Source organism: Mobula birostris, chromosome 14, assembly GCF_030028105.1.
Source record: "Mobula birostris isolate sMobBir1 chromosome 14, sMobBir1.hap1, whole genome shotgun sequence".
Lineage (NCBI taxonomy): Eukaryota > Metazoa > Chordata > Chondrichthyes > Myliobatiformes > Myliobatidae > Mobula > Mobula birostris.
The window spans coordinates 15575516-15719694 of NC_092383.1; the positions used below are offsets into that span (position 1 = coordinate 15575516).

Consider the following 144179-nt stretch of genomic DNA (forward strand, 5'->3'; position numbering starts at 1 on the left):
CTCCAAGAATCTAAGAAGTAGAATCAAGAATGGGTTGGAAGCATCCTCTCCGGTTTCCTCATGGTTCGGTATGGCAACCTCTCTGTGCATGAATAGAAGAAAATCCAGAGAGTTGTGCACACAGCTCAATGCATCATGGAGACCAGCCTCCCCTCTGTGGACTTTGTCTATACCTGTCACTGCCTCAGTAAAGCAACCAAAGGCTCCACATTCTCTCTTCTCACCTCTCTCATCTTGCCGAAGATACAAAAGTGTGTCGGTACAATCCCCCTGAATGGACCTCTTGCACAATAAGGTAGACCTGTGCGCTTAATTATTTACCTGATTTGATTTGATCTGCATGAATATTATACAAGACAAGCCTTTCACTGTGTTGTGGTGTGTCTGACAATAATAAACCAAAACCAATCTAAATACCCTCAGACTTGTTCCATCATCTTAATACAACAGCACTTCTGACCCTTCACCTCAAATCCATTTCCCCAAGCAATTCGCATATCCACCGATTTTCTTTGTATCCATTAATCTATTGTTCACAGGCTTCTCGGGGTAGAATTCTAAAAATTAACAGCCCTCTTGTGTTAGGAAATGTCTCCTCATTCTATTCTTCACAGGCAATTTCCTATCGTGTGATTGTGTCTGATCTGAAATCTCCAAGTGCATGTCCTGGATCCAAGTGAAGCCTGCAAAGTCATCAACCTTTCCCAGGGCCCTGATTGACAGCACAATATCGTCAGGCGCTTAAACAAATGCTGCAGATCAGATGAAATTAATCACTCTCCCAGATAAAACGTTGCCCTCGGGTTATCTTTGTTGATTTACAGCTGATAATATTTCTTCAGTCCTCAAAGAGGCAGGTTATTAAAGGCCCCTGTGAATAACAAGTTTTCTGTCAATATACACCTCCCGATCCGAAAGTGACCCAAGCACTCCAGGGGGCACCCAAATTCTATTTCCAGTCTCTGATGAATTAAGTGAATGCAAATCGCTTTGAGCTGGAGTATATATTTGAATATTTGTGGACCACTGGCTGGAAGGTAGGGGTGAGGGCGTTGGAAGGCAAAAGCTGTACTCGCTGAGTCTGAATAGTGGCTGATGAAAGGCTACAAAATTAAGCTTCATAAAGTGCTCCCCTCATACCCCTTCTCTTTGCCTCACCTGCCTATCACCTCCCTTTGGTGCTCCTCCTCCCTCCCTTTCTCCATGGTCCACTCCACTCTCCTGTCAAATTCCTTCTTCTTCAGCCCTTTGCTTCTTTCATCTATCACCTCCCAGCTTCTCTCCTCTTCCCCCTCCCTCCACTACCTACCTACTTCCCCCCTCACTTGGCTTCACCTATCACCTTCCAGCTTGTACTCTTTCCTTTCCCCACTTTCTTATTCCAGCTTCTTCCCTTTTCTTTTCAGTCCTGATGAAAGACTGAAATATCAATTCTTTATTCCTCTCCACAGATGCTGCCTGATTTACAGAGTTCCTCCAGCATCTTGTGTGTGTTACTCAACATTAAGCTTCAGGCTTGCAATAAGAATGTTACAGAGAGTAAAAGGAGGGATTGAAAGGCAATTATCCTGATGAAATATTCTTCAGTACTGGGCTGATGCCATCTTCAGGTTAGAGAGGAAGAAAGGGGGAATTAATTGTTTAGAGAGAGACAGGGTAACCTCTAACCAGTTATAGAATTATTGGAACTGGAACTGGAATTGGAACATTATTGTCACATGTACTGAGATACAGTGAAAAGCTTGTCTTCCATATTGTTACTACAGATCAAATTATTACACAGTGCATTGAGGTAGTACAAGGTAAAACAACAACAGAATGGGGAGTAAAGGAGGGGGGGAAGCTTTGCAGAGGGGAGAAGAGTGCTAAATTCAAGCTGGTTGATGTCTTGTCGGCAATAAGAGATGAAAAGATGCAGAGCAAGCAGAGAACCAGTGTGGGGTGACCATGAAGGTGAGGACAGTTGGAGATGGGAGAAGGGATCATCGGTGGGAGGGGGGGAAATCCTTACTGAAAAAGTGTGCTTGGAGACAGATGGGACTGAGGAAGAACTCAGCGTCATGCCAGGTGCAGAACTCAATGAGGTGAGGGCAAAGGGAGATAAAGGTAAGGTCCTTGCTGAGGACAGAATGTTCAGCCTTAGAGAGGGGAAGGTTGAAGGGAATGGTGAAGAAATGAGGAGATTAGAGGTGGGATCAGAGTGGGGGAGGAAGAGCCTGCAAGTAAATGCAGGATTCTAACTTAATTCAATTATTTCCACTTCCAAATGGTTCTGGGAAATGTGCAAGCCCCTCATCCTTGATGGTGGGTAATCCATACAGGAATATGGGTGTATGTAATCCAGTTCCTACAGGAATATGTCATCCTGCAGAATGCTGGAAGGGAACTGCTTAATGCTAATATATTCATGGCTGTACAGCTACCCTTCCAGGGCCATACGTTCAATATTTTGAAGTCAACTTTAAGTTTGAGATCATGAACCTTTTCATCGACAAACAGTAATATTCATGAAGTAATAGAGTGATATATCATGGTAATAGGTTCTTTGTTAACCATCAATAAGCAACCTACACTAATCCTAACCTAGTCCAATTTTGTTCTGCTCATGTTCAATGCTTGGAATGAATTCTTCAATAGGAGAGTGGAACAAAATAGCTGGAGTCATTGAGGAACACACACAAAATGCTATGGAAAAAAAGTACAGTTGAGGATATTGACTGCTACTGTAATGGGAGAAAATATCTTTTTCAATGAGTGCATTAGGATGTTGAATTGTCTTTCTTGTCAAACAGGGGATCATGTAAATCAACCTGTTTTTCTGCTCCAGATTGCTAACCAGTGACGCCTACTGGTGTCACTAACAGACAAAACACTCAATGGCCACTTTATTAGGTATACTTGTATACCACTCTTTAATGAAAATATCTAATCAGTCAATCATGTGCTGGCAGCTCAACACATAAGAGCATACAAACATGGTCAAGAGGTTCAGCTGTTGTTCAGATTAAACATCAGAATGGGGAAGAAATGTGATCTAAGTGACTTTGACCATGGAATAATTGTTGAAGCCAGATAGGGTGGTTTGAGTATCTCAGAAACTGCTGACCTCCTGGGAGTTTTATGCACAGTTCTCTAAAGTTTACAGGGAATGGTGTGAAAAACAAAATCAAATAAGCATCCAGTCAGCAGTTCTGAGGGTGAAAACATCTTGTTAATGAGAAAGGTCAGGGGAGAACGGTCAGATTAGAACAGTGGTACGCAGAAGAGAATCTCTGAACGCACAACACATTAAACCTTGAAGCTGATGGGCTATAGTAGAAGACCACGAAAATCACTCAGTGGCCACTTTATTAGGTACAGGGGAACTGAATAAGCTGCCACTGAGTGTACAACGTTAAGGCTGATTATTCCCTCTGTAATCTGTGGGCTCTGAGACTAATTGCAGTATTTTATATGCTGCAGATTGATCTTTCTATAGCCCTAATCAGCACTGTGGCTGCCAAATGAATCCTTGGAGGCACTGGGTAGCTGTGCCATTAAGTAAACAACGACACAGTAGGGAGAAAGAGCATTACAGATTTGCCTTCCTTGGCTGTAAAGCAACAAGTGGATTACATACAATAAAACACAATTCCTCACCTTGATGAAGGAAGTTTCATCACTGGTGCGGGTCAATTCACACTGATCAATGCTCCACGGGAAACTAACTCAGTAATGAAAATCGAGCAGACTTTAACCAATTTCTACCTAATGAATGAAGTCCTCCAAAACAGATACTCAAAATAGTGGTAAGCTTCTCTTAAATGTCACATTGAAGTCACTGCTCACTCAAATTGGATATCTGTACATCATAATCAGAAGAAATCTTGCATGGGAAAAAATTACATGAATTCATCCCAAAACACCATAAGAGACATACAGTCTCCAAAAGATTTTGCAGATCATTTCTAAACATAAGAGATATACAAGGCGCAGTTCTACGAGTGGTAAACTTTGGTACTAACTTTCTTCCTGAGATGGGAATGAACTCTGACCCCACTGTTCCTTGTCAAGTGGTTCTTATGCAACTGTGGCTTGAAGGAACACAGGTCATGAACATAGAGCATAGAACCTGACTATTCAGCCCACTGCATCTTTACTGACCACGTGTTGGTTGTCCATTGATTCCAACGATGATGAAACCCGTGCGGGAGGAGTTTTATAGTGAAAAAGCCGTTGCACTGGAGCAGTTCCACTCTCTTGGCTTCAAAAATCTTGGTCCAATGGTATGAAAAAAATCATCATGACTGGAGACTTCATCAGCTGTAGTAGATAGCCATGACGCTGCCAGTGCCTTGTCGTGTCCTTCGCGCTCCATGAAGCGTTGCAGCACCACCTTCTTGGCCGTTGCACCTTGTAGTTGATCTCACCTGCCCAATCTGCTGGAACTGGCTTCACATTCTGAGGTAGGCATATCCTTATCTCACAGGGGTTGGAGGTTTCCAGCTACCCTCACCTGGTTTAGCTTACTTGTAGAGGGGGGAGGGGTACCAGCGTGTGGCCACTGTTGCATGAAACAGTTAATTGGAGCCACAGGTGAGGTGAGTGGCAGGTGGGGACCATAGGTGGAGGAGCTGACCCTGGGCAGAGCACAACAAGCTGGCTACTAGAAGTGCTACCCCTTCCAACACCCCATCATACTGCCTATCTCTCCTAATCTCACTTGCCTGCATTAATTGCATGTTTATTCCATATTCCATGCTCGTTATGCCTTGTTCATTCAACTACCTGTCAAGAAGCTCTTAAATGTTGTTACTGACCTTGCCTCCATAACTTCCTCTGGCAGCTCATTCCAGGTACCAACAAAGTGAATCTGATTACTCATTGCCTAGCTCTGCACACAGACCTGCCTACTGCAAATGCGTCCATTTAAAATAAATGATAAACCTGGCAGCAATTTTAATGAATGTGGTGTAAAAAGTGTTAGAAATGGGATGGACTGCGTTGCAGTGGGGGAAACCACTATGTACAACTTAGGAATGAATGTCCCCATTTACTGCCAGCGTAGGCTGGGCTGAGAGTTGGGAAACACTAATATAATCACCTTCTCCCAATTCTCTAATGCTCATTCCTACCTCACAATTCACACCAAATTATCAGCTATAATTATACGGTCAGAGGCTCATGTTGGCCTCTGATTCAGCATCACCTTTTAAAATGCTCATCCTTGTTTTAGTTCCCTTGATTGTGTTGCCGCTTCCTGATTGTTACTCCCGCCATTTCTACAATGCTCATAGAGATTGGAACATTCCATTTCTAACCTCTTGTGCATCTGTGATTTCCATCGTTCCACCAGTGTTTGTCATCCTCAATGTTCTTCTGAAATTCTACCTCTTCTTTCCTTCAAGACCTTTGCTGTCAGGGTCACTAGGGAACACAAGTGCAGGAATCCTAGAGCCTTTGGCAATTCTAAGAAAACAAAAGATTTAGTCCAGAAATTACCAGCAAAAACTAACAAGAACTCAGGTAAACAACACCAAATCTTGAAGAAGTGAAATCACTCACGATACACAGAAGAACTCGTTTAGAGTTTCACCAGATAAGGATCCACAATGAGCAAAGAGGGGTTGGCATGCCTCCCTGAAATACACTCTAGAGCACCTAGTAATTCAGGATCAATCAGACAACCCAAGTGTCCAGGTGAAGCAATAATTCCCAAAAACAACAGCTACAATGCAAGGCATTGACAATACCATGCTAATTAAATTATCCCAAATTGAATAAAAGTAATAAATACAAAGCGAGTTTAACAATCCCCATGATACTAAATGAGACACCTGCAAAACAAAGTGAAAACCTACAGCTAGTCCAAAGACAAACAATTAGGTATAAAAGGTAAACAATCCAAGGAACACAGCAAACCCACCAGGTGACACTGAGAAAATACAATCCACATACTAAATGTAGGAAATCTTTTCTTTTCCTTTTAAAAACAGCCTCTGCTTGTGACATTTGCAGAGTTTGTCTCCTTTTGCACATTCTTGTTTCTCGGTCTCTATGTAGAGTTTTTCATAAATTCTATTGTATTTCTTTATTTTCCCATAAATGAATGCAAAAAATGAATCTCAAGGTAGTATATGGTGACATACTGTACACATATATTGATAATAAATTCACTTTGACTTTGGCCTTGACATTAGTTAGAGCTTACGCCTTTAGTTAAATATTAACATTTCTCTCCTGAGTGTAGAGACAATTTTTTCTGTTTTCGCGCTATTTTTAATTTAACTATTTAATATACATATATACTTACTGTAATTGGTTGATCGATTTTTTCTATATTTATCAAGTATTTCATTGTACAGCTGCTGCTAAGTTAACAAATTTCACAACACCAAACTGATTGCTATGTCAAATGAAAAGCCTCATTTGCATCGGAAGAGCCGTTCATCTTTCTTCATCTTTGTGCACCTTCTACTCCAAGTGGGGTGAGCAAGAACCTAACACTGTGAACATAAAAAGCACAGTGAGATTGTGCTGGTAATACAGGGAATATCTGCCCACATTTGTCAAGGGAAGATGGCAGGCTCATAGTTGAGGTTTGGAAGTTTAAATCTAACCTGATGCAAGGAAGAAAATTTCTGTTGTTACTTAAGATTTTAAGTCTGTCTACAGTATGTCAATAGGACGGTTAAAAATGTAACCAAGGCAAGTACATGTCTGGTAGAGCTATTTAGGAAAGCATATAATTCAGACAACGGTAGCAGAATCATTTCAAGTGTGTATAAGGGTTTGTCAAATCTTAAAACACATTCGACTTCATACATTAAAACAAAATGGGAGAAGGAAGGGAGGATAATAATATCTGAGGAAGACTGGACAATAATATGGAGGTATCAATGGAAGTGTACCAGTCCACAGAAACGGAGAGAGTTCAGGTGGAAAAACTTGATAAGATATTTTATTACACCCTCTCAGAAATCCATTATGATAGTAACACCCCATCCCCGTTTGCTGGAGAAATTGTGGAAATCAAAATGCAAACCATTATCATATTTTCTGGGAATGCCCCATCATCAAACACTATTGGAGTGGGATACATAATGCCCTACAAGACACCTTTAAATGTGAGATACCCTTAGAGAGTAAGACCATATATTTTGGGTATATACCTCAAGAATGGTGGAAAAGAGATAAATATTTAATGAATATACTGATGGTGGCTGGTAAAAAGACCCTTACCAGGAAATGGTTATCACAGGAGAGCCCAACTCTCAATGTATGGATGGAAATTACAATGAACATTTACAAAATGGAGAAGATAACAGCATCTGTTAATCATAAGTTGGAACAATTTTATTCATACTGGAAAAATATGGTTTAACTACATAACACATCATAGGCCTGATTTTATTCTCACAAATCAATGAATATGTTGAAAAAAAAATCACTCCCTACTCTGTAGATACTTTTCTTCTTTTGATTGTTCTTTCTTTCCTCTTCTTTTCTATAAGTGTATACCTCAGATAAATATTACATGGAGATTTATGACAAAAATGACTATATGATATATATGTACAGTATCTGAAATACATCTTATGGAAACGTTTGTTTGATGATGAAATTCAATAAAAAATAAATTACAAAAAAAAAGATTTTAAGTCTCTGTGTTTCAATGGGAGCAGATGGAACTCTGGAACAGATTATTATAATATATGCATCAAACTGGAGAGAAGGGAGTCAAAAGGGAATGAAAGAAATGAAGAAAGAAAGTTGAAAAATGAATTGGAATAGAAATTAAGCAGAGGAAAATGAAGGACAAAGAAAAATAAGTGAAGGAATGAGCCAACATTTGGGAGACATCATACTCATTTGTGAGAGGATCATAAATATTGTCTCCCAGTCTGGAAAGCAATCATTTCAATCTGCAATTGCCCTGAGAACAGACACAGGCATGCTCTGAGGTAAATGTGGTTCAGATTGCTTTGCTATTGTAACTCAATACAATCTGAAACAGTGTGTATAGAAATTGAGAAAGAAAAGCATGAATCGGTGAACGTATTCTGCAATGGATGTCAAACTGGGTGACTGACAGAAGAGTCAGGACACATCACTAGGTCTCAGGATATGTCCGAGAGCAGTGCAGTGGGACATTTGGCACCCAAAAGGCAAGATGGGGAAGTGAAATGCAGATGGTTAATGCATCTGCTTGGTCACCTCCCTCAGCACCTGCTGCTAGAAAAATTCCCTAGGTACTGGAAACCAGAAATACTTGGTACTTGAGGGCGATGACTTTTGAATGGAAGATTTTGAAGAAAGGCCATTAACTTAATTGTCAGTGCTTGTTTATCTCTCTCTACAGAGGCTGCCTGACCTTGTGAATATTTCTAGCATCCTCTGTTTTTATTTCTTGAGGGGGTTTGCGATTTATTGATTTATCGGAACATGATGACTGAAAGAGTGGTCTATAGCAACAAAGCAATTTATTTTGTAGACAACTGGAAAAGATGGATAGGAGGCCTCAACCTGTGTCATCGGAGACATTTTTAGATTTCATTTATTATGAAGTAAAAACAAACAATATAGAATATGACTTCAGTTTAAACTGGGGTACAGCATGAAGAACACAAGGTCAAATCAATGAATGAAAATGTTAAATTAATAAAAAGATATATAAAATAAAGTGAGAGTAATCCATGGAATTTATCATAAAACTGAATAGTAGGGAAAAGGCTAATTTGTTATGATAAAGCAGATTCTTCCTGTCCACCATGAGATTTCTGTGGACAATGAATCATGTAAACAGCTCACTGTTCTTTTTGCACTACTTTTTTAAATTTAATGTTTTATATACATATTTCTTATTGTAGTTTAGATTTTTTATTATCTATTGCACTGTATGCTGCTGCAAAAAATTTCACAACACACACCAGTGATATTAATTCTGATTCTGAGACCTGTCCACAGTAGCATTGAGATAAGTCAAATCATCTCGCCGGTTAGCAGTGATCTTGTGGAAGATGTTAACCATATGGAAGCGTGGAGGTAAAGGAGAGCCGGGAGGATTTGTTTTTACATCAGTGCAGATACAAAAGCTGAAAACAGCTGTCAAAATGTTTGATTTAAAAGGAGCCAGCATATCCTGGCTCTCCCTGGGTGCTCTTCTGCATTCAAGAGAGAGGCAATCAGACTAGCAGAAAATTTCATTTTGTTCTAATCTTTTTTAAGGTCAAGCCTACGTAAATTGGAGCGACTGTCAATCGCTCATGAATTAGGTTAATACCGATCTTTAGAGGCAGCCCACTGGGTTGTTTATTGAGTGAATGATCGTCGAGGGGAGAGAAAACCCAGTGTGATAGTTGCAAGCTATAATCAGATTAACCAGGCAGCAAAATCAATGTAAAGGTCAACATTACCATCTTACACAGCGCAAGGTTCAAAGGTCCAGGAAAAAGATGTTCTACTGTTTCAGCATTGCACAAATAAAGGCTGAGCGGGCCACTGTTTGTTTTATCAGATCATGTGTAATTCATTCTGCAGAGTAACAGTGAACATATGTTTGATTTAGCATGACCAGAACAATTCTGCTTCGCACTCTGTCTGAGCCATGTTTCAATTATACAGAACTTGACACAGATATTGCCAGGATTACAGACCCTGAGTTATAGAGAGAGGCCGGTCTTTATTCCTTGGAATACAGAAGAAAAAGAAATCGCCTTATAGAAGTGTTTAAGATTAAAGTGAGACTGGTGAGAGGAGAAAGTTTTAAAAAGGACCAGAGGTGCAGCTTTTGCAATGCAGAGGGTGCTGACTATATGGAAGGATCTGCCAGAGGAAGAGGTTGAGGGAGATACAGTTGTATCATTTTACAAGCTCTTGGATAGATACATGGAGAGGTGGGGCTGAGAGGGTTATGGAGCCAAATGCAGGAAACTGGGACTTACTAAGTGGGGACCATGGCTGGCATGGATTTATTGGGCTGAAGGGCCTGTGGTCTGTATTGCTGCTGTACTACTACATGACATGACTTTATTACTAGTTCCTCCACTTCAAACTCCCCCCCCCATCCCACATACACATGTCCCTGGATCAACATCAAACTCACCCCTCTCCATCTCTAGTCATCCACAAACATGCACCCTATCTAAGTGATGCAGTTATGTTGCTAAGACACGTAAAAAGTTGAAGTGGAAATACTTAATCTCAATGACATTCTCAATTTATATGTGTATAATTGGATGGAGCAACTTTTATGTGTGTTGCTTGAAATTCCAGCATCTGCAGATTTCCTCGTGTTTGGGTGGAGTCTATGGGTCTGGATGGGAGGGGTGAGGTGAAGGCGAAAGGTTCATTTGGCCTGATTACCCTTCTCCGTCTGACCATTGGGAGCAACTTTCTTCCTGCTGCCATAAGTGATTCAGAGCTGAATGGAGGGTTTATATCATGTAAATTCCCAATTCGCGTTCGCTTAATCAGTCCTTTCTCCCTGAAACAGCCGCTGCTGAACATGAGTGTGCCACACAGGGGCGAAGTCGTCTTGGACCGGTTTAGCAAGAAATTCGAGCGGGGAAGGCATCACACGGGAACCAAACGTCTTTTGTCGTTCGCTACTTCAGAAAATGGACAGAAAGGGACTCTTCGGCTCATGAAGTGGACTGATCCTGTTCACCAGCATTGGATCACGCCGTATAAAACCAAGTGATGGTCTAGATCCTTCCTAAATATTCTGAGAGTACCTGCCTACATCACCAACTCGGGTAATGCTTTACAAATTACAACCACCCAATGCATTCTTCCTTAGACCCCGGCTAAACCTCTTTGCCTTGAGACCCATGCCCTCTTAAATTGGACAACTACGCCAATGAGGAAACCTCCGGCAAGCGAACCTTCCCATTGATCTCAGCAGCCATGTTAGGCCGGGGTAGCCCGACACTGATGCCAATTCCCGCCATCACGACGTGAGGTTTGGTATTTGTCCCGGACCATTTGTACTCACTGGGCCACGATGCCAAAGGGCATGCCGAGTAGTGATCGCCCCAGTCAAATTATCCCGCGAGGGATCTCCCGGGCGGGGAACATGCAACCTGCGGAGCCCAGCCCCAACCGCAAAGGCCAGCGTCTGTCGCACGGAGGGACGATGCTAGGAAATGTGAAATGGCCTGCGTGGTTTCTGTGGCGAAGGACGAGGCGAGGACGCCGCCTGTCTCGTGAAGCGATTATGACTGGCACCTAAATATATACTTAAATTGTGTGTGAATAAAGCCCAGAAAACACTTGGTGCATTTGACTGTGATTCTAAGAGTCACAATTTAACCGTGTGGTGGTGGGGGGAGGGAGCGGTTAGAAGTTTACCGGATCCTACAAATTATTACCTAAATAGGCATATTAATGTGAACGCTTTCTCCTCAGGAATTGGTGCTTGATCATTGAAATAATTTTTAATAAATAAATAAATAAATAAATAAATATGGCGTATGTATTACACGCCTGGTAAGAATCGAACCGCCCACCCTCACACACCACACAGTTAAATTGTCACTCATAGAAACACAGTCAAATGTACCCAGTGTGTCTTTGGGCTTTATTCAAACACAATTAAAGTAGAAATTATTTGCCATCAGTTATAGCTTGCGGGTATTTTAATCTGTCTGCTATTGCGTTTTCACAAACCTAGAATAATGAGGGCGAGTCTTAATGGAAGACTAACTTTACCAGTGTTCATCAGGGAGCCTTCACTTCTTGGTGTGAACGGGGAAATATGCAATCATCTTGCCCGACATTTACGTGTACCGGGCACGACTCGACAACGAACATATCCTTATAAAACCAGCTCTTATAACTAAACAAACAAAGGGTTATTCGGTTATTGGAAGCGTTTATGACACGTTCTTGCTCTTACGGATAAAAAGTCAAACTGGTTCACACACCATAATTACTTTGATGGGTTTCAACCCGTTATTCAAGGAGAAAATTCAATTTACATACTCTTTGCTGCTCGTAGACTTTCCCAAGCATTGTCACCAATGAAACAGTGTCGAATTTAATCTATTGTTGCTAACGAGGCAGCAAAATTGCAAGCGAGCGCGCACAGACACCAATGTGATAACGCGCAAACAAATCTGTTTAGGTGAAGCAGGTTGAAGATTAAATATTGAGCCCAGGATACAGGGGAGAAGTCCTTTGCTTTTCATTTTATTGTGCCGTGAGACATGTACACTCAGTGGCCACTTTATTAGGTATCTCCCTGTACTTAAAGTGGCCACAGACTGTACGTTCGTGGTCTTCTGCTGCTGTAGCCCATCCACTTTAAGGTCCTACGTGTTGTGTGTTTAGAGATGTTCTTCTGCACAGCACTGTTGTAATGCGTGCTTATTTGAGTTCCTGTCAGTTTTAATCAGCCTGGCTATTTTCCTTTGACCTCTCATTAAAAGACGCTTTTGCCCACAGAAATGCAGCTCACTGGATTTGTGTTTTATTTGCGTTTTGCACCATTCTCTGTAAACTCTAGACTGAAATTCCCAGCAGAAAAGTAGTTCCTAAGATACTCAAACCTCCCCACACAGCACTGAGAATGATTTCATGGTCAAAGTCACTAAGATCACATTTCTTCTTCATTCTAATGTTTGGTCTAAACAACTGAATCTCTTGACCATGTCTGCATGCTTTTATGCATTGAGTTGCTGCCACATGATTGACTGATTAGATATTTGCATTACTGAGCAGGTGTACAGCTGTATCTAATAAAGTACCCACTGAGTGTATACCCTTTAGGTGTAGGTGTGATAAGAATTAAATACTTTTTGGCCCCAGTTTAGCTGGAAGTGTTGCCTTTTTTCACATTTTCATTTTAAGTTCTTCCTAGTCTCCTCTAAGACATGAAAAGCATTACAGTCCCTCTGTGGCTCTAAGCCATGGCTGCTTCAGATGAAAGTGGAAGAAGTTCTTACCAAAGATCTTACTGGTCTGGTTGGTGTGCTGTGTGCTGTCACTGGGGCAAATAATCTAACCCCGGGACATCAATCGTTTGTGGCAGTTCATTCATTGCTCTTGCTGATTCTGATGAAGCCTCAAAAAGTAAATAACTTTTGGAGACCTGGAGTGAAAACAGGAAATGTTGGGAACACAGAGACACAAGAAACTGCAGATGCTGGAATCCGCAGCAACACAAAAGTTTCTGGAGGAACTCAGTGGGTCAGGCAGCGTCTATGGAGGCAAATGGAAACAGCAGATCAGGCAACAGAGTTAGTGTGCCAGATCGTAGGACCATAAGACACAGGAGCAGAATGAGGCCATTCAGGCCATTGAGACTATTCTGCTATTCTATCATGGCTGATTTATTACCCCTCTCGATCTATTCTCTGGCTTTCTCCCTGTAACCTTTGATACCCTTAATAATCAAGAAAATATCAGCCTCCACTTTAAGTATACCTAATCACAGCCATCTATGGCGATGAACTCCACAGATTCACCACTTCTGGAAAAAGAAATTCCTCCTCATCTCCGTTCTAAATCAACATCCCTCTATTCCGAGGCTGTGCCCTCTGGTCCTAGACCTCCCCACTATAGGAAACATCCTCTCCACATCCACTCTATCTAGGTCTTTCAATATTTGATAGGTTTCAATGAGAACACCCCCTCATTCCTCGAAACTCCACCAAGTACAGTCTATGAGCCATCAAGCAATCCTCCTACATTAACCCTTTCATTTGTGGAGTCATTCCCATGAGCCTTATCTGGACCCTCTCCAATCTAATGCCAGCACAACTTTTCTTAGATAAGTGGCCCAAAACTGCTCACAATACAGTGCGGTCTGACCAACACCTTATAAAGCCGCAGCATTACGTCCTTGCTTTTATATTCTATTCCTCTGAAAATAAATGCTAACATTGCATTTGCCTTCCTTACTACCAACTCAATCTGCAAGTTAACCTTTAGGGAATCCTGCACGAGGCCTTCCAAGTCTTTTTGCACCTATGATTTCTGAATTAGCTCCCCGTATAGAAAGTAGTCTAGACCTGTATTCCTTCTACCAAAGTGCATGACCATACACATCCCTAGACTATATTCCATCTGCCACTGCTTTGCCCTTTCTGACAATCTGTCTAAGAACATGTTCAGACTCCCTGCTTCCTTAAGACCACCTGCCCCTCCACTTATCTTTGTGTCATTTGCAAACTCGGCCACAAAGCCATCAATTCTGTCATTGATGTATGAATGAAAAGAATCAGTTCCAACACGGACCCCTGTGGAATACCACTAGTTACCATCAGCTAACCAGAAAAGGCCCCCTCTATTCCCACTCTTTGCCTCCTGTTGGTCATGGTAGATTAATAATCTTTCATCAATAAACTCGGCTTTTCTCTCCACAACTGCTGCCTGTCCTGCTGAGTATTTCCAGCTTTCTTTGTTTTTATTTCTGTTTTCAGCTGTGGACTCGGTGTAAACTCACTTTGAAGCCAGTCACTTGGTGTGGGGCATTCTGATTCTGAACCAATGCAACTACACAGGAAGACAACACATGAATGCGCATGATAATCGGTTCTCATCATAACTCCCATGATGAGATTGGGGGAGTGAATTAGGTAACCTACTGCTGTATTAACACATAATTAAAAACATATGCCTGACATTTAACACCCAGTTCAGGACATGACTTTTGTCATTTAATAGTCTGCTGTTTGCACATTCAGGGAGCTCTCCCTCAACTCTGTAACCGAAGATGACTATTTTGGGTGTCTGGTGTTTGTGCTCAGAACACCTTGGATGTAGCAATGGTATATGACTATTCAAAGACTTCCTGCCATTTGGGATGTGCTCCCATTGTGGATATCAAATTCTGCAAAGTTACCCGTCTGCACTCCAAATGGTCATTTTAGTTATTGAAGCTGTAGTTAATTGTTATCATTGTCTTTGTGTTTAAAAAGTATAGAACTGTACTGCAGAGTGACAGGAGAAAAGAAATAGATTCTTCAGTAGGTCTGCTTAGTGATTAATATAGACCTTTTCCTGGTCCATCACAGGCAAAGCCCTTCCCACCACTGAGTACATTTAAATGGAGCGCTGCCACAAGAAAGTAGCATCCATCCTCCCATCCAGGCCATGCCCTCTTCTCACGATTGCCATTGGGCAGGAGGTTCAGAAAATTGGGTCCCGCATCACCAGCTTCAAGAACAGTTATCAGGCTCCTGAACCAGTGTGGATAACTTCAACCACTGCTACTCTGAACTGATTCTACGACCCACAGGCAAGGACACCTTACAACTCCTGTTCTCAGTATTATTTTTATTTCCACGGGGTTGTCTTCTTTAGCACACTGGTTGTTTGTCAGTCTTTGTTTCTGCATAGATTTTTTTCATAAATTCTATTGCATTTCTTTTTCCTCCCTGTAAATAACTGCAAGAAAATGAATCTCAATGTAATATATTGTAACACATATGTACTTTGATAATAAATTTACCTTGGACTTTGAAACTTCAGTCTCAAGTGACAGTCACAGTCACAACAAAAAGTTAGTTTTCAGTAGCAGAGAAGGGGTGGAAGGATTGGATAGAACAAAGGGAATATCTCTGATAGGGTGAGACCAAATGACTTAATGTGACCCATTATGCTCCTTTGTCAATGTTATTATTAATAATAACAGGACTGGGGGACATACAGCCAGACTAATAGAAATAGGAAACCTGAAGATAATGGCTTTCCTTATAGAGGTAGAAGGAAAGAGTGCATTACCTAATTTTGGAGAATTTGATAATGAGCCAGAAAGGCTGCAAAGTGCCCAGATTGAAGGAGATACTGCTTGTCAAAGTTTGCATTGGGCCTCGCTGTGAAAATGCAGGCGATGATAAGACAGATAGGTCAGGGTGGGAATGGGATGAGGAAGTAAGGTGGCAGGGAAACGGAAACTCAGTCACTCCTGCATGCTGAACATAGCTGCTTCACAATGTGATAACTGAGTCTGCAGTTGGTTACTCCATTGTAGCGGAGACCACACCGTGGGCACTGAATACAGGACACTGGAATGAAATTGCTGCTTCACTTGGAAATAATGAACCCTCCCTCCCTGGTGTCAGTCTGGACATTAACTTGGAATACCAAAATGTTTGCATGGCACAAACTCCATAAACAATGCTCTGTGCACCAATAGCACCTGACCTCTGGAAACAACATCATTTTTTAATCTTAATTAATTTTTTTATGTTAACAATACTGCACTGAGTAGGCCCTCCTGGCCCTTTGAGCCACGCCGCTCCAGCAAACCGAATTAACCTTAATCCAAATCACAGGTCAATTTACAATAAACTATTAACTTACTTGGTACGTCTTTGGACTGTGGGAGGAAAGTGGAGCACCCAGGCAAAAACCCATGCATTCCACGGGGAGGACATACAGAGACTCCTTACAGAATTGTGCTGAATTGAAGTCTGAACTCTGGAACATTCCAAGCTACAATAGAGTTGTGCTAACCACTACACTACTGTGGTGCTCATATTGTGCATGATGGCTTGACAGGTTGTGATTCCCAGATATGCAACATACATTTATTTACTGGGCTACGTGTGGGAGAAAATGATCTTCACTACACCCACGGGATAAGGATGCTGAGGATGTTTGAAACCCACAATGTAATAAGGTAGTGTGAATCTCGGAAACAGGGTCGGGGGTAATGAATTGATTGTTCTTTTTTAAAGCAAGATTTTGATTTGAAAGGAGTCAGGTGAATAGATCCAGGTGGGGAGTAGATCCTGTGTGAAACACAAAGCTAAATACTACGTATGTTGGAAATCTGCACTAAGAAAAAAGAGAATGTTGGAAATATTTATCAGGTTAGGCAGCACCTATGGAGAGAAAAACTGGCAATGTTTCAAGTCAGTGAAATTTGCCATCAATGGGAAAGGTTGATTATCTGAAATCATTGAATTTGCTGTTAATTCCCGAGGGGAAGGCTGTCAGGACAACATTGGATTCACCAAATTCAGAGAAGTAAGCTTCTAATTTGCGACAGAGCTCTCCAGTTCTGATGAGAGTTGATTGACCTGGGGTGCTTGCTCTGTTTTTGTCTCTCCTCAGAAGCTGCTTGATGTATATAGTATTTCCAACCTTCTCTGCTTTTATTGGAGAGCCTGTATCATCGGTTGCTGTTAATTATGTTTACTACAGTGAGAGGCCACCAGGTCAATGATGTTGACGTCATTGTCTGCTCGATAAGTTTTCGTCTGACAAAATCTAAACCAGCAATTTCAAAGACAGCATACCACACTTCATTTTATCTCCAGAGACAGAGTGGTTTATTATTTAATGTTTGAACTCTGTTTAGAGCGAATGCTTTCCTAGTGAAACGTCAGCTCTGAATATTTTTTTTTGTTCCCATTAACTTGCCAATTTCCCACTGACTCTTTGGAAAAGAGGCAAACTGCACAGCATGAGGACGCACTTAAAGCATGTTGGATGTTGTTCTTTGGGCTTAAGGGTTTGAGAGATATTGGGAGAAAGCTGGAATAACGTAACACATTTAGATAATCAGTGGTAATTATATTATATGGGCTAGGCATTTCAAAGGACCTAACAGCCTTCTCATAGCCTTATTTTCTATGTTAGAATGTTCTATCCAAGGCTTAATTTTGTTGGTTCACATGTAACATTCACAGAACGCCACTCCAGATATGTGATGTTTTAGCTCCAATCTTGTTTTTCCTCTTCTTTATTAAAATATCCTCTCAAAATCTTTTCTTCACCAACCACACCCACACTTCACATACTGGACTGAATGTGCTTGTTTATTGCCTACAGCACTTACTTTTTTTCTGAGTGTACTTCACATATTTTTAAATTCATGTACAGGGAGTAATAACTGGAAATATTAAATCATCTGCAGGACTTGGTTGCTTGCTTTTTATATGTACGTGATCACATGAGCATTACTTGGAAGTGTTATGTTTCATGTCACAGAATGCAAGTGCCGCAGGTACTGTTGGCTATGTTCAGTACTGTGCAAAAATCTTCGTCACCCTAGCTAAATATACAGTATATGTGCCTAAGACATTTGCACAGTACTGTATTAATTTTATGAATTGTACTGTACTGCTGCTGCTGAAAAAATATTATGACATATGTGAGTGATGATAAACTTGATTCTGATATGGGTCTCTATTGTGGACTGAGAGTGGGAAGGGGGCAGGGAGAGGGGAATCATGTTTGAGAAAAGGGGAAGGGAGAGGGGAGGGAGTGGGAAGCACCAGAGAGACATTCTATAATGATCAATAAACCAACTATTTGAAATCAAATTACCTTGCTTGGTGTCTCAAGACTGGATGTGTCTGTACCAGCGTCACCACACCGCCCCCCACCCCAGTACTCCTTCTCTGCCACCTGACCCACACCCCTCCAGTGGCCCTCCACCCTTGCTATTCCCAAAATCATTTGCCCCCGCCAGATTTACAAACGCGCTCTCTGCTCCATGCTGACAAATACAGGACTGTGTCATGACTGTTATCATGGAACATTGGATGCTTTACATAGGGAAAACAAGAAAACAATCTGTGCGGTGCAGATTTCAAATGGTCAAAGTAATTCTCCAGCTCTGAATTAAATGTATTCCACGGAACGTAAAGGGAGACAGTGTCCTCAAAATAAGGTGGATGGGGGAAGATTCAAGAGATTCAGATACAACAGAGAATCCAGAAAACTGAGATAATTTGCTTTTGGTCTCTGCCTGCACGGAAGAGCTGGGCAAGACATGCTTCATTCTGGAGAGAACAAAGAGCCAGAAGGATTGGTCAGCTACATAGGCGCAATGGTAAAAGATGTTGAAAGATATTGCCATTCTAACAACAAACCACAGACTGAATGCAATTGGTACACTGAAAGTGGTGGGGTGGGTGGCATATTCAGACTGGTATTCTCTTCCTCTGTTCGAATTGTGGAGTTCAGGTGAGGATATATTGTTGAACGCCACAGCCACCATCTGTTGTCATGCCTGTAGGTTGAGAAATAGGGGATGGTGGGGTGGGGAGGGAGGGCAGTCTGGATATGTAGTCACTGAATAGTGCCACAAATCAGTATGCTAATAAAATTGTATTTATGTATACTCTCTAATGTAATCTGTTTCACATCAGTGTCAGACACTGTGATTCCAACTTGGTTAAAAGCCTGGCCTGTTTGCTGGGGTTTACAGCACACAGCTGATTCTAATAGTTTATTAAAATGTAGAAATTTGCATCAATCAGTTAAATGTAATTTAATCGTGGAATGTATGCAGAACTTAAAGCTTCTCACACAGCGCCATCGCAACCTTGTTTTTGACTTTCCTATGCCACAAGCTTCCTTTGAAAAGATGAACATAATTGGGTTTGATTATTGCAGATCTGTGCAGTGTGTGTCAGCCAGGATCACATAAAGAAAATAATTTCCCCCAGTTAGTGAGGGGAAATGCGTGCAGATTGGATTCTGAAAGTGTATCTTGCTCTGCATGAAGATTATTGAGTAACACCTCTCGTCTTTGCACTTACTCTCCTCTTCTCTCGCTCCACACTCTTCTGAAATAAACACCATGCTGTGGGCTACAGCTCTAATAGCTCTGATCTGAGTGCTTGCTTTCACCAGCACACTCATCAAAATCCTATTAGCCATTACATCAGGAGCAAGTGTGCGGCACTGAGCTGAAGTGGTAGCACACGTCAGTCAGTGACTCGCAGCCTCACTTCCATTCTCTCTGCCTCAATTTCTTTCATGCAGCAAAGAAAATGGGGCTTAAGTGGGGTGAGATGGTCAGCCATTGTCTGAAGAAGATGCTTTTAACTTAGTGGAGAATGTGACGAGCAGACTTAATGGTAGCGCCTGCTCGCTGCATTAGAGATACAGGATGCTGCGTTCAGGAGCTGAAGTCCCTCATTAGAGAGCTGCCAGCTTCAGACAAGATGGTGGCTTGGTGAAAAATGCATATCCCCTCATTCCTTCCCTCCCACCTCCTGCTCGAAGTCTCTATCCCACTAGTTCAACTTCAAATAATTTCAAAGTTTGAAAGTAAAATTTATTATCAGAGTACATAACATGTCACCACATACAACCATGAAATTCATTTTCCTGTGGGCATACTCAGCAATCTATAGAATAGTAACTATAAACAGGATCAATGAAAGAGCAAGTAGAACATAGAAGACAACAAACTGTGCAAACGCAAATATAAATAAATAGCAATAAATACCAAGAGCATGAAATATCAAGATAAAGAGTCCTTAAAATAAAACCATTGGTTGACAGAACATCTCAATAGATGAGTGTAGTAATCCTCTTTTGTTCAAGAGCCTGATGGTTGAGGGACAGTAAGTATTCTTAAACCTGGGGGTGTGAGTCCTGAGGCTCTTGTACCTTCTACCTAACAGCAGCAGTGAGAAAAGAGCATGACCTGGGTGGTGAGGATCTTTGATGATGGATGATGAATGGCAAGTTTATTGTCATTCAACCGTACACACGTATACAGCTAAACAAAACAACGTTCCTTGGGGACCAGGGCATACATATGTCACATATAGCATAAAAATATTAACAGATAATAACAAATATTCTGTCTTAATGCCCGGCAGGGTCTTGCGATCATAAGAAGGATATATAAGACAAACAATTCCATTATTTGTTGGACCCAGAGAAGCTGCTGCAACTGGGCACGCCGCTATCTTGGCTCACTCATTCCAGTTTTTGGGGGACAGACATAAGACCCACAGTTGTACATACATATAAAGGCCGGTGGCAGTATCAGGGGAGCTGGGTGCCTTTCAGAATGCTACCTTTTCCTGTCAGGTATAGACTGGAGAATGAGAGACATTGATCGTTTAGAGACAGAAGAGGATGTGGTGGACTGGGCGGTGACCCTTTCAGCTGTCTCTTCTGGTACTGCCTCCTTTAAAGTGGCAACTCATCATGGGAAAAGCAACCTCAAGGGGTTATTCACATGGAATCTTATCTTGTAATTACATCAATACCTAGATGGATTGCCTCAATGCATTGATAGCTCCCGATTACAACAGTAATAGGCTTCTGCTGAGTGTTGGTGCTCCATTATCAAGGCAATTACTTCAGTATCTGGTACCAGGTTATCAAACCCTTTATCAGGAGTCATTGATCACAGAAATATTATAATCAGTTATCATACAGTGTCCACATATAAGCACTTTGGATTAGGAGCCAACGATTAATCATTGAGTATGCTGGCAGTTTTCCCTCTCTCTAATTAAGGCCAATTATTACTATTGGCATTAGTTTCAGATTACATGTTGGGTGTAAAATAAAGAGGGATTTTAAAGAAATGCTCTCTTGGGGATGGACAGTAAATTCATATTTATTACTAATCTGAGGAAGCTTCTCCCGGTCTGAGCCGCGACCATGCTCTGATCAGTTTAATAGAGTGAGGAGGGTTTGCTTGGTTCAAAATGTAGTTTTATTTGTCAGGTGGACATTGCAACATTCTGTGAAATGTACTGTTTACGTCAACAATCAACACAGTCCGAAAACGCGCAGGAGGCAGCCCGCAAGTGTTGTCACACTGCTGGCGGCAACATTGCATGCCCACAACTTTCTAAGCCCAATGTCTTTGGAATGTGGGAGGAAACCAGAGCATCTGGAGGATACCCATGCGGTCACAAAGAGAACGTACAAACTCCTTACAGACAGCATCGGGAATTGAACCCTGAACACTGTCACGGTAAAGCATTATGCTATCCGCAATGCTACCAGGCCACCCTGTACTGTTTTCTTGATGTGTAGCAGGTTATGCTGTTGACATCAGTTTGGTTATTAACCATTGTGTAGTCTTCAGCGTTTGGGATGCCACCAGAAACCCCAATGTTAGTTGCCTCTCTCTACCTGACAGTCAAGGCTATTTCAGAGGGCAATTAAGAAACCCACTAATTGGACAAGAGTCACTTATAGTTAGTTAGGTAAGAATGGAAATTTTTTTTACCTCATAGGACATTAGTGAATCCCAGACACACGGAATGCTGGAGGAATTCAGCAGATCAGGCAACATCTATGGAGAGAAATAAACAGTCGGAGGTTTAAGCTGAAACCCTTCAACAGGATTTGCATGAATCACAAAAGGTTGGTTTGCAGGTGCAGCAAGCAAGAAGGCAAATGGAATGTTGGCCTTCTTTGCTAGAGCGATTGAATTTAAGAGCAGGGAGGTTATGCTGCAACTGTACAGGGCACTGGTGAGGCCGCACATAGAGTAGTGTGTGCAGATCTGGTCTCCTTCCTTAAGGAAGGATTTACTGGCTTTGGATTCGGAGTAGAAGAGGTTCACCAGGTTGATTCCAGAGATGAGGGGGTTAGTCTATGAGAAGAGATTGAGTCACCTGGGTTGTACTCACTGGAATTCAGAACAATGAAAGGAGATCTTATAGAAACATATAAAATTATGAAAGGGATAGATAAGATAGAGGCAGGAAAGTTGTTTCCACGGGTAGGTGAGAATAGAACTAGGGAACATAGCCTCAGAATTCGGGGGAGTAGATTTAGGATGGAGATAAGGAGGAAGTGCTTTTCTTAGGGAGTTGTGAATCTGTGGAATTCTCTGCTCAAAGAAGCAGTGAAGGCTACCTCAGTAAATATATTGAACGCAAGGTTGGATAGGTTTTTGCATTGTAGGGGAATCAAGGATTATGGGGAAAAGGCAAGTTGATGGAGATGAGTCCATGGCCAGATCAACCATGATCTTATTGAATGGCGAAGCAGGCTCGACAGGCCAGATGGCCTACTCCTGCTCCTATTTCTTATGTTCTTATGTTAGGACTCTTGTGTTTATCACTAGTGAACCAGATAGCTGGTAGTGTTATAGCTTACTGGTTCTTTCACGTAATTTCATGAATCTAAGTGCCATTGTCAGGTTCAAAGTTATGCCCTATATCAATATTTCAATCATTTGGAGATTGATCCAGTAACTTAACCATTAGAATGCACAGTCACAGTTTGCCCATGTAACACTCCATTTGTCTAGTGGCATGACCTCGGGGTGATAACCCCCTGCCCGGCCAAATCTTAGAACTCTCGTTTGGGTGAATGCTGTGCGATGTGTCCTGTTTCAAATCAGTACCCTGTAATGACAAGCTGTACAAAGGATGTGGTTAAATAACTAAGATTTTATAACTCTTACTTGAACTATGGGATTAGCAGAGAACCAAAATATAAAATAAAAAGGCGCCAATAATAATAATTAGACAGTTCATGCAATAATAACTCGTTGGAGCTCATGCAATATCCTCGGTCCACCGTTCGATTTCCTCTGAACTCTGCCGGGTCCCAAGCCCCCGCTCAGGGTCCGCTCCGCTAGTCAGCTCACAGCATCTCTTCGTGTGCGTCTTCTCTCTTCATCCCCATGGCACGTTCTGACCAAATCCCGCGCAAACAACAGCTTTCATATACACAAGAAAGAACAACATCTGTCCCAATTGGTTAGCAAATGAATACAAGTCCCGTTATCACTAATTATAACACAAACATGCTGATACAGAGAACCCCTTACATCAGCAGTTAACATTACAGAGAAGCCATTTTATTAGCCTTAGCAAGTAACATGAAAGAAGAACCCCTTACACCTGTATTGGATACTGAGTTCACAGACAAGTTGGCTTTATTCTGAATGGTATTAAACCTTTGGCTAATGTGGTATCACTTCCTACTGAGTGGTAATTATTTATTCACACTTCAGACATGTACCAGATAGAGGGTGAAGAAGAGCTTGAGGATCAGGGGTTCCCAACCTCTTTTTTTTATGCCATGGAGCAATAGCATTAAGCAAGGACCCCAGGTTGGGAACCCCTGAGCTAAATCATGCATTATAGAATGTGTATTTCAGAATACCCCACTTTTCTCCTGTTTTTCCAGGTAACAAGTTTCAATTTTTAGGGCAAAAATGGCTAACACGGGAGGGCATAATTTTACAGTGACTGGAGGAAAGTATGGGGAGGGATGTCAGAGGTAGGCTTCTCATATAGAGAGAAGTGGGTGGTGGTAGAGGCAGATACATTAGGAATATTTAAGAAACACTTAGATAAGCATATGGATGATAGTAAAATACAGGTCTATGAGGGAGGGAAGGATTAGATTGATCTTAGAGTAGGTTAAATGATCGACATAACATTATGGGCCAAAGGGCCTGTACTGTGCTGTAATGTTCTACGTTCTTTGAATATGCTACATATAGGACTGGCTATGTAACTCATTCGATTGTATCCAAGCTGGAATGTACTGTATATTGGATAGATATGAAGTCATAAAGGCATGCAGCAGAGAAACAGGCCCTTCTTGTCCATCGTGACCATCAAGTAACCATTAGTATTAATCCCACTGACCAGAAGATCTATAACTTTCTATGCTTTTGATGATCATGTGTTCTAAGCTTTGCATTGCATGTTCTTGTGCATATGTGCATTGTGCATTCTTCGATTTTGATTAGATATTTCTTAAACCTACGAGAGTCCCTGCCTCTAAAACCAAGGAGGTAGAGTGCTGCAGATTCCTAGCACACTCTGGGTGATAAGGAATCTTCCTCAGACCCTTTGTAAATACCCTATCCCTTACCTTAAACCTGCATCTTCTAGACAGCTCACCTGTGAGGAAGGTTTCCTACTATCTCCTCTTGTGACACCCTCATCATTTGTATACCTCTATGGCAGGGGCTCCAAACCTTGATAACACCACAGACCAATGCCATGAAGCAAGGGGTCCAAGGACCCCAGGTTGGAAATATCTGCTTTGTGGGGTCACACCCAGCCCCTTCCATTCCTAGAGAAACAAATCTGTCATATCTAATCTCTCCAAAAACCTGAAACATTCCTTTTCAATGACGTCCCAGTGAATTTATTCCGCTCCTCTCCATCTCCAGTTAAATGATGTCCAAAGAGATGAAATAACATAAATGCCTGAACATACTCTCAGTGGCCACTTTATTAGGTGCAGGAAGTACTCAGTAAAGTGGCCACTGAGAATATGTTTGTGCTCCTTTAGTCCATCCTCTTCAAGGTTCGCCATTCAGAGATGCTCTTCTGCACACCACTGTTGTAACATGAGGATATCTGAGTTACTGTCACCTGTCAGCTTGAACCAGTCAGACCATTCTCCTTTTGCCTCTCTCATTTACAACACATTTTTGTCCACAGAACTGCTGCTCATTGGATTCTTTTTGGTGTCTCGCGCCATTCTCTGTAAATACTAGAGACTGCTTGGCATGAAAATCCCAGAAGATCAGCAGTTTATGAGATACTCAATCAACCCCATCTAGCACTAACAATCACTCCACAACCAGTCACTTAGATCATATTTCTTCCCCATTCTGATGTTTGGTCTCAACAACAAATGAACCCCTTGGCCATATCTGAATGTTTTAGTGCATTGAGTTGCTGCCACATAACTGGCTGACTAGATATTTGGTCTGAACGACAAATGAACCTCTTGACACTGCATGTTTTTATGCATTGAATTGCTGCCACCGGGATTGGCTGACTAGCTACTTGCCTTCACAAGCAGGTGTGCAGGTGGATTTAATAAAGTGATCAATGAGTAGAAAGGAGCTCGTAGCACCCAGGAAAACACACAAATTTGTATCAGAGCCTGGATAAATTAGAATGTACAATACGACTTACTTCCTTACTGCCCGTTACGCCACTGGTGTTTAGGGCAGCAACCAAGGTCCTCCATCTCTGGTGAAGTTCAGGATTTCCTTCATCGTGTCAGTAGCTTCCTCTCGGCTTTCACTACTGTCATTCATGCAAGACCTGGGTGGAGACTCAGGAATACCATCGTACTCAGATGTAGAAGGATTCTTCATTGCTATTTCCGTAAAAACTTTGTTTTACAAGTCATAGTTGATAGCCCTGAGCTCGAACCCCTGAACCTGGCGGACTGGTGGACCACTCTTAGTCTGCCCTCTACCCTTGGAACTGCATGGGTGACCCTACCAAGAACCAAAGCAGTACAAAGCAAAATTGGGGGATATTATACAATGCACCGAACACTATAATGTAATACACACAGATTCATATGTAAAATGGAAAATATTACAAAGGATCATGCCTTGTGAACGCGAGCTAACTTAAAGACCAGGATGACTAACATAAAGGATGAAGTGCTAAACACAGGTTAATGGAATAAGACAGAGGCACTAAACATGTAGACTCAGACCTGAAACCACAGTATAATTATAAACAAAAGAGATTCTGCAGATGCTGGAAATCCATTAGACACCTAGGTTGGACTATTATCTATTGACTACAGCTCTGCCTTCAATACTATCAATCCAACCAAATTCATCACCAAACTCCTAAACCTGGAACTTAACACCTCCCTTTGCAACTGGATCCTTCTCTTCTTGGTAAGGATAAACAACAGTACTTCCGCCACAATTATTCAAAGTTCATAGTTCAAGATAAATTCATCACCAAACTCCTAAACCTGGAACTTAACACCTCCCTTTGCAACTGGATCCTTCTCTTCTTGGTAAGGATAAACAACAGTACTTCCGCCACAATTATTCAAAGTTCATAGTTCAAGATAAATTTATTATTAAAGTATATATATGTCAAGAACCACGATAGAATCAATGAAAAGCCACACCTAAAAGGACAGACAACACCCAATGTGCAAAAATAAAAGAAGCAAAAAACTGCAAATACGAAGAGAAAAAATAAATAAGAAGAAGAAATAAGAAATGAATATCAAGAACATGAGATGAAGAGTCCTTGAAGGTGAGTTCATAGGTTGTGGGAACATCGGTTGAGTGAAGTTCTGCCCTCTGGTTCAAGAGTTTGATGGTTGAGGGGTAGTAACTGTTCCTGAATGTGGTGGTGTGGCCCCTGAGGCTCCTGCACCTCCTCCCTGATGGCAGCAGTAAGAAGAGAACATGGTCTGGTTGGTGGGGGTCTTTGATGATGGATGCTGCTTTCCTGCGACAGTGCTCTCTGTAGATGTGCTCAGTGGGGGTGAAAGACTGGGCTGTATTTACGACTTTTTGTAGGCCTTTCTGTACAAGGTCATTGGCGTTTCTATACTAGGCCGTGACGCAACCAGTAAATATACTCTTCACTACACACCCATAGAAGTTTGTCGAAGTTATAGATGACAATTATTGCCAACGCTGGTGCCCCCTAGCTTGTGTGTTCAGCCCCCGGGTCTACACTCTCAACTGTGTGGCCAGATCGTGCTATAAATCCACTTACTTTGCAGATTATAATATCGTATTTGGTCATATCTCAAATAACAATGAGCCAGAGTACAGGAAAGTGATACAGTGCCTATGACATGGCGCCGTCAATGTCAACCGAGAAAGAGAATGGGTCATTGACTACAGGAAAGGGAGGGCAGCGCTGCAGAGCACACGCTCCTGTTTATATCAATGGTGCTGAGGCCAAGAGGTTTGAGAGCTTCAAGTTCCTGGGAGCGAACATAAACAACAGCCTGTCCTGGTCCAACTGCTTCGACACCACGGCCAAGATAGCTCACCGATGCCTCGACTGACATGTCCCCTTTCACCCTCACCAATTTTTATCGATGCACCACAGAAAACATCCTACTATGGATGATCATGGCAACTGCTCTGCCCGTGACTGAAAGAAACCTCAAATCGCGTGGACACAGAATCAGACTCAGGTTTAATATCACCCACATACGTCGTGAAATTTGTTAACAGCGCAACAGTACATGAAAAATATAGAGGGAACATAAATAACTGAATTACAATAAGTATATTTGTCTATTAAATAGTTAAATTACAAATAGTAGAACAAAAACAGAAATAATAAAAGATCAAGAGAGGTAGTGTTTAAAAACGCAAACACGAGGAAATCTGAAGATGCTGGAATTTCAAGCAACACACATAAAAATTGCTGGTGAACACAGCAGGCCAGGCAGCATCTCTAGGAAGAGGTACAGTCGACGTTTCAGGCTGAGACCCTTCGTCAGGACTAAGTGAAGGAAGAGCTAGCAAGAGATTTGAAAGTGGGAGGGGAAGGGGGAGATCCAAAATGATAGGAGAAGACAGAAGGGGGAGGGATGGAGCCAAGAGCTGGACAGGTGATTGGCAAAAGGGATATGACAGGGTCATGGGATGGGAGGTCTAGGGAGAAAGAAAAGGGGGAGGGGGGAACCCAGAGGATGGGCAAGGAGCATAGTGAGAGGGGCAGAGGGATAAAAAGGAGAGAGAGAGAGAAAAAATTAATAATAATAAAAAATAAATAAAGGTAGTGTTCATGTGTTCAATGTCTATTTAGAAATCGGATGGCATATCAGAGCTTAGCACACCACAAAAATCAACCTCCCCTCCATGGACTCTGTCTACCCTTCTCACTGCATTGGTAAAGCAACCAGCACCGTCAAAGACTGCACTCAGCCTGGACATTTTCTCTTTTCCCCCCTCCCACCAGGCAGAAGACACAAAAAAAAACCCAGAAAGCACATACCACTAGGCTCAAAGACAGCTTCCATCCTGCTGTAATAAGGCTATTGAACAGTTCCCTGGTATAATACGATGGACTCTTGACCTCACAATTTACCTCGCTGTGACCTTGCACCCTATCAGTTACCTGCACTGAACTTTCTCTGTAATTGTAACATTTTATTGTGTTCTGCTATTGTTTTCCTTTGTTTTACCTCAATGCACTGTTGCAACGAATAGAATAGTATGCAAAACATGTTTTTCACTGTATCACTGTACATGTGACAATAATAAACAAACTTACCAATTAACCATGCCACATTCACATCCAAATCGTTAATACATTGTAGATGACAAACAGCAATGGAGTCAGCACTGATCTTTGTGACACAGGGGTGGTGACAGGCTTCCAAACTGAAAAACAAACTTCCCATACCAGCCTCTGGCTTCTACCATCAAGCCCATTTTGTAAGTAAATAGCTACAGGGGTTCACCCTAGATCAGCTCTGATATAACCTTCAGGACCAGCCTACCTTGTAGGGCCTTATCAAAGGCAGTGCTGAAGTCTGTGTTGATATCTATTGACCTGCCCTTGTTAATCCTCTTCATAAACTGGACACAATCTGTGAGATATGATTTCTGATGCTCAAAACTATGTTGTCTATACCTAATCAGTCCTTGCCTTTCCAAATGCAGGTAGCTCAATCTCTAAGGATTTCCTCTGGTAATTTCCCACCATCATCAGTTTGTAATTCCCTGCCTTGCCCTTTAACGTCTATTAAACGCCCATTACATTACACTAGTATTTCCCAGTCTCTTGTCATTTAAAAAAAACCTGAATGCCTTTTTTAATTAATGAACCCAAGTTTTTTCTAATAATGCGAGACTGGGAGATGTTGATGTTATTTAATGGGCTTGTAATAGATGTTGCTCATCCTTCCCAAAGTTGGAAATGTAGTTGAGGAAGAGAAGTAATATATAGCACTGTGCAGAAGTCTGAGACACTCAAAATTTTTTATATAAATTCTGTTGTTGATGCTTATTTACAGTACGCTGGAGGAACTCAGCAGGTCGGGCAGCATCAGTGGAAACCATGAGTCGACATTTCGGGCCGAAACCCTTCGTCAGGACCTGCTGAGTTCCTCCAGCGTACTGTAAGTGTTGCTTTGAACCCAGCACCTGCAGATTATTTTGTGTTGATGCTTATTTTATTGTCTTCTGCATTAGTGTGTCAGTAGAAATGAACAAATTTTAGATTCCCAAGCATTCAGTTTCCAAAAACTTAAATTAAAAGAGAATTGTTTTTGTATTTTGTTCATGAAAGTAACATATTAAATAATAGACAACTTTTCAAATAAAAACTTGATTACTTTGTAGGTATATAACCCAGTGCATGATTAAGCAAAGATAACCAGCAGGTGCTAATGATCAATGATATAATGAATCAAACTAACTAAACCGATTAATTGAAACAGAAATGAGTGTTAAAGGAATCAAACTGAGTGAAGGACAATCAAATTAAAAGGTGTGCAGTAGATGTGACAAATTAACCTTCTAATCATCAATTCTTACACCACGGCAAGAGTGAGCATAGCAATGAGATACAAGGTAATCATCCTGAATCAACAAGGTGTCTCCCAAGCAGAAATTTCGCGGCTGACAGAAGTTTGAAGGCGTGCTGTCCAAGCTCTTCTGAAGAACAACAAAGAAACAGGCAGGGTTGAGGATCAGAAACTCAGTGGTTGGCCATGGAAACTGAGTGCAGCAATGTCCTTTCTAAATTGGAAGAAGTCCAGTACTGCTATCAGCTCTAATTCACAGAAACCACAGGAACCCAAGAATACCCCTCTACAGTCCAGAGAAGTCTGGTCAGAAGTGGTCTTCAGCAACACTCAAAACACACTGGAGGAACTCAGCAGGTCGGCAGCATCCGTGGAAAAGATCGGTCGACATTTCGGGCCGGAACCCTTCGTCAGGACTGTAGAGGGAAGAGGCAGAGGCCCTATAAAGAAGGTGGGGGGAGGGTGGGAAGGAGAAGGCTGGTAGGTTCCAGGTGAAAAACCAGTAAGGGAAAGACAAAGGGGTGGGGGAGGGGAAACAGGGAGGTGATAGGCAGGAAAGGTGAAGAAAGAATAGGGGAAAACGCAATAGGTAGTAGAAGGAGGCGGGACCATAAGGGAGGTGATAGGCAGCTGGGGGAGAGGCAGAGTGACATAGGGATAGAGGAAGGGAATTACTGGAAGCTGGAGAATTCTGTGTTCATAGGGGCTGGAGACTACCTAGACGGTATATGAGGTTTTGCTCCTCCAACCTGAGTTTAGCCTCATCATGGCAGTAGAGGAGGCCATGTATGGACATATCTGAATGGGAGTGGGAAGCAGAGTTGAAGTGGGTGGCTACTGGGAGATCCTGTCTATTGTGGCGGATAGAGCGGAGGTGTTGCTGATGAAAAGCCATTTCTCCGAAGTGGAAACAAAGCTAAGAGACACCCCTACGCACAGAAACACATGGACAGAGGCGTTGAACAATGATCGCAAGTGCTCTGGACTGACGAATAAAAATTCGAGATTGTTGGCTCAAATAGGAGACAGTTAGTCCATAGAAGAGCTGGAGAGCATTACATAGCTGAATGCCTGCAGCCAACAGTGAAGCACGGTGGAGGTTCCCTGCAGATTTTGGCTGCATTTCTGCAAATGGAGTTGGTGATCTGGTCAGAATTAATGGAATCCCTAATGCTGAGAAGTACAACCAGATTCTCATCCATCACGCAATACCATCAGGGAGGAGTCTGATGGTCCCAACCTCCTTCTGTAGGAGGACCCCAAACACGGCCAAGGTCATAAAGAACTATCCTTACTAAAAGAAGAGCAAGGAATTCTGCAGCAGATGGTGTCTGGGATTATCTGGAGAAATAAAAGCAAGCGTCACAGCAAGAATCTGCAGAAGAACTGTGGCATGTTCTCCACGATGCCTGGAACAACCTACCAGCCAATCTCCCTCACCCCCATAAAACTGCACAACAGTTTACCTAAGAGAATTGATGCAGTTTTAAAGGCAAAGGGCGGTCACATCAAATATTGATTTATTTTTTTTTACAGTTTACTGTTCTTTATAGTATTGTTTTTGATATTTAGAAACTTTTCATTTCATTATTTTTGAAAGCATGTTTGCTTTACAGTATCTTTTTGTGCCTGGACTTTTGCACAGTCAGTACCGTACCATTTGACAGTGAGAACAGAGCAGATAGACAACAAAGGCCACATGCTGGCCGTTAAGTGTGTTCGATTTCAAATTTCCTTCAATTCTGTTGCATCTCCAGAGATGCTTCCTGACCTGAAGTTTGGAACCGCTTCCCCTCGTTTGGAAGTAAAGCTCTCCCTGCGGGGCCGGGAGAGGATCATGCAGGCGAATGCTCCCCCTACTGGCAGAGAGGGAACAGTGCAGGCTAAAACCCCTAGCAGGTAACGCTCTCCCTACAGGCTGAGTGGAACGCGGAATTATAAGGAGTGTGATTGAAAACCTTGCACGCCCCGGCTTCTATAAATTCATAGCTACTGAGATAGTCTCACGTTAAATGACGGGGAGGAGGCGGAATGATGACCCCGTTCCGCTCGACCATAGGACGCAAAGCAGTGTGGGATAGGCTGCTGGTCCGCCGGCTGACAGTGATGCAATGTGGGATAGGGTGCTGGTCCGCCGGCCGAGAGCAGGGAGTGCTGGACTATGGAGTAGACCGCTGTTGCGCTGGGTAAACGCCGGCGGGGGTGAGTGTGACCCACGGATTAGTTGAGCAGCCGGGCTGTGAACAGGAGCCTAGGCTCCTGGTACTGCGGTTCATGCTGGAGTCGGAGCGCCTGGCTACCCCTGGCAATGGGGCCCGGCTTGCCCCTGTGAACGGGCCAAACGCGTCTGGCGTTAGGGTCTCTTGTCTGTGACCATGATGATACCTGAACTGGACACCAGTATTTAGTCATCATTCTGAAAGCGAACATGCTGGCACGGCGGGTATTTAGGAGGGCAAATAGTTTAAAACAGGCAACGTTGGAAACATTCAGAGGCGTTCTAGCTAATACTGTGTTGTTTTATTGGAAGAGTATTCGAATGCAAGAATGCAGGAACAATTCCGTGAGGTCTTTGGAGAGACCATGCCTGGACTATTGTGCATACCTTTGCTGCTTGTAATTATGGAGGGAGTGCATGAAAGATTCATTACTGTTTTGTGGGTTGGTGGGTTTGGCATAGGAGGAAAGATCGAATTGACAGTTCCTGTAAAGTGTGAAAGAGTGAAACATGATTTCATAATTATACAGCACGGAAAAGGGCGCTTTTTGTTGACTTGTAGTCTCATTTCCCTAGCCCATATTCCTCTGAACCTTACCTATCCATGCATCTGACTAAATATCTTTTTAACTGTACTGCCTTTACCAATTCCTCTGGCAGCTCACTTCATGTATCCTCTGCCTTCCAAGTGGACAACTTTCAATATTTTCCCCCTCATGTTTTTAAAACAAACATACAAAATTATTGGACAGCTTCACATGATGGATGGTGGGAGACTCCCTTGGCTTAGTAGTCTAGTAAAAGGTGCCACAATCTCAAAATAAAGGGTAGGTCATTTAGTACTGACATACAGCAAAACCTCTTCACTTAGAGCAGGGGTACTCGGCATTTAAAAAAAAGGGGGATCCCTGACTTAGATGGCAGTGAACCTTTGGAATTTAACATCTCGTGCAACTGTGGAGGTTCAGAATCAGATTTTTTACACTGATTTTTTTTTTAAATGTAGAGATACAGCACAGTAAAAGGCCCTTCCTGTTGTTTGGCAGCTGCAGTACAGTGCCATATATAAAAATGACTGAGTTATAATGAGCTATATAAAAATAAGTAGTGCCAAAAATAGACCATAATAATACAATAACCTGATGGCAGAGGGGAAGAAGCTGTTCCGGAAACATTGAGTGTGCATCAGGCTCCTGCACCTTCTCTCTGGCAGTAAAATTTAATGTCAGATTGTAACTTTTTGCTCAGGATCAGTGGTCAGGCTTGCATGAACACAACCAATGGCTATAATCGAAACAAGAACAACATTCTTGGACTGGAAGCCAAATGCCAACTCCCTAGACAGATATTAGTCTGAAACCGCCTGATTTGTGTCTCTGAGCTGACAATTGATGGCTTGACTGTGGGGTTGAATTTGCCTACCCACCTGTCAATAAACTGACAGGAATGGGAACTGCTGGCTTTACACCTTGCCCATAATCCCTACTATTGCAAGAAATAGAGGGGAGAACTACACAGGCTATACCTCCTAAATTAAAAAAAAACCAAGGATTCACTCAAACTTCTCATATTCTGCCCAAGGTTAATTTAAAGCCGTGAATTATAAAATAAAACCGAAAGAAAGAATTCATCAGAGTCTCAACTCTGTATTCATAACTGTGTCATATTTTGTGCTTCCAATCACACTGATTATTCATGCTTTAAATGCTTATCATACGTTGTGTTTGTTACTAAGGTGGATCGGGGGGGAACCTCCCTTACCAGCAGAAGTGGTAGATGTGGGTTTTATTGATTTTTATTGATTGATAGGTGCAGCGCACAGCAACGAGCCACACTGCCCAGCAGCCCACCTATTTAACCCCAGCCTAATTGCAGAACAACTTACAATGACCAATTAACCTACCAGCCGGTATGTCTTTAGACTGGGAGGAATCCAGATACCCAGAGGAAACCCACATGCTCACGGGGAGAACGTGCAAACTCCCTGCAGACGGCACTGGAATTGAAGTCTGAAATCCTACATCCTGAGCCGCAATGGTGTCCCGCTAACAGAGAAGTTTGGGTAGGTACATGGATGAGAGAGGTACGAGGCGGCTATGGTTTGGGTGCAGGTAGATTGGACTGGGCAGAAAACGAGATTGGCACAGACTAGATAGGTTGAAGTGTCTGTTTCTGTGCTGTGATACTCTTTGACTCCAAGTAGTATAATATTGTGTAAGGTGTTGTTGTGCAATGTCCTTAGCCGTTCCTCCATTTGCATTTCTAGTAACCTGAAGTGGTCATGTACGTGCATAGTGAGACTCCCTATAGGGTGATTTAAGTCTGGCAAGTGGAAAGCTAGGAATTTCCTGATTTCCAGCAAAGTCTTCTGAGAAAGCTATTGAGTTGTCAATGTTAACCTACATTTCTCTTCAGAAACCAATCCACTGCAGGTATAATTATTAATATCAGCTGTACAAATCTACAGTTTAGCTGGATGTGGAACAAAGGATTAAAATGATAAATATCCTGTTCTGGACAGGAAGCAATGAGTTGCTTCTTAAGCCACTTGGCATAGAATGTTGTACAATCACTTCCATAACTGCTGCTGCAAGTGTTAGCTCTGTTTTACAGTTCAGTACAATATTCAGAAGTCTGCAACAGTCAGCATAATTTCAGTTAACCTCAGTAAGAATGTTAAGAATGAAGTTTGTGCGTTAGGCCATCATTCAGATGTAATGTTTTACTAGCCCCCTCCACTGCCATGTTGATAGTAAATGCATCTCATATTCTGCCTGTCTGATGGTACGAATGTCAAAATTCTCAAACTTGTGTTAACTATTCCCTCTCTGTTCTTCATCCCACCCCACTTCCCTTCTGATCCACATGGCCCCCACCCCCTCCTTCTCCCCATCACCCTCACACTCCTTCCACTGGTTTCCCTCTCCTCCCTCCCTTTTTTCCCCAAGCTTTGGCCTCACTACTTCTGTCGGATTATATCATCTTCAGCCCTTTGACACTTCCACAAACCAGCTTCTGACATCATTCCCACCCTCCCACCTCTCTCGCCAGCCCTTTACCTCTCTCACCGGGATCTACCTATCACCTGTCAGCTCTTGCTCTACCTTTTTCTTGCTAGCTATTTCCCCTCTGTCTTTCACTTCAGCTGGACGGTCTTGACCTGAAACGTAGACTGTCCATTTCCATCCACAGGCGCTGCCTGGCCTGCTGAGCTTCTCCAGTGTTTTGTATGTTGCTCCAAGATCTGTGCAGTTACTTGTACCTCTCTAGTTCAGGGACTGCGAACCTTGTTTACAGTATGCTGTGGACCAGTACCGTTAAGCAAGGGGTCAGTGGATCCCAGGTTGGGAACCCCTGCACTAGATTGTAACGCTATTGCTTTTGACACGTGTCTAAATTCCCAACTCAGTGAAGGACTGACTCTGACTGCTGTTCAATCGTCTCTATGCAGCTGCACGGAGAACACGTGGTGATGGCTGAGAATGGATGATGATGACCCAACCATCAAGCCTCGGCGAATTGAGAATCAGAATGTAGTTTTCCGTCTGGAGCGGCGGAGGATCCATTTGGGCAGGCCAGGTGCTCACTGGTACATGGTACGATGCCTGCACCAGAACGTGTTTCCCAACTTCACTGTTGTCAATGTAGAAAAACCTCCGTGCTTCCTGCGCAAGTTTTCTCCTGATGGCCGCTACTTCATTGCATTCTCGCTGGACCAGACCTCGTTGGAAATCTACGAGTATCAGGGCTGCCAGGCAGCCGAGGACCTCCTGCAGGGGCACGATGGGGAGATCATGGTGAATGGCACGGGTGACTTGCAGTCTGCGAACATCCGCGGCAAGCTCTTCGAGCGCTTCTTTGTCCTGCTGCACGTCACGAGCGTGGCATCGAATGGCGAGCACCTGAACCGTGAGTGCAGTTTGTTCACGGACGACTGCCGTTACGTCATTGTTGGGTCTGCTGCTTACCTTCCGGAAGAACCCCATCCTCTGTTTTTCGAGGTTTATCGAAACAACGAGTCAGTTACGCCGAACCCTCGCTCTCCGTTAGAAGATTACTCTCTGCACATCATTGACCTGCACACGGGGAGTCTCTGTGATACGAGGTCCTTCAAGTGCGACAAGATCATTCTCTCCCACAACCAAGGGCTCTACCTGTATAAAAACATCTTGGCCATTCTCTCTGTACAGCATCAGACAATCCACGTGTTCCAGGTTACACCAGAAGGGACTTTCATTGATGTCCGAACCATTGGACGCTTCTGCTACGAAGATGACCTGCTTACCATCTCAGCTGTGTATCCTGAGGTGCAGGGTGACGTGCAAAACGCCACCTCCCGTCCCTTTAAGGAGAAGACTCTGAACTCTCTGAAGCACCGGCTGCTGGTGTACCTGTGGCAAAGGGCAGAGCACGATGGTAGTGCTGCAGCCAAGCGTAGATTCTTCAAGTATTTTGACCAGCTGCAGCAACTGCGTATGTGGAAGATGCAGCTTCTGGATGAGAACCATCTCTTGATTAAGTACACGAGCGAGGATGTGGTGACACTTCGGGTCACTGACCCCTCTCAGGTATGGAGCGGCCTAGTCCGATGAATGGGTTACAGCCCAAACCAATCATGGGACTTGCAATGATCAGTAAAAACTTACTGAATTTTTTTTTTTTTTTAGTGCTCATCTGAAAGACCAAATCAAGATTAGGGTTTTCTGGTGAAACGTTTGCATTGTTGGGATGGAGAGCAGGGAAAGGAGGCCAGGTCCTGCTTCAAAGACCACTTTCTTTTTTAGGACAATCATCCCAGGTGTATGTAAGCACATAATAAAAAGTACAACTTTAGCAGTATTGATCAACAGGGATATCGTGGACTCTATTGTTTAATGTTAGGATTAAGGGTCCAATTTATTTCAAAAGTGCCAGAATTTACGGTCCTTTTGGATCTTTTCCTATGGTAAATGGAAGTTGTTAATTCAAATGCCAAAAATTGAGCTCAATATTCTTCATTGTAAGTACCCGTGTAATTAAATATTCAGAATTCTTCAGTCAAGCACTCATTCATTTGATAGGGAGAGCAATGTCTTAATGTCAGATTCTAAAAGGAAAGCATGAGATGTGTGGAAATGAAAGTAGTTCAGTCAAAATCTTAAGGATAGAGTCAACAGCTAGCACCAGGGTGAAAATGGCTAAAATGAGAGGATGTAATTTTAACGTGATTGGAGGAAAGTATAGCGGGATGTCAGAGGTGGGTGTTTTGCAGAATGATGGGTGCTTGGAATATGTACCTGGGGTGGTGATAGAGGCAGATACATTAGGGTCATTTAAGAATCTCTTCGATAGGCGTATGGAAGTAAAACGGAGGGCTATGCAGGAAGGAAGGGTTAGAATGATCTTGGAGTAGGTTAAAAGGGTGGCTCAACATTGTGGGACAAAAGGCCTGTACTCTGCTGTTCTAAGATTTGTTCCTACGGGGGTTAACTTTCCTCTGGATTTGTCTGGTGATATCCCCAGTGGGTGGCACTCTGGCACTGCTCCAGAGACCCAGGCTTAACTACAGCTGTGTGTGTGGAGTTGGCACACTCTCTCCTTAACTGCATGTGTTTCCTCCAGATGGTCTTATTTCCTTCCATGTCCCACGGATGTGTGCATGTCCGTAGGTTCAATGGCCATTGTCAATTTCTCCTCTTGTTCTGGTGAGAGTAGAATCTTGGAAGAGTTGATGATAATTTGGGGATGTAGGATTAGTGCAAATGGGTGGTTAACTGTTAGCATAGACATGGTGGGTGAAAGGACGCATTTGCATGCTAGATTCTCTGATTAGATGGGCCAAAGGGCCTGTTTCTGTGCTGTAATGTTCTAACAATGCTGAGTTAGTTAATCCCCATCAGGTTAGAACATGAATGAACTACTTGGAAGATAAAATCAACATGGCTTTGAGTTTGAAACATTTGATTGATGTTCGATTTCTTTTTTTTAAACATTTCATGACTGATAGTCTTAATGTGATGCTCAGTTCTGACATTAGTGGTTAACCTAGCAATTTAGACCTCACCAGTACTGTCATCACACATGGTTTCTTGAAGTGGATCTTTCTATTTCTGGGGCTACGTCCACACTACACCGGATAATTTTGAAAACAAAGCTTTTTCTCTTTGTTTTGACCCTCTGTCCACATTGAAATGGTGTTTTCATCCCCCTGAAACAGTGTTTTCATCGCCCGAAAACGGAGCTTTTCTAAAACACTCTCCAGAGTGTGTAAATTTAAAAACGATTGTTGCGCATTGTAGTGTGGACGGGGTAAACAGAGATTTAAAAATGCTGTCATGACAACACCACAACAATAATGCTTTTTCTGCTTCTGCTTGGTACTGCGCTAGCACTGCCGTACGGCTGTTATAACGCGCAGTCGGTGTGAACGGCGTGAGAGTTAAATTGTAAAGTGAGCTTTTTTGACTATTTAAAACGCTGTCATGACGTGCCGGAACAGATGGCGGTAGCGCGGCATTTCATTGTTTTCTTGAACGCAATTCCCCACACAACCTCACAATTTCAGAACAGACGGCAACGAGACTGAAGCCAGAAGAGTTAGAAACGTACTCACCAAATACTTTGACCCATAGCTTACTGAATAAATAAGTATACTCACTTTGCCCTGTTTTCTGTCCTTGCTTGTATGAAGGTGGTTTACCTATTTACGCAAGTACTTCTCTGACAATAGATGTGTAACAGCCTAATGTAACATTGTATGGAAATGCAAGATAACGCTGATGCAGACATGTTTTATACATTTAACAAGGTGCTTTATTAATGCAACAGAGTTAGTCAGTTTTTCAATGTTCGTCGTCAGCCGGGTCATAATGTCCTTAAACTTCCTGTCGGTTGCCTCCATACGCTCCAGTATTTGTTGTTTTTTCAGTTTTAAGTCCTCCTGCGCGAGAGCCAACAGCAATTCCTTTAAAGTTTTTCTAGTCTGTAACTGGACAAACGCGCACCAAGTATATTGTTTCCTCTTCGCTTGTTTTCTATGTGTCCTGCGTATGCCCAGTAGGAGGAGATTTGCCCAAATATCCGTTCTAATGTGGACGGAGATATTTTGAAAAACGCTTGGTGTGGACACCTGTCGTTTTTACTCGAAACCTGCGTTTTCAAAATTATCCGGTCAAGTGTGGATGTAGCCTAAGTTGTGAGCACTGAAATCTAGCCTGTTACTCCAGTGCAATACCAAGGTAGTGCAGAGTTCTTGCCGGGGGTGGGGGGGGGAGAGGGGGTATTGCATTTAAGGCAAGATGTTAAATCAAGACATATTCTGCCCCCTTGGATACATGTAAAAAATGCCATTGCCCTATTTTAAGGAGCAGAGTAGTTATTTCTTTGTGTTCTACCAATATTTGTCCGTTGTTGTCATTACCTAAGTGAGATTGTCTTATTATTGCCATGTATGCTTACCCTATTATTGCAATTTTGTTTGTGGGAACTTGCTGCACACAAATTGACCGTTGCAAAGTGATTTGTGACATTATGTGGTTATGATGGATGGAAGCATTTTTGCCACTTCTGGATCACCATCTTCATGGTTGTTATTACAAGCCCCAAATCTGTCCAAGCTCTTAAACATTTGTCTTGTGTCCCATGTTAATTTTCCTTGTTGTCTACTGCAGTAAATTTAAAATTCATTGCTTTCTTTCAAATGCACCATCTTCTGCAAATTACCTGTTTGAGTTTTCTTTTAGCATCTTTGGTCTTGGCAGCTTTGGTTATTGTCTTAATTTCTCTTTTTATTTAATATATTTCCAGCACACTTTCTGCTACTAAAAATCTCCAAAGTTGCCTGTGCACATACACTTTCCACTCTTTCTGGGTTCATCCCAGCATTCACCTCTAATACCTTGGCTTATCTTCTTTGCAATATGTATATTCAATTGTGATGAGAGGTCATCAAGCTGAAACATTAAAATGATTTCTGTTTCCACAGATGCTACGGAAGTTTCCGTTTTTTTTTACACATTGATTTTATAATATTTCTTAAGACATAAAGGAGACCATTTAGCCCTTTTTATCCATGAATTTCCCATAAATCCCATTCCTCCAATTATTTTTCAGTAACCTGTTCTGCCTTTCATAACTCCTGATTCCTGTTCCACCCAATACTCAAGGGGCAATTTACATTACCCAACTTTCTGATCCTGGAGGAATCCCGAGTAACCAGGGGAAACCCACATAATAGGGAGGATGTGTAAACTCCGCGGTTGCAGCCAAGGTCGATATTGAACCCAGCTGCCTAGACCTGTGAGAAAATATTCTTGTTGGTATCCTGTTGACACTGATCTTCATGTTCGTATAAGATGGGCTCCTGGGGGAGGAGAAATACATTTTAAAAAGGGATTTGAAATTAGTTTCAAATGGTTGAGACTCTTCCCTACCATCCTGCCTCCTCTGTCTATTGTACACAAAATTCATCAAGAAGCAAATGCCATTGAGCTGTTTCCCTGCCGCCCCCCCCCCCCCAAACCTTCGATGCTAAAGTTTCCTTCAGACACCAATCTACATAAATAAGCACAAGAGATTCTGCAGATGCTGGAAATCTTGAGCAATGCACACAAAATGCTGGAGGGGATCCTCAGCAGGTTCTCGGCCCAAGGCGTCAACTGTCTATTCTCCTCCATCGATGCTGCCTGCCTTGCTGAGTTCCTCTAGCATTTTGTGTGTAATGATCTGCATAAGTAATTGATCGCGAATGCTCATGCATTTGTATTAATTTTTCCTTTGCGTGCATTATTTCCTCTGCTGCTTGCAGCCGTCATTCTTTGTCGTTTACAACATGGTTACCACTCGGGTTCTGGCTGTGTTTGAGAACACTTGTGATGAACTTCTGCAGCTGTTTGAAAATTTCTGTGACCTTTATCGAAATGCAACACTGCATAGTGAAGCGGTCCAGTTTCCATGCTCTGCATCCAGTAGTAACTTTGCCAGACAAATCCAGAGGAGGTGAGTGATCCTTCTGTTATCCTCTCTTTCACTTCCTGACCGCACCCTTTGGCTAAAGAAAATCTTAACAGAATGCATTGAAAGTTCAGGGTCGAAAATGTACAAATTCACTGCAGGGTGATGTTTCTCAAATGACTTCCGATGAGTGAAAATTGAAAGTGTAAGAAATTTGAAACTGAGTCACAAGATGGCAGAACCTTTAATGAGTTGGCATAATTAAGAAGTTAACAGAAAAGCATGTTGTCTTTCTGTGTATTACACTTTCATTTCTTTTAGTATGTTATCAACAGAGTAGAAAAATGCAAACTAGTGGATCTACTTTTGGCTTATTACTGTCACATATACCATTAGACAGTGAAAAGCTTGCCTTCCTCACTGCTTGTACAGATCAGATCTTTACACAGTGGTTTGAGCTAGAATAAGGTAAAACAGTAACAATGCAGAGTAAAGTGTAAAAGCTATTGAAAAAGTGCAGTGTAGGTAAATGATAAAACGCAAGATCAAAATTAACTGTGAGGCCAAGAGTTCATCTTAATGTACAAGAGCTCCATTCAAGCGTCTGATAACAGTGGGATAGAAGCTGTCCTTTAGGCTGGTGGTATGTGCTCTCAGGCATTTCTATCTTTTGCCTGATGATGTGCATTGATAAAAATTGGTACAAGTCAATGGGGACATTTAATATATTTGTCACTCTTCTATACAGTTTTGTAGCATTAACAAACCTGGATAGCAATAATATTTAAACACGAGGAAATCTGCAGATGCTGGAATTTCAAGCAACACACATAAAAGTTGCTGGTGAACGCAGCAGGCCAGGCAGCACCTCTAGGAAGAGGTACAGTCGACATTTCGGGCTGAGACCCTTCGTCAGGACTAACTGAAAGAAGAGATAGTAAGAGATTTAAGAGGGGGAGGGGGAGATCCAAAATGATAGGAGAAGACAGGAGGGGGAGGGATGGAGCCAAGAGCTGGACAGTTGATTGGCAAAAGGGATATGAGAGGATCAGGGGACAGGAGGCCTCGGGAGAAAGAAAAGGGGGAGGGGGGGAAGCCCAGAGGATGGGCAAGGGGTATAGTGAGAGGGACAGAGGGAGGAAAAGGAGAGAGAGAAAAAGAATGTGTATATAAATAACGGATGGGGTACGAGGGGGAGGTGGGGCATTAACGGAAGTTTGAGAAGTCAATGTTCATGCCATCAGGTTGGAAGCTACCCAGACAGAATATAAGGTGTTATTCCTACAACCTGAGTGTGGCTTCATCTTTACAGTAGAGGAGGCCGTGGATAGACATATCAGAATGGGAATGGGATGTGGAATTAAGAATGTGTGGCCACTGGGAGATCCTGCTTTCTCTGGCGGACAGAGCGTAGGTGTTCAGCGAAACGATCTCCCAGTCTGCGTCGGGTCTCGCCAATGTATAGAAGGCCGCATCGGGAGCACCGGACGCAGTATATCACCCCAGCCGACTCACAGGTGAAGTGTCGCCTCACCTGGGAGGACTGTCTGGGGCCCTGAATTGTAGTGAGGGAGGAAGTGTAAGGGCATGTGCAGCACTTGTTCCGCTTACAAGGATACAAGTGCTACACATGCCCTTACACTTCCTCCCTCACTACCATTCAGGACCCCAGACAGTCCTTCCAGGTGAGGCGACACTTCACCTGTGAGTCGGCTGGGGTGATATACTGCGTCCGGTGCTCCCGATGCGGCCTTCTATACATTGGCGAGACCCGACGCAGACTGGGAGATCGTTTCGCTGAACACCTACGCTCTGTCCGCCAGAGAAAGCAGGATCTCCCAGTGGCGACACATTTTAATTGCACATCCGATTCCCATTCTGATATGTCTATCCACGGCCGCCTCTACTGTAAAGGTGAAGCCACACTCAGGTTGGAGAAACAACACCTTATATTCCGTCTGGGTAGCCTCCAACCTGATGGCACAAACATTGACTTCTCAAACTTCCGCTAATGCCCCATCTCCCCCTCGTACCCCATCCGTTATTTATTTATATACACACATTCTTTTTCTCTCTCTCCTTTTCCTCCCTCTGTCCCTCTCGCTATACCCCTTGCCCATCATCTGGGCTTTTCTTCCCCCCCCCTTCTCCCGAGGTCTCCTGTCCCCAATCCTCTCATATCCCTTTTGCCAATCACCTGTCCAGCTCTTGGCTCCATCCCTTCCCCTCCTGTCTTCTCCTATCATTTTGGATCTCCCCCTCCCCCTCCCACTTTCAAATCTCTTACTATCTCTTCTTTCAGTTAGTCCTGACGAAGGGTCTTGGCCCGAAACTTCGACTGTACCTCTTCCTAGAGATGCTGCCTGGCCTGCTGCGTTCACCAGCAGCTTTTATGTGTGTTACCGATAATATTGTGTCTTTTCCATTAGCAAGATTTGTGAATAGCTGAAGGATTAATACCGAACCTGTGGAAGCTTTCCCGTAACAGTTTGGATGTGAAGGGGTGGCTAGAGTCAGCAATGTCCTACAGTGAAACTTGAGGGCAACGGTAATTGCAATCTATAGTTCTGAACTGAAAGCTGTCAGAGTATACCATGTTTGTGTGATCAATTGTGATCAGTGCTGAGTACCACTTGGTTGAATCAATCTGAGGCATTTGCTACCAGAATGTAATTTCTAAAGAATACACTGTATAAGAAGCCTTTTGAAATGTAACAAGGAGCTGTGTTTTTTTTTCTTTCACTCCCTCCCTTCACATTTCACGCTATTGTAAACTGTAGTCTTGCTTGTTATTTTGATTAGCTGTTGTGAGAGTCTGGTGGTCAACCTTGAGGATGTGGAACTACCAGCTTCTCAGCGGCAGAGAGTTCATGTACACGTATAAGAATTCAGTGTTTTGTGCTCAATACAGTTTAAATCAGTTCGGAAAGGAACCAAGAAGTTCGTCACCCAGCGCAGGCTTTATTCAAACTGCAGCCTTGATTCTAACCCGTGAAACCTTGTTCTTTATTGTCAGGTTTAAAGACACTATCGTGAACGCTAAATATGGGGGTCACACTGAAGCAGTGAGGCGACTTCTCGGGCAGCTACCCATCAGTGCACAATCCTACAGCAGCAGTCCGTACCTGGATCTCTCACTCTTTAGCTACGATGACAAGTGGGTCTCAGTCATGGAGAGGCCTAAGACTTGTGGAGATCACCCTATCAGGTAAAGTAATTGGTTACCTTTGGGTTAAGGGGTAAACAAGCAGCTTAATTGATACGTTCTGATTCAAGTATTTAATCAGGGGTACCAATGTAAATCCATAATCTGTTTACAGATGGTCGTACAAGAAACTTGTACCTGTCTCTCTGAACGAACATTTGAGGCCTGTGGCAGATCAGCCATAATTGTATTGAATTTAGAGGCTAGATGGTCACTTCCTGCTCATATTTTTGTTCTACCCACATATTCATTCACTCATTGAAAAGGTTTTGGAAACTTAGAGTCTTGTGTTGTACAGTGCAGAAACGGGCTCTTTGGCTCACCACATCTATGCCGACAGCCTGCCCACGTACACTCTCCCATTTACCTGCTTTAAGTCAGTGTCCTTCTGTGCTTTGCCCAGTCGGGTGTCGATCTAAATGTTTCTTAAGCATAATAGTTGTAACTTTTTCCTCTTCTTCCTCCTGCCCCCCCCTCCCCCCCAACACTTTCCAGAAATCAACCACTCTCTGTTTTTAAAAGAAAAATCTCTCAGGATCTCCTTTAAAGCTACTCACTTTCACTTTAAACCTTTGCCCTCTTGTTTTGATAGCAACGTAAAGTACCATGGGGACAAAGATTTTGTCTATACCCTTTCTATGCTCCTCAAATTTTTTGTCTAACGGGTTATTTCACAGCCGCCTTTGCTTCAGGAAAACAATATTTCAAAGTTTTCTATTCAAAAATAGATAATATAGATTTGGCTGCAATTACTTTAGATGAAGTTTGCATCCTTTGTTCCTTTAGATTTCTACAGGTGCTTCTGCAATAGCTGATCAGCTTTTGACATCCAGTTCCATAAATTAAGCTGCCCTTCCCTTAATTTCTGTGATTGTTTTTCACACTAAGCTTAGCCCGTAAGATATATTTATCTTGGCTAACTTGTCGAATATAGAACATTACCTCACAGTGCAGGCCTTTCAGAGTACGATGCTGTGCCAACTTTTAACCTGCTCCAAGATTAATCCAACCCTTCCCTCCCACATAGCCCTCCATTTTTCTATCATCTGTATGTCTATCTAAAAGTCTCTTAAATGTTGCTAATGTATCTGCCTCTAACTTCACCACTAGCAATGCACTCTACGCACTCACTACTCTCTGTATATAAAAATATATATGTACTTGCCTCTGTCGTCCCAACTATATTTTTCTCCTTTGTATTATCCATTTCCACTCTGGTGGAAAAAGTCTCTGGCTGTCCACTTGATCTATGCCCCTTATCATCTTGTACACTTTTGTCAAGTCCTAAATACAAGAGATTCTGCAGGTGCTGGAAATCCAGAGCAGCACACACAAAATGATGGGGGAACTTAGCAGATTAGGCAGCGTTTACATGGAAGCACAGTAACATGGTGGTTAGCACACGCTTTACAGTACCAGCAACCCGGGTTCTTTTCCTGCTGCTTTCTGTGAGGAGTTTATACGCTCTCCCTGTGACCGTGTGGGTTTCCTCCCGGTACTCTGGTTTGCATCTACAGTCCAAAGATGTACCAGTTGGTAGGTTAATTGGTTATTGTAAATTGCCCTGTGATTAGGATAATATTAAATCAGGGGATTGATGGGCAGCATGTCTTGAAGAGCCAGAAGGGTCTATCCCGTGCTGTATCTCAATAAATAAAAAAAATTCCATGGACACTGCCTGACCTGCTGAGTACCCTATCAAATCCTATCCCATTCTTATTGATGTACACACTTTTGCACCTTTTCCTGTGTGTTACCAGTAGAGAGAGGAAGCCCTGAAGTCTGCTCTCTAACCCCAAGAGAGAGGTAGAAACTGCGTGATGGAGGTAAGTTAATTCAACATAGATGAGAGGAGGAGACCAGGGCTTTCTGGTTGATACCTCCGTGTCTTGCCCTCTTTTTCCAACTCTATACCACAGCTTCATTTGTTGGGAAACTCTTGAGTATAACAGAATAGTCTTTGTACTGTTAACTTGTTGGAGTTAAAGTTTACAAAATAACTTTTTTTTTCTGTTTTAGATTTTATGCTCGGGACTCGGGTCTACTTAAATTTAAAATCCAAGCAGGGCTGCTGGGACGGCCAATCAATCACACGGTGCGACGCCTTGTAGCTTTCACCTTTCATCCTTTCGAACCATTTGCCATATCAGTGCAAAGGACCAATGCAGAATATGTGGTTAGTTTCCACATGCGCCACACATGTGTGTAAAGACCATGTAACACAAGAAACATTGTACTTCTTAGTTGTGCTTGTACTTGTGGAGCCCCATGAAGAGATCCAAATAAAACCCTGCGACAACCAAAGGCAGAGAGATTTGAAGAAATGCAATCAAAGGCAGCCACTCCTAGATTCAGTATTCCAGTCCGTCTTTGAGACCTAATCCGTTGAAAGACGAGGAACTTCAAATGGATGGCCAACTCAGCTGAAAATGAATTTCGTGCAACCATAATTTGTTTGCAGTTTATTGCTAAAACAACGTGGACTCAATCATTGAATAGTTAGCTGCCTGGTTTGAAAATATAGTATATGCTATAAACTTGATTAATTATTATTTTGGAGATAGTAAGTCCCATTTTAAATTGAAAGGTATGCATCAATGAGCCTCTTGATAGTCCATGGCTCACAGGGGAGGGGATGGTGCTGAGCATCTGGAATTGCTCATGTTATTAATAATAAAAGCATAGATTGCTGAAAGTATAAACCGGCATTAATGCTTGCAGAATACAGAAAAATCATATTTAAACACTTTCATTGGAATCGTGGAATCATTAGGTAGATTCTCTCCAAATTATAACCTGCCTTTTTTTTTCAGTAGTTTTTAGTTATACTCCTGAACTGATTATTATTTTTTTTAAATGAAATTAGATACAAAGTACCATTGCCAAGAAATGTATCCCTGGTTGAGATTGCTAAACTAGCTGTATCTGAGTGTTTGTACCCTGATCCTAAACTTATTCCATTGATTTTGTTATGACCAGGGATGAATTTCTGGGTGTATGTTTTCCTTTATATTTCACCAGTGATGTGGAATTATTAGACCAGATTTAATTTTGTATGGAGAATTTCTTGGTACAATGCAACTGCTTTCATTTTGGTCTTGTATACAAGAATTAAAGTATTATGAATTACAAATTTTACAAATGGAATATTGCATGGACTTTGAATTTTTTCTTCTGACTGCTATATTTTATAAACACCTTTTTACGTATGGACATCACATCTACTTGATCAATAAAATTTTTCAAGAATGATATTTGGCTATCTTTGAATTTATTTAAGCTCTACTCATAGTCATTTACAATATAGAGGTTTTCTAGATGCACTTTAGGATGGTGCACAAACACATATGTACACAGGGTCACACATGGAACAAGAACTGAAGCCATTGGATTGTAAGTTCATTGCTCCTCAAGTTTCTGTTGCTGTAATGGAAAATTGACTGCCCATTCTCTCAGTAAATGTTTAGTGTATCAGCCACTACACTTCAGAAGTACTTAATTTACTTCAGGGAGCTGATTATTGACTTCAGGAAGAGGAAACCAGAGATCCTTGAGCCAGTTCTTATCGGGGGATCAAAGGTGGAGAGTGTCAGCAACTTCAAATTCCTTGGTGTTATCATTTCAGAGGACCCCTCCTGTGCCCACCACCAAAGTGCAACTACGAAGAAAGCACCTCAGTGCCTCTATTTCCTTTGGAAGTTTGTGAAGATTTGGCATGACATCTTGCACCTTGACAAACTTCTATTGATGTGCAGTGGAGAGTATATTCACTGGTTGCATCACAGCATGGTATGGAAACACCAAAGCCCTTGAATGGAAAATCCTACAAAATGTAATGGATACAACCCAGTCCATCACAGGTAATCCGTCCCTCCATTGAGCACCACCTACACAAGAGCTGTCGTGGGAAAGCAGCATCCATCATCAAGGACCCCCACCACCCAGGTAATGCTCTCTTCTCACTGCTGGAAGAAGTTACAGGAGCTTCAGGGCTCACACTTCAGAAACAATTATTACTCCTCAACATTCAGGATCTTGAACCAGTGGGGATAGTTTCATTCAACTTCACTTGCTTTATCATTGAAATGTTCCCAAAAACTTATGGGCTCACTTTCAAGGACTCTTCGTCTTATTTTCTTGATACTTATTGCTTATTATTATTACTTACTCTTGTATTTGCAGTTTGTCTCTTTGCCCTGTTGAGTGTGGGATTTTACTGATTCCATTATGGTTCTTGAATTTACTGAGTATGGCTGCAAGAAAATGAATCTTTGGGTTGTATGTGGTGACGTATGTACATTGATAATAAATATACTTTAAACTTTGAACTTGGGGACATTCTGAAGAAATGAAATGTACTGTATAAATGCAAGTAAATTATTTCTGCTTCAGAGTTATTGAGCTCCATCAAATCACTTGGAGAATTAAACCTGTTCGAACCATATCAGTAGCAATCATGTGAAGTATGAGTGGGATTATCAAATTTATTCCATATTGGTTTTGTTCTTTGGTTCATGTGTATTTCTGTAATATTAACTGTCTTATGTTGTGTATGACCTTTACAAAGGTTAAATAGATCAGGTACAATCTTACTTAGAAGTAAATTAATAAAGTTACTCCTTGGAGTTAAGTGTTACTGTGGAATAGTTTCAAGTTGAAGGAGGCTAAGAGGAACTTTCAGACTATTCTAAAATGACTTGCAGCGGACTGAAAAGTTTGAGCATATAGATATTAAGAAAGAGGATGTGCTGGAGCTTTTGGAAAGCATCAAGTTGGATAAGTCACTGGGACCAGACCAGGTGTACCCCAGGGTACTGTGGGAGGCAAGGGAGGAGATTGCTGAGCCTCTTGTGATGATCTTTGCATCGTCAATGGGGATGGGAGAGGTTCCAGAGGATTGGAGAGTTGCAGATGTTATTCCCTGATTCAAGAAAGGGACTAGAGATAGCCCAGGAAATTATAGACCAGTGAGACTTACTTCAGTGGTTGGTAAGTTGATGGAAAAGTTCCTGAGAGGCAGGATTTATGAACATTTGGAGAGGCATAATATGATTAGGAATAGTCAGCATAGCTTTGACAAAGGCAGGTTGTGCCTTACCTGCCTGATGGAATTTTTTTGAGGATGTGACTAAACACATTGTTGAGGGTAGAGCAGTAGATGTAGTGTATATGGATTTCAGCAAGGCATTTGATAAGGTATCCCATACAAGGCGTATTGAGAAAGTAAGGTGGCATGGGATCCAAGGGGACATTGCTTTGTGGATCCAGAATTGGCTTGCCCACAGAAGGTAAAGAGTGGTTGTAGATTGGTCATATTCTGCATGGAGGGTGGTGTCCAGTGGTGTGCCTCGGGGATCTGTTCTGTGACCCTTACTCTTCGTGATTTTTATAAATGACCTGGATGAAGTAGTGGAAGGGTGGGTTAGTAAATTTGCTGATGGCACAAAGGTTGGGGGTGTTGTGAATGGTCTGGAGGGCTCTCAGAAGTTACAGCGGGACATCGATAGGATGCAAAACTGGGCTGAGAAGTGGCAGATGGAGTTCAACCCAGATAAGTGTGAGGTGGTTCATTTTGGTAGGTCAAATATGATGGCAGAATATAGATTTAATGGCAAGACTCTTGGCAGTGTGGAGGATCAGAGGGATCTTGGGGTCCAAATCCATAGGACACTCAAAGATGCTACGCAGGTTGACTCTGTGATTAAGAAGGCATATGGTGCATTGGCCTTCATCAATCGGGGAATTGAGTTTGGGAGCTGAGAGGTAATGTTGCAGCTATACAGGACCCCGGTCAAACCCCATTTGGAGTACTGTGCTCAGTTCTGGTTGCCTCACTACAGGAAGGACATGGAAACTATAGAAAGGGATTTACAGAGGAGATTTACAAGGATGTTGCTTGGATTGGGGAGCATGCCTTATGAGGTTAGGTTGAGTGAACTGGGCCTTTTCTCCTTAGAGTGACACAGGATGAGAGGTGACCCGATAGAAGGTGTATAAGATGATGAGAGGCATTGATCTTGTGGATAGTCAGAGGCTTTTTCCCAGGGCTGAAATGGCTAACACAAGAAGGCACAGTTTTAAGGTGCTTGGAAGTAGGTACAGAGGAGATGTTAGGGCTAAGTTTTTAACGCAGAGAGTGGTGAGTGCATGGAATGGGCTGCCGGCGACAGTGGTGGAGGCAGATACAATAGGGTCTTTTAAGAGATTCCTGGATAGGTACATGGAGCTTATAAAAATAAAGGGCTATGGGTAACCCTAGGTAATTTCTACAGTAAGGACATGTTCGCTCAGCTTTGTGGGCTAAAGGGCCTGTATTGTGCTGTAGGGTTTCTATGTTTCTAAGTAATGCCATATGCTTCATGACTGCATTTCAATGAATGATTACAACATCTGCTCTGGGTTAGCTGGTGGTGTAGTGGAAACAGTACTGGACTTCGAGGCAGGTGGTCCTCGGCTTGAATCCGGCTGGGCCCCAAACTGGGCAGCAGAAGAAAGACCTGGCAATCTACTTCCGTAAGTTGCCACAAAAAGCCTATGGACTACACTATCATTCGAGGATGATGACTTGGCAGCACTCAACAACAAAGCCCTCTGACTCACCCTGTTTATGCCAATCACGAATACCAAATTAAACTAATCACATTTGCTTGCATGTGATTCATATCCCTCCATTCCCTGCATATTTATATGCCTATCTGAATGCCTCAAACTCCACTACTGTGTCTGCTTACACCCTCTTACACCCCTGTGCCTGGGAGTGCATTCCAGCCCACTCTGTGGACATCGTCTTAAAATCCTCTCTTCCCCCACACCCACTACCTTAAAGACCAACTTATGCCCTCACATATTTCACAATTCTTATCTGTAAAAAGAGGAAAAAAAGACTGTCATCATAACTTTATAAACTGCTGTCTCTTAGTTTCTGAGACTCAAGATAAAACAAAGCAAGTTTGTCCAAACTCCTGGAGCCACCACTCACTATTCCAGGCAGTATCCTGATGAATCTCTTCTGCACCCCCTCTAAACCTTCAGCTGCCTTCCTATAATGCATGTAGTACTCTTAAATTCGGCCTAACTTTTATAGAACCGCAACATGACTTCCTGACTTTTGTACCCAATGTCCTGGGTGATGAAGGCAAGCATGCCATATACCTTCTTTACAGCCCAGCAAAACCTCATGTTCTAATTTAGTTCTATAATTTTGTCATCCACAAAATATGTACATCGTTTCTGTAATCACAGGAGTAGCCAGCACCAAGAAACTGCTGAGATTATCCCCCAAATTTGATAATTTCATACCTTTATCAATAATTTATTGAATTACATTAACTTCTATCATAAGGAGGCCATCTGGCATTCCATGTCAGCATTCCTTTATAAAATTTATCTCACTGTTGTCTTGGGCAGTCTTGTGTGTGAGGTATTAAACTTGCTTGTATCCTTTAACAACAGCCTGCTTTTTCCTGTGACTTTATTATTTACATTATTTTGAATTTTTAGGTCTTTATGCTTTTGAGTTTTCGTCTACAAAATATAGTTTGTGTGCGTCATGGCAAAGCTGTGAAAAATACTTATGCAACAGCAGTTTTTTTTCCCTGTGAGGAGTTAAGATTGACAAAAAGCTGTGTTCTGCTGACAGGCATAATAGAATCTAATGACCTGAGTGACTAGCTGGACTCATCTTCTCCTTTCAGAATTGAGTATAGCCTACTAATTGCTGCTGTCTTGGCAACCCAGAGTAGTGTAATGGAGATTGTTGAAATAATTTGTTTGCTTCAGATTCATCCTCCTCTGTTATTGTAATAAAACAGGAAATTGGCAGAAATAACCAGCACCTGAAATAAGAGAAGACAGGGCAATATTTCAAAAAGAGATTTGTCATCTGAAAATGTCCACTTAATTTTTCCAGATGGAAACAAAGCTGAGTATTCACAGGACACTCGATTTACAATATACACCTATTTCAAATCAAATCTTTTCACCTTCTCAGTTTGTTCCATACTCTGTAAGATGGCGTCATTTTGTACTAGTCCAAAATTATTATTAAAGTAGGTATTAGTCACCATATACTACCCTGATATTCATTTTCTTGCAGGTATTCACAGTAGAACAAAGAAATATAATGAAAGACTACCCACAAAGAGTGTCAAACAACCAATGTACGAAAGAACACAAACTACAAATCCAATAAATAAATAAAATTATAGTCAGAAACAGATTATCATTATACACTGTGTTGTATGATGTGGGCAATCATGGTCTTCCATCTGTCTTGTAATGTCTTAATAAGCTCTTCAGAACCTTTGCCTGTCCATCTCTTGCAATTAAATTAATTTCAAGATTGCACTGTTTAGGGGAATCGCGTTTGAAATAAACATTCCACGAAATCTGGGTCCCTGTTTTCCTTAGACTATCAGCTCTTTTTAAATAATGGTATCTAATAAATTAAAAGCTTCTGAGATAGCAGGAGGCCATTTACTTTATCATGCACCTATTGAAACAAACTCTTCACTGTGTGCAATACCCTCCCAATCTCCCAGCATACTTTGACAATGACTAGTATGGGATCATATTTCAACATATTGAATCATGCAACACAGAGACAGGACCTTCAGACCATTTGGTCTGCCCTACCAAAAAGGCCATCTATGCTAGTCCCATCTGCTCACATTTGGTCCATATACCCCTAAACTCTTCCTATCTAGGTAACTCTTTCACATGCCTTTGCCTCAACCATTTCCTCTGGCAGCCATTTCCTATGGGCCACCCTCCGGGTAAATTAGTTGCCTCAGTAGTTCCTACTCCTCTAAGAGGGCCATAACCTTGTCATAGGGTTTGGAGGCTTGCACACTTCAATCAACTGGAGTGCTATGTTGGCTGGAGTCAGGGCTTTGCACTTTGGATCTTGGTAAGGTCACCCATGCCAAACAGGTCAAAGTGTAGAGGCCAGACGAAGAGTTGTCCACCAATTCTTAAGGTTCAGGGGTTCACCTCAGGGCTGACAACCCTGACTGGTAAAACAAAATTGCTACGGAGACAGCAATGAGGAATCCTTCTACATTTGAGTGCAATGGTATTCCCAAGTCTCCACCTGGAACTTACATGACTGATAGCAGTGAAAACCGAGCTACTGACATGATGAAGGAAGCCCTGAACACCACCAGAGATGCCCAGTAGCATAATGGGTAGAGAGTAGCCCTTGTTAACTCTTTCTCCTCTCTTTAAACTTATAGCCTCTATCTAGCTCTTGGGGAAAGAGAGGGGGCCTTCATCCTTATCCATGCCCCTCGTGATTTTATACACTTCCATAAGATCACCCTTCATTCTCCTATGCTCCAATGAATAAAGTCCGATTTTGTATTTTAAAAAATGAATACAATAGAAATACAAAGAACATGCTGAAGATAAAAAGGAAAGCTACTGGTACTGCATATCTTACGTTAAGTACATGTTCATGGAACAGCTACAAGTGGATGAAAAGCTTTTCTACATCAAGCACATTCTTTGGTGGAAAGATAAAGCTAAAACCTTCTCTGCAATTTCATGCACCAGGAACTAAAGTGCCAAACAAAAGCTGAATAAGTAGTCTAATTAAAAAGAGAATGCATAGCATGGAAAATTCTTAGTGATTGTTGGAGGTATGATTGGTATGGTTGCACTGGACATGAAAGTTAGCGCTGTGGATAGCAAGGAAGGTCTTCCATGTTCACAGCAGGATATAGATTAGTTTATGGTGTGTCGGCAGATGGATTTAATTCTGATAAGTACAAGGTGATGCATTTTGGGAAGTCAAATAGAGGTGGGTCATAGGCAATTAATGGTAAGGCTCTAAGGAATTGATGCACAGAGAGACCTTCAGCTTCAAGTCCATAATTCCCTGAAAATGCTAACACAGGTAGATAGGCTTGTTTTCTCTGCAGTGAAGGAGGCTGAGGTAATGGAGGTTTATACAGTTATAAGAATCACAGAGTGGAGATTCAATTTGTTTTCCCATGGCAGGGTACCAAAAACAAGAGGATATAGGTTTAACATGAAAGGAATATGTTTGAAAGGGGATGTGCGGGGTAAGTTCCAACAGGAAGAAGGTACAGGAGTCTATACTTCACTGTAATTCACTTCTTTTTCTCTGTTATTACGTATTGCATTATATGGTTGCCATAAAGACAACAACTTTCATGACATATGCCAGTGATATTAAACTTGATTCTGATTGTGTTTTTTTTATAGAAAGTGGTTGATATCTGGAACACACTAATAACAGAAGTGGTGGAGTTAGAGGTTACCTTAGTTTGAGTTATTTAGACAGGCACTTTAAAAGGCAAAGGCGTAGAAGGAAACTAATGTGGGCAAATAGGATTGTTGAAGGTGGGCAAAAAGGTTAGCATGGACATGGTTGGTCAAGGTGCTTGTTTCTCTGCTGTGTGGTTCTATGATTTTGTGGTTCAAGTACATTATTCTTTAAACTATTAGTTCATTTATACTTGTATACAAATATATATTCTCAGGGACTTCGGAATATCAAATATAAAGGGCAGTGAAGCTGCTCTTCCATAAGGCCACAAATACAAAGAGATTCTGCGGATGCTGGAAATCCTGAGCACCACACACAAAATGCTGGAGGAACTCAGCAAGTGAGGCAGTATCTGTGGAGGGGAATAAACTGTTTATGTTTCAGCCTAAGATCCTTCATCCATACAGTCCTGATGAAGGGTCCTTGTCTAAAATGTTGACTGCTTATTCCCTCCATGGATGCTGCCTGACATGCTGAGATTCTCCAGCATTTTGTGTGTGTTGCTTCTATTAGGCCACTGTTTTTTCCATCAAGCTTTTCCAAAGTGAGCATTAAATATGTAAACATAACATAAAGTGAACAGAGCTTAATTAAATCAGAAAAAATGATTGTAGTGAAACTCGTTCAAAATATCTAAATAACTTCAGAATGTACTCTCTGAAGAGGTGTAATCATAAAACATATCATGGAAAACTTTCAAGATGGAATAGGGGAGGGAGGAGGTGTTTTTTTATGTACTCAAGCACCAATTTTCCTGTTTCCCACTTTATCAGACTACTGTCAATCTGGGAGGACTTGCAATTATTCAAGTCATTCCTTGAAGGAACAGTACAGCTAATAACTCTCAGGAAAGTCTAATAAAAAGATGGTTATGATTAAACCGCTATTCTAGTCAAGCACACACCATATATACCAAGCAGATATTTCTGGAACATTATTACAGTAGTAATAGTTTTCATTCTTTTTAGATCCCTACTGACATAACCCTAGTAAGTGGGCTATACACAGACCCTTCTGCAGCTTAATTAGTGTGTGGCTAAGGCATGCTAAGTGGCAATTGTGTCAACTTGCAATCAAAAATCATGCAAGGTTAGAAGTTAGACACCAATCCTGCTGTCTTTCGTTTCATTTCAAATATCATTCAAACTAATCTGCAACTGAAATTGTTGTCTGACAGCGATTTAGGAACTGGAGGAAGTGCTCATTAATATCTTTAATGTATTCGTGAATGTTGTGGATGTAAATGACAATTTCTTGGGATTGAATGAATCTTTGCATTCAGCAGCCCCCTGCTGAATGGAAAGTAGAGCTTTAATTAATATTAACAAATTTTGATGAACAATAACTCATTCATACGACAACCCAAAATAAGTCTAAATGCTGCAGCTCTGAGCTGAATTAGCTCATCATACTATCCAACCTGCACTGGGAACACAGTGGACATTAAAAGATTAGAGTGGGGAACATGGCCAAGGTGGTGAGCAGCCAGACTTCTGCATGCATCTGATTTTAATCTATCTCTAATTCTTCCCTACAATTACCAGGCTACCACATCAACTTTAAAAAAAAAGTGAAGCTAATAGTTTTATAGTGCGAATAAGAAAAACTAACTGGCAAGAAAAGAAGCTTTTGAGGCAAAAGAGTTGCTGTGTTTTCAAAGTTTATTTTATGACAGTTCTTGTAGCTGTCTATGCTCATTTGGACGAAGAGTCTTGGAGCTGTGAAAATGAACACTTTCTAATCAGCCCCTTCAATGGGAACATGCAGAATTAGAATATCTCGTCATCATTTACCCAGCACAGTCCAATTTAGCTGTTACACTCACTCTTCTGACAAGCCTCTGATAATTAGAGTTCAAATGTTTCACGTTGCTGTGGGTTGAAAAGACGACATTCTAGAACAAATGACTGGTCCTTTTGATTCCTCCTTAGTTGCACATTTCAAAGGTTTACATCCTGCGTGCTTTCCGCGGTCGGCAGCCATTGTGGGGGATTGGAGTGTTGTCCGTAATTGAAACCACCTGGAGGCCACCCATACTTAGTCCTTTTATAGCAGACTGCAATGGAAAAATAGCAACTTAATTTTCTTATATCTATATCCTTAAATGTATTTAAAAGCATTGAACACCTTTTTAATCAGCAACTCTGTAAACTTATCCTGTCAACAGAAGTGTTCAGCTGATTAAAAGTTCAAAATGAAGAATTCACTTGAGGTGATAGGGAAAAAAACTTACCAGCCCTTGGGCTAATGAAAATCCACCTAGATTCATGTGCCCAGCGCTATCCAGTCACTTCTGCTTGAAAATGCTTACAATTATCATTTGAAAACATGTTTAGCAGCCCACCATAAATAATTTTAAGGTGATTGAAGGAAAGTATAGAGGCGATGTCAGAGGTAAGCTTTGTACAGAGAGCAGTGGGTGCTTAGAGTATCCTGCCAGGAATGGTGACAGAGAGTGATAGATGAGAGACATTGAAGAAACTCTCAGATAGCCACATATATGACAGAAAAATGGAGGGCTATCTCAGAACAAAGGTTAGATTGATCTTAGAGTAGGTTAAAAGGTTGGCACAACATCGTGGGCCAAAGGACTTGCACTGTGCTGTAATGTTCTATGTTCTATAAAAAAACAGCATATTTTCACTTAATGTCAGTGCCTGCTGGTGAATATTCACATAAGATGATGGGCTGATGGTTGAATGCCAACAGCATAAATGTACCCTACTGGATGGAGAAACAACCTTTATGAGAGAAACAAAAAAATGGAGAGGGGCAAGTATGCCAAAGGGGTATCATCAGAAACCAGGTTATAGTAATTGAAACAGAATAAACATTCAGACAATGATCATAACTGATGTACAAGCAGCACTGATGAATTAGATACCAACCATCAGCAAACAAGTGCAAAAGCCACAGTAAAATTCCAATGATCTACTATCCTACCAGACGGAAATCCTGATGGTACATCAGCTGGCTTACTGGGACACACTTCATGTGCTCCCTTTAATCTTGCATTAACCTCTCCAGGGTTCCAGGTCATATAGCTCATTAGGTTCATAGAACAATACAGCACAGCACTGGTGCTTCGGTCCAGGTTGTTGTGCAAACCTTTAACCAAATCCAAGATCAATCTATTGCTTCCCTCCCGCATTGCCCTTTGTTTTCCTTTCATTCATGTACCCAACAGTCTTTTTAATGTCTGCCTCTATCACCACCCCTAGCAGTGCATTCCATGCACTGGGTAAAAAAAAACCTCTCTGACATGCCTCCTAAACTTTCCTTCAATCACCATTATTTGCGTTATTGCTTTATTTTGTCCTACCTCAATTCATTGCACAATGACTTGATCTGTATGAACAGTATGCAAGATAAGATTTTCACTGTATATGCGACAATAATAAACCAATTCTAGTTGCAATTTCAATTCCTTGCCCCGTTGGTCCTTTAGTTCTCCAGCACTGTGAGACAAGGCTACGGAGCCACTGGTGTGGGATTGTCAGCTCTGTTCACTGTAAAGGAAGTTGCAATTGTCTTTGGAAAGTTCATTATATTAGTGTCCAACATCTAAATCAGGGGTTCCTGACGTTTTTTATGCCATAGACCCCTACCATTAACCAAGGGGTCTGTGGACCCCAGGTTGGGAACCCCAATCCTAATAAAGGTGAATTAAGCCTGTTGGTGTCATTTACAAGAGGAATATCCTGAAGTCTGGAATCTGATAGACTCACATTACTAAAGTCTTGAGGGAGCCAGATCATCAGTTTCAGTACAAATCAGACAAATTAGAAATAGTCAGGAAATAGTGCACTCAACAACATGAGGAAGGATCAGTGAGGAAATGCTCTACTTAATTGGAGACCTCAGTGGTAAGTTATTTACAATGCATATAAAAATCATTTATGGAGGTCAGAATACTTGAGCCATTGAATAATGCCCAAGTTAGACGTCATGCTTCACACATTCTTGATAAGGGGCCTATAGCTGGCAAGCTATTAAAATCTCATCTAGTGCATGTACATTTGTTCTCAAGTGCCACATTGTGTGTTTCTTCCTACATTTTCCCCACCATCATTTGGCCTGAAGCTTCACATTCTTTCAAGAAAATAAGAGCCAAATATTACAAAGCTTTATCATTGTCAGGAGGGATTTGACAGAACAAGCAGGAGGAACAAGGTGAATAAAACCTCACATTATGAATATGTGCCTATGTATCCTATCATTTTATTTCCCTATAAAATACAGAGACCAAACTCTTTCTAAAAAAAATACCAAGGTTGTCCATTTATTAGTCCTACATGTATACTTCTAAATAGGACACCTCTTCAATTTTATCTTTTATATGGCTTTAATACTCTCAGTAATTGTGATAAATAGATAAACCCATGGGAAATTAGAGCAACACTTAGAGAAAATGATTACAAAAGGAACTGGAATGAGAGTACGAAAGCATAAATAAGGGCAATGGGCTAAATAAATACTCTCCTTGTACCAATATTTCTACAAAGGTACAGTACCATGCAAAGGTCTAAGACACAGATATACAGCTAGGGTGCTTAAGATTTTTGCACAGTACTGTATTTGCCAACGTGGAGCGGAGAGTGAGTTTGTAAATCTGGTGGGAGCAAAGGATGTTGGGAATGGCGAGGGTGAAGTGCCGCTGGGGGGTGTGGGACAGATGGCAGAGAAGGAATGCCAGGGGCAGGGGATGGTGTGGGTGCAAGGCACACTCAGCGCTGAGACACCAGGCAAGGTAATTTGATTCCAAACAACTGGTTTATTGATCTTTACAGAATGTCCCTCTGGTGTTTCCCGCTCCATCACCTTTTCCCAACCATGATTCCCCTCTCCCTGCCCCCTTCCCACTCTCAGTCCACAATAGAGACCCATATCAGAATCAGGTTTATCATCATTCACATATGTCATGAATTTTCTTTGTGGCAGCAGTACAGTGTAATACATAGAATTATTACACACTGTACAAAAGTCTTGAGCACCCTGGCTATGTATATGTGTATAAGAATTTTGCACAGTACTGAATATAGTGGTTACTCCCACTAATTAGCCATTCAAACAAGTCTGAAGAAATTAAGTACTTAAGGACTAAAGCCAGTTGGAAGAAAATGCCCACATGGAGACTAACAACGGTGAGGTCTTACAGCAAATAGACTAATGCCATCAGTAGATGCAGCATCAGGTCTGGTGTACCAAATAAATGTTTTGTAAGTTAATTTGCTAAGAATTAATCTCTGGACAGTCTGGGGTATAATAATGAATAATGTTTATGTGCAGTGTTCTGAGAAGCCATCTCTAGGGTGTAAAGGCTTATTTTTCTTTCCAAAGCACGGAGGTAGTGGAGGGAATCAGCTTGTTGCGGCAAATGCACTTTCTGTTTCATGCTTTCTTAAGCATTCACACCACCCACGGCCCGTTAATGTGTTTTAGAATACATAATATTGGTTAACTGGAAGAATGATGTCTCAGTCTTCCTATCCAATTAGTATTTTATTTTTATTTTCTTATTGAGAAATCGTACTCTAACTGTAATAGAGTGAACAGGGAAAGTGGTCTTCAGAGGAACAGAACTAATACTCGGTTTAGGTAAGGTTCTTATTTCAGATTTGCACATTATACGAAGATACGTTTTTTGTTCTTTCCCCTATATCACCCCTTGTTTCCCAGATGCAACATCACTGTCGTTGTTGAGTGATTCTAGAACTTAAAAAATAGAACATATTCAAGCTGAACTAATTCTTAAACTACTGATGGGAATATTTTGTCCAGAAGCTGATAACTTTTCTCAATGTTGTGGAGCTGTACTTACATTATCAGACTAGAAAAATAGAGATCTGAAATGAAAATATTGCTGAATTAAAATAAAAAGAATCTGCTGACCTCACTTGTGGTAAGACTAGAATCAGATACAAATATGGATGGTCCTCAATTTCCTTCGAGCCAAGCAACACACCCACCCTTCCCTCCCCCACCATAGTACAATACAACTAACCATATTATGGAAAGCCCATTACTAGTAAATTGGGCCGCAGTAGTAATATCAAGCAAAATTTGACACAAAGCCATTAAAAAAATCTAATAGGGGTGGTGGTGTTAAGGAACGTCTTAAAGAAAATAGGGTGGAATGGTACTGTAATGGTTAGTGTAACACTATTATAGTGCCAGCAACCCAGGTTTAATTTTACTGGAGATTTCAAATGTAATGCACTACTTCCTTTTTCACGATTGAGGCAGGTTCCTGCTCCATCTTAGTTTGAAGTAAGTTGTTTCAAAGTTTTTAAAACTCAATAGTTTTCAAAGTATAGGCTTCTAAACAATCTAATTGTTGGTCTACAATTGTTTATCTGAATTATTTTGTGTAATAGTGCATCATACAATAAACATTTCAGGACATATTAATACAAAAAACACTCAACGATATATTATTCAAATTACAAACAATTGGTGGTTAAGCAAGTATGTACTGAGATCTCAAATATGCATTTGATAAATGTTTTTTTTTTGCTTTGGAGACTCAAAGGCAACAATAAACAGGTGATAGAAAAGGTATTATGGAAACATCAGCAATTGAAATGCTGTAACTCACCATCCTGCCAGGTCCCAAACCTTTCACCATCACACGAACAAAGTTTATTCCCCGATCAATTGCTTTCTGTCCACAAAACAAAAATTGCCAAATTTTATTTAGGATTTTATTTATTCTAAAAATAATGTTAAGATTTTTTTTAAAAAAGCTAATTCCCTTTCCCCTCTGCACTCTCATCAATGATGGTATCTTTTTAATTTCTGCTAACATAATTAATTGTTATTCCCATTTGTTTTTGCTTCCCCTCTGATTTTCCTTCTTATAATGTCCGTTATCAGTGACTCTTCACTCTTGGCCTAGCTGTTGATTAAAGATGCCATGATACTGTCAACAGGAGGTGCATTTTTGTGGTATTCATTTCTCTGAAAATTGACTGACGCTGTTCTGGCAGTAATGGATTATACCAGTGGAAATCTTCCAATGTAATGATCATCTTTGATGGGAAACTTTCATTATCAGAGAAATTTACACACTGGCTGGAGGGAACTAGGAAGCAAAATTCATCACATCTAAAATGTCTACTTAAGGAGATCAACAAATATAAACTTTAAAGAATATCAGCAAGATCTGTGGTAGGATATAGTTTTGTGGTTCAGAAACAGTACTTCATTAAGTTTGGCAGAACAAGGAGGAAGTTTTAACAGAATACTGTCAGACCCAACAAAGAAAACATGGTGGCTGTGGTCTTGGATGTTTTGTGCCAGTGTAACCTGTTTCTGTTGCCGGTGCTTACATCTTGAACATGTATACCTCAAAAGCGTGCCAAGAAGTTTAACTTCAGAACTATATAATAGACCTGAGCTGCACTAATTACACAGTAAATAAACAAAATCATGATAAGTTATAATGAGTTATATTCAATCTTAATTAATTCAACTTGTCAGTGTATACTTTCCATATACAATTATTTGATTAGCTTCCTCCTGAGCCTAGAAAAAGCTACTGCTTGCAACTTCCCATTTTAAATCTTTTTTGTTTTCCCTCAGCGATTGAAGGGTCTATAACAGAATAATGAACATTCAGAACATCAAACAGTACAGCACAGTGCAGGCCCTACGGCCCATGACGTTGTGCTGACCTTCTAACCAACTCTAAGATCGACCAAAACTTTCCTTTCCATATAGCCCTTTATTTTCATCAAAAGTTCGAAGTTCAAAGCAAATTTATTATCAAAATACATATATGTCACCATATACAACCCTGAGACTGATTTTCTTGCAGCCATTCTCAATAAATCCTCAATAGAATAACCATGATAGGATTAATGAAAGACCGCACCAACTTGAGAGTTCAACCAGTATGCAAGACAACAAACTGTGCAAATACAAAAATAAATATTAATAATAAATAAATATTAAGATCATGAGATGAAGAGTCCTTGAAAGTGAGTCCATCGGTTGTGGGGTTGTGTTCAATGATGGGGCAAGTGAAGTTATCACCTTTGATTCAAGAGCCTGATGGCTGCGGGATAATATCTGTTCCTGAAACTGGTGGTGACAGTTCTGAGCCTTCCCAATGTACCTGCTTCCCAATGACATCAGCAAGAAGGGAGCATGACCTGGGTGGTGGGGTCTCTGATGATGAATGCTGCTTTCCTGCGATAACGCTCCATATAGATGTGGTCAACGGTGGGAAAGGCTTTACCTGTGATCGACAGAGCTGTATCCACTACTTTTTGTAGGATTTTCTGTGCAAGGACATTGATGTTTCCATAACAGGCTGTGATGCAGCCAGTCAATACACTTTCCACCACACATCTATAGAGGTCTCAAAATTTTAGATCCATGTGCCTACCTAAGAGTCTCTTAAATGTCCTCTACCACCACCTATGGCAGCAAGTTCCATGCACTACCATGCTCTGAGTCAAAAACACTTCCCTCTGACATCCCCTTTATACTTCCCTCCAAACACCATAAAATTATTCCCTCTCGTATTTCTATTTCTGCTCTGGGGAAATGTCTCTGGCATACCACTTGACCTATGCATCTTATCATCTTGTACTCCTCTATCAAGTCAGCTTTCATCCTCCTTTGCTCCAATTCAGTGTATTGAACATTCAGTATAGTGATCCATGGTATTGGTTCATTACCTAATGTCTTGGAGCTTTATATTAAAAAAATCTTAAAACACTAATTTTCAATATCTCCCCCCCACCCCCCCGCCACCCCAAACGCCCAAATTTACTCTTGGAAGGAATTGATCAATAACAGTTCAAAATTTGGCATGTTTGTATTTAAAGTTTATATATCTCAGACCCATAGTAATGTGTTTGATTGTCAAATGGCCTCTGAAATTGGATACCAAGTACCTCTGTTTAGAGGTAATAAGGGTGGTCAACATATTCTTGATGTAGTAGCAACAGTCACATCCCATGAATGACTGACGAAGAAATAATTACAGATAGGCAACAGAATGGCAGATCAACACAGGCATTTCTCATGGCATTTTTGGTGACACACTGACTTTATCATAAGAGTGTTATGCTACATAATGTTCAATGAATAATTCAAATAATAAATCCTCTTACAGCCACAAAGTCCACCCATAATATTTATAGTTTAATCAGCATTAGGTGAGTAAACAAAAATCTCTCTTCATAATGATTACTTTTGACTAAGATGAAACTTTTTCAGTTAATAGCATGGTTTTGATGAATATTCCAAATAATGTTGTAAACAATAACAAACTATAATTGCGACAAATTTTGATTATTAAATTGGATGACAGGAAATGTAGCAAAGAGGAACGAAGACTTTAAAACAAAATATTGAAATTATCAGTGATCATTCTAAGCTTCACAAAACAAATCAGAGGATGACCTGTTACTGAGCAACTCAAATGTTAAATCAAGGTACAAGTTTTACTTGATAAAGCACGGCTTTGTTTCATTTTTGTGGGAGAGATAATTGTGAAGCCAGTACAAAAAAGCGACAAATCATGACATAACTTTTTTTTTAGTTGAGTGGAACTTCTTGCAATGTAGTATCAATGAAACATCATTGAAATACACACAAAAAGCTACAGATAATGCAACTCTTGAGCAACACATAAAATATACTGGAAGAACTCAGCAGGTCAGACAGCTTCTGCTCCCTTCCTTTCCAGTCCTGATGAAGGATCTCAGCCTGAAACTTTGTCTGTTATTTCCCTACATAGATGCTGCCTCACTTGCTGAGTTCCTCCAGCATTTGGTGTGTATTGATCTGAAATGTTAACTTAGTTTCTATTTTCACAGATGTTGCCTGATCTGCTGAGTGCTGTCAGAATTTTCCTGTTTTCATTTGAGACTGAGTAGAATTTGTTTTACTGGAGCGGTTCTGAGTTATCTTAAAAAGGGATTTAAGAAAAACAAGAGAGCATGGACGGAAGATAACAATCTAGTTTTTATTTTAAGATTTTTTTTTCAAAAAAGTTCCCGAGCTGGGGCCTTTGCCATTCTGTCAACGTAGCTTGGAAATGAGTTACCTAATCTAATGTCACCCTCCAGCACTAAGTTTGGAAGCCTGCAGGTCAATGCATCCAAGTCTTTTTTTAAAATGTGATGAGGATTTCTGCCTATCACTCTGGCAGCCAGTGAGTTCCAGACCTCTATTATCTCTGAGTGAAAGATAATTTCCTTATCCCCCATCTATTCTTTTCACCAATTACAATGAGTCAATGTATCGCTGATTTTTGACTCCTTTGCTAAATGAAATAGATCCTTACTACTTATTCTTCTATCTCTTTCAAATTTTAGACATCTCATTTGTCTCTCTTCAGCTTCCCCTATTCCACCTTAACCACTATTACCAGCTGCCAGAGTGATTAATAAAGACTCAGATATGAACTCTGGAGCACCGACCTGCAGGGCTCTGAACCTAGCGGTGGAAGGTGACACTTGTTTAGATCAGCTCCTTTCCAACCAGAATAGACACAGTGGGCTAATTTTCACTTTTTCTTTCTGACTGGTTATGCATTTGTTAGTTCTATAACTTCTCCTCATTGCTATAACTTTTCATTCCTGGCAACTTCCTGAAGTGCAAACACTTCTGCTCTGTAATGTGGCAATGAGAATGATCCATCATATTAAAGGTGTGGCCCAACCAATGTTGCATCATTTCAAGCATAACCTGCTCTTACAAGCTTTGGTTAATAAAGGAAAACAACCCATGTGTCTTTCTCACCACAAACAAGAGAAAATCTGCAGATGCTGGAACTTCAAGCAACACACATCAAAGTTGCTGGTGAACACATCAGGCCAGGCAGCATCTCTAGGAAGAGGTACAGTCGACGTTTCAGGCCGAGACCCAACACACGCAAAATGCTGGAGGAACTCAGCAGGCCAGGCAGCTTCTATGGAAAACAGTACAGTCAACATTTCAGGCCAAGGGGGCGACTGGACTCTTTTCCTTAGATGCTGCCTGGCCTGCTGAGTTCCTCCAGCATTTCGTGTGTGTTGCTTGGCTTTCTCACCACCTCATTTACCTGCCTTGCTATCTTTGTAGATCATATTATCAATGACTGTCCACAAAGAATGAATTATGACTGGCAAATAGGCAACTGCATGGCTTGGCAATAACAAATCTGCTGATTGACCGACAGTAAGTTACATAGTTGTAAAATTAAATCCTGAAAATAAGATGGATCTTGTACAGAACATCATGGACTGAATGCTCACTGAAATGAACATTATCATACGTACCAAGATGTTTATTATAGATATGAAAACTGTAAAAGCACAAATGACTCATTTGGAGTTAATATTCCTATTGTGCTTACTATGTGTACTTTTCTGCACTATTTCATGGTGATAGCACCACCTACTGAAGATATTCTTTACTATGCAATATGGTAATTACACTATTTTTGAAATGCATGAGCAATTCTTAACATCCATGTCTCTGCTCATCTGTGTGTCTACAAAGACATACAGAGGTACATTCAGGATCTATTTTCTATCTTCTGCAAGACAACGTCACTTCATGAGTATTGTAAAATCACAATGACTGGAGTTGATCAAGTTGACTAATAGAATATAGTTCAGTCAGTGCTAGAAAACAAGCACAGATGCAGTGATTTTATAGACTGATTGAAACTGAAAATAGCAACATTCATTTGCGGGAATATTACTTTTGTTGTATTTTTTGCACAAAATATTGAACGTCTTCTTGGAAAATATGTCATTTGTTGCTAGAGGCAGCTGTGGAGGCCAAGTATTTATGTATATTTAAAGCAGAGGCTGATAAATTCTTGATTAGTCAGGGCATGACAGGATATCGGGAGAAGTTTAGAGATTGGAACTGAGAGGAAAAATGAATCAGCTGTGATGGACCAAGTGGCCTAATTTTGCTCCTGTATCTTATGGTCTAAAATGTGGGCTATTGGGGTTAAGCAGCTCATTTTGCAAACAGATACTGTTTCAGGAACACAACAAAATTAAGTAAATGAGGGTATACAATCAAGTTTTGTTTCAGTTGATCAATCTGGTAAATGAAACTCACTGTTACTTTGAAGAATTCACATAAATTTAACAGAAATATGATGACCAAAAATATGTAGGTAGGACAGTACTCATTTCTAAATAAACTTCTAATTGAAATGCAGGCCCATCTCATGTTTCCATCTGATCAACATAATTGCTCCAAGAGATGTTTAGAATTGTAATTCAAGTTGCAGTGGATTTAGGTGGTTAAGATGAATGTGTAATATCGCCTTACGGTTGAGTTTTTAAGTCCTTCCCATCTGTCAATTTTTTATTACAGATGTCTGGTCATCTGCAGCTAGGTTCAAATCTCCTTGCAGTTTCATTCATCAACAATCATAGTTAAATTATGTAGGGTTAGATTATCAGAATAGTTATTTATAGTGGCATCATAACTTTGCAGGGTGCCAGTCTTCTGTGAGGAGCATCTCCTAGCCATTAGTGCAAATAAAGCTGTCTTTTAAGAGGCTATTGAACAGGATGAATACACATTCCATCTTGAAATACATCAGACAAGATTGACAGGAGTGGAGGGAATTGGAAATGAGTGAAAGGAAGTTACCATTTGGGCACAAAGTGTAGCTGGCAGATATAGAATGGAATGACATGACACCTGAACTGTTTAGTGGCTGATAGCTGTGATCCTATTAGCTGATACAAAAGGGTGTCCAAAGGACATCTCTATACACTATGTCCAGGGACAGGACCAAGTATGGAAAGCAAGAAGATACTGAGCAACCTTCCCAAGATACAGCTTTAGTGTTAATTGTGGGTAGAAGCCCTGTTTCATTTGTCAATTATTTTGATTTTTACAAATCATTCAGGCTGAACCCTCAAATAAACTTACTGCTTGAAAGTACCTCCTGCATATGAGATGGAGTAGAGGACAGATTAACACAAACAGATTGGACAAGTGATCTACAGGTTCTCCCTGGTCAGGAATGCCTGACTTATGAACAGTCCACATATATTAATGAGCATTTAAGAAGTCATGTGATTGTCATGCTAGTAGATGCAGTGCCGCGGGAATCTTCTGCCAAGCAGGAATTAGGTTTGTGTCAATGCCATTGCTCACAGTAAAGCCCTCCCAACCATCGAGGACATCTACGTGGAACACTGTCATAGGAAAGGAGCATCTAACATCAGATATCCTCACCACCCAAGCCATGCTCTTTTCTTGCTGCTGCCATCAGGCAAAAAGTACAAGGGCCTCAGGACTCGCACCACCAGGTTCAAGAATAGCTACTACCCCTCAACTATCAGGCTCTTGAACAAAAGGGCATAACTACATTCACTTGTCGATCCATTGAGATGTTCCCACAACCAGTGATCCCACTTTAAAGACTCTTTATTTTGTTATTTCATGTTCTCGTTATTTATTGCTATTTATTTATATTTAAATTGTATAGTTTGTTGTCTTCTGCACTCTATTTGATCTTTCATTGATCCTCTTATAGTTACTATTCTATAGATTTGCTGAGTATGCCTGTAGGAAAATGAATCTCAAGGCAGTATGTGTTCCGATAATAAAATTTACTTTGAACTTTCGACTTTTACATTGCTTTTGTTAGCCGTATATTTTAACTTTAAATATGTTGCCGGGAGACCACATTTCTGATTTGCAAACTGTTTGGCATACAAACAGTCCTTAGGAACGGGACCCTGTCATAACCTTGAGAAGATCTGCATTTCCACTCTCTAATATCTAAGTAAACAATAAAATACACCTTAAGATGTAAATGTACAAATGAAAGCTTATTCCAATTACACCTTTCAAGAGTATTACATCCCATGGTATTTTAATGTGGCCCTTGATGAATACAAGATTGGCTCCTATACTGCCAGTATCCCTGAACAATTCATTTTGTTCAAGGTTTCAAAATTCAGATCTGGTAGAAAGCTTGCATTATAAAAGTAGTTGCCACTATCCACCGACTAGCATCCTCCGGTTGATTTTAGTTAGGGACAGATCACATCTTACACAGACTGATTCTTCAGAATATATTCCCCAAATCAGAGTTTGTAGAATCTCCAGGAGATTGCTCATCCTCTAGTTAGGGATTCTGAAAAGGACTTGTCATAATAGAAGAAGAAAAAAAATCAAATTACCTAAAAAAAAAGCATAAGGGGAAAATGATATAGCCCTCCCTCTAAGTGCGGGAAAAAAGTTTAAAACAGATCAAGAAATGCTATTATTCTGAATTGAATAACACCCTACCACTAGAAATCATCACTGATGCCAAAGACACAGTTTGAAATGCACCTAATTTTAACTTACTCAAGGAATGTACATTAGACCTTTGGAAGAAACCATAAAGTAACTTATGCTTCGATTGCAATTATATTTTTAAAGTCTATAATGGTATCACCAGTGCCCATGACCATAAACCAGATCTTCATGCTGAGTTAGCAGGTGGGTTACCCCAAGAGTTTTGCACTGCTTAACTCTCTTCCCAACATCTGCAATTCAGACAAAATTGTTTAGCTATACGTTCTTGAAAATTTACCTCGAGGCTTAAGCTAACACAGGTCCAGTAAGTAGGGAATTGGTATATTGTGCTTTAAGAAAAAAGATAAATTATGAAAGACTCAGGCCTTCTATTTCTTAAACACAAAAATGAAAAAATTCTCAGCACTGTTTCTAATCGATAGTTTAATATTTCCCTGTAGATAAAAACACGATGCAAATGTATAATGCATGGATACCTTGGCTGATACCACTAACTATTGTTGAGATCCAGCCTGACACCAATCGAGAAACTGAAAGAGGACTATTGTCTGCCAGTCTGAGGAAGATATTGTGTAGAATATTTACAGATTCTCACTAGGGAAAGAGCTAATGTTATTGATGACTTTATGTGTGCTTCATGGCAAGGGACATGAATTCTTAGAAATGGAGCCAGTATCAGCATCAAATGGTCCCCAATGAGACAGAGGATGTGCTCAATGCAGAGTGGTTCCCTCCACAATGTTCAGTCAAGCACTCCCAGGACACATCAACTCTCTCTCTCCCCTACAATAACAATGAATCAGTGCCAAAAAAAAATAAATCACATGGCAATTTGTACTACAATAACATGGGAGTTCTATTTCTCACACCAATCACCTTTGTAGCCTCTCTAAATCAGTATGCTCGAGCCTGTGAGACCATGTTTACTATTAATTAAATGACACTGCCCAAACTTATTTCATGTTGAAATCACACAGCCAGCAGAATGCAAATATGTTATAGTTGCTCAGATTGACTGCAGTCTTCAGCAAAAAGAATCACTGTGTAATCAAGTCTCTAAAGGAAATTTGGTGAACTCTGGATTTAGGGATTCATGGATTTTATTAAAAAGTGTCAAAAGTGTCAACAGATTCTCAGATTCACTATGTATGAGCAAGTTAGCTATCCATATTGGGGAGAAAAAGTGTTGCTTTACCGCTGCTGCTGAAATGCCGGCCGTCTGAGCAGCAATGGGGGTTCCCTTCTTTGCATTCTTAAACCCTTCGGTACCACATGAAGTCCGCACCATACTCTGCCCATCGTGGGTAATAACTTGAATATGCGTGCTATGAAAAATATAATGGCGTTTAAGAGAGAGAGAGAAAGTTAAGAAAACAATCAATAGAAATTTGTAGATTACCTAATTACCACAAAGTTATCTTAAATTAGATAAAGAATGCTTATTGCTGATGCACAAACCCATGTCAATTATAGCTATGCTCACAAAGACATTGCTCTTCTCTATCTGGGCTGCAAGAGACCCTGACATCAGATTGCTCTGATGTGCTTTTCTTATTTCCTGCAAAAGTCACCATAGGACCTCCCTGGTTCAGATCTCTAACTGGTATCAGACTAGGGATAGTTCAGTGGCTCTGCTACCTAAGATGGTATGACTATTATTTCAGTCCGCAGAAGAAAGTGTTGCCCAGTAAGAGAGGATGGTACTAAAACGTGGAAGTCGAAAACTTAGCAATCAACTGATACATAGAACCAGTCTGCCAATGAGAGCATATTCAAATACTGATATTGTCAAAAAAATTACGATTTACATTTGCACAGAATCTTCAAGAGAAAAAAGGAGACCTACACACACACACGAATACTAGTAGAACTCATGCAAGTCAGGCAGCACCTATGGAAGAAATGCTTCCTGATTTGCTAAGTTCCTCCAGAATTTTATGTGTGTTGCTTTTCTCAGTATCTGTAGCAAAAAACCCTGGATGTTTCAAGAAAATGCAATGAAAAAATGAAAAGTAGAACAAAGAAAGAATTGTAGTATGGAAAGGCTAGTTTAAAATGACTTTCAAGAGGTATCTGAAAGGAAAGTTAATTGAAAAGGCAGAAGAATTCCAAAATCAGGCCCAAAGCAGTGGGAGAGTTTCTTGGGAGGAGATAAAACATGTCAATGTGAAATAAAAGAATCAGAAGAATAAAAATTTGTAAGATTATTTAGGGTTGGAGTCATTTGCAGAGATAAAGTGAATTGAGTCCATGAAGTAACTTAATCATAAACTCAGGAACTTTAAACTTGAAATATTGGAGCACCTGAACACAATCAAAGTTCACAAGGTCAGAAGCAGTGGATGGGAGAGGACAGAATGTGGAAAGGAAATTTTTGAATCAGCCGACAATCCTAAAGGCAGGTTAATGGGAGGGCAGCTGAAGAGAACTGGAATAGCAGAGTGTGGATTATACTCATGCAGATGAAGGTATCAGAGGCAGAAAGACTACGTCGGTTAATGTAATGAAGAGAGGGGGAGAGGAAGAGTGAAAGAATGCATGGAGAAACTAGAATTTTGACGTACATTGTATTCTGCATCAACTGGCTTGAATTAATTATTGATTGAAGTTAGTTGTTCACTCTAGTGTGACGCAATGTTAATTTTGTTTGGGCAATTCCTGATATTTTAAAAGTTCTATTTAAATGGAAGTTGTTGTTTTTGAGGTACAACAGACCCCTTACACCACTTTGAAGGTTATAGTGCTGTACTGCCTTCTGTACTACCATTTCTACTTGTCTCACCAGTTTGCCCAACCAATTTTGCTCCTGAGGACATGTTGTTTGCTAATTACCGTCAAGGAGTCTTAATACAGCTGATCATGTTTCACATTGGGCAATATGTCATCTAAAGCTTTGACTGTGACACCAACTACAGCCAAGCCCATTCTGTCCCAAATTAATAATACTCAGGTGCATGTTTACAAGCAAGAATCAAAACAGAGGAAGAGGAATCACAGCTAATGTTTTCTTCCTTGTAACTTAGAGCAGCAAAGGGAATAATAATGCTGCGACCTGTACGCAGCTTCTTCCAAGAGCAGCACAACCTTATTGTAGGATTTGGAGGCTTGTGTGCCTCAATGACCTGGACAGCTATGTTGCCTAGAGTCAGGGCCTTGTGCTTTGGCTCTTGGCAGGGTCACCCATACCAAGCAGGTGAAAGGGTAGAGGCCAGACTAAGAGTGGTCCACTGGTCTTCCAGATTTGGGGGTTCGGCTCAGGGCTAACAACCCCGACTAGTTAAAAGGAAAAAAAATTGTTATGGAAAAGCAATGAAAAATTCTTCTATACCCGTGTCTAATGGTATGGACAAACAGAGACGGAGGACCTTCATTGCTGCCCTAAGTGCCAGTGGCATAACAGGCTACAAAGAAGTATGCAGCTTAGCTCAGAAAATCTTGCTTTATGTATAAATTATCACCACTTACTTATTATATGTTGCCTTGACATGCACTATATGCAAATCTTCATATTTTTTGCCTTCCCAACGCAAAGAGCTCTCCTGTCCTGGCATTGGAGGTAGGATACTATAAATAACACAGAAATATTATTCATTTCACAATATAAATAATTGATAAACAAGCAAAACATTAACTCAAATCTTCCTCCCCAACCCCATAAATCACCTGTAAATAAACAAAAGTCATTATATTCCTGCCCAATATTATTAATTATTATTGCACAGGGACACTGTACTGAACTCCTGTATTTATGATTTGTCATTGATAAGTAATTACAAGCACAGTGTGATCAATAACATGGGAAGGCAAGTGGAAAGAATTCCCCCTACAAAGTTTCTTGGAAGAGATTTAAAACCAGCCCTATCCAGGCAGACATAGAAGGCTATTCTATCCCAGTTGAACACAATGCTATGAAAAAATCAAGCGGTCACTTCCGAGCAAGGATCAGTAGTGATGAACTTGGTTATCTTTTATGCTCTCTAAGCATACTGAAGTCAGTTGTGGTGACGACTCAACCACCCCCCCCTCCAAATTTCAAATGTGTCAATTAAAAATTGAAGTCAACTGTGGTAGCACCACCCAGACCATGTCCTCTTCTTACTGCTGCCATCAGGAAGAAGGTACAGGAGCCTCAGGACTCACACCACAGGATGAAGAACACTCATTACCTTTCAACCATCAGGCTCTGAACCAATGGGGATAACTTCACTCACCCGATTACTGAACTGTCTCCACAACCTACTTTCAACGACCCTTCATCTTATGATATTTATTTATTATTATTTCTTTTTCTCTTTGTTATCTTTTGCACGTCAGTTGTTCCTCTGTCCTATTGGGTGTGGTCTTTCATTGATTCTATTGTGTTTCTGGGATTTACTGAGTATGCTCACAAGAAAATGAATCTCAGCGTGGTATACTATATTTACTTTATTTAGAGATACAGCGCATAATAGTCCCGAGTCGCACCGCCCAGTGACCCCCAACAACCCTCAATTTAACCCTAACCTAATCATGAGACAATTTACAGTCCCCAATTAACCTTCTAACCAGTATGTCTTTGGATTGTGGGAGGAAACAGGAGCAGCCACACATTCCAAGGGGAGGATGTAGAGGCTCCTTACAGAGGCCACCGGGATTCAAGTCCAACATCCTAAGCTGTAATAGCGTTGTGCTAACTGCTACACTACTGTAGGACCTGTATATGACCATAAGACATAAGTGATAGGAGCAGAATTAGGCCATCTGGCCCATCAAGTCTACTCCGGCATTTCCTCATGGCTGATTCATTTCTCCTCTCAACCCCATTCTCCTGCCTTCTCCCTGTAACTTTTCACACCATGATTAATCAAGAACCTATCAACCTCCAACTTAAATACACCCAATCAGCTAGCCTCCACAGCCGCCTGTGGCAAAGAATTACACAGATTTTCCACCCTCTGGCTAAAGTAATTTCTCATCTTTATTCTAAATCGATGTCCCTCTATTTTGAGGCTATGCCCTCTGGTCTAGACTCCCCCACTGTAGAAAACATGCTCTCCATATCCACTCTATCTAGGCCTTTCAACACTCGTTAGGTTTTATCGAGATCCCATCATTCTGCTAAATTCCAGCAAGTTTAGGCCCAGAGCCACCAATCACTACTCTTATGATAATCTTCTCCTTCCCAGAAACACTCTCGTAAATCTACTCCGAATCCTCTCCAATGTCAGCACATTCTTAGATGTGGCCCAGAACTGCTCACAATAAGTAAGGTCTCACCAGTGCCTTATAAAGCCTCAGCATTACATCCGTGCTTTTATATTGTCATCCTCTCGAAATCAACGCTAACATTGCACTTGCCTTCCTCACCACCGACTCATACTGCAAGTTAATCTTTAGGGAATCCTGCACAAGGACTCCCCAGTCCCTTTGCAAATCAGACTTTTGAATTTTCTGCTTTTTAGAAAATAGTCTTCACTTTCGTTCCTTTTAGTCCAAAGGGAACTTCTTTGCCCATTCTCCTAATCTGTCAAAGTCCTTCTGCAGCCTTCCTGCTTCCTCAACAGTACCTTCCCCCTAACTTACCTTTGAGTTGTCTGCAAACTTGGCCACAAAGCCACCAATTCTGTCACCCAAATCATTGACATAGAATGTAAAAAGAAGCAATCCCAACACCGACCCTTGCAGACCCCCCCAGTAAGTGGCAGCCAACCAAAAAAAGCTTCTTTTATTCCCACTCTTTGCTTCCTGCCAATCAGCCAATTCTCTACCCATACTAGTATCTTTCTTGTAATATACCACAGGCTCTTATCTTATTAAGCAACCTCATGTGCAGCACCTTGTCAGAGGCCTTCTGAAAATCCAAGTACACAACATCCAATTCTTCTTTGTCTATCCTGTTTGTTAATTCTTCAAAGAATTTCAACAGATTTGTCAGGAAAGATTTTCCCTTAAGGAAAACATACTGATTTTGACCTATTTTATCATGTGCCTCCAAGTATCCCGAGACCTCATCCTTAACAATTGACTCCCAATATCTTCCCAACTATTGAGGTCAGGTGAACTGTCATTTAATTTCCTTTCTTCTGCCTCCCTTCCTTCTTGAAGAGCGGAATGATATTTGTAATTTTCCAGTCCTCCAGAACCATGCCAGAATCTAATGATTCTTGAAAGATCATTACTATTGCCTCCACAAACTCTTCAGCTACCTTTTTCAGAAACCTGTGACGTAGTCCATTTGGTCCAGACTTATCTACCTTCAGAACTTTCAGCTTCCCAAGTTCTTTCTCCCTAATTATAGCAAGTGCACCCTCTTCTGCCCCGACACTATTGAACTTCGGGCATACCGCTAGTGTCTTCCTCATTGAAGACTGATGCAAAATATTTATTTAGTTCATCTGCTATTTCCTTGTCCACCATTACTACCTCTCCAGTTTCATTTTCTAGTGGTCTGATGTCTACTCTTGCCTCTCTTTTACTCTTTATATATCTGACAGTTGCGTCATCCTGCCTTTGGAGTACTTCTTCTTTGGGATGTACCTATCCTGAACCTTCCAAATTTCTCCTGGAAACTCCAGCCGTTGCTGATTATCCATTATCCCTGCTAGGGTCCTCTTCCAATCAACTTTGGCCAGCTCCTTTCTCATGCCTCTGTAACACTCCACATCTGACTTTAGCTTCCCCCTCTCAAATTGCAGGGTGAAATCTATCATATTGTGATCACATGTCTCCTAAGGGTTCCTTTACCTGAAGCTCCCTAATCAAATCCAGTTCATTACACAATTCCCAATCCAGAATAGCCTTGCCCCTAGTGGGCTCAGCCACAAGTTGCTCTAAAAAGCTATCTCATAGGCATTCTACAAAACTCTCTCTTGGGATCCAGCACCAACTTAGTGTGTTGACATAATATACTTCAAGAATAAATTTTCTTTAACTTCTTACTACAATACATGTTAGACAGATCAGATTAGCATCAAAATAGTAGGATACTTGGTAAAGCTTTGTACTATGAGTAGACAGAAATAAACAAGGTACCTTATGCCTAATTCAAAGCCAGATTTGGCAAGCAAAGTAAAAATCCCTCTAAGCTATATAAACCAACTGCCTTGCTCCACTTGCAAGACCAGATTATTTTGCAATGGTCCTTATTAAAATTCTATTCCAAAGCAGAGGAAATGGATTGTTCATTTTTTAAATGTTACTATTTCTTGATGGTCACTAGTAAAATTATACCATTTAGATCAAAATTAGGCACCTGGTTACCTTAAAGAAAACACTAACTTAAAATAATGCAAATTGGGAAAGAGATGGAATACCTGAAGTCTGCTGCTGACTGCTTAGATTGTGTTAGCTCTGTAGAGGCTTTCTCCTTTTCTGTTGCTTCTTGCTGCCTCTGTAAACTTGTTTGGATTAATCGGCACTGGGCCTCCAATGAACAAACATGAGAACTAGGAGAACAAAACATGACCAATTTAACACAAACACAAATAAAACTCCATACAGGAGACATAGAACATGAACTGAATTTACTTTGATATTTGAAAGTCGTGATCACCTTCCCACAGTGATGAATTTCTGATCTCACTGGCACTACATTGGATTAAGCAAATGAAGACCATCGGTTTATGCTTATTATATATAAAGCAGAACTGAAAGTTGCATTTTTTTCAGAGATACTGCTTTATGAATAAGGCATTTTATGCGATGTACCTCATACGCAGATTTAGGCAGCTGATAAAAATCTCATGGTTCAATTACTAGAGGTCTCCATGCTCTGGCAAACATTCTTCTTCAGCTGCTGATTAAAAACAGATTAGCTGGTCATTCAACATTATCTTGTTTAGAAGTAGTAGACTGAAATGAATCCAGGACAGAAAGTCTGCATAAGGAGATGCAGAACTTTGTACAACAAATTCTAAAATTCTAATACTTCTGATTTTTATGGCTTTAAGTACTTCTTCAGACAATGGAAGAAAAGACTAGGGGATGCGAAGATGACTTAAGTCACAGAAAACAGACAACTTTGTAGGTGTTTGGAACAGAGTAAATTTATGGAGTTGGAAACATTTATGGTTAGAAATGCTACTTGACAGAGCAAAGATCTTAAGTTTTTCTTTTATGAACAAAATGAAAATTACTGCAAAGAGTAAGAAAGAACTATGTACAGGGTTATCAAACCAATTAATGTTTTTAAATACCATGGCAAAAAAAAATCTGATTATCTACCTTATCACTCCCCCTTAGCTACATCAGACTCATTCAGCCCCTAGAAAACAAACCCAGCCTATGTAATCTCTCCCCATGATGGAAGTCCAGGCAATATCGTGCTGAAGTTCCTCTGTACTGTCCAGTGCAACCATATCCTTCCAAAAAGTGCGGTGACCAGAACTGCACACAGTATTCCAAGTGCAGTCTAAACAGGACTTTCAGTAAAGTTGCAACAGGCGATTGGATAGAGAGAAGGACACTGTTCCCGTTAGTAGAACCAGGAAGCCAATTTAAAGTTTTGGCTGCAACTTTGAGTAGTGATTGAGCACAAGAGTATTGAAGGTATGTTGCAGACATTGACCAGGCAGTACTTGGAACACTGTATACGGTTTTGGTTACCCTGTTATATAAAAAAATTAATAAACTGGAAATATCACAGAAAAGATTTATGATGATGTTGCTAACAACAGGAATTCTGCAGATGCTGGAAATTCAAGCAACACACATCAAAGTTGCTGGTGAACGCAGCAGGCCAGGCAGCATCTCTAGGAAGAGGTGCAATCGACGTTTCAGGCCGAGACCCTTCGTCAGGACTAACTGAAGTAAGAGTGAGTAAGGGATTTGAAAGTTGGAGGGGGAGGGGGAGATCCAAAATGATAGGAGAAGACAGGAGGGAGAGGGATGGAGCCAAGAGCTGGACAGGTGATTGGCAAAAGGGGATACGAGAGGATCATGGGACAGGAGGTCCGGGAAGAAAGACAGGGGGGGGGGGGGACCCAGAGGATGGGCAAGAGGTATATTCAGAGGGACAGACGGAGAAAAAGGAGAGTGAGAGAAAGAATGTGTGCATAAAAATAGGTAACAGATGGGGTACGAGGGGGAGGTGGGGCCTCGCGGAAGTTAGAGAAGTCGATGTTCATGCCATCAGGTTGGAGGCTACCCAGACGGAATATAAGGTGTTATTCCTACAACCTGAGTGTGGCTTCATCTTTACAGTAGAGGAGGCCGTGGATAGACATGTCAGAATGGGAATGGGATGTGGAATTAAAATGTGTGGCCACTGGGAGATCCTGCTTTCTCGGGCGGACAGAGCGTAGATGTTCAGCAAAGCGGTCTCCCAGTCTGCGTCGGGTCTCGCCAATATATATAAAAGGCCACATCAGGAGCACCGGACGCAGTATATCACCCCAGTCGACTCACAGGTGAAGTGTTGCCTCACCTGGAAGGACTGTTTGGGGCCCTGAATGGTGGTAAGGGAGGAAGTGTAAGGGCATGTGTAGCACTTGTTCCGCTTACACGGATAAGTGCCAGGAGGGAGATCAGTGGGGAGGGATGGGGGGGACGAATGGACAAGGGAGTTGTGTAGGGAGCGATCCCTGCGGAATGCAGGGGGGGGGGGAGGGAAAGATGTGCTTTTGCCAATCACCTGTCCAGCTCTTCGCTCCATCCCTCCCCCTCCTGTCTTCTCCTATCATTTTGGATCTCCCCCTCCCCCTCCAACTTTCAAATCCCTTACTCACTCTTCCTTCAGTTAGTCCTGACGAAGGGTCTCGGCCTGAAATGTCGACTGCACCTCTTCCTGGAGATGCTGCCTGGCCTGCTGCGTTCACCAGCAACTTTGATTATGATGTTGCTTGTGCTTTTCGGTGGGGGAAATGGAGATATTGTGTAGACCAGGACTTTATTTCCTGAGATGTAGGAAATTAAGGGGTAACCTGATTTAGATAGATAGAAGTATAGAGGGGAGTGGGTCAAGCACAGGTAAATGGAATTAGCTCACTGGGTAACACATGGACGAGATGGATTAAAGGGCCTGCTTCCATGCTGTATGAACAGTTCTATGAGTGTTAAGCATGCTATAGACCATAATTGCCACCCTCTCTTGAAACTTTCAAGAAACTACAGACATGGTCCCTCTGGTCATCAATATTCCGTAGTGCTCTATGTCCTACTCCTAACAAGACTTCCTAAAACGCATTACCTCATACTTGTCAGGTTTAAATTCTACCTGTCAAACCTCCAACCACCTTTGATATGGGCTATTTTTCTCTCTCCATTAGTACAGTTAAATCTGCATGGCATATATGAAAGCACTGCTATTGAAATTTATTATGCTTGTTTACATTATTACCCCTTAGCTTCCCCCATTGGCTATAATGCCTGGACTTGATTCTCACTGCTGCCTGTAAATTCTCCTCATGACCATATGGGTTAGGGTTAGTAACTAGTGGGCATGCTGTGTTGGCATCAGAAACATGGTGACACTTGTGGGGTGCCCACAGCACAATCCCTGCTGACTTGTTTTCACTGTATGTTTTTCAATGTTTCAATGTACACATGACAAATAAAGCTTACCTTTAATCTTTAATTTTTCATAACCTATCCCCATTTAAACTCTGGTCTCATTCTATCACAGATATCCCCTTTGTCAGAGTCACAGAGCGGTACAGCACAGAAATAGGTCTTTCTGCCCATCTAGTCCACATCAAACTGTTATTCTGCCCAGTCCCATCGACTAGCGTCTGGAGCATAGCCCTTCATATCTGTTCCATTCATGTGCCTATTCAAATTTCTGTTAAAAGTTGAAATCAAATCCACACCCATCACTTCCACTGGCAGCTCATTCTACACTCTCACCACCCTCTGAGTGAAGTTCCCCCCTCATGACCCCCTTAAACATTTCACCTTTCACCCTTAACCCATGACCTCTACTTCTAGTCTCACCCAGCCTCAGTGAAAAAAGCTTGCTTGCTTTTACCCTATCCATCATCATTACATGGTCTATGACCATGATTGTTCTCGGCAAATTCTACAGAAATGGTTTGTCATTGCCTTCTGGGCAGTGTCTTTACAAGATGGGTGACCCCAGCCATTAACAATACTCTTCAGAGATTGTCTGCCTGGTGTCAGTGGTCGCATTACCAGGGCTTGTGATATGCCAGCTGCTCACCATGTGTGAGCACGTGGCCAAGTGGTTAAGGCATTGGACTAGCTACCTGAAGGTCATGAGTTCGAGCCCCAGCCTAGGGAACGTGTTGTGTCCTTGAGCAAGGCACTTAATCGCTCTGCGACAACACTGGTGCCAAGCTGTATGGGTCCTACTGCCCTTCCCTTGGACAACATTGGTGTCATGGAGAGGGGGGACTTGCAGCATGAGCAACTGCTCGTCTTCCATACAACCTTGCCCAGGCCTGCGCCCTGGAGAGTGAAGACTTTCCAGGCGCAGATCCATGGTCTCCCAAGACTAACGGATACCATAAGACCATCCACCACCTACTCCCATGGCTGTGATCGGGGTGGGGGTTGGGTGGTTAAGCAGGAGCTAAAACCAAGGGTGATCTGCAGGCTAGTGGAGGGGAGGAGCGCCTTACACCCCCTTTGGTAGATGCATCTCCACTCTGCCACCCAAACCCTACATATGCCCCTCATAATTTTGTATCCCTTTATCAAATCTCTCCTCATTTTCCAACATTCTAGAGAATAAAGTCCTGACCTATTCAGCCTTTCCCTGTAACTCAGGTCAAGTCCTGTCAACATCTTTGTAAACTGTCTTCGTCTTATCCTCTCCTCCGCTTCTCTATAACTATATTGACAGGACTTGACCTGAGTTACAGGGAAAGGTTGTCCTTTCCTCTCCTCCATAGATACTGCTCAGCCAGGGTGTCTGTCGCTCCATATTCCAGCAGCATCTGTGTCGCCATGTTTCTGGTGCCAACATAGCATGCCCACTACTTACTAACCCTAACCCATACGGTCACGGGGAGAACTTACAAACTCCTTACAAACAGCAGTGATCAACAAGTCCAGATAAAATCATTAATGGGGGAAGCTAAGGGGTAATAATACAAAGAAGCATAATTAATTTCAAAAGCAGTGCTTTTATAGATGCCAGACAGATTTGACTGTGCTAACGGAGAGAGGAAAACAGCCCATATCGAAGATGAGCGGAGGGTTGACAGGTGGAATTTTAAACCAGACACAACCTCAAACATTAATTCTGTTTCTCCCTCCACAGATATAGCGTGAGCTATAGAGCATTATCATCATGAATTTAATCATAACGAACAACAGTAAACAGGCCAAATAAACTTAGCTGGTAAATTTGGGAGAAAAGAAAGATATATACTTCAACATCACTTTAGGTCATACAGCAGCTGTACGGCATCCCAAATATATACAATTTATAAAGAACATTTGAAGAGACACACAGAAACACTGGAGGAACTCAGTAAGTCAGGCAGAATATATGGAATGACATGGATAGTCAACGTTTCAGGTCGAGATCTTTCATCTGGAAATATGGGAAGATAACCAGTATAAGATGACGAGGTGGAAGAGTTGGTGCAAGAACTGGCAGGAGATAGGTGGATTCAGCTGAGGGGGGAGGATGTGTTAGGAAGATGAGGGAAGGGGGAGAGTAGGAATGATGTTGGAAGCTGGTTGATGTTTGCTGGAAGTGACAAAGGGCTGGCCACCTTTTGATACCATTCCCACTCTCCACCACCTCACATCAAACCTCCTGGTTCACTTGGGAATCTCAGCCAGTTCCTGCTCCAGCCCTTCCTACCCTAATATCTTAATACGAGTTATCTTCCCCTTTCTTTCCGGTGCAGACAAAGTGTCTCGACCCCAATCGTCGACTGTCCCTTTCACTCCATGAGCTGCCTGAACTGCTGAATTTCCCCAGAACCTTGTGCGTTGCTCCAGATTTCCCACATCTGCGGTCTTTTGTGCCTCCAAAGAACTTTTGAAGTCTGGTGTCAGGAAAAGACTTGCTTTGCACAGCAAGATTTCACAAACTGAACCCTGAAGAGAATCGACTGTTTATTCCTATCCATATATGATGCAGATTTGCTGAGTTCCTTCACTATTTTGTGCCTGGTGTTTTGGATTTCCAGCATCTTGTTTTTACAAACTTAGTGTTATTGTTATATGCTGTACTACGTTAACTTAAGTTTGTCGTGCTTGTAATAATACATTGCTCTGATTTTCAGGGCACCGATACCCGGGGGTCTGGACACCTGAGATAATAAACCTGAATGTGAATAGGTGATGTTACATGAAGGATGTGTGTGTTGGGCCAAGGTGCTGACGTGGTAGCCCCTCTTCCTCTCCCACCAGCGCCTTGATTCTAGTTCACCAAACGGCCAGAGAAGGCGCTCCTACTTACCAGCCGCCTGTCACCGGCAGCAAGCCACGGCCCAGACCCCAGGCCAGGCTCCGCGTCCCCCACATTTTTAAACCTACCGCCCGCGCCTCAGACGAAGGCTTCTCCCATCACCAGGCCCAATGACCCCCTCATGACCCCGACCTTAGTGGGAGGGGAAAGGGTGTAGCACGACAATGTCCTTATAAAGATACACCCTTTATTCTCAACAGTAACCCTTCGGTTGACAAAAATTAAGAGAGCTTTAATAATAATATTCCAATACGATTCTCCCTTTCTGAGGTAGCTGTGTTTAAAGTATTTGCTGAAAAATGACGCCCCCGCCCCTGTTGGTCCCGCTCAATACAGACTGTTCCAATGTTCATGGGGGGAGAGTTAATATTAGTTTCAGAAATGAAGCAGAATCGTTCTCGTTTGGTGTTTGTGAGACATCATTAAAGAGTCTCAGTTAAGATATATAAGTGCCGCAATGCGAGACAGTGCTAAAAGGGCGGAGGAACGATAAGTGTTTATATGCTGCTTCCGCCCCCCCCTCCACTACCACACATCTGGCAGTCGGAGAGCCGAGATGGCTGCACTTCGCCGGCTCCCCGTGCTCGGAGGCCTCGCCAACCCCCGGCTTGGCCCCGCACTTCGGGCGGCGGCGGTGCGGGGATTGGTGGGGCGTTCCCCCGAGGGGAGCCGCGCTCCGGAGCCGGGGGCGAACGGTTGGCAAATCTGCGGCGCCGTGTGTCTGCAGCGGCCGGCTGTGGTGTCGCGGGAGATGAACCAGATGGAAAGCGCGTTCGCGCGGCTGCTGGAGCAGGTGGGTGTGAGCGCGGGCGCGGACACGCGCGACCTTGTGCGCGGGAACGCGCGGCTTTTGGCAGTGGTGCGCACAGGTAAAGGTATGGACAGGGCGGGGGGAGGCGCTTCTCCGTTGGATTGAGGAAAGTCGTGCGTAAAACACTCTTGTGCACTGTTTTCCACAAGGTTATCCCAAAAGTTGTCTATTAAAACAAAGCTTTTGGGGGATCTGTGTGACTATGAAGAGACTAGCAATTGCAGCCCATTCCTAATTACTCTTGAGAAGGTGGTGTTGAGTGGCCGCCTTGAACTGCTGCTTACCTTCAGAATTAGATTTAGTATCACAGGGGTATATCATGAAACTTGTTTATAGTATGGTGCATGACGTAAAATACTCAAGTTAAAATATCAGATCGCTCGGTATCTATGTGAACAGAAAAAGTTAATATTTCGGTTAAGTACCAGGTTTCCCCCGCCATCTGAAGGTAGAGCATTCCTATGAAACGGTTCGTAAGCCGAAATGTCGTACAGCGAAGAAGCAATTACCATTTATTTATATGGGAAGATTCTGTGAGCGTTCGCAGACCCAAAAATAACCTACCAAATCATGCCAAATAACACATAAAACCTAAAATAACAGTAACATATAGTGAAAGCAGGAATGATATGATATATACACAGGCTATATAAAGTAGAAATACTTTTCCACAATTATTACTGAACTGTTCTCCGTAGCGAAAATCTCACGCAAGTGCCATCGGTAGAAAATCTCACGCAAACGCTCTCCAGTAACCTTTAAGCTATGAAGCTGCCAAATCATACCGAATAACACGTAAAAATACACAGCCGATATAAAGTAGAAATAATGCATGTACAATGTAGTATCACTTACCGGCATTGGGAAGACAGTGCCGAGCACACTGATGATGGTGTGTTAGGCTGAGTCATCGCAGGTTGGGGGGTGCAGTGGCCCCCACTCTCCAGGCCACCGAGCGATACATTGCCGTGAAGCACGCAGGGGTCCAACGGTAGCCGGAAGACACCCAGCACATCTTTAAGAAAAAAAATGAAACAAATATGCTAATTAATTAGGTGCTGCCTGGCACGTAATTGTCAGCCCAGATCAGTGCCGATCGCCGATTGCATCGCCTCTGATCTCGGCCGACAATTACGTGTGGGGCGGCACCTAATTAATTAGCATGTTTATTTCAGCTTTTTTCTTAAAAGTGTGCTGTGTGCCTACCAGCTACCGTTGCATTCTCTGCAAATCGGTATCTGTCCGTGGCCTGAGGGTTGGGGTGGTGGAACACTGGGATGTCATCTCGTCATCGTCTGTTTCCATTAGAGCAGGCAGGTCATCTTCTCCTATGACTGCCCGCTTGGATGTCGAAGGTCGAGGTTCGTCATCTGCTGAGGCTGATGTGGAAGGCTTGCTTGACTGCTGAGCTTCGCGCATTTTTCTATCACACAGTTCTTTAGTAAGGACTCAAACCTTCCTGCAAATATCCCCTAAACCGACGTACCCTTTCAAAATTAAAGTCGTACTTTATCATTACTCATTCGGTTTTGATTGTTATCCTTCCAATTGCATCAGCTCTTCATCTACCAGATCTTGGTCATGGGATGCCAAAACCTCTTCAACATCATGTTCGTCAGCTTCCACAAGCCAAACTCACTTTGTCCTTACTTCGTTCACCACGATCGAAAAGCTTAATTATGTCTAAGTGTAACACCCTTATGAGCTCTTTTATGCTTTTCCGATACCATAGAACTCATCTTGCTAACGACTGCTCAGTGCAACGTGTTTAAGCAATGCCGTTCCGAATCCAGGGGAGAGCGGCTGCTCGGAGTGCCTTTTATCGCACGCTGATTTTTTTGCGTGCTGATTTTTTATCGCGCGCTTTTTTTTCGTAACAGTGAAAACACCTTCTGAAAGCGAAAACAGGGTACTAATGTTGGTCTTTCATAACAGTGAAGTTTCGTAAAGCGAACTTTCGAAAAGCAGGGGACACCTGTAATCTATATTACAATCTGGAGGTTCCACTTATAGAAAGGTGTAAAGGCTTTCTTTGACAAAAGTCCAGATGAAAATTATGAAAATAATTTCAGGGCTAACTTCATTATGTAACTATTCTTGGTTATTTGCCTAAGAAAGGAGAAGGTTGCAAGGTGATCTGATTGGGACTTATAAAATTGTGAGGGGTGATTTACAGAAGAGGCAGAGAGAAACTTATGCAACACACACATAATGCAGGAGGAACTCAGCAGGTCAGGCAGCATCTATGGAAATGAATAAACAGTTGATGTTTCGGACTGAATCCCTTCTTCAGGACTGAGAAGGAAGGGGGAGAAAATGCCAGGATAAGAAGGTGGGGGCAGGGGTAGGAGGCTAGTTGGAAAGTAATACGTGAAGCCAAGTGATGATTGAGGCTGGAGAAGAAGGAATCTCATGGGTGAGTATGTGGTCGAAGAGTTGGAGGGCTGCAGCTGGAACAAGAACTGTGGGAATAACGGTTGACATGGACTAGGTGAGCTGAAAGACCTGTTTTTGTGCTGTACTGGTCAATGACTATAAATAAATAAATAATTCAAAAGAGACTGCAGCTCCTTTCTTACTCTCATCAGCATTCCCATATTCATTGGGGACAGACTTGCAGCATTTGGAACCAAAGTCAATGGGATGGCAATAAATTTCATGTCAAGATGGTGTGTGACTTGGCACATTGGCACATTCCCCACCTGCCTGGAATAGTGCTGTTGCTCTTGTCCATGATGGTATAACACACTGTTGGAGTGGTACAATTAAGCATTTGGAGTGTATTTTGCAGATGGTACACAGGTATTGTGTGCTGTCATGGAGGTTTAGGGTGTCTGATGGGGTTGTGGGGAGTTGGCTGCTTTGTTCTGAATAGTTATAGAGTCATGTAGCACAGAAACAGGCCCTGCAGCTCATCCATCTATATTAATCCTGTTTCCGTCAAAGTGATCCCAAGCCTTCTATGCCTTGGTGATACAAATATTCTTAAGTTGAGCTGCTGAAGAGTTTTTGGAGCTGTATTTGCACAAGTGAGCATAGAGCATTTCTGCCTTGCAGATGCCCTTTATTGGGCCGCTCAGTGGCGTGGTGGCATCAGCACTGGAGGTGTATGGTCCTTATTTCGAATCTGGCCGGGTCCCAACCTGGACAGCAGCAGTATCTGTGTGGAAGAAAGGCCTGGCAATCTACTTCTGTATCTTACTACAAAAGTCAAGTCAAGTCACTTTTTATTGTCATTTCGACCATGACTGCTGGTACAGTATACAGTAAAAACGAGACAACGTTTTTCAGGACCATGGTGCTACATGAACTATACAAAACCCCAAGGATGACTGTAGAATCGCCATGAGTCGATGATGACTGGACGACACTCAACAGCAACAACAACAGATATCCTTTAAAGCACGATACACTACACTTTAGAAATGGTTAGAAACTGTGGGATGAATTTAAGTTACAGAGAAAGGTTCAACAAGTTGGGTCTTTATTCTTTTGAGTGTAGAAGGTTGAGGGGGGACTTGATAGAGGTATTTAAAATTATGAGGGGGATTGATAGAGTTAACGTGGATAGGCTTTTTCCATTGAGAGTGGGGTAGATTCAAACAAGAGGACATGAGTTGAGAGTTAAAGGGCAAAAGTTTAGGGGTAACATGAGGGAGAACTTCTTTACTCAGAGAGTGGTAACTGTGTGGAACGAGCTTCCAGCAGAAGTGGTTGAGGCAGGTTCGATGTTGTCGTTTAAAGTTAAATTGGATAGATATATGGACAGGAAAGGAATGGAGGGTTATGGGCTGAGTGCAGGTCGGTGGGACTAGGTGAGAGTAAGACTAGAAGGGCTGAGATGGCCTGTTTCCGTTCTGTAATTGTTATATAGTTATATGAATGGGCTGTTCTGTGAATAGAATAATTGAGCAAAATGGGTATAAGCTCTCTGGAGTTCAGAAGGGGAGGTAATTTCATTGGGGGAAGGTTTGGAAGAGACTTTGCTGGATAGACACTGTGAATGTTTCCCATAGGTGGAGGAGTTGAATTGGGGCACGGTCTCAGGATAAGGGGTTAGTAATGTAAGAATAATATGTGGGGGGGGGGAATTTCTTAGAAGGTTGTAAATCTTTAGAATTTTCAACCAGAGAGAGCTATAGAGGGTGAATCATTAATCTTTGAGCATAGGCTTATAATTCTTTTTAGGGGTGCATAATTTTTTCATTGGGATCAGGGACTTCAAATTGAGTATCACATCACTGAATGGCAAAAAATTCTGGGAGGTGATAAGATGTAGGATCTATCAAAGTAGGATTTCAAAACCATTTGGATGAAAGAGATATTAAGATTGAAAAGGCAGAGTGCTGGGACCAGAGGAGAGGGTCGGGTCAGTTCTTGCTGCTCCGTGACTTTTACTCCGCTCTGCGCTGTGCTGAGGCTGTGGCTTTGTGTTTGCAGAATTTACTCCGTTCTACGCTAAACTGAGGTTGAGGCTGTGTCCTGCTTCATGCTTCGTGTTCGAGGACTCACTTTTGCTCTAAGTGTTATTTGCTTACTTTCATTGTTTGTGTGATTTGTTTCTTTTCTTTCTCTGCACATTGGTTGTGTGTGGTCTTTTTTTAATGAGTTCTTTTGGATTTCTTTGTTTTGTGGCTGTATGTAAGACAAACCTCAAGGCTGTACAGTGTAAACATACTTTGATAGTAAATGTACTTACTCTGGCTGAATAAATTCCACTTACCTCAGTTCTAAATGGACACCCACTTATTCTAATGCTGTGCCATTGGATCCTAGAGTCTCCAGATAATGGCAACATTCTCCCCGCATCCACTGTACAGGCCTTTCAGTTTTTCATGGGTTTCATTGAGGTCCCATACCTCTCCCTTGTTATGCATTCTTCTGACTCTGTCAAGTACAGCCCTAGTACAGCTCCTTGTAATTTTGTACAGCCCAAAATTTGTTCACTATATTCCAAACGCAACCAGTGTCTTATAAAGCCTCAGCAGTATATTCTTGCTTTTATATTCTAGTTCTCTTGAAATGAATGTTCATGTTGTATTTACCTTCCATATTTGTGAGACAGAAGTTTAGGGAAGGAATTACTATGTATTGCTTAAATTTGAGGACCAGTAAAGCTCTGAATTGTAGTGATACAGAGTTTCAAGTTGGCTGCAGCTTTTACTTAGATCAGAGGTTCCCATCTTGGGGTCCATGGACCCCTCGGTTAATAGTAAGGTTCCATGACATTAAAAATGTTTGGGAAGTCGATTTAGATTGTCTTAAATTGAAATTCTTTATCTGCCCAGAACCTTTCAGTGGTTAGGTAACTGTGATTGTATTCCTTTAAAAGTGTCAGGATATATTGCTATAGTATAAAATCCCTACCGTCTATTATAAACCAATGGACTGTCACAGCTACCTGGACTATACCTCGCCCACCCTGCTAGTTGTGAAAATGGTGTCCTCTTCTCTTAATTCCTCCGTCTCCGCGGCATCATCCCTTAGGATGTGGCTTTTCATTCATGTCCTCCTTTTTCAAAGAAAGATGCTTCCTTTCCTCCACCATCAAAGCTGCCCTCAACCGCATCTCTTTCATTTCACGCACATCCGCTCTCACCCCATCCTCCTGCCACGCTACCAGGGATAGGATTCCTCTTGTCCTCAGCTACCACCCACCAGCCTCTGTGTCCAGCACATAATTCTCCGAAACCTCCGCCACTTCCAACTGGACCCCACCACCAAACACATCTTTCCCTCCCCTCCCACTTTTCGCTTTCTGCAGGGATCATTCCCTACGCAATTCCCTTGTTCATTCGTCCCTCCCCACTGATCACCCTCCTGGCACTTACCTTGCAAGCAGAAAAAAGTGCTTCACCTGCCCCTACACCTCCTCGGTTACTACCATCCAGGGCCCCAAACAGTCCTTCCAGTTGAGGCAACACTTCACTTACGAGTCTGTTGGGGTCATGTACTGTGTTCAGTGTTCCCGGTGTGGCCTCTTGTATATTGATGAGACCTGAAGTAGATTGGGAGACCGCTTCATTGAGCGTCTACACTCCATCTGCCAGAACAAGCGGAATCTCCCAGTGGTCACCCATTTTAATTCCACTTCCCATCCCCATTCCAATATGTCCATCCATGGCCTCCTCCACTGTTGGGATAAGACCATCCTTAGGTTGGAGGAACACCTTGTATTTCATTTAGGTAGCCTCCAACCTGATGGTATGAACATAGATTTCTCAAACTTCCAGTAATGGCTCCATTTCCCCCTGCTCCTTCACCATTTCCCATTCCCTTGTCCCTCTCTCATGTTATCCCCTTGCCCGCCATCGCCTCCCTCTGGTGCTTCTCCCCCCCCCCTTCTTTCTTCCATGGCCTTCTGTCTCTTTCACCAATCAACTTCCCAGCTCTTTGCTTCATCACTCCCCCCAACTTTCAAATCTACTCCTGAGCTTTTTTTTCTCCAGTCCTGCCGAAGGGTTTTGGTCCAAAACGTCGACTGTACTTTTTTCCATTCATGCAGGCTGGCCTGCTGAGTTCCTCCAGTATTTTGTGTGTGTTGCTCGAATTTCCAGCATCTGCACACTTTCTGTTATTTACGGTGGATGCTAAAGATTTAAAAGAAAACTGTTTAAAATGCTCACTAAGCCAGCCTGCATTCATGGAGAGAAGATCAAGAGCTGAGGTTTCAGCTCAATTAACGTTTTGTTAGCTTGAAAATTGTTGGTATTGTTTTAAGAAAGTGCAGACAGAAATAAAGAGAGGAAATAAAGAACAATAGGTCTTTAGAGGGCAGATGAATGATGTCATAGCTTAGTTTAGTGTCAAATGCACATTTGTATAGGTCCAATGAAAAACTTACTTGAAGCAACATCACAGGCACATAACATTATATGAAAAACATTCACAGGAGAAACATAAATTTTACACAATTTTTACAAAGAATGCAATTAGAATAAATATTTTAGTGCAAAGTAGTCATTGCATTGCTAAAGTGTGGTGATTGTGACATTAGTGGTTGGTTCAAAACGGAATGGTTGAAGGGACGTACTTATTCTTGAACTAAGGGGCATGGGGCTTTAGGATTTTGTACCTTCTGCTCAATGGCAGCCCCTAATAGTGGGAAGTTTTGATGGACACTACCTTTGTGAATGCAGAAAGATTATGTATTGGGAAGATGAGTTGGCAGTTTTAGAAAGGGTGGTTGTATCTAGAAGTGAAAGATGAAGGTGGTGAGAATATCAAACAAAAATATTGTGGTTATTATATCTAATTCTATTTAAGTTTTTCTTATTTTTACATGGTACATTTATCAGTTGAACCAGTATTCAATGGTATAACTGATTATCTTGTCATAGTCACTAATGTTGAAAGAGTCTTGCTCTGTACAGGTTTGTGGATTTCCTACACTGCAGCATTCATCATCATCTTCACTATGTGCCATGTCGTATGACGTAGGCAATCATGGTCTCATGACCATGATTGTTCTTGGGAAATTGTTCATTTGAAGTGGTTTGCCATTGCTGCCTTCTGGGCAGTGTCTTTACAAGATGGCTGACCCCAGCCGTTATCAGTACTCTTCAGAGATGGTCTCCCTGGCGTTGGTGGTCACATAACCAAGACTTGTGATATGTACCAGCTGCATTTGTGATCATCCACTACCTGCTCCCGTGGCTCCATGTGACCCTGATCGGGGGCTAGGCAGGTGCAGGTGCTACACATTGCCCAAGCTGACCTGCGGGCTAGTGGAGGGAAGGATTGCCTTACATATCCTTTGGTAGAGATGTATCTCTGCCCCGCCACCCCAATTTCTACAGCATTGCAGAAGTTATTTGAGTTATTTGGCTGTAAATTACTCTTCAGAGTGTCCTGAGGTCAAGAAAGAAATAATATAGATGCAAGATCTCTTTCTTGCCCCCCCCCCTCCATTCAACACATTGCAATAGGTCTTTAGTTTAGAAGGCAGGTGAAGTTAAGTGATAGAAGAGACAATATGTTTAACCAGATGGTCTCTGTTAATGATCTTGGTTGTGAGATGAATTTTGTGTTCAACATTTGCTACGAATGTTGCTGCAGGATACTCTTTTATTGTGAGATCAAAGTTGCTACTTTCATTCCAGTAATCTATAAATAACGTAAGATTCTTATCACAATAATAAAAACATTTACAAAGAGTAAAAATTCCAGTGGATACTGTATATGCACTTCACATAGTCATTAATTTACTTACACTCAGTTGCCACTTTATTAGGTACCCCCTGTACCTAATAAAGGGGCCACTGACTATATGTTTGTGGTCTAGTGTTGCTGGAGCCCTCTTCAAAATTTAATGTGTTGTGTATTCAGGGATGCTGTTCTGCACATTACTGTCATTATGCATGGTGATTTGAGTTACTGTCGCTGTCCTGTCAGCATGAACCAGTCTGGCCATTCAACTCTGACCTCTCGCATTAACAAGGTGTCTTCACTTTAAGAACTGCCACTCACTGGATTTTTTTTTTTATTTTTCGCACCATTCTCTGTAAACTCTAGAGACTGTATGAAAATCCCAGGAGATACGCAGTTTCTGAGAAACTCAAACCACCTTGCTGGGCATCAACAACCTTACCACAGTCCAAGTCACTTATTTCACATTTTTTCCCCATTCTGTTGTTTGGTCTGAGCAAAAACTGAACCTCTTGACCATGTCTGCATGCTTTTATGCTTTGAGTTGCTGTCACATGATTAGTTGATTAGATGTTTACATGAATGAACAGGTGTACTGGTGTACCTAATAAAGTGGACACTGGATGTATATAGTATAGTGTATCCTGTGGTGGAAAAATATTCATTCATAATGCTTAGTCACTAGCAAGTGACAAAATGATCTGAGCATCACCAACATAGTGCGTAGTGATCAGTCAAGACTCAAGACTCGACATTTACAAATAAATTTTTCTAAGCATGTTATAAGGCCGTGCTGCATTAAGTTCATCCTTATCTCTATTGAATTACTTGATCTCATGCGGAGTAGAAATCTGGATACTCTTATTGACAGCTGTGTCTTGGATGAGCAAGGAGTGAAAAGTAATTGGTACTGTCTGTGGTCCTGTAATCTCTGTCTTATGTATGTAGATACCACATTTACTGAGATAGGTTGCAATGGTGCGGCTTGATAATGAGCAGCAAGCAAAATGCTGAAGGAGCTCAGCAGGTCGGGTAGCATCTGTGGAAGGGAATGGACAGTTAATGATTTGTTAAGGCTCTTCATCCATATGTTCTTGTCCACCAGGTATTATGAATTGGGGAAGGGTCACTCAGTTCCTCGAGCCTGGTCTGCCACTTAATAAGACCATAAGACATAGGAGCTGAATAAGGCCATTCAGCTCATTGAGTTGCTATCCATCTCAATCCTATTCTCCTGCCTTCTCCCTGTAATCTTTGACACCCTAACTAATCAAGAGTCTATCAACCTCCGCTTTCAATGTACCTAATGACTTGATCTCCAAAGTCATCTATGTCAATGAATTCCACCGATTCACCAACCACTGGTTAAAGAAATTCCTCCTCATCTCTGTTCTAAAGGACATCCTTGTATTCTGAGGCTGTGCCCTCTGGTCCTAGATTCTGCCATCCTCTCCACATCCAGTCTACCTAGGCCTTTCAATATTTAGTAGATTTCAATGAGATTCTCACTCCACCCCCCCCCCCCCATACTTCCATCAAGTACAGGCCCAGAGCCTTCAAATGTTCCCCATTTGTTCATCCCTTCATTCCAGGGATGATTATCATAAACCTCTGGAACCTCTCCAGTGTCAGAACAATCGTTTTAGATGTGAGGCCCAAAACTGCTCACAACACTCCAAATGTGGGCTGACCAGTGCCCTATAAGTCTTATTGTTACATTCTCTCCATAAAATTATGGTAGATCTGACTGTAACCCCAATTATGCTTTCTGAAGGGTTATTAAGTTCGGTGAAGGGTCTTGACCTGAGCCATTGACTGTTATATTTTCCTCAACAGATGTTGCCTGACCCATGAAGTCCTCCAGATTTTGTTAGTTGCTCCAGATTCTATATCTGTAGTCGCAAGTATATCTAGCTTGCAAATGATATATATATTTAGCTGCATATCTGAAGAATATCAATGTGGGAGAGCAGCTAGTACATGTAACACAAATCATCGTGTCAAAGCCTAAATTAATTATTTCTTATGATAACTGATTGCAGTAGCTGGAAATGTGCAGGCTCTGGATTTTGGACTTTGAGATTGCAATGGCAAGAGTCCTAGTCTAATCTTTTAATTGTGGCACTAGATTTAGAGGCTTTGTTTCATATGCCTGCTGCGAGTGACTGGTAGAACCTTCGGGGAGTTGATGGCGATGTGAAAAGAATAACATGGGATTATCCACATCTACCATCAAGCACTCATTTTTACTAAACGTATACTAATCCTATGTTTATTCTTTTAAAGGTTTTAAAGGTTTTTTCAAAGCTAATTTTGAAAATAAAAAAAGCTTTACAAACCATTTGGATAACATGAGATTAGTATAGGTTTACTTCCAAGGACCACAACCTTGTCCTAGGGTTTGGAGGCTTGCATCCCTCGATGACTCAGAGAGCTATGCTAGCTGGAGTCAGGGCCTTGTGCTTTGGCTCTTGGTAGGGTCACCCATGCAAAACAGGTCAAAGGGTAGAGGCCAGACCAAGAGTGGTCCACCTGTCCTCCAGGTTCGAGGGTTCACCTCAGAGCTAACAACCCTGACTTGTCAAAAAAAAATTGTAATGGAAACAGCAATGAAGGATCCTTCTATATCTGTGTGCAGCGATATAAAACAAACAGGGATTGAAGTCCTTCATTGCTGCCCTAAATACCAGCGGCATAATGAGCAGTAAATAAGTAATGTAGGTTTAATAAAACTGGGTGCTTGATGGTTGTAGTGGATATGGTGGTCAGAAAAGCTTGTTTCTGTGTGGTATGACTCTGATACAATGGTGCATTTAGTTTGTTCTGCCTTCTCAAAATGCAAATGATCTCATTTATATTTTATAGATGGAGCTGGAGAAAAGCCTCTATTCTGATCATGAACTTCGAGTCTTTGAAGATGAAGAAAGGATTCAAAGAAGGCAGGCATATGATTATGATTCAGATGAAGAGGATGACGTTGGCCATGACATTGTGACTGGCCAGGATCTGGAGGATATGTGGGAACAGAAGTTCAGACAGTTCAATCCTGCTGATAGAGTACAAGGTTTTTGTCTTTCACTGCTTCATACCATTAGTGCTATGATGTGCTGCTCAGATACTGTGGTTCCTGACACCAATATGATTCAAAGCTTTTCATAAATCATAAGAAATGGATGCAGAAGTAAGCTATTTGACCCAATCTGCCTTCTCTGCCATTTAATAAGATTATGACTTTTTTATATATATATAAAATGACCCCAGTCATTCAGATTGGCAACAACATCTCCATCAGCAGAGGTACACCAGAAGGTTGTGTGCTTAGCCCACTGCTCTACTTGCTTTATGCTTCTGACTGTGAGGCTGAGCACAACTCTAATGCCATATTTAAGTTTGCTAATGACACCACTGCCATTGACCGAATCTAAGGTGGTGATGAATCACTATACAGGTTTCCCCCACCATCCGAAGGTGGAGTGTTCCTATGAAATGGTTCGTAAGCCGAAATGTCGTAAAGCGAAGAAGCAATTACCATTTATTTATATGGGAAGATTTTGTGAGCGTTCGCAGACCCAAAAATAACCTACCAAATCATGCCAAATAACACATAAAACCTAAAATAACAGTAACATATAGTAAAAGCAGGAATGATATGATAATTACTCAGCCTATATAAAGTAGAAATACTTCTCTACAACGATTGCCTACACTGATCTCCGTAGTGAAAATCTCACGCAAGGGCTCTCGGCAGAAAATCTCACGCAAGTGCTGTTGGCATAAATACGCTCTCCAGTAACCTTTAAACTATGAAGCTGCCAAATCATACCAAATAACACATAAAAATACACAGCCTATATAAAGTAGAAATAATGTATGTACAGTGTAGTATCACTTACGGGAATTGGTTCAGCGCTGAGCACACTGATGATGGTGTGTTAGACTGAGTCGTCGCAGGTTGGGTGGTGCAGTGGCCCCCACCATCCAGGCCGCCGACTGATACATTGCCGCGAAGCACGCAGGGGTAGCCGGGAGGCACACAGTACATCTTTAAGAAAAAAGCAGATATAAACATGCTAATTAATTAGGTGCTGCCCGGCACGTAAATGTCAGCGCAGATCAGAGGCGATTGCCGATTGCATCGGCACTGATCTGGGCTGACAATTACGTGCTAGGCAGCACCTAATTAATTAGCATGTTTATTTCGGCTTTTTTCTTAAAGATGTGCTGTGTGCCTCCCAGCTACTGCTGCATTCTCCGCGAACCAGTACAGTATCTGTCCGGGGCCCGGGGGTTGGGGTGGTGGGACAAGGGGGTGTCATCTCATCGTCGATTGGGGCAGGCAGCTCATCTTCTCCTATGACTGCCTGCCTCAATGTTGAAGGTCGAGGTTTGTCGTCTGCTGTGGCTGATGTGGAAGACTTGCTTGACTACTGAGCCTCGAGCATTTTTCTATCACACAGTTCTTTGTAAGGACTCAAAACATCCTGCAAATATTCCCTAAACCTACGTACCCTTTCAAAATTAAAGTCATACTTTATCATTGCAGCGAAAATCTCACGCAGTTGCTTCACGTTGAGTTCCTGGACGACTTCACTTTCGCTACTGCATTCGGTTTCAATTGTTATCCTTTCCTCTTCCAATTGCATCAGCTCTTCATCTATCAGTTCTTGGTCATGTGATGCCAAAACCTCTTCAACGTCATCTTCGTCAGCTTCCACAAGCCGAACTCACTTTGTCCTTGCTTCGTTCACCACGATCGAAACGCTTAATTATGTCTGGTTTTACGCTAAGTGTAACATCCTTACGAGCTCTTTCAGGCTTTCCCGACACCATAGAACTCATCTTGCTAACGGCTGCTCAATGCAACGTGTTTAAGCAATGCCGTTCCGAATCCGTGGGAGAGTGGCTGCTTGGGTTGCATGCTGCCTTTCTTCGTAACAGTGAAAACACCTTCTGAAAGTGAAAACAGGGTACCAATGTAGGTCTTTCGTAACAATGAGGTTTTGTAAAGCGAATGTTTGAAAAGAGGGGGACACCTGTATAGAAGGCAGATTGAAAATGTGGCTGAGTGGTGCGACAACAACCTCTCACTCAATGTCAGCAAGACCAAGGAGCTAGTTATTGACTTCAGGAGGGAGAAACTGGAGGTTCATGAGCCAGTCCTTATTGGGAAAACAGAGGTGGGAGCTTCAGCAACTTTAAATTCCTCGGTGTTATCCTTTCAGAGGATCTGTCCTGGGCCTAGCACATTAGTGCTATTATGAAGGAAGTATGGCAGTGCCTTCAGTTCCTTAGAGATTGCTGTAGATTTGGCATGAGATCTAAAACTTTGACAGGTTTCTATGGATGTGTGGTGGAGAGTATATTGACTGGCTGCATCATGTCCTGGTATGAAAACACCAATGTGTTGAAAGGAAAATTCTCCAAAAAGTAGTGAATTGGGTCTAGACCATCATGAGTAAAGCCCTCCCCACCATTGAACACATCTGCATGGAATGCTGTCGCAGGAAAAAAAGCATCCATCATCAAGGACCTCCACCACTCAGACCATGCTCTCTTCTTGCTGCTACCATCAGGAGGAAGGTACAGGAATTCCAGGACCCACACCACCGGGTTTAAGAGTAGTTATTACCTCTCAGCCACGAGGCTCTTGAACCAGTGGTGATGACTTCACTTAATTTCACTTGTCCTATCTCTGAACTGTTCCCACACCCTGTGGACTCTTAACTTTCAAGCACTCTTCATCTCGTGTTCTCGATATTTATTGCTTGCTTATTTATTTATTATTTTGTATTTGTACAGTTTGTCTTTTGCACATTAATTCTATTATGTTTCTTGGATTTACTGAGTATGCCCACAAGAAAACAAATCTCAGGGTTGTACATGGTGACGTGTATGTACTTAGATAATAAACTTAACTTTGAATATTCCATTAGTTTAATTATAGGTAGTGTTAGGGTGACTACTTCTCTTGACACTGGTTTCATTAGCTGCTTTTACCTTTTTTTAATAGGTCAGTGAAACATCCAGCACATGGGAATCTATTCTTGGAATTTTTTGTGTTTCATTTTTATGTCTTTAATATGTTTTGGCTTTCTTAACATTTTCAATTCATTAAATATGGCTTAGAATGTCATTGTCCTGACTTGAATCTCTTTAAAGCTTATTTGTATATTCAGATCTGTTTCGCAACACAAATTAATCTTTCCTCAAAGAGCTGACAGATTTTTTACAATTGTTCCACTAGACCCATGTGGATTACTTTTATCTCCTCTTTGCAGAGAGAATGTAGTTCCCCTTAGTTCTAGTTATAGCCTTTTCAGGATATCTCAGAATAAAGCAGGAAGATTCAGGGCATTATTTTCCTGCACGGTTCAGTATTTGGCTTTGAACCCATACCTTGCTATTTCTGTAATTAAAAAGATGGCAGACGGGCAGTCTACTTGTTTTGGTAGACTGAATTTTCAAAGTTCAAAGTAAATTTTATTATCAAAATACATATATGTTACCATATACAACCCTTGCAGGCATACTCAGCAAATCTATAGAATAGTAATTATAACAGGATCATTGAAAGATCAGAGTGCCAAAGATGACAAACTGAGCAAATGCAAATACAAATAAACAGCAATAAATAATGGGAGTATGAGATGAAGAGTCCTTAAAGTGAGATGATTGGTTGTAGCAACATTTCAATGGTGGATGTGTGTGTGTCTGTGTCTGTGTCTGTCATGCTTGAGGGGTAGTAACTGTGCTTGAACCTGGTCGTGTGAGTCCTGAAGCTCTTTTCCCTTCTACTTGATGGTAGCAGCGAGAAGAGAGCGTGACCTGGATGGTGGGGATCTTTGCTGGTGGTTGCTGCTTTCCTACGACAGCATTTCATGTAGATGTGCTCAATGGTGGGGAGGGCTTCACCCGTGATTTACTGGGCCAAACCCACTACCTTTTGCAGGATTTTCAGTTTAAAAGCATTGCTCTTTCCATACCAGGCTGTGATGCAGCCAGTCAATACACTCTTCACTACACATCTATAGAAGTTTGTCAAGGTTTTTCATGACATGCTGAATCTCCGCAGAATCCAAAGGAGAAGGAGGCACTGCCTTGCTTCCTTCACAATTGCACTTATGTACAATGGCAGTCTAACTGGGATTCAGCACAATGTGACTCCTTGCATTCACAAAGAAGTTGCATCTTGTTGAGATTGGTACATTTTAAACTGCTGCCTCCCTGATCTTTTACATTAATCACTTCGGGGGAAAGGATTGCAGTGTTCTTAAATTTCATAAAGTTCTTAGTGGTATGTAGTTTTGAGCTGGAGCAACTAAAGGTCACCTTGTGGATCTGGGAACTCAGTTTAAGGTAATATTACGCATATTAAATGACATGCATAAAAACAACAAAAGGCTGGAAATGCTCAGCAGATGAGGCAGAATCTGCGGAGAAAAGGTGGGGTGACTCTGGATCGAGAGAACTAAGGCAATGTCTATGATAGAATAGAGACTAAGAGAAAGAACGTCACAAGTGGTAGAGATGCTGGCTGAGACGATAATAGAAAGAATAACTTGTTAATTGTAACTGTTCAGTTCAGTCTGAAACTGGTTAAATTAGAAGGCTATGAATGTAACTAGAGGGGGAGAGGCAAAGTGGAATAAAACTGTCCTGAAACTGGAATTCTAAGCTGCTGAAATCTGAAGTGAGCGTAGAGAATTTTGGAAACATATATCAAGCCCGGTAACGTCTATGGGGAAAGGAAAACAGAATTAACACGTTTTGAGTTGGTCTTTCATCAGAAAGGGCTAGTTAGAACAAAACTGATTATCTAAAATAGTTAAACAATGTTAAATCCTGACTGCTGCTCTGTGCTCAATCAGAGGTGCTTGAGTTGTGTTGGGCGTTTTTGGACTAATATAAGAAGTCAGGGGCAGATCAAAAGGAAGGAGAATTAGTGTGCCAGGTAATTTGAAGTTCGGAATCGCCTTTGTGGACTGGATATAAATGTTCAATAAAGCAGTTAACCCAGGGTTGAGATCCTTTTGTGGATGTCTAGGCCGAGCATGTCATCTCTTGTAGCTGAATAGAAAGACATAATTGGAAATGGAAGAGTGAACCAGAATCTATTTTGAGAGGAGGGATTCCCTTGGGATGATGAATAGAGAGTTATCACCAATGTCATTATGTGCTGTGTCATCTTGATGTGGGTGATTATGGTCTATAATCATGATTTGTTCTTGGCAAATTCTACAGAAGTGGTTTGCTATTGCCTCCTGGGCAGTGTCTTTCCAAGAAGGTTGACCCCAGCCATTATCAATCCTCTTCAGAGATTGTCTGCCTGGTGTCAGTGGTTGCCTAACCAGGACTTGTGATGTGCATTAGCTGCTCATACGACCATCCACCACCTGTTCCCATGATTTCATGTGATCCTGATTGGGGTGCTACACCTTGCCCAAGGGTGACCTGCAGGCCAGTGAAGAGTAAAGGAGTGAAAGTGAAGTAGAGGTTGATCCATTGAACATGGAGGTAGGTGGGATAGAAGGTAAGGACAAGGGGAACCCAAGTTTTTCTTGAAGGAAGTGGAGGTAGCAAGAGAATTGTGTGAAGTTGCAGTGTAGGTGGTTAAAAGTTCTATCAACTGTTGTGGAAGACAGACTGTGGTTAAGGAGAATAGAAGGCATCTTGAAAACACAGAGGTGGAAAGTTAATGCCAGAGAAATGAAAATGGAACAATTTCTTCAGGAAGCAGGAAGGGAGGAGGTGTTGTTAAGATGGCTGTGGAACTTCATAGGCTGGCATGGAGGTGGAAAAGTTGAGAAAGAAAATTCAAACAGAGACCATGTGAAATTGAGAGCAGGCTAGGGATTGACAGCTAAAAATGGTGAAACATTTGAGTTGTCTATCAGAGCGGGAATGTAGCACTACCTCTGTCATGAAAGGGCCCAAGTTGGACAGAAACAAGGACTGCTTCATGTATTCCACAAAGAGATGCAATGTTCTGATCCATGTGGGTTCCCATAGCTCAACAGTTGATTTGGAGGAAAAGTGGAGCCAAAGGAGAAATGTACAATACAGAAACAAGTTCAGTCAGAATGGTGGTGTAAGTAGACTGGTTTGTCTCATGCTCAAGGATGAAGTGAAAGGCCCACAGTCCTTCCTGGTGTGAGATGAAGATGTAAAGGGACTGGATATCTGGATATCCTTATGAAAGTCATGTCCTAAAACTCTTTTGAAACTGAGATGTTTACTTGCAGCTAGACTGTACTGACTGCACGCTGTTTATTATGGACTCCTTCAGAAATGAAGCATATACTCTCAATCATTCTATGTTTGTAATGTATGGTGCTCAGAGGAATATTTGTAATCACTAATTTTTAAAAATTCCTCTTGCGTTCTTGGAATGTTTTTAATTTTATGTTCTGAATGATTGAATGGGAGTGAGAAAAGAATGTCAATATTACAGAGTACCCATGCAGGAAGAGATAAAGGATTCCAAGGTTTTGTGCAATTTCAAGAGAGACCTTTTATAATAGTTTAAGCATCTGAATGACAGGACAGGTAGATAAAGTGATAAATAATGTGGGACACTTGATTAGTTGGGACATAGAATATAAAAGTGTTAAAGTGATGCTTAAACTCAACAAGATGGCAGGTAGTTAACAGTCTGGTTACCCCAGTACACAAGAAATTTGGCTATGGGAGAGGAAACAAGTGACTTGTCAGAATGTTGGCAGAATTTGAAGTTTAATTTTGATGAAAGATGGATGAGACTGGTGTTTGTGTTGGGGCAGGGGTCTGGATTGAGGACTATTTTGCAGGTGAGCAAAGATGATTCTCTTTCCTGTAGCAGAGAGGTCACAAAGATAGAGCATAGATTGAAGGTAGTTAGAAAAAGATTGTTGAAATGATGATAGAGCTGTTAAAGATTCTCTTACTCAGTGGACAGTGAGAATCTGAACATGTGGGAGAAGCAAAAACCTTCAGGGCATTTTGAAAACTGCTTGGCCACAAGGCACTGCTTGCCCTAATGGCTCTAATGGGCTGGGAAGGAAGGGTTGGATGTAGTGCTAACTTTTTTTGAGTGAAAAATAGAGCCAGTAAATAACCGAGTGTTTTAAGAAGCAAAATAATGGTAGGCTCCTGCTCCTAACTATACCAGAGAATGTAAGTAGACTGCAAATTCAGACAACGTTTGTAATTGTGCTCAACAGCTGAGTTGACACCATTCCAAGTATTTGCACTGAATGACCACTTGAGGAAATTAGCAGAGTGTAGCCAGCATTTACAAAATTACTGCAGAGCAGCTAGATGTTGGAGAATGGTGGAAAAAGTGGTGAAGAATTGTACATTTTTTAAACCCACCTTTATCCCTTCTGTCAGTAGAAATGATTATGCCGCGCTTAGTAACTAAGCCAAATGTGAAGGCCAGGAGCTGGACTTGGTTGTCACACCATTGGGAACATTTAATAATTAGTGGGAGCTCATCCCCACTACCACACCCTTCCTCACTATGAAAACCTTAAGGAACCTGGGAGTGTAGGGAGAATAATATAGGATGAGAGATCTGGGCTGAGGGGTCTGTTTTCATACTGTATTACTGTGACTCTGAGAATCTCAGTTCCCAGAACTATCAATTATTTGTTTGTGATTATTTATTGCAAATAATTCTTTAATTGTGAAATATCCAATGTATATTGCTGAATCATTTCTTGAACAGTGTTGGTAATCAAATAATTTTTCAAAATGTGTATTTCTTCATATATTTTAGAAGCTGACAAGAAGAATGATAGATCAACGTTGAACAGACGATTGGATGAAAAGCTGCTGTTATTAATAAAAGAAAAAGTGGGGGATGAAGAGATCTGGTTGCTACCACAGAGTTACTGGAAACCAGGGGAAACCATGAGGCAGACTGCAGAACGCACCTTGTCTACTGTGTCTGGTAACAGCTCTTTTGGTAGCTTTATATTCTTGTTAGAATAGTAGCATGGCAAAGCATAAGACGAAAAATGGATCAGCTATGATGAAATAAATGGCAGCACAGGCTCGATGGGCCATATGGCCTAATTCTGCCTCCATATCTTATGGTCTTGTAAGAAAAGAGCCAATCAATCCATTGTGCCTAAGCCTGCTATTTCCCAGTAAACCAGTAATAATATTTCTCTTCAGATATTTCTGAATATTATTGAATTTGTTTTCATTGTCCTTACAGTACATTTCATTTCACACCAATTTATAGTGGGAAGTAAAGCTTCTTGTATCTTCTCTAATTCGTTTTTCAAAAAAAAATTACTGTTCCCTGTCATATTTAAGTTTGCTTCCTCTCAATTAAGATTCTTGCTAACTTTAGGATTTCACTTCTTGTTTCCTTCTCTCTCTCTCTCACCATCACATTTTGTAGGAAATGAATTGCAAGCTGTTTTTCTGGGGAATGCTCCGTCCGGTTTCTGCAAATACAAATATCCCAAGGCTGTACGAACTCCTAGTAATGTTGGAGCCAAAGTATTTTTCTTTAAAGCCTTGCTGATAAATGGAGATCTTAAGACGAAAAAGAATGAAGACCACGTGTGGGTAACCAAGAGTGAGCTGAAAGACTACCTCAAACCAAATTACTTGAAGCAAGTTCAACGCTTTATCTTTGATAGCTCAGCAATAAATGTGTAGAAATATTATTTTGTTAAAGTAGAATCCTTCTGAACATTAAATTATAAATCTTGTGTCTCACTTTTTATTGTACTTTGTTGCGGTCTTGGTTCTTCACTTTAGTTTCAAAACACTGACTTAGAATGTCCTGTTTTCAAACATTAGGTCCATTTTATTAACTTGTATATTTTTTGGAAAGCAGACAAAGCCAGATTTACTCTCCAGACACAATGATCCCTGTGTTTAAACCATTTCAGGGTCAACAGCATTGCCAAGTGTCAGGAGCTGTATGAAGTCCAGGACAAGTAAAGATGGCTGTGGCATTAGTGAGGCAGATGGATTTTTTTATCGTAATCCAGTGGTTTAGTAATATTAATGACTGTTCCAGATGATTAATAATACAAATTCCACAGCTGTTGTAGGAATTAAAATTTACTTTTTGGATTGCTGATCTGATAATTTAACCATTATATGACCACTGTACCCTTTGTGGATTTACACATGTGGAAATGAGTGTGACTATAGTATCCTTCAACTCAAAAATATATCAATCCTTTTGCTTAGCCAATTGAAAGTTTGGTGCTGACTGTCCCAACTATGTCAAAGTAAGGATTGACAATCTTGGGAATGAAGATATAAACTTTTGGAGATGCTGAAATCTAGGGTATTGTTTGATTTCATCAGTTTGATTCCATCTCACACTGTCAGAGAACACTCCCATTATCAGTCATTGTCTACCAGACACTAGGCAGCAAAGTCAGAAGCCTTTGGACAAATCGATGCCAATTTTAAACCGCATATTATTTAACTGTTGTATTTGTTAAATATTTATCAGTGACAGTGAATTTTGCATTTAAATTTCTTTTCTCTTGGAAGATGCAGATTATATATATTTTTCTGGATCTAGCCCAAGTTCAGTGCATGCCACAGTGTGCCAAGATCTTAACTTTATCTCATCGCATTTTATTGCAAGCTACTTTGGTTCATGGCCGCCTTCTGCTTAAATCTGCTTTGCTTTGTTTGAGGAATCACTCCACAAGTCATTTGTACTACCACATATAGTGACATTAATTATGTATTAAATAATTACACACATCATGCATTCTGTTTCAAGTCGCAAAATTTTTCTCTGTCAATTTATGTTACTTGGTTCAATGGTAAACAGTTGCAAAGTCTAAATAACCTGGGCATGATTGGAACAAATAAAAATGAGGGAACCTTTGATTATCTTGTCCCAGAATCTTGTTAGTTCTTTCTGTTAATATCCTTTGTGTTCTAGACAATACTGTATCATGTTAAAATGTAAGTATTTTGCAGAGCTGGTTGAATTTACCAATTGAATTGTTTTATTTGAATGCAATATTTTTACTGCTGTCTTAATACTGTCTCAAAATGCAATTTTTTTCCCTTGCCTATTGAAGCAGTTGTCAATACTTTCTGCTATAGTTTGCAGCTGGCTCATTTTACATTAAGTGGTCATGGAATGGAGGTCTCTTTATTTTGTACTAGATATTAGCGTTGTGTTCATACAGAATCTGAATTATCTGTGTTAATTTTCAGAAGATTTCCTACATTAGAAATATTGACTGCTGTTCTAATGCATGTGGCTAAAATTTTTAATTTCTCAGTAAAACAGAATTTGTTATCTCTATCTTTTCCTGATCTCTTGAAGGTCAAAATCTGGATTACTAAGTCTGCATCACTTTTGCTATGAATAGCCAAAATATTTTGATTTGATGGTTTCTTCAAGAAGGAAAGAGGAATCTGAATGATTGGTTGCTACTACATAGTGGCGTTCAGAACAAAACCTTCTATTTTCATTGTTTTTAATTCTTGTGCAAAACCCACTTCTGATTCAAGATTCATTTATTATCAAAGAATGTATAAATTGTTACAGGATTTTGAACCAAAGTTGAGTCCTCAGATCTGAACCCCGGGGTAAGCACAAAGCCTCGTTTATCAGTTCATCATATTAGCGGGCACGGACTACACCAGCTGAGACAGTCTGTCTTATAAGGGATCTGATTTAGTATCAAATACAAAAGTCATTAAATTGAAGATTTGAGTTAAGAACAGGAATTGGATTCTCATCTCGGATCTGTATAATAAGATGTTTAATCAAATCATTTAGTAAAATCATAGGTGATCTGATTTTAACTGAACTCTACATCTCTCTATATCCCCATTTATCCACCTGCTCTTTGAGAATCTCATGTCCCTCTGCCTTAAGCTATGCAAAGACTGCAGCAGAGTTTTCTAAAGACCTGCTGTCATGAAAAACAATTATCATAAAAGAACAGTGCCTTATTTTTAAGAAGAAATCTGGGTTATTAGATTTTCCTACAAGGAAATACATACTCCGCTTCCATCATATCAAGCCTCCTCACAGTCTTATACGTCAAAAAATCATCTCTCATTTTTCTAAACTTTAGTGCCTATAAGCCAAGTGGTGAGGGAGTTGGAAAATGGAGGGAAGTAAACAGTTGATGTTTCAGGTTGAGACCTTTCATTAGGAACCTCAGCCTGAAAAGTCGACTGTTCATTCTCCTCCATTGATGCAGCCTTATTTGCTGTTTCCACGGTAAACTTTATTTGGCAAATCTGCAGCTACAATTATCGCCATACCTTTTTCACAAGCCACAGTACTCTGTCCCATCAATTCTATTATTTGGGATTGGAGAATCTCTGCACTGCTCCACGGGGGTCTATGTTATTTATCTCTGCTGAAGCCACTTCTTCATCTTGGCTTTTGGAGGTTATGTCATTCTCTACAGGTTGAGCATTCCTTATCTGAAATGGTTGGGGCTGGTAGTGTTTCGGATTTCAGATTTTTTTTAGATTTTGGAATATTTGCATTGATATAATGTGATACCTTGGAGATGGAACCCAAGCCTAAACACAAAATCCAAAATGTATAGCTTAAGTTGAGTTGGTGTGAAGCTCACAGAGGGAACAGTCCACAATCAGAGCACCATGACATGATTGAGCTGGGTCCTCCACAAACTGTCAGAGTTGAATGACCATCCCTGACTGTGTCTATTACTGGTTCCAGTGCTGAGGTTGGCTTCATTTCCACCATGCATTTCAAACAGCTGCCCATTCCACAGCAACTACAATGGTATGGGGGGTAGTTTCATATAATATTTTTAATTTGTGCATAAAACAAAATTCCTTCAATTTTCATCTTGTCATGACACATCTTTCCTTGTTTCATGATTGGCGTACCGATAAGTGGAATATGTTCACTCTGAGCCTGACGAATCCACACTTTCAATACATGATCGAGACCATTTTTCACTTTATGGTATGCCTTTCTATTTTTCATTAGCCTCTTTTCATCACATACAGAGTATGAGGTCACTTCTCAGAACTGTCTGTGCTGCACAGAGACTTGTGCATCACTTGAGAACCTTCCCAGCCCTTTGTGGAATTGCAATTGTGACATCATGTCAGTGCTCAAAACAAATTTGGATCTCGGTGGTTTTTGGATTTTGGAATTTTGGATAAGGGGTACTCGGCCTGTACTAAGATTAAAAGAGCCAATCTATCCTTTCCCAGATACACATCTTTTCTAAAAGTTATGTTCCCTTCAATATTCAGGCTTGACCTTGACCTTCAGGCTCAGGCTTGTAGCCATGTATTGGGAATTCCTATCTGATTAGATTATGAGGACACACAGTCCTCTTTTATTGTCATTTAGCAATGCATGCATTAAGAAATGATACAATATTCCTCTGGTGTGATATCACAAAACACAGGACAGACCAAGACTGAAAAATCTAACAAAACCACATAATTATAACATATAGTTACAACAGTGCAACAATACCATAACTTTATGAAGAACAGGCCATGGCACAGTAAAAAAGTTCAAAGTCTCTCGAATGTCCCACATCTCATGCAGACGGGAGCAGGAAGAAAACTCTCCCTGCCATGCCCGACCACAGTCCGACTCTGAGTCATCCGAAAACTTCGAGCTTGGAGTACCGAGTACCGAGCACCATCTCTATCCGAACGATTTGACCTCAGTCTCGGTCGCCAGCAGCAGGCAAAGCAGGGGATTTTGGAGCCTTCCCTCCGGAAGATTCTGGATCGCCCAGTAACAGTGGCAGCGAACCAGCGTTTCAGAAATTTCTCCAGATTGTTCCTCTGTGCTTTCACGTCTGTCTCCATCAAATCAGATTGTATATCTATTTGTATACTGTTCAGTCTTTTTCCATTGGAATGCTGTTTACATTCATCCATGTCCTTTAATTATATTTGTAACCTCTAGGCTTATCTACAGATTTACTTGTAGAAATTTATACCCTTATTGTCACAGTCTGTCATTTCTCATATTAATAGCTTTCTCTCTTACACTTTTTCTGATTTATGGTATCTTTGCATCTTCAATCTTTTGCCCTAACTAATTTAATATAAAATCCAATCTGTTTCCCCAGTCTTGCAGCAAAATAGAACACTAATTCCAGCATTGTTTTGGGAGTCAATCATCTTAATGATACATCTCTTCCTTTCCCTGGTTTTAGTACCAAGAATCAGAACCGACTTCTGCTCAGTCTGTCACTCAGTTAGTCATTTGTTCTTTTATGTGCCATGACATGTAACATGGGTGATCATGTTTTCACCATGACCACGATTGATCTTGGCAATTTTTTTCTACAGCAGACATTGCCTTCTTCTTGGCAGTGTCTTCACAAGACGGGTGACCCCAGCCAATCTCTTCAGAGATTGCCTGCCTGGCATCAGCAGTCGCATAACCAGGACTTGTGATGTGCACCAGCTGCTCATATGACCACCTACCACCTGCTCCCATGGCTTCACGTGACCCTGATCAGGGGTGGGGGGGGGGGCTAAGCAGTTGCTACACCTTGCCCAAGGGTGACCTGCAGGCTAGTGGAGGGATGGAGCGCTTTACACCTCCTTTGGTAGAGACGTATCTCCACCCTGTCACCCACATATAGTCATTAAGTAAACCTTATTTATGCTTTGCCAATTTGTACAATACTCAGATAACAATCTAGAAGTAATTACCTTTAAGGCTTGGCTTGATAATTTGTTAACTAGTCTTCATAACTGATTAGATGGAATTTTTCCTGTTTGGCATTGGTTACTACATGTACTGCCATGACTGGATCCATGTCATTAATTTGTCCCAGTTCAATCCAGGACAGATATCCTGTATCCTTATACACAGCAGCAACACAACCTCTGGACTGTCCTGCAAGAACAATGTCAATCTTTCTAACTATAGTGCCCATTTATTCTGCAACATTCTTATTTGCTGCTTCTGGATAATTGGCTTGCTGGTCCACAGTGTCCTGGTCATGGTCATAGAGAACTACAGCGCAGAGACAGGCCTTGCAGCCCCTATAGTCCATGCCAAACCATTATTCTGCCTAGCCACATCAACCCCTACCTGGACCATAGCTCTCTATACCCCTTCCATCCACGTCCAAACTTCTCTTAAATGTTGCAATTGGACCCACACCCACCACTTCGGCTGACAGCCCGTTCCACACTTGCACCCCCTCTGAGGGAAGTAGTTCCGTCTCAGATTCCCCTTAGCTATTTCACCTTTCACCTTTCACCCCTAAGCTCTGACCTCTAGTCATGGTCTCACCCAACCTCAGAGGAAGAGGCCTGCTTGTGTTTATCCTCTCTATACTCTTCATAATTTTTTTCAATTACCTTATCCTTCCTGAGCCACACTCCTAACCCCTACCCCCCAAAAAAATTACCCTCAAACCCATTAGATAATTGCAAAGGCTCATATCCTTACTTGCTGCAGAAGCAGTCCCTGCCCACCAGAGCCTGTCTGTTGTCATGTCAGTGCTTCCTGATACCAATCACCCAGGAAACCTCCTCCCTCCCATTGATGGTGTCCAAAGCTCTGCCTCCAGCTCAATCACTGAGCTAAAAATATAAATCTGTAAACACCACAGGTGTGTTTGCCCTTCAGCATACTTCCACACACCATGGACATGATACAATTCCCATCTAGTCATTTTTGATGCATTAACAGCTGAATTATTTTACATTTTTAGAGGGTATGGCATGTCCATAATAGAGAAATAATGTATGAGATCATGAAAAGGCAGTGTAACTTCATTGGACGCGTGATTAGGAAAGAGGAGTTAGAATGCATGGTAATTATGGGAAAGATTGAAGGGAAGAAAGCAAGAGGAAGACAAAGACAAATGATGATGGAGACAGCAGCCAGAGAACTGGAAACGAATATCAATGAATTGATCCACTTGACCCAAAACAGGAGTGTGTGGGCCATGGCAGTCAAAGCTCAAACTGGGCATGGTACCTGATGATGATGATGATGGCATGTCCAGGGAGGGATAGCACCTCTGGGTCATAGCTGGGGTAGCTCACTCACCTTTGGGATCAGAATCAGGTTTAATATCACCAGCATATGTTGTGAAATTTGTTGTATTTGTAGAAGCAGTACAGTGCAATACATAATAGAAAAAAGAAACTTAAGGATGAAGTGATGGAGTATTTGTGACACAGGACAGGATAGTACAAAGTCAGCACAGTTTCCTTCAGGGAAAGTCCTGCCTGACAATCCCCTTGGAATTCTTTGAGGAGATTACAAGTAGGATAGATAAAGGGAATGTAGTGGATGTTGTATATTTAAACTTTCAGAAGGCCTTTGGCAAGGTGCCACACATGAGGCTGCTTACCAAGTTAAGAGCCCAGGAAAGCTACTAACATGGTTAGAGCATTGGCTGATTGGTAGGAGGTAGTGAGAGGGAATAAAAGGATCCTTTTCTGGTTGGCTGCCAGTGACTAGTGGTGTTCCACAGGGGTCGGTGTTGGGACCACCTGTTTTTATGCTGTATATAAATGATGATGGAATAAATGGATTGTTGTCAGGTTTGCAGATGATACAAAGTTTGGGGGAGGGGCAGGTAGCGTTAAGGAAACAGGTAGGATGCAGAAGGACTTAGACAGATTAGGAGAATGGACAAGAAAGTGACAAGTGAAAGACAATGTTGGAAAATGCATGTTCATGCACTTTGGTAGCAGAAATAAATGTGTGGATCATTTTCTAAATGGGGAGAAAATCCAGGAATCTGAGATGCAGAGGGACTTGGGAGTCCACGTGCCGAACACCCTGAAGGTTAACTTGCAGGTTGAGTTGGTGGTGAGGAAGGCAAATGCCATGTTAGGATTCATTTCAAGAGGTGTAGAATACAAGAGCAAGGATATGATGCTAAGGCTTAATAAAGTACTGGTGAGGCCTCACCTTGAGTATTGTGAACAGTTTGGCACAGGTCCAGAGGAGGTTCGCAAGGATGATCCAGGAATGAAAAGGTTATCATACGAGGAACATTTGATGGCTCTGGGTCTGTACTCACTGGAATTCTGGAAGATGAGGGGGATCTCATTAAAACATTTTGAATGTTGAAAGGCCTAGACAGAGTAGATGTGGAAAGGATGGTTCCCATGGTGATAGAGTCTAGGACAAGAGGGCACAGCCTCAGTATAGAGGGGCACCCTTTCAAAACAGAGATGTGGAGATATTTCTTTAGCCAAAGGGTGGTGAATTTGTGGAATTTACAGCTGTGGAGGCCAGATCGGTGGGTGTATTTAAGGCAGAGATTGATAGGTTCTTGATTGGATATGACATTAAAGGTTATGGGGAGAATGCTGAGAACTGGGGTTGAGGAGGAGATATTAAAAAAACAGGATCAGTCTTGATTGAATGGCAGAGCAGACGTGATGGGCCAGATGGCCTAATTCTGCTCCTATGTCTTATGGTCCTATGATCTAATTACAGTAGATATATATATATATATATATATATAATAACTTGTGCAAAAATAGAAATTTAAAAAGTAGTGAGGTAATGTTCATAGGTTCAATGCCCAGTCTTAAATCTGATGGCAGAGGGAAGAAGCTTTTCCTGAATCACTGAATGTGTGCCTTCAGGCTTCTGTACCTCTTTTCTGATGGTAACAATGAGAAGAGGACATGTCCTAGGTGGTGGGGGTCTTTAATGATGGACACCTTTCTGAGGCACAGCTCCTTGATGGTGTCTTGGATACAACAGAGGCTAGTACCCACGATGGAGTTGACTAACTTTTCAACTCTCTGCAGCTTATTTTGATCTTGTGTAGTAGCCCCATCCCTCCACCCCAGCCATACCAAGTAGTGATGCAACCAGTCAGAATATGCTCCATGGTACATCAGTAGAAATTTGGGAGTGTTTTGGGTAACATACCAAATCTCCTCAAACTCCTAATGAAATATAGCCACTGTCGTGCCTTCTTTATGGCTGCATCAATATGTTGGGACCAGGTTAAGTCCTCAGAGATCCTTGAGACCCATGAAGCTAATCTTTATCTTATCTAATTAATCTAAGCACTAACATATCTCTGGGATGTGGGAAGAAAATGGAGAACCCAGTCCAAGAGGAAATTCTCCTGGCAAATCAGAGCTTTCATTGCTTCTATTCAAGGTTACATAAGTAAGTCAAGTTGAGTTTATTATCAAATGAGCAAGTCCAGTGAGGTACAGGTAAAATGAACAACTTGCTTTCAGATACAACGCATACATGTAGATTCAGATAACAAACAGAGCATAAATGTACATTCATTAGACAAGATATGATAATAAAAGACAGTGCAAAAAACATTCTAACCCTTTAAATTGCTACCTGCTATATTTATTCTGCTCAGACTTCCCCTGATCCTTGTATGCCTGTGGCTCTGGGTCAGCAGAATGGCATTCTGCAACCTATGCAATATATAAGTAAAAGATCTGGAACATCAGAGGAGACTTTTAATACATAATTATAATTTTTTTTCAGATTTAACTGTTTTGCGTCCTAAATATGTTAAATGCTTCCAGTCTTTGTACATAAATTAGTCTATGTATATGAACTATTCTCAGGTATTTACACTCTGTGGGTGGCTATTTGATGAGGTACACTTATGCACCTCATTAATATATATCTGCCAACTTAGTGGCAGCAACTCAGTGCCTAAAAGCCAAGAGATTCATTTGTTGTTCAGACCAAATCAGAATGGGGAAGAAATGAGATATAAATAACTTTGACCATGGAATGATTGTTGGTGCCGGATGGGGTGGTTTGAGTATCTCAGAAACTGCTGATCTCCTGGGATTTTAATGAACAGCAGTCTAGAGTTTACAGAGAATGATGGGGAAAACAAAAAAAAAATCCAGTGATTGATAGTTCTGTGGGCAAAAACACCTTTTTAATATAGGAGGTCAGAGGAGAATGGGCAGAACAGTCACACTGATAGGATGGTGACAGTAACTCAAGTTACCACATGTTACAACAGTGGCATGCAGAAAAGTATCTGAGTGGACGACGCGCTGAACCTTGAAGGTGTTGGGCTACAGCAGCAGAAGACCACAAACATACTCTGAGTGACATCTTTATTAGGTACATTCTGTACCAAATAAAATGTCAACTGTGTGTATATTTATTGTGTTCTTCATTGTTTTTTTTAAAATGTTACATCAGATCTGGAGTAACAATCATTTTGTTCCTCTTTACATGTGTGCTGACGAACGAACAAAAACAATCTTGAATCTTTCCTTATGTTCTCGTTAAATTTTAAAAAATGAGCAATTGTTTGCACCAGTGGTGTATAATTATAAATATATAGAGTCTAAGTGGAATTGTGGAGGAATCTATCTATCCAGAGAGCAGATATAATGTGGAACTTGTTGCCTCAGGGAGTAAGGGAGAGTAGTAGTTATGTTGACAGGGAAGCAGGAGGGGCACTTGGTAAAGGAATGGATGGCAAACTGCATGGGGGATATGTGGGGGTTGCTGGTGGGGAGTGGTTCGTAATGAGCATAAGCACCAGTGGGGATATTTTGGCCAAATGGTCTTTATCCTGTTCCGTGGACCCCCATGTTATAAGATGAGCAGTGTGCAATTGGAACATCAGAAATTGCTTTCTTGCCTTTGTCAGTCTTTAACGGCACCCTGCCTCCTCATGCATTGATTTTTTAAATCCCCCATTCTTCCTCTGAGCACTCACTCAGTGGAGGTGAGCAAGGTTAGAAATCTCATTGCAAGCAGTTTTGACAGGCTTGCTGAAGACAAGACAATTGGAACAATGGTTATTGGCATTGAAGATGTCAGGTTGTGGTACAGAAGGACAGACTTTGCTGGTAATTGCTGTTAATGTTAGTGCAAAAAAAAAAGGATAGGAAATTAAATTGTCAGCCCTTTCAGTGTTACGTTTATCTGCCCAAGTTAGTGGAACAGTCGCTCTGGTGGTAATAAAGGTTATCAAAGTGCTTGTTTCTAAAGTTCCCAGACTCATTCCGCATTCCCAATAGCTTACAATGATCTGTGATCCACTGGGTACTGTAGCAAGGTGATTAAATTATTTGACTAGCAGGCAAAGTCCTGAACTATTGATCTAAGGATGCAGGTTCAAATCCCAGCAGGTTAGCAGGGGAATTTAAATTCAATAATTAAATGTATTCAGAATTAAAAAGCAAACATGAAGCTACCAAATTGGAATAAAAGTCTGTGTAGCACTCCAATTACATTCAGAGAGGCAAGTCTATTATTTGTACCCAGTCTAGCCGGACGTGAGTTAAGACTCACCAATGTATTGCAGTTGCCCTCTGAGGTGGCTTCTAAATGGGCCAACTATAAATAGACACCAAATGATGGCCTTCCTCCAGTGTGCATGTTGTGTGAATGAAAAATTCTGCAAAGCTGTGGCTTTTGGAACTAATATCCCACTTGACCGAATTATTCCCTGTGGTAGAAGTTTTATATCGAGGTTTACTTGGAAGCATCCTCCTCTCTGGTCGGGGATTGTACAGAATACTTTGTGCAGAAATGCCTTTCAGCCCAGTGAGTCTGCGGTGGTGGTTACTCTCTATTACTTACTGAGTACAGCAGGGAATAGGTCCTATCGGTCCTTCAAGCCACACTGCACAGCAATTCCCCAATTTCATCGAGCCTAATCATGGGACAACTTACAACGATCAATTAACCTATCAACTGGTTTGTCTTTGGAATGTGGGAGGAAACCAGAGCACCCTGAGGAAACCCACAGGATCATGGGGAGAATGTACCCAAACTCCTACAGGCAGCGGCGGGAATTGAACCCAGGTCGCTTGTACTGTAAAGCGTTGTGCTAACCCCAATGCTTCCGTGCCGCCTCAACTAAATGAGCATCCTCACCCACTTTCATCCAGTCCCCTCTGCTATCCTTTTTCTTCCTCCTGTACTTATTGTATTTATTTTGTTTTAGTCGGAGTTACAGCTTAGCAACAGGCCTTTCACTGGCCACCGGAGGATGCCCATGTGACCGACTGAGCTACTAATCTGTCAGTCTTTAGAAAGCAGGAGGAAACTGGAGCACCCTGAGAAATCCCACATGGCCACAGGAAGAATGTGCAAGCCCCTTACAGACAGCGGCAGGCATTGAGCCCTGATTGCCGGCACTGTGAAGTGTTACCATGAGACAATAAGACCTAGGAGCAGAATTGGACTATTTGGCCCATCAAAACTGCTCCCCCATTTCAGCATAGCTCAGCCCCAATCTCCTGCCTTCTCCCCGTGTCCATATGTATCTTCTTAAATCAGAATCAGGCTTAATATTACTGGCGTATGTTGTAAAATTTGTTAACTTTGTGGCAGTAGTACAAAAATAGAGAGAAACAAAACTGTGAATTTGCAGTGAAAATATACAATATAATGTTAAATAAGTGGTACAAAAAAAATAGAGATGCAAATAAGTACTGAGGAAGTTTTCATGGGTTCAATGTCCATTCAGAAATCAGATGGCAGAAGGGAAGAAGCTGTTCCTGAATTGCTGTGTGTGTGCCTTCAGGCTTCTCTACCTCCTTCCTGATGGTAGCAATGAGAAGAGGGCATGTCCTGGGTAATGGGTATCCTTAATAATACTCATATGGTATAATACTCATAATAGTCATCATATGGGAGCCTAAGCACAGGAGGATGAACCCTGGGCGCCCTCCCAGGACTATGGTCAACATGCTCCTAGAAGACAGTGGCGCAGCTAATGCAGATGAACTGAACACACTGATGAGGGAGAGGGAGAAGTGGAGAGTCCGTCATCATGCCCGACACCGGCCCCCTAGGCCTGAATTCACGTAGTAGTAGTTAATAATCCTCGCCGCCTGTTTGAGGCACCACTCCTTGAAGATGTCCTTGATACTACAGAGGCTAGTGCCCATGATGGAGCTGACTAACTCTGCAACCCTCTGCAACTTACTTCGATCCTGTGCAGTAGCCCCTGCCCCCCCCGCCCCCATACCAGATGGTGATGCAGCCAGTTAGAACGCACTAATGCTATTTATTTCGGAATATTTCTGATACTCAATTCTACATCCTGTCCTTTCTGAGTAAGGAAGTTGCGCTGAAATAGAATTGCTGGAGACGTTTACTATCATTTAGTTTTGGTTTGCTCAAGTAAAAACATTTTCTATGTTATTTTTGTTAATTCTTTTCAATACCTTTAAATACTTCCATTAAAGGACCATTTTAGTGACTTGGACACAAAATGCATGCTGATCGTTTGATAGAGTGTACTGAAGGAGCGGGGCTGTTGGCTGCTATCCTGTCAATGAATGCCAAACCAAAATTTTCTGCCTTATATTGAAAGATGAAATGAAACTATTTCAAAGAAGACCAGGACTAATGTCTTGGTCAATATCTATTTGTCAATCAACATTATTAAAACAGATGGTCTAGTCTTTATCTCGCTGCCATTTCTGGAACCTTGCTGCGCATAAATTGGCTGCTGATTTTCCCACTTCACAACAGTAACTACGTTTCAAAATACTCCATTGACTGTAAAATGCTACGTGGCGTGGCCTGGGGTTATAAAGAGTGGTTTATCATTTCAAGTCTTTCATTTTTCATTTTAGCTTGTCATTTTGGCAAACCATTTCCCTGTTATACTCCCTTGTGAATCACAAGAACAGTGATTTTCACTCTTGGTGATTTGATTGTGATTTGTTAAAATGTATTTTTTTTTCCCCTCCTGCATTATCTCTTCTCTTTCTCTACTGGGAAAGATGAAAGAAAAGCAGAGCATGAATTAATCAAGCACATTACATGCACTCGGGGTTTTCTAAAATACTTCACATCAAATCATTTTCAAATGTAGTCACCATTTTGTTGGCAAATACACAGCAAGCAATATATTATGCCCTCAAAATTCCACAAATACAGTACCAAGGACATAAACAAAATAAGTTGGCACTTTTAATACTGCTGGTTGAAGGATGAATGTTGCCCAGGACACCAAAGTTTAAAGTAACTTTATAATCAAAGTAGATGTATATGTCACCATATATTTTGATATGGTGATTTGTTAAAATGTATTTGAATTTGTTAAAAATGTATTTATTAAAATGTAAATGTAAGTGTATTCAAATCACCAAGAGTGAAAATCACTGTTTTTGTGATTCACAAGAGAGTACAACAAGGAAATAGTTTGCCAAAATGACAAGCTAAAAAGATAGCAAGTACACGCTGAGATTCATTTTCTCGCAGGCATTCATAATAGAAAAAAGGAATACAATGGAATCAAAAAACACACACAGTCTGACACACAACCAATGTGCAAAAGACAAACTGCAAATACATTAAAAATATCAATAATAATTGAAAAATAAGTAAATAAATAATACTGAGAACATGAGTTATAGAGTTCATGTGGATTCAGTTTAGTGTTAGGGTAAGTGAAGTTATCCACACTGGTTCAGGAAGCCTGATGGTTAAAGGGTAATAACTGTTCCTGAACCTGATGGTATGGGATCTCAGGCCCTTCCCTGTACCACCTTCCTGATGGCAGCAGTGAGAAGGGAGCATGGCCTTGAAGGTGGGGTTCCTGGGTGGCCAGGAAGTGTTCCTGTGTGTCTCTTTTGAGATGATAGGTAATCTTTCATTTTCATGAGTGGAGGCAGTTTGGTATCTCATTGAGGAGGCAGAACCTCCTATAGTTTACCCACTAATCTTTCAACTCTATTTTGATTTAGCATGTTGAATCAGCGTAGATTAACGTCAATATTCACAAACCTTTGACTCAGGGCTGAGAAGGGTATTACTGAACTAAGCTGGTATTTAATGTCCTGTGGATATCATCAAACCTTTGGTACTTTGTTCAATTGACCCAGCTTGGCTTCAAACAGCACCTTGTTTAATTTAGGGAGCTGTTTAACTACAGTGGGGCTTCAGGTAAGCTTGGTTCTGTTCTCCTCTTATAGAATGTCTGCTAATGAACTCCTAGCACGTGTAAGGCAAAAGGCAAAGTCCCTCTGAACTGCCATTTGAACACCATGACATTGATCAGTACATTCAAGCCTTTCACATCTGGTGATGTAGCGACTTATAGTGTGATAGTAGCCATGGCTATTATATGAAACCTCTCAGGCTTCCTGTGACCAAAGAAATGAACATAATTAATTTTCATTTCACCTTTGTTACTTCCAACACAAGCCTCTTGCTGCCAAGCTGGTTTTATCTATTCAGAAAACTGCATTAGAACAATAGCACGCATTAAGCGATGTGCAGTGATGTGAGTGATGAATCCAGAATGGGTTGAGGGAAATGGAAAGCTGGAAATATGATTGATGAATGGTTGTGCCGAAATGGTTCATTTCAGACGATCATCAATAGTCAAAGTGAAAGGGTCTCAACTCAAATGATGCATGCTATGGGCTTAATAATTTCTATTACCATCACATTATGTTTTTACAGAATAAGAAAACTCAAGTGTAAAAGTAGACTAGAGGCAGATCTAATTCCATTTCCCTATTCATTCACTACTCTCTTTGATGTTGGTCTTACAAATTTGATTTCTTCTTAAAGAACACGCTTAGAATGTTCAAAATCTATCATTCTCCTGCATTAGAAGTTTTCCTTTTCACCGTTTGTACCTCTAGCAGCAATTTGTATGTTATTCTCCTTATTAGAAATGCACAATTCAATGCAATATCCCCTAAATCCGTAACATAAATGTGAACATTTCAGTTCTGATGAACTGAGCTGTTGCTTTTTTAAAGTGCAATACGCACAGGTAGCACAGTTGTGTCGTGGTTAGCACAACCTGGGTTCAATCCCAGTCGCTGCCTGCAAGGAGATTGTATCCCCGCACTGTGACCGTGTGGGATTCCTGGGTGCTCCCACACTCCAAAGATGTACCGGTTGGTAGGCCATTGTAAATTGGTCCATGATTAGGATTAAATTGGGCCTATTCTGTGTTGTATCACAATAAATAAAATAAAAGTGCTGGAGGAACTCATCAGGTCAGGCAGCCTCTTTGGAGAGGAATGAGCATTTTAGGCCATGACCCTTCATCTAACCCTTGTTCTCAGCTAAACCCACTCAGCTGCAAAATCATAAGGTGCATAAGCTGCCAGTGGTTGAGGCTTTTTTTTGGGATTCATTGGGGAAATGATATATTACTGGTGAATAATGAGATTAAAGTTCAAAGGTTGATGTACATTTATTATCAAAGTATGAAAACATTATGCAACCTTGAGATTCGTCTCCTAACAGACGGCCATGAAGCAAAGAAACGCAAAAGAACCAGTTAAAATAAAAGACTGTCAAACATCCAATGTGCAGAGGGGAAGGAAAAAAAAAACACAAACCTTGCATACAATAGCCAGAAGCAAATAGTGTTCTGAACTGAAGTCCACAAGGAGAGTCCGAGACCCATAGTGCAGAGCTGAGTAGCAGTGAGCTGAATTAGTCCGTCCCTCACCTCGGACGATAGCCTGACCTTTTCAATCTGGCCCAGTGCCTAAATTGCCATCCAGACATCAGGTCTAGTTGCTTTAATGCGATCTGGGGCCTGGACCCCTCCACCTCGATTGGGCCTGTACCCGACCTTTTCAATTCAACCTGATTAGGTTCACATGATATATTACATGTGTGTTAATAAATAGCTAGTTTGGTTGGAATATAATACAAAAAAGAACCAGTCATCAAGCTACTTCCGTATACGCTCAGTTGCCACTTTATTAGGAATGCTTGTACACCTGCCCGTTAATGCAAATATCTAATCAGCAGGTCATGTGTCAGCAACTCAATTAATAAAAACATGCAGACATGGTTGAGGGGTTTAGTTGCTGTTCGGACCAAACTTCAGAATGGAGAAGAAATGTGATCTAAGTGACTTTAACTGGGGAATGATTGTTGGTGCCAGATGGGGTGGTTAGAGTATCTCAGAAACCGCTAATCTCTTGGGATTTTTCAGGCCCAACAGTCTCTAGAGTTTACAGTGAATGGTGCAAGAAACAAAAAAAAAACATCCAATGAGCAGCATTTTTGTCTGAGAAAACTCTTTATTAATGAGAGAGGTCAGAGGAAATTGGCCAGACTGGTTCAAGCTGACAGGAATCTGACATCAAGTCAAATGACTGCGCATTGCAACAGTGGTGTGCCGAATGCACAACACAAGGAAACTTGAAGGGGATCGGCTACAGCCGTAGAAGACCATGAACATACACTCAATAAGCATTTCATTAGGTACAGGAGGTAACGAATAGACTGACTACTGAATGTATAATTTCAGAATTAAAAACTCGCCAGGAGTTACCATTCAATGCTTCTCAAAGACTTTTCTTTTGAGCGCTAGAATTTTACCAAGCCATAATATTTTTGACTAGTTTGACATTTAATAAAAATAATACTGCTGTTAATGCTTGTTAAAGGTCTGGGAGATACATTTAGTCTACATGCACATTTTTTACTCTTTCGTTGCCTGTGGGAGTCACACTCAAAGCCAGCATTAATTGTCTCTTGATCTGGAAAACCATGAAGGCCAGCACAAGAGAATAGGAGCAGGATAGGCCTTCTCGCCCCTCAAATCTGCCCGGCCATTGAATATCATCATGGCGGATCTACTCACAGCCTCTTCCATGATTCATTATGGCTCAATCTGCCAGGCCATGGCCGACCTACTTAGAGCTTCTTCTGTGCCACTTTACCATTGTCCTGAATTCCCTGATTTTTCTAAAGTATATTTATTTCAATTTATGAATGTTAGTGAATCTGACAGGGTTTTCAAAATGATCACCAGGCCTGATATTAACATAATACAAGATTATTAAACTGAGTTTAAATTCTGCAGCTGCCTCAGATCATTAGTCCAAATTTCCTGATTATTGCAGTTACAGCACTGTGCAAAAGCCTTAGACAAACAGACACACACACATATAGGGTGCCTAAGACTTTTGCACAGTACTATATTTGTCAACGTGGAGCAGAGAGCGGGTTTGTAAATCTGGTGGGAGGAAAGGATGTTGGGAATGGTGAGGGTGGAGCGCAGCGGGAAGGGTGTGGGGCAGGTGGCAGAGAAGGAGTTCCGGGGCAGAGGGGGTGGTGCAGGTGCAGCCACACTCGATCCTGAGGCACCAATCAAGATGACTTAATTCCAAACAATTAGTTTATTGATAATGATAGAATGTCTCTCTGGTGCTTCCTGCTCCCTTCCCTTTTCCCAATCATGATTCCCCTCTCCCTTTCCCCTAACCACTCTCAGTCCATGATAGAGACCCATTTCAGAATCAGGTTTAGCATCACTCACATATGTCATGAAATTTGGATTTTTTTGAGGCAGCAGTACAGTATAATACATAGAATTACTACAGTACTGTGCAAAAATCTTAGACACCCTAGCTATATATATATAGTGTGTGTGCCTAAGACTTTTGCACAGTACTGTATCTGATTACATTAAAACCATAGGGAATCCGAAAATCTGACCAGGTACTCTCACTGTGTGGTGCTGACTGGTAACATAATGGTAGATAGTTTTGTTTGTTTGTTTGGGCTCCATGAGGCCCAAGTACTGGAAGCCATTTACACCTGAGCAAACCAAAGACAATTGTAGACTTGGTGAATAAGTCAAAAGGGGAAGGAAACTGAAGCAGTATGGACAGGGTCAAGAGATGATTAGACACACAGTATTGGGGCAGGATTGAGGGCTGGAATGTGAGCTTAATGGAGCCAAATGCCAATTTTGCTCTTCTGGAATACTTGTCCGTGCGTGTATAACATATGCAGGGTGTCAACTTAAGCTTATTCTTCACATCAATGCTGGTGTCAAGCTAATGGTCCCTGATTACACAGGAACACAATACATTGTGTTATAAATAGCAGAGTATTACTTAATGGAAAGCACTTAAATCTCCTTGTCCAGGGTAATGCCGATCTCAGCATCTCTGTGGGCTGAATCTGCCATCTTCCTGCATTTAACTGAATGACATTCATAACCCCTTCCCAGGAATTGTACATTTTTACTTTTATTCAAAGAAACAAATTGCTTCAGAAATGTACTTATGTGTTGACGAACTCCTGTCCTTCTGGACCCAAGCATTTTATAAACTGCATCCCTTCTTGGCAGTTTTTTTTTGCTGAAGCACTTAATGAACTGTTATTTGAATGACTGCCTTGCTTCCCACTGCTCTGCGGTGACCCACACAGGTAGGAAGAATTCAGATGAAGCTGTCACACTGCGACCAAAGGCCAAAGGCACGTGGGTGGGTGAAAGAAGCTGAGAGTTTTTCCAACTGAGTACCAGTTGTTAATTCAGGCAAATGTAGAGCATTACTTCAGAATAAGATCAGGAGATAGGAAAAAGAAACGGGAAAGTGTGCAAAGTAAATTGAAAAGAGATAATGAGTAAAAATTCTTCGCTCAAGGCTTGCAGCAGAAATAAAAAGGCATTGGGTTATTCAAAGCACAAATTACATCATTATGAGAGCGTTAATGTAGCAGGACGATGAGCCTAACTAGGCTGTCCTCGCACTCACTTACGCATGAAGATTTATCCCTCGTTTGCATTCTGTTCAGGTGAACGCAGGAGGAGAAGAGTGAGCCATGACATCAACAAGCCAATTCCTTGTGATTATCAGTTACGTGGTAAACTTTATCTGCCCCACGCACCCCCCGCTCAGTTTTCCATTCCAACTAATATTCTTGCAGGAAACAAAATTACAGAAATTCCTTTGGCAGTTTAAGAAAATGCTTAAGTAAACCCCTGGAAGCGGTGCTTGCCTGCAATGTATCATGTTTAATTGTTTAATTAATCACCATTCATAATATATTCAGTGTGCTTTAGAATATCATGTTATACATCTGCTAAGCTCAATCCTATCTAGTGCATTGTACCCAAAGATCATAGATTTCCTATGTAATGCACACAAAATGCTGGAGGAACTCACGATGGTCAGGCAGCATCTATGGAGAGGAATAACCAGTCGACGCATTGACTCTTTATTTCCCCCACCCCACCCCATAGATGCTGCCTGACCTGCTGAGTTTCTCCAGCATTTTGTGTGTGTGTCACTCTGAATTTCCAGCATCTGCAGTATCTCCGGTATTTATGATCTCCAATGTTACTTTGTCTCACCAACTCACATTCTTTTCCACAGATAAGGTGGAGTGTAGACCATGCCAAAGGAGTAACAGATTCTGTTCAAAAGTATCAAGCCTTCAATAAATGCAATGATTAGGAGACAAATCACCTTTCCCATTATAGTATAGGGGCTCATTTGAAGCTGTGCTCTACTAAAAGGTTCATCAACCTCTTGAAATTTATTAACTCCTCTCTTACAAACTTTCTAGATATGAAGACATAGAAAAACTGGTCATATATCATAAATTTAATATATACATATGAAGGGAAGAGATTTCTGTTCCCATCATGACCCTTACATACCTAGTCAATCTCTTTTCACAACCTCAGTACAATTTACCCTCTTACTGTCTCTATCCAACTACCTAAGACTGTCCACAGCTCACATACAAATTGGGCTCTGTTCCATTTCACAAGAAAAGCTGCAGATGCTGGAAACCAGAGCAACACACACAAAATGCTGGAGGAACTCAGCAGGCCAGGCAGTGTCTATGGAAAAGGGTGAACAGGTGGTATTTCGGGCCAAGACCCTTCTTCGGGACTGGAAAGAAAGGAGGGAGGTTAGAGTACGAAGGTGGGGAGAGGAGAATAAGAAGTAGAAGGTGACAGATGCCAGGTGAAACCAGGAGAGGGGGAGTAAAGAGCTGGGAAATTCTACTTCCCATTCCTTATCCGACATGACAGTCCATGGCCTCCTCTCCTGCCACAATAAGGCCACACTCAGGTTACTTTACTTTATACTTTATTGTTGCCAAACAATTGATAATGGAATGTACAATCATCACAGTGGTATTTGATTCTGTGCTTCCCACTCCCTGGATTACAAATATTAAATATTAAAAATAGTAAAAATTAGTAAATATTAAAAATTTAAATTATAAGTCATAAATAGAAATAGAAAAATGGCAAGTAAGGTAGTGCAAAAAAACCGAGAGACGGGTTCAGATATTTGGAGGGTACGGCCCAGATCCGGGTCAGGATCCGTTCAGAAGTCTTATCATAGTTGGAAAGAAGCTGTTCCCAAATCTGGCTGTACGAATCTTCAAGCTCCTGAGCCTTCTCCTGGAGTGAAGAGGGACGAAAAGTCTGTTGGCTGGGTGGGTCGTGTCCTTGATTATCCTGGCAGCACTGCTCCGACAGCGTGCGGTGTAAAGTGAATCCATGGATGGAAGATTGGTTTGTGTGACATGCTGGGCTGTGTTCACAATATTCTGCAGCTTCTTTCGGTCTTGGACAGGACAGCTTCCACACCAGGTTGTGATGCACCCTTGAAGAATACTTTCTACGGTGCATCTATAAAAATTAGTGAGGGTTTTAGGGGACAGGCCAAATTTCTTTAGTTTTCTCAGGAAGTAAAGGCGCTGTTGGGCCTTCTTGGCAGTGAACTCTGCTTGGTTGGACCAAGTCAGGTCATTTGTGATATTGACCGCGAGAAACTTAATGCTTTTGACCTGTTTCACTTGCGCCCCACCGATGTAAATTGGGTCGTGTGGTCCTCTACTCCTTCTGAAGTCAACAACCAATTCCTTTGTTTTGCTGACGTTGAGGGATAGGTTATTGTCTTCGCACCATGCCACCAGGTTCTTAATTTCCTCTCTGTACTCAAACTCATCATTACCAGAGATACGGTTGCTCTTTAGAGGAGCAACACCTCATATTCTGTCTGGGTAGCCTCCAACCTGATGGCATGAACATCGATTTCTCAAACTACCAGTAATTGCTCCCCCTTCCTCTCCTTCACCATTCCCTGATCTCCTTAACCAGCCCATCACCTCCCTCTGGTGCTCCTCCCCCTTTCCTTTCTTCTATTCTCTCCTACCAGATTCCCCCTCCACTTCTCTATCTCTTTCACCAACCAGCTTCCCAGCTCTTTACTTCACCCCCTCTCCCAGTTTCACCTGTCACTTACCACCTTGTACTTCTTCCTCGCCTTCCTCCACCTTCTCCCTCTGACTTCCCACCATCCATTCCAGTCCTGAGGAAGGGTCTCAGCCTGAAACATCAACTGTTTGTTCTTTTCCACAGATACTGCCTGGCCTGCAGAGTTGCTCCAGCATTTTGTGTGTGTTTGCTTCTGTTTAATTTCACTCCTTGAGGAAAGTCTCTGCTTCATTTCACTCCTCGAAGAAAGGCTTTGCAGAGTGTCTTCCTGCTCCAGAAAGAGAAGCTTAATCTAATCTCCAGAATCTCTTGTCTCCTCCAATCCACCAACGTTCATCCCTGACTGGTCCGTGACCCTGGATTAATCCTTTCATAATCCCTCAGTACAATGACCATCGTTAAACATCCAGAATGAGAGATGATCACTCTGTACAATATCCTTATCCATAATCACAGTGTAGTTATTGATGTCCTTTCCATACACTAATCAAAGTTAATGCTAAGCAAGTTCCTTTCCTCATTTCCACTATTAAAAAAAGTCAAATATATGTTATTAATTCTGCCTTAGCTCTCAATTCTCCTTCTCAGCAGAGTATCCATCTTTTTCAACCTATGAACTGATCCTGTGTTACCTCCCTAGTTGGTAATAGTTTGGGAAAAGGCAGATATAATTCTTATCTCTGAAGATTTGTGAGGATTGTCTTGAGCACAGACAGCCTATTTTCCTACATTCCTATTCCAAGTTAATTGTGGCATTATCCATTTCTCAATATAACAAGACAGATGTAGAAAATATGTCCTACCTTTTCTGTCGTAAGATTGAATGTAGGTGTCCAAGATACACATTAGATTCTGCAGGTGTTGGATATCTTGAGCAACACGCACTTGAGGAACTCAGCAAATCAGGCAGCATCTATGGAAGGGAATAAACTCATTCTGGTTTCTGCCCCCTTCTTTTCCAGTCCCGATGAAGGGTTTCGGCATGAAACTTTAACTGTTTATAACCCTCCATAGATACTGCCTCCTCCAAGAGGACCACAACCTTTGGAGGCTTGCATACCTCAAAAGCTCAGAGAGCTATGTTGGCTGGAGTCAGGGCTTTATGTTTTGGTCCTTGGTAGGGTCACCCATGTCAAACTGGTCAAAGAGTAGAGGCCAGGCTACAAGTGGTCCACTGTTCCTCCAGGTTCCAGGGTTCAGTTCAGGGCTAACAGCCCTGACTGGTAAGACAAATTTGTTACGGAGACAGCAATGAAGAATCTTTCTACATTTGAGTGCAGCGGTATTGCTGTCTCCACCAAGGACTTGCATGACCGACGGTAGTGAAAACCGAGAGGAAGCTTCTGACATGATAAAGGAAGCCCTGAACACTGCCAGAGATGGAGGACCTTCACTGCATTCTAAATGGCAGTGGTATAACAGGCAGTAGGTAAGTACAGATGTTACCTGAATTACTCCATCATTTTGTGTGTGTTGTGGGTTTTAGGAACTGAGCATGTTACCTAGTGTGACCTTGGTACATTGTTCTACCAGCTACTGCTGGCTTGGATTGGAGAATGGCTGCCTGCAGTAAAGGACACTCAGTTGTTAATTCTGACCAGCATGAAATAATAGGATTTTCAACCACGGACACTACACGTTGAGAGATTTTAAATAGCTGGCTGTCTCCTTAGAGAAATGCTATCATGCTGATTAAGTGCCTCATGTCAGCTAGTCAAATGCAACCTAACGTGTTTTTTTGAGCACTATCAGACCTCTGAACAAATCACCTCCTTCACACACCCTTCCTAATGGAGCTGGCAGGTTCCTGAATTTTTAACTTTACCTCTTCCATTATAGTTCTGGTCACTTACATATAGGAGAGTTTGAAACAGTACAGAGAAAATTTATGTAGGCAGGCTTTTTCCACTGAGGTTTGGTGAGACTAGGACTAGAGGTCATGGGTTTTAGGGCTAAAGGTGAAATATTTAAGGGGAACCTGTGGGAGATCTTCTTCACTCAGAGGGTGGTGCATAGTGTGGAATGAGCTGCCAGTGAAAGTGTGGATGAAGGTTAGATAGCATTTAAGAGAAATTTGGATCAGTGCATGGATGGGAGGGGTATGGGAGGGGTATGGAAGGGGCATGGAAGGCTATGGTCTGGGTGCAGGTCGATGGGACTAGATAGATTAATAGTTTGGAAAGGACTAGATGGGCTGAAAGGCCTGCAGTGATCTATGACTTTATACTCATTTACTCATATACTCATATACTTATTTCTTCTTGCACTACCTCAGTCTGAACTATACTACTTTGCAGCATTTGCGGTCTTTGCTATATTTATTAGACAACAGACAATAGGTGCAGGAGTAGGCCATTCAGCTCTTCGAGCCAGCACCACCCATTCACTGTGATCATGGCTGGTCATCCACAGTCAGTACCCTTTTCCTGCCTTCTCCCCATATCCCTTCACTCTGCTATCTTTAAGAGCTCTATCTAACTCTTTTTTGAAAGAATCCAGAGAATTGGTCTCCACTGCCTTCTGAGGCAGAGCATTCCACAGAACCACATCCCTCTGTGTGAAAAAGTTTTTCCTCAACTCCGTTCTAAATTGTCCACCCCTTATTCTTAAACTGTGGCCTCTGGTTCTGGACTTCCCAAACATCGGGAACATGTTTCCTGCCTCTAGCGTGTCCAATCCCTTAATAATCTTATATGTTTCAATCAGATCCCCTCTCATCCTTCTAAATTCCAGTGTATACTACCCCAGTCGTTCCAATCTTTCAACATATGACAGTCCCGCCATCCCGGGAATTAACCTCATGAACCTACACTGCACTCCCTCAATAACTAGAATGTCCTTCCTCAAATTTGGAGACCGAAATTTTACACAATACTCCAGGTGTGGTCTCACCAGGACCCCGTACAACTGCAGAAGGACCTCTTTGCTCCTATACTCGACTCCCCTTGTTATGAAGGCCAACATGCCATTAGCCTTCTTCACAGCCTGCTGTACCTGCATGCTTACTTTCAGTGACTGATGAACAAGGACACCGAGATCTCGTTGTACTTCCCCTTTTCCTAACTTGACACCATTCAGTTAGTAATCTAACTTCCTGTTCTTGCCACCAAAGTGGATAACCTCACATTTATCCACATTAAACTGCATCTACCATGCATCTTCCCACTCACCCAACCTGTCCAAGTCACCCTGCATTCTCATAACATCCTCCTCACATTTCACACTGCCACCCAGCTTTGTGTCGTCTGCAAATTTGCTAATGTTATTGTCACACAGATTCCCGTACTGCTATGTATACCGGGATAGCATGGTAGTGTAGTGGTTAGCACAACATTTTACTGTACCAGCGATCCGTGTTCAATTCCTGCCGCTGTCTGTAAGGAGTTTGCAAGTTCGCCCTGTGACCGCGTGTGTTTCCTCCGGGAGCTCTGGTTCCCTCCCACAGTCCGACGATGTGCCGGTTGGTAGGTTAATTGTTCATTATAAATTGTCCCATGATTAGGCTAAGGTTGAATTGGGGGTTACTGGGTGGCACAGCCTGATGGGTCGGAAAGACCTATTGCGCACTGTATCTCAATAAATAAATACACTGTTTACTCTGAGCAACAAATTTCATTCGGTCCTGACATATATGACAATGAACTAAGCTATCTAACTAACTAGAATATAAATATGAGAAATTCTACAGGTGCTGGAAATCCAAAGCAACACACTCAAAATGCTGAAAGAACTCATCAGGTCAGGCAGCATCTAAGGAAATGAATAAACAGTTGACATTTCAGGCTGAGGCCGTTCCTCAGGATGCAAGAGGAAGGGGAAGACCCAGAAAAAGAAACGTGGGAGGAGGGGAAGGAGGATAGCTAGAAGGTGAAGCTGGCTGGGTTGGAAAGGTGAAGGGCTGGAGAAGGAACAATCTGATAGGAGAGGAGAGTGGACCACAGGAGAAAGGGAAGGAGGAAGGACGTGAGAAGAGGTAAGAGGCCAGAGGGTTTAGAAGAAGAGAGGAGGGGGAGGGAAACTTTTTCCCGGAGGGAGAAAACGATATTCATGCTGTCAGTTTGGAGGCTACCCAGACAGAAATCCACTCTGAGGGTAGCATTGTCTTGGCACACTTCAGAATAGGAATGGGAATCAGAATTAAAATGTTTGGCCACTGGGAATTTCCACTTTTGGCAGATGGAGTGGAAGTGCTCGAATTAACTAACTAGAATTCTGGGATTCATTGCCGACTGTGGATGGTAGAAATAGTTACATTTGTGCAGAGCGAATATTGCATTTAGCGGACCAGTTAGCACATGCACGTTATAATGATATACATCGTCTTTGGTGATGGGTGAAGTGCAGGAAGACTGGAGGATAGCTAATGCTGTGTTTTATTTAAGAATAGTTGCAAAGAGAAACCAGGAAACTATAGACCAGTAAGCCTAACACCTGTGGTAGGTAAGTTCCTAAAGGGAATTCTGAAGGGTAAGATATATATAGTTTTAGGAAGACAGGAGTTGATTAGGGATTGTTTTTTGAGTGGGATGTCATGTCTGAAGAATTTGACTGAATATTTTGAAGAGGTAACAAAGAAGGGCAGGGTAGTAGATGTGATTTATAAGAACTTTGATAAGATTCCAAGTGATGTACTGCTATAGAAAATTAAGATCAAATGGACTCCAGGGAGAGCTGGCTAACTAGATCCATGATTGGCTTGATAGTAGGAAGCAGCAGGATGTGGTGGAAAGTGATTTTTTGGACTGGAGGCCCAAGACTAATGGTGTTCCCCAGGGGTCGGTGATAGGCCCATTAATATTCCTGTCTTGGATGGGGATCTTGATTAGCTAGGTTGAATGGCTCAAAGGACCTACATCTGTGCCATGTGGCTATGTGGGGTGCAGAACTCCACACACACAGGGCTAGGACATACTTGCAGTAGTGTCCAGCATTAAGAAGAGGAGGGAAAAATTCAAAAGGCATACTGATGTGTAACTCTGCTCATAGAGAGAAAAAAAACAGCAGCAGATGGCCAAGTCGCTATTGGTGCAACATTAAACCGATGCTGCAGTTGATATTGTGTAGTACGATCTGTTGAACAGTAATTTAATCCCATCACATGGGAGCCAAATATTAGTCAGCTCCTATTAACCTTGAAACTGAGCTCAGAATGCTCAACCCTGCGTGTATTTTTTTTTGCAGAAGGTAAATAAAATGAGATTATCGCTGTACCTGCAATAATAGTACCTATGATATCTGATCATAGCTCTGAAATCCACACTAATTTGAAGAGCAAGACCTTGAAGTTTTTGGGCTGAAATGACCCCAGTTTTAAAGGAACCTGATTTGAATTGACCAGCCTCTGCATCTCAGTCAGAGAAATTTAATCTTTTACAGATTTTCTCGTTTATGTGCCACTCCTCTTAACCTAACTCTTAAGATTTAACAGGATGTTTATTGGTGGCCAGCATAGTACACGAGTTTGAGACATTCAAAATCATATCTATCTTCTTCTGTAGTCTCTTGGGCTTATTGAGAGAGGGAGAGATACAGCATGAACAGATCTTTTCATCCATCAAGTCCACACTGACTATCAACCATCCATTCTCTATCAATTCTACATTAATCGCACTTGTAACTCTCCTCAAATTCTCCTCAATTCTACCACTTAGCAACACACTAGGGGAATTTCACAGTGAACAATTAACCTACGTCATTGGCCAGCATATCGAATTGGGACTTCATGTTACAGTTGTGCGAAGACATCGGTAAGGCCACACTTGGATTATTGCACAAGGTTTCTGGTCACCCTGCCATGGGAAGGATGTCATTCAACTGGAAAAGGTACAAAAAAGATTTATGAGGAACTGAAGGGTTTGAATTACAAGGAAATGGTGGATAGGGGTGAGGAGCATGGGTAAGAGACCAGAGTGGGGAATTGAAAAAGTGGGAATGGGGGGAGGGGGGAGAAAATAACCAGAAGATGGAGAAATCGATGCTCATGCCAGCAGGTGGACTGGCTGGATCAGTCCTGCTGAAGGGTCTTGGCTCGAATCATTGACTGTGTACTTTTTTCCATAGGTGCTGCCTGGCCTGCTGAGTTCCTCCGGCCTTTCGTGTGTGTTGCTTGGATTTCCAGCTTCTGCAGATGTTCTCTTGTTTGTGCACGTGTTGCTCTGGATTTCCGGCATCTGCAGAATCTACTGTGTTTTTGTATCTTACTTACTGCCCATTACGCTGCTGGCATTTAGGGAAGCAATGCAGACCCTCCAACTCTGTCTGTCCATACTGGGGCACATAGAAGGATTCTTCATTGCTGTTTCCGTAACAGGCAGTGTTGTTAGCCCTGAGGGGAACCCCTGAACCTGGAGGACTGGTGTTCCACTCTTAGTCTGGTCTCAACCCTTTGACCTGTTTGGCATGGGTGGCCCTACCAAGAGCCAAAACATAAGGCCCTGACTCCAGCCAACATAGCTTTCTGGGTCATTGAGGCAAGCAAGCCTCCAAACCAGGATAAGGTTGTGGTCTTCTTGGAGAAATTTTTGCATCTAGTTGACTCTTAATTTGTCTCTACAATAGATTGTTAGGCAAATGACTATGTTTATAGTTCTAGCCACAACCCCATGAATAAAATTTTGCACCCCGCCCCCCCATAATTGTGATATATTTTAGCACTACGTATACACTTTGTGGAAGTAAAACATCAGTGCCTTTAAAAGCTTTTACTTCCCGTTCACCGAAAAACACTTCATCCAGGTAAACTTTTTATTGAAAACTCAAGCACATAAACATCACTAAAGATTTCTTCACACCTATTTTCTCTCCTGGTGCTTCTGTCTGAAAGATCGGAACAGGATTAGGAGTGAAAGTGCTTTTAACACCGCAGATAATTGCTGTGTCATTCTTCCACCATTTGTGTTCAACAGTATCAATAATTCAGTCTACTTGATGCAACAGCACTGAGGATCCAAGGGATGTGGTGAAGGGTTTGCAATGCCTTTGTAAGTCAAGGCTGCGGTTCTTGTGAAGATACCTGTACATTAGACCCCTAACTTTTACTTTGGTTTAACTATTGTGCCAATGGCTTTTGTTTGCAATCTGTGCTGAACATGCATTTACCACATTCACTAAAATACGACTGAAGTATTTATTTATTTATGTGAGAGTCACTAATAAAGCATACATTTACTCTTCATACTTTTCTGCTCCCGAGGAGGTAGCAATAAGCCACCATCTTGAATCTACTGAATGGCATGTTCAGGCTATTTTAGAGTTAATCGGTTTGCTGGTTAAATCTGGAGTCAATTATAATCCTGGTCCAGTTAAGGCTGATAGATATTTCCTTCAAATTATTTTAAATTGTAATGTTGTAGCTATATGCCCAATATTGGTAATATTCAGTCCTAATTATTCAGTTAACTAAATTGATATTCTCTAGTTGTGGCGGTGCAATATGCATGCAAGACTCTTGATCATGTGGTCAAAATGTTGAGGTTTAATCATTATGCAAAATCCCTACACTGTGAAACAAAGTATAGACAGGCCAGAAGCAGTGCTGAACTTTTTTCTGGAAATGTTTATATCAGAACTGAAAGATTGGATTTATGAGGGAAGATTGAACTGGGCGGGACTCTCCACTAGAAAAAAGAGAAGTATCCTGAGAAAGGCTTATTTATTGATTGATTGATTAATTCATTGTGATACATTGTGGAATGGGCCCTTCTGGTCCCTTGAGCCATACTGCCCATCAACCCACTTATTTAACCCTAGCCCAATCATGGGACAATTTACAACGACCATTTAACCTACTAACTGGTACACCTTTGGACTGTGGGAGGAAACCAGAGCACGCGGAGGAAACCCACGTGGTCACAGGGCGAACGTGCAAACACCTTACAGGCAGCGGTGGGAAATGAACTCGGGTTGCTGGTACTGTAAAGCGTTGTGCTAACCGCTACGCTACCGAAGTGGTTTAAAGTGAAGGAGGTCGTTCCGCTGTGGTAACCCCAATTCGGAACATAGGTCGAAGGGAGTTTTAGGGAGATTCTTCATTCAGAGAGTGCTGAGAACACAAAACTTGCTATTAGCTGGAGTACTTAAAGTGAGGAGCACTGATGTATTTCAGAGGATGCTGGATGAGTTCATGATGAAGGACAGTGAAGGGTTGAGCTGGGAAAGGAAGGCCCTCAATTATTGTGGTAGTGTATGACCCCAGGGAGGGGGCACATGAGTAACAATGGTGCTTTTGGTTTCAAACAACGTAATTTATCATTAAACACATAGTCTATGAACATAACCATGATAAGGTGTTGCATGGTTAATTTTTGTAAACAACTTTCAATATCAATAAAGTTTATTTTGCTTTAGAAAGCAAAATTATGGATTTTGTTCATAGTTTCAATATTTTTGTGGAAGAAAGAAATAAAGTAATTTTATTTAAGATGAAATCCCTTTAATTTATTTAGGTGAAAAGAGAGTTGGAGTTGGCTGCTTGAGTGAACATACAAACAGGCCCCCCTTGTGGCTGAACAGAGTAAATGCACCTCTTGTATAAATCATCAACATGGCAGTTCCACAATTTACATTCAATAAGGTTGATAACTATATCCATCATCAAAAAAATCTCATAACCTATCACCCATGAATTACTGTTTTTTTCCTTTTCATCTATGAAATAATAATCAAAGATAATGTTAAATTTTAACCTGGAAAGGTTGACGTCTTCAAGAGATTTGTTTGAAACAATGGAAGTTTTGCTTCTTTACCTACATACATGGTGTAAGACTGTAACACACTCCCACCCCACAATCTCTCTCCACTGGGATAGACTGTAACACACTCCCCTCCATCCCTCTCCCCAGGATACACTGTAACACACTCCCTCCATCCCTCTCTCCCCACGATAGACTGTAACACACTCCCCTCCATCCCTCTCCCCAGGATAGACTGTAACACACTCCCCTCCATCCCTCTCCACTGGGATAGACTGTAACATACTCCCCTCCATCCCTCTCCACAGGGATAGACTGTAACACACTCCCCTCCATCCCTCTCTCCCCAGGATAGACTGTAACACACTCCCCTCCATCTCTCTTTCCCCAGGATAGACTGTAACACACTCCCCTCCATCCCTCCCCCCAGGATAGACTGTAACACACTCCCACCCCACAATCCCTCTCCACTGGGATAGACTGTAACACACTCCCCTCCATCCCTCTCCCCAGGATACACTGTAACACACTCCCTCCATCCCTCTCTCCCCACGATAGACCGTAACACACTTCCCTCCATCCCTCTCCCCAGGATAGACTGTAACACATTCCCCTCCATCCCTCTTTCCCCACGATAGACTGTAACACACTCCCCTCCATCCCTCTCCACCGGGATAGACTGTAACACACTCCCCTCCATCCCTCTCCACTGGGATAGACTGTAACACACTCCCCTCCATCCCACTTTCCCCACGATAGACTGTAACACACTCCCCTCCATCCCTCTCCCCAGGATAGACTGTAACACACTCCCCTCCATCTCTCTCCCCAGGATAGACTGTAACACACTCCCCTCCATCCCTCTCTCCCCACGATAGACTGTAACACACTCCCCTCCATCCCTCCCCACTGTGACAGACTGTAACACACTCCCCTCCATCCCTCTCCACAGGATAGACTGTAACACACTCCCCTCCATCCCTCTCCACTGGGATAGACTGTAACATACTCCCCTCCATCCCTCTCCACAGGGATAGACTGTAACACACTCCCCTCCATCCCTCTCTCCCCAGGATAGACTGTAACACACTCCCCTCCATCTCTCTTTCCCCAGGATAGACTGTAACACACTCCCCTCCATCCCTCCCCCCAGGATAGACTGTAACACACTCCCACCCCACAATCCCTCTCCACTGGGATAGACTGTAACACACTCCCCTCCATCCCTCTCCCCAGGATACACTGTGACACACTCCCTCCATCCCTCTCTCCCCACGATAGACCGTAACACACTTCCCTCCATCCCTCTCCCCAGGATAGACTGTAACACATTCCCCTCCATCCCTCTTTCCCCACGATAGACTGTAACACACTCCCCTCCATCCCTCTCCACCGGGATAGACTGTAACACACTCCCCTCCATCCCTCTCCACTGGGATAGACTGTAACACACTCCCCTCCATCCCACTTTCCCCACGATAGACTGTAACACACTCCCCTCCATCCCTCTCCCCAGGATAGACTGTAACACACTCCCCTCCATCTCTCTCCCCAGGATAGACTGTAACACACTCCCCTCCATCCCTCTCTCCCCACGATAGACTGTAACACACTCCCCTCCATCCCTCCCCACTGTGACAGACTGTAACACACTCCCCTCCATCCCTCTCCACAGGATAGACTGTAACACACTCCCCTCCATCCCTCTCCACAGGATAGACTGTAACACACTCCCTTCCATCCCTCTCCACCGGGATAGACTGTAACACACTCCCCTCCATCCCTCTCCACAGGATAGACTGTAACACACTCCCCTCCATCCCTCTCCCCAGGATAGACTGTAACACACTCCCCTCCATCCCTCTCCACAGGATAGACTGTAACACACTCCCCTCCATCTCTCTCCACAGGATAGACTGTAACACACTCCTTTCCATCTCTCTCCACAGGATAGACTGTAACATACTCCCCTCCATCCCTCCCCACTGTGACAGACTGTAACACACTCTCCTCCATCCCTCCCCACTGTGACAGATTGTAACACACTCCCCTCCATCCCTCTCCACTGGGCATAGGCGGCCTTAAGCATCTGGGGTCCCGTTTCAAGAGTTAATATGGAGCCCTACCCCAGCTTTCCTAAAAGAAGAAAGAAAAGAAGCGAATATTAAAGTTGGTTTGCATCAATAATGGTATAATTTTGGACTTAAACTTTGATGCATTTTATGCTCTTTCAGCATAATGTACAGACAGCTCAACATATTCCAAACAATTGTCTTAATTAAAAACTGAAACAATGACATTTTTTGCTTTGGAGTGAGAAGCCTTGCCCTTTTCAGCAACTAGTCTGCATTGAATAGCACTATGTGTTAGGTATCAGCTGACATAAGAACAGCTTAAACAATTTCCCTCTAATTAAATTAATAGCAATAGCAATGTCATATTTAATGAAAATTCACACTTCATTTATTCAATGAACAGGGTCTGAAAGTTACCTACTGGAAATTTACAACAATCTGCATCGCATGCTCTTTCAGCACCATGGACAGCTCACATAAGGCCTGGAGAGCCAACAGGAGGACATTGCTCTGATTATCAACATCTCCTGTACCGCTTACACTGTCACTTGGCACTGCAGCCCCATGCTATGATGATGGTGCAGCAGCAACTGCAGTCGGCGGGCCTTTTACAGATGATGGACCAAAGAAAGATGTAACCTTTGGGAGACTATTTAGACGTTTTGTTTTGTTGTCTAATATTTTTCGTTTTTCAGCACCAGTAGGATAGGAGCGTTTCATTTTCCTCTCATTGAAAAGTAGCCTTCTTTGCTAGGAGCAATGTCTACAAGTGAAGTAAATATTTTAATGTATTTTCTCAGATGTCAGTCAGCGAGCGCCCACCGGTGGTTCGGCTGGCAATAGCAGGAGAATATTGTGGCGTCTGGGAGCTGTGCATTAAATTTTTGCATGTCAGTCGGGGGCCCCGGGGAGGGCTGGGCCCGTTTCAGTTGAAATGGGTGAAACATTGCTAATGCTGCCTATGCCACCAGGATAGACTGTAACACACACCCCTCCATCCTCCTCCACAGGGGGGAGGGAGGGAGGGAAGGAGGGGGAGGGAACGTCGACTCAGACCATGAGAGGCCTGCGTCGGGCACTTTCATGCCTTACAAGGAGCAGATTGGAAGTCTGTGTGGGGTGCCACTCCTCGCACAGACTAGAGCAATGTGTGATTAAGTGCCTTGCTCAAGGGCACAAACACGCTGCCACAGCTGAGGCTCGAACTAGCGACCTTGAGATAACTAGACGAACGCCTTAACCACTTGGCCACGTGCCCAACAGGGACAGACTGTAACACACTCCCCCTCCATCCCTCTCCACCAGGATAGATGGGGAAGGATATAGGGTCAGGTGAGTGACATCAATATTTCTTCCATATAGAGCTTATGCAATAAATACTTTTTTGAATACTGCATATTCAAAGCTATCAAAATGCATTTTCCTTTCATTGCATTCTGATATTGCTAAGTGTGTAGAAGTCTTGGAGGGTCTTTACTGCCAAACTCATCTGCAGGTGACTTGATTTCTTGCAATTTCTTTCCTTTCTCCTAGATATGGTAGATGCCCATCTCTTTTACTTTATGTTAAAATGTCTAATAAATGCATTTAATATGATGGGTGTTAAGTTCAGAGGGGATGCATGGCGCAAATTTTTTTACGGTGTGGTGGGTGCCCTGCCAGGGGTGGGAGTGGAGGCAAAAATGATAGAGATGTTAAGAGACCCTTAGACAGGCACAAGAGTATGCTGAAAATGGAGAGATATATGTAGGCAGAAGGAATTAGTATAATTAGGCACTTAGTTACTGATTTAAATTAGTTCAGTACAACATCATGATGTCTAGCCATGAATTACTGTTTTCGATGAGATGGTGGTTAGTGAATTGATAGATTCTTCATTGCATTTCCACTTTGTGTGGGAATTCGTTCATCTTTGATGTGCCAACCAGTCCTGCAGAGGTTGGTAAACTGTCATGGGAGAATGCTGTGCCTCATAGGCTGGTCACTTCAGTTAACGTCATAACAGAACCAAACAATTTGGTGCAAGTTCAGCACCAGCCTCTGAATCAGGTTTAATATCATAGGCTTATGTTGTGAAATTTGTTGTTTTTTAATAGTTAGATTAAATAAGTAGAGCAAAAAAAGTAGTGAGGTAGTGTTCATGGGTTCAACGTCCATTCAGAAATCAGATGGCAGAGGGGAAGAAGCTGTTCCTGAATCACTGAGTGTGTGCTTTCAGAATACTGTACCTCCTTCTTGAGGCTGGTTGTCACTACGTTCGGATATGGCCCAAGTGTGGAGAGAGAGAGAGCCACTGAAGGGGGTCAATAGTTCACAGGCTTTAATGTGAACAGTGTTACAGGGAAAGGAAAGCAATAAATACTTTGTCATACAGGGCCGTTAACTAAAACTCTCAAATGGGAAATGAAACCAACACTGCGGCTGAAAAGAATAACTAAATATAAAATGAATAGCGCTAGTCTTCAGAGTCAGTTGACTCGGCAGTCCAATTTCTCAGGCAAGACTGGGTGCAAGCAGACAGTGAAATGTTGCTGTACTTTGCTCAGGCCTCAACGAGCGTTATGTAAAAAGAATGCGTTAAATACCATCACAATGAAATAATAATTAGCTGACACGTGTGTATTCGTGAGTGCAATTGCTGTATCTGCTGTGCTGCCGAATCTGTGGCTGTGACAGGTGGCAATGAGAAAAGGACATGTCCAGGGATGCCACCTTTTTGAGATGTGCTGGATACTATGGAGGCTAGAGCCCATGATGGAGCTGATTGAGTTAACAGCTTTTTGCAGTTATTTCAATCCTGTGCAGTAGACCTCCCCTGCCCCCCCGCCCAACTCTCCATACCAGACAGAGATGCAGCCAGTTGGAATGCTCTTTTCTTCTTCTTCTTTAAGAAAACACAAGTGTTTATGGCGGAGGGGTAGGTGGATGTCTGATTTGCAGTCCCCTCTCATTCACTCTTGGCCAGTTAACTCCTATCCAATCCGAAAACCAAGTTCATTTAAAAGTGAATGGGTTCATAGAAACAGCAGTTTTATGCTTATTCTTTACTTCACATAAATTACCTAATTTAATTCCACTCTAACTCATTCCAATTTGATATTCCTCCTCTTTATCAAGCACCAATTTAAGTTTATGTTGGTAGCTCTGTGGAACTCTGCTTCATTCAACAGATCTTGGCAGAGATTTTCACCTTCTAATTGCCCTTTGGTGTGAGTAATTAGTTTTTTTTTCTGAATTTCTACAGACATAAAATCATTAAACACAGAAACAGGCCCTTTGTCCTGACTCTTCCATACTGACTAAAGTGCCTTTCTGAGCTGGTCCCATCTGTCTGTGTACAGCCCATTTCCATCTGTATACTTCCTATCCATGTGCCTGTCCAAACCTCTCTTAAACATTGTGGTTGTACCCAGTGCTGTGTATTTAATATTTCAGTAACATTTGAGTAATTTTGTAAGTAGGCTGTTGATTAAGCATTCTTTCTTTATTTAAATAATTCATCATGGGTTATACGTAAAAATAGGTGAAATGCATACATCTGATGCAGTACAGTACAATACATAAAATACAATAAGAAATCTGTAAATATAGAAGTTAAAATTTAGAAAATAGTGCAAAAAGTGAGCAAAAATAGTGAGGTGGTGTTCACGGGTTCATGGTCTATTCAGTAATCTCATGGTGGAGGGGCAGAAGCTGTTCCTAAATTGTTTGGTACGAGTCTTCAGGCTCCTAGACCCTCTGTCTGATGGTAGGAATAAGAAGAGGACACGTCCTGGGTGATGGGGGTCCTTAATGACAGATGCCAGCTCCTTTGCAGCTTTGCCTTTTGAAGATGTTCTCGATGCTGGGTGCCGGTGCCCATGGTGGAGCTGGCTGAGTTTGCAACCCTCTGCAGCTTTTTCCGATCCTGTGCAGTGTCTGCCCCCGTAGCAGAGGTGATGCGGCCAGTCAGAACGCTCTCCGTGACCTTGCCCCTCGAACTTGCACCAGGCCTCATTACAAATATGCACAAAACCATGCACAGAGGTCAGAGCGATTCTGGAGTAATAGAACAGCAGCTAAAAGAAGCCAGTGGTCTATTCTGTGGACTGAACGCAGCTGCCCCACAAAGCCTGCACCCAGTCTGAGTTTGGATCCTCTTCGCTGTGGAGCGCAAGAAGACTATTTGATAGGCAAGTGGGTTAGCCTCCTAGAGAACCGCAACCTTGTCGTTGGGTTTGAAGGTTTGTATGCCTAAGTGACCCGGAGAGCTATGCTGGCTGGGGTAAGGGCTTTATGCTTTGGTTCTTGGTAGGATCACCCATACCAGACAGGTCAAAGGGTAGAGGCCACTGGTCCTCTAGGTTCAAGGGCTCAGCTCGGGGCTGATAACCCTGACTGGTAAAGCAAAATTGTTATGGAAAGAGCAATAAAGAATCCTTCTACATCTGAGTGGGATGGTTTTCCTGAGTCTCTACCCAAGACTTGTATGACTGATAGTCGTGAAAACTGAGAAGAAGTTATTGACATGATGAAGGACGCCCTGAGCCACGCTAGAGATGGAGGACCTTCATTTGCTGCCCTAAACACCAGCGGTATAACAGGTAAACCCAAGTGGGTTAGGATACAAAAGGATTATGTTTAGTTATTGAAGGAGAAGCTTAGTAGGCCCGTGAACTTATAGCTTGTACCAACCGCCTTCATGCCGCATTGCCTGCAGATCGAGACTGGTGACTCGTGGTGACTAAAGATAACTCCACTGGTGGTCATAGATAAATGATGAGAAAGAAACATATACAGGGCACTCTACACTAAAGCTGAACTAGCGTTTAAGTCTAAGAGAGGCCTAATGGCTAAAAATGGCTGCCTTCACTTTGCCTTTCTTTTCTCTGTAAAAAGAGTTCAAGCTTTGATTTATCGGTTCTGTTAAGGTAGACCTGAGGTGCAAACAATTTGGATGTTAATTTCTTTTCAAATTAAATTTAAATTGCCTTCACCTCATAAACATATGACTTCTTGACATCCTGATTCATAATTCATGTCAGATGGTGGAATGTAATTGATGTAGGGACCATTGTGTATTATTAGATCACAAGAAGGATAGCCACCTAGTTGAGTTCGAAGAAGTCTGTCATAAATCCCCTGCAGTAAAATTAGGGCTTGAGTGTAGAGCTTTGTAATTGCTGGGGGAAACGCAAACTTGTTAATACACGGAAACACAGCCCTTCGCACTCTAATCATGTTAGCTTCCACACATGATATTAAGCTGTTCTTTTAAATACTTCTCAAACTTTCCCTGTCAAGATGTGTTTGTTCAGCGCCTGCAGCCTTCTTGTATAATGCATGGCATGTTCACAGGCTCCATTCATGGCATACACTACTTGGAAGAAAGGCCGGGTGTAACTAGCCCAAAAGCTGTAAAAATAGGTGGGCATCACCTGTAGGTTCCTGGTGCAGAATTTCATCTGATCCATCCTGGATGTGCCCAGACGCTAGGAGTTTGCGGTTTACTGAGTTTTGGACCAAGGATGAGACTAACACAAGCATAAAGGAGTGGGGCCATTGGTGCCTGAAGCCTCTTTCGCCTAATAGTTCCCCAATTAAAGATGGATATCTGATGGTTGACTTTGACTGGGTGGTGGAAGATCCTCTTTCCATAATATATTTTTCTCTGACTCTATTCTCGCCATTTTTCAAGAAGATATTTGAATCCTTTCCATAATCTAGCCTCTGGGGTTGAAATCGCTAGCAATTCACCATCCATTCAGCCATTTACCTCCTCCACCTATCACACCTCAGCTTCTCACCTCATCCCCGCCCACTTGGCTTCAGCTATCATCTGCCAGCTTGTACACCTTCCCCTCCCCTCAACTCAACTTCTTCTGGCTTCTTCCCCATTCCTTTCCAGTCCAGATGAAGGCGCTTGGCCCAAAACGTCTACCTTTTATACCTCTCCATAGATGCTGCCTGTCCTGCTAAGTTCCTCCAGCATTTTGTGGGTGTATCTCCTGGATTTATTTTTGGCACTTGATCATTTTCGTGTCAAATATTCCCGTGTGCTATATTTCAGAGCAAAATGGAAGACAACCCAATATAGGGTTTGAGGAAAGCTAATAGAGCGTTGCCTCACAATGCCAGGCTCAATTCTGACCTCAGGTGCTACCTGTGTGCCGATTTCATGTGCTCCCAGTGGCTGTGTGGTTTTCCTCGGGGTGCTCTGGTTTCCTCTCACATCCCAGGTCAGTAAGTTAGTCAATCAGTAGGCTGCCGAGCACAATTCTGATTTGATGGAAACAGACGTGAGAGCACGGAGGAACATCTGGATAAACTTCTGAAATGCCCACTTCGCTGCCGCTGCTACTGTGTGGTCCGGAATCTCCGGAGGAGAAGGCCCTGAGTCCTCGGCTTTGCTTGTTTTGTCGGCCGAGGCGAGATCGAAGGCGCTCGGCAGAGGATGGCGCTCGGGAGGCTGTATCGGAGGGGCTGGTTGGAGGCTCGAATTTTTCGGATGGACGGACTCAGTGTCGGCTGTGGTCGGGTGCTTCCAATGCATTGGCAGTTGTCGGTGCCTGGAGGTTTATGGGAGGGAGATTCTCCCTTTTGCCGCCTGCTATCGGGGACTCGGGAGTCGATCGGGACTTTAATACTTTTTTTTACCATACCCATGGTCTGCTCTTTATCAAATTATGGTATTGCTTTGCACTGCTGTAACTATATGTTATAATTATGTGGTTCTGTCAGTGTTAGTCTTTGATTTGTCCTGTTTTTCTGTGATATCACACTGGAGGAACATTGTATCATTTCTTAATGCATGTATGCATTTCTAAATGACAATAAACGAGGCCTGATTGTCCTCATAATCTAAAAAAATCTAAAGTTCCAACCCCCCCCCCCCCGGCCGTGAGTCAGTAAATGGCAGAGGAAGAGGAAGGGTAAATGTTTATAAGAAAGTGGGGGGAACATAAGATAAGTATACGTCAGGAGTCCTGCAGTGAGCTGTAGTGCTGGGCTTCTCGAGCTCGTTGTTGTATTAAGGAGAGTTGTTACGCCTTTGTGTTTTCTGTTTGATTTTGTCAAGTAAATTGTGATGGGCACGGGTTTTCTGCATTCTGTGATTATTTAATTCGGACTCTCAATTAGCGCTATTTATGAAGTTCGTGTGTGTTTAGAATGAGTTCTCTTGTGGCGTCACTCAGTCGTGCCCACCGATGCTCTGTTGACATTCCTTTGTATAACCTCTTGTCTCCTTCTGTACATGGGAGCCGGCTGTTCCTCCGCATCTGAGTTCAGTCATTGCCAGCACTCCTGTTCCCCCACGTCTGGTTGAGTCATATCAGCACTCACCGTGACAGGGTCTGCCATTCCTCTGCACGTGAGTTCAGTTGTTGCCAGCGCCCACCGAGGGCAGCACAAATGGAAGGTTAATAGTTGGCGCAGTCTGGGCCAATGGGACAAATTGCTGATCTATAGCGTTATCTAATTCTACCACTGGTGTGTCCACAGCCTTCCTCCCATTCTTCTTGGCACATGTGAAAAAGGTAGTTTAGAATTATCGAACAACAAGATTAGATTGTTACAAGTACATCTTGGAGCATGTTTGGCATGTGGAAATCACACATGCACGGTATGTTCTAGATGAAAGAGTGGGAAGCTGTGCAGGAAAAGTTTAAAGGGACTTTTTAAGAGTTTAGTTTTATTTCTCACATGTACACCAAAACATACAGTGAAATGCGTCTTTTTGCGTCAATGACCAGCACAGTCCGGGATTGTGCTGGGGGCAGTCCGCAAGTGTCACCGGGCTTCCGGCACCAACATAGCGTGCCCATAACTTACTAACCCTAACCTGTATGGGGTTATGGGGAAAACATTCAAACTGCTCACAGACAGGGGCTGGAATTGAACCCCAATCACTGATTGCTGGCGCTGTTAATCATTACGCTAACCACAAAGTTAAGTGTGTACTGATGATGAGGGTCTAAGACTGTAACCAGAGTTATCACAAGATGCCCTTGCAACCTACACAAATTCAGCTCAGCACACCGCAGGGATCAGTCTCTCCTCCATGGACTCTGTCTACACTTCTCACTGCCTCAGTAAAGCAGCCAGCGTAATCATAGACCCCAGCACCCCCACCAGACTTTCCTTCTTCTCCCCTCTTCCACTGGGCAGAAGATACAAAATCCCGAAAGCGTATGCCATCAGGCTCAAGGCAACTTCTGTCCCACTGTTGTCAGACCCTTGATTGGACCTCCTGTACGATAAGATAGACTCTTGGCCTCGCAATCTACCTGGTAATGTATTGCACTTTATCACAGCCTACACTGCATTTTCTCAGCAGCTGTTAGACTTTATTCTGTGTTGTTGTTGTTTTACTTTGTTCCAGTTCAATGCATTGTGTAATGATTTTATCTAATGAAGAGTATACAAGGCAAGCTTTTCATTGTAACAGAGCTTTTGGCACACCGGACTTCATAAATCAAAGTAACGATTACAGGAATTGGGATGTTAGTTGAAGTTGTGCAAGACATTGGTGAGGTCCAACTTGGAGTATTGTATGCAGTTTTGGTCACCCCCTATAGGAAAGATATCAATAGATTAATAGAGCATAGGGAAAGTTTACAAGGATGTACAAAGGCTTGAGGACCTGCGATATCGGGAAAGGTTGAATAGGAGAGGCTTTATTCCCTGGAGGATATGAGACTGAGGGGAGATTTGATGGGGGAGTATACAAAATTATGAGGGTTATATCTAGGCTAAATGCAAGTAGGCTTTTTCCACTGAGGTAGGGTGAGACTAGAACTAGAGGTCATGGGTTAAGGGTGAAAGTTGAGATGTTTAAGGGGAATATGAAGGGGAAATTCTTCACTCAGAGGGTGGTGAGAGTGTGGAACGAGCTGCCAGTGTAAGTGTGGATGTGGGTTGATTTCAAGATTTAAGAGAAGTTTGAACAAGTACATGGAAGGGAGGAGTATGGAAAACTATGATCCAGGTGCAGGTCGATGCAATTAGGCAGAATAATAATAGTTTGGTATGGATTAGATGGGTTGAAGTGCCTGTTTCAATGTTGTAGTAATCTATTTCAGTACATGTCGCATTAATAAACCAATACCAACTTTGATCCTAATTTGCACCATCCTATTTGCCCAATATTCCAGTGCTTGCTCTGGTTCAAACACTGAAGTTCTTTTTATCCTTGCTTTGAAATCTCTTCGCACTGCTGCCTCATCATGCAGTCACTATCTCCGGCCAGCATCCCCTGAGACCTTAAGTGCTCCTTCAATTCTCAGAATCGGAATC

The 144179-nt window shown here is 41.9% G+C and overlaps 3 protein-coding genes across 4 annotated transcripts; 2 read left to right on the forward strand and 1 right to left on the reverse strand.

Annotated features, from left to right (window-relative positions):
* Positions 1–32035: 32035 nt before the first annotated feature.
* On the forward strand, positions 32036–47456 carry det1 (DET1 partner of COP1 E3 ubiquitin ligase). 2 transcript variants are annotated; one of them, XM_072278137.1, is made up of 6 exons: positions 32036–32157; positions 33983–34235; positions 35625–36741; positions 40959–41149; positions 44121–44312; positions 46329–47456. In XM_072278137.1, the coding sequence occupies exons 3-6, from the start codon at positions 35656–35658 to the stop codon at positions 46516–46518; spliced, it is 1659 nt and encodes a 552-aa protein (XP_072134238.1). In that variant the 5' UTR covers positions 32036–32157; positions 33983–34235; positions 35625–35655; the 3' UTR covers positions 46519–47456. The 2 variants fall into 2 exon arrangements, with proteins under 2 accessions (XP_072134238.1, XP_072134237.1); XM_072278136.1 differs by lacking the exon at positions 33983–34235.
* An 8760-nt stretch (positions 47457–56216) lies between these two features.
* Positions 56217–82390, reverse strand: mrps11 (mitochondrial ribosomal protein S11). Its single transcript, XM_072278138.1, has 6 exons — positions 82244–82390; positions 76182–76313; positions 72355–72453; positions 70085–70214; positions 61199–61264; positions 56217–56656 (listed from the first exon to the last, which is right to left on the reverse strand). The coding sequence occupies exons 1-6, from the start codon at positions 82306–82308 to the stop codon at positions 56549–56551; spliced, it is 600 nt and encodes a 199-aa protein (XP_072134239.1). The 5' UTR covers positions 82309–82390; the 3' UTR covers positions 56217–56548.
* A 405-nt stretch (positions 82391–82795) lies between these two features.
* Positions 82796–104493, forward strand: mrpl46 (mitochondrial ribosomal protein L46). Its single transcript, XM_072277701.1, has 4 exons — positions 82796–83045; positions 94077–94275; positions 101968–102141; positions 102601–104493. The coding sequence occupies exons 1-4, from the start codon at positions 82809–82811 to the stop codon at positions 102861–102863; spliced, it is 873 nt and encodes a 290-aa protein (XP_072133802.1). The 5' UTR covers positions 82796–82808; the 3' UTR covers positions 102864–104493.
* The last annotated feature ends 39686 nt before the right edge of the window (positions 104494–144179 follow it).

What these genes read in the sequence shown, in the direction of transcription:
- det1 (XM_072278137.1), top strand. Translation starts at nt 35,656, where the DNA reads ATGGATGATGATGACCCAACCATCAAGCCTCGGCGAATTGAGAATCAG. An exon ending in GGGTCACTGACCCCTCTCAG is followed by an intron (nt 36,742 to 40,958) that starts GTATGGAGCGGC and finishes TGCTGCTTGCAG; the next exon opens with CCGTCATTCTTTGTCGTTTA. An exon ending in GCCAGACAAATCCAGAGGAG is followed by an intron (nt 41,150 to 44,120) that starts GTGAGTGATCCT and finishes CTTTATTGTCAG; the next exon opens with GTTTAAAGACACTATCGTGA.
- mrps11 (XM_072278138.1), bottom strand. Translation starts at nt 82,308, where the DNA reads ATGTGGGGGACGCGGAGCCTGGCCTGGGGTCTGGGCCGTGGCTTGCTG. An exon ending in CCGGCATTTCAGCAGCAGCG is followed by an intron (nt 61,265 to 70,084) that starts GTAAAGCAACAC and finishes TTTTGTGGACAG; the next exon opens with AAAGCAATTGATCGGGGAAT. An exon ending in GTTTGGGACCTGGCAGGATG is followed by an intron (nt 56,657 to 61,198) that starts GTGAGTTACAGC and finishes TTTCCATTGCAG; the next exon opens with TCTGCTATAAAAGGACTAAG.
- mrpl46 (XM_072277701.1), top strand. Translation starts at nt 82,809, where the DNA reads ATGGCTGCACTTCGCCGGCTCCCCGTGCTCGGAGGCCTCGCCAACCCC. An exon ending in TCGCGCGGCTGCTGGAGCAG is followed by an intron (nt 83,046 to 94,076) that starts GTGGGTGTGAGC and finishes TATATTTTATAG; the next exon opens with ATGGAGCTGGAGAAAAGCCT. An exon ending in TCCTGCTGATAGAGTACAAG is followed by an intron (nt 94,276 to 101,967) that starts GTTTTTGTCTTT and finishes CATATATTTTAG; the next exon opens with AAGCTGACAAGAAGAATGAT.